General features: G+C 46.7%; 3 protein-coding genes across 3 annotated transcripts; 2 read left to right on the top strand and 1 right to left on the bottom strand.

Moving 5' to 3' along the window:
• Positions 1–27,795: 27,795 nt before the first annotated feature.
• LOC123415916 (soluble inorganic pyrophosphatase 1) lies at positions 27,796–29,810 on the top strand. Its single transcript, XM_045106767.1, has 9 exons — positions 27,796–27,887; positions 28,067–28,187; positions 28,346–28,374; positions 28,462–28,527; positions 28,648–28,755; positions 28,861–28,926; positions 29,018–29,138; positions 29,239–29,320; positions 29,534–29,810. Exons 2-9 carry the CDS (start codon positions 28,085–28,087, stop codon positions 29,574–29,576), a joined length of 618 nt encoding a protein of 205 aa, XP_044962702.1. The 5' UTR covers positions 27,796–27,887; positions 28,067–28,084; the 3' UTR covers positions 29,577–29,810.
• A 5,032-nt stretch (positions 29,811–34,842) lies between these two features.
• LOC123401160 (NADPH-dependent aldehyde reductase 2, chloroplastic-like) lies at positions 34,843–90,809 on the top strand. Its single transcript, XM_045094894.1, has 3 exons — positions 34,843–35,055; positions 35,553–35,747; positions 90,570–90,809. Exons 1-3 carry the CDS (start codon positions 34,843–34,845, stop codon positions 90,807–90,809), a joined length of 648 nt encoding a protein of 215 aa, XP_044950829.1.
• Positions 90,810–96,311: 5,502 nt separating this feature from the next.
• On the bottom strand, positions 96,312–102,503 carry LOC123446797 (ABC transporter A family member 2-like). The gene is made up of 16 exons (XM_045123344.1): positions 102,099–102,503; positions 100,450–100,681; positions 100,061–100,230; positions 99,748–99,933; positions 99,476–99,571; positions 99,188–99,388; positions 98,945–99,101; positions 98,627–98,853; positions 98,428–98,545; positions 98,261–98,337; positions 98,090–98,179; positions 97,859–98,002; positions 97,461–97,775; positions 97,290–97,370; positions 97,038–97,214; positions 96,312–96,862 (listed from the first exon to the last, which is right to left on the bottom strand). Exons 1-16 carry the CDS (start codon positions 102,465–102,467, stop codon positions 96,608–96,610), a joined length of 2,895 nt encoding a protein of 964 aa, XP_044979279.1. The 5' UTR covers positions 102,468–102,503; the 3' UTR covers positions 96,312–96,607.
• Positions 102,504–144,179: the final 41,676 nt, after the last annotated feature.

Here is a 144,179-nt window from a genome sequence, read left to right as displayed (position 1 = left end):
CGAGTGAAGCACATGTTTCATTTGAAGAACTGAAAACTATCCTTTCCACCCAGACGGTGCTCGCTGCTTCGAGTACTAGAGAACTATTACTCATGTACATAGCAGCTACAAGTCAAGTTTTCAGCATTGTACTCATGATGTAGTGCGAAGAACAAGGAACACCTTAAAAGTTCAGAGGTATGTGTACTATATTTCAGAAGTATTGACTCCTTTCAAGCAACGATATCCACACTACAAGAAGCTGGTCTACAATATTTATCTCACGACAAAGAAAGTGGCTCATTATTTTCAAGAGCACTCGGTGTGAGTGGTCAGCGATGCACCTTTGTTAGAAATTTTGAACAACACACGCAATGGATCGAGTGGCCAGGTGGACCATTGAACTACTACCTCTTGACACCAGGTTCAAGGCAAAGAAACCAATCAAATCTCGGGCTCTTGTGGATTTCCTGGCAGATTGGACTAAATACCAGCAACCAATTGTTAGCTTTCTTGATCATTGGACAATGTTCTTTGACGGGTCTAAGATGCTGGCCGGCTCTGGAGCTGGTGTAGTCCTGACCCCCCCAAGGAGATCGACTCAGTTATGTCCTGCAGATCCATTTCAATTTCTCTAACAATGCGGCCGAGTACGAAGCCCTTTGTAGGGTTTGCGCATGGCCGTTTCACTCGGTATCAGTCAACTAATGGTTTACAACGATTTGGATCTAGTGGTCAACCAAGTTATGAAAGAATGGGACATTAGAAGTCCTAATATGGTTGCGTATTGCAATGCAGTCAAAAAACTCAAGAAGAACTTTGAAGTACTAGAGTAATGGGAGAAGGCATATTGGAAAGGGATTTCTAAGCACTACCAGCTCAACGAAAAAATTGAGTCTAATAGAACTGCACACTCTATTGAGCACATGTGGTTTACAATTGTGAAGGAAAACAATGAAGCGTCAAGCATGCTATTATCAAACCAGACAGGATGCAGATAAGAAGCATAAAAGGTAAGGAGCAACTACACTATACTACAAGGAGACTACAAGGGTTGCTAGTGTCCAAGGATAAAGAAGGCAAGATATCAAAAGAAAATAGATGGTGGTAGATCAAAGATATACATGCAGGCAAGGTCTCACGTGAAAAGGAAATGTCATGTGGGATCAAGAGCACACGATTAAGTTCTGAGATGTCAATACTTTGGAGCCCAATGTAAGGGTAGATATCTTGGTAACGGGGCCATGGATTGTTTCTACAAAGGCGACCATCCTCAACAATGGACTTGGAGGTGCTAGTGATTGATACAACGGGGATGACAATGGTGATGCTGACATGGGCAACATTTGAGCTTGGTGATGCCTTTATATTTTGGATTATGCTTGATTATTTTGGATGATGTATGTTTGAGAAGGTTGGATGAATATTCTATATATTAGCATGAAAATTTTATCAGGATTTGTCATTTTAAATCAAAATTTGAATTGCACTATTTGGGATTGTTGATTCGAATATCGAAATATTATATTGTGAATCATTGTGGTGTGAAACTAGAGTGAACATAGAGTATATGCTAAAATAGAGAGGTAAAAGGAAATGGATGCTATGTAATACATCAAATTGCTTCTAAATGGCCTCGACTGGACGATTCAAACACTTTTTAGTCATCCAATGGGGTACATCAAACATCCGGAGAGCAGTTCAAGTGTGTGAATTTCGCTAGCATAGAAGTGGTTTGAAGAAGTTCGGGCACACTACAGACAAGTCTTACACCCACCACAAACCCACTTCTTCCTCATCCATTCGCTTTTCCCCTTCATTGATAAAGGATGAACGTTTGTTGCACCGGATTGGATGACAGACCATTATCCATTGTCCGTGGACACGCTCATGTTATCCTTTACAAGTAATCCAATTGAAGATGCCCTTAGCGGGACATGTCCACGAACGTCAAGGCTATCCTTTCATGTGTAATCCATTGGAGATGCCCTTAGGATGTTTGGTATGAGCACTTGTGCTCAAATAATGAAAAATGGAGAAGCCCTCAAAGAGCAATCTAGAAACTATGTTTAGAGATAGAGATGCCCATTTGACCATGATGGGTTTTTGTTTGTAGAGCATCTACAACCATGGTTTGTAAATTCAGACCCTCAAATGTCCACACACGCGTCCGAACGCGTCTGCAGACACTGATCGGTCATTCTTTAAATTTGTTTGTTCATATTCAACTCTTTCATATTTGATATCTTAGATCTGTATAAAGCATGCCAAAAAAACTACCTACTACGTACTATACTAGTCTTCGTTGTCGGAGATAGCCTTAGCTCATCCTTGTCCAACGCAGTGTGCGTCGCGTTTGTGTCCGCTCCATCCTGCACTGCCTCTAATGCGGCACGTGCCGCCTTCATCTCCTGCCGACGAAGACGTCTGGTCTCCACAGCCGACTCCAAGAGGATGGAGTTCAGGATGGCCTGCTACTCCGCCCGCAGGTCCACGTCCTCCTTCGGGGCCTGCTCCTCCTCACCCACACTCTCCTCCGTCGGCGCCTGCTCCTCCTCCCTTACACCCTCCTCCACCGGCGCCTACTCCTCCTCCCTCACATCCTCATCCTCCTCTTCCTCCTCCACCTCCTTCTTCGAATCCAGAGGTAGCCCCGGGGCCCTCCGGATCCGTACCTACTCATGGAGCCAAAGTTGGTGTTGAATCATGTAGTGGCGGTGGCGTGAGGGCATGGCTGACGACTACGGGAGACGGGAGTAAGAAAATGTGGAGGGGGTAGGGTTTGGGTGTCGGCGGTGGGCTTAAATATCCGGGCTAGGATTACGCGGCCCATCGGGGCTGCGCCATGTGGCGTTCACACGTGGCTACGGTCGAGGCTCCCGTCGGACGGTCGGGTTTCCGGGTGAGTCTGCGTGAGGCCCCATTGTTAGGTCGACGTGACGGGTGTGCCGGGGCTCTTCCATGTCCGTTCCATATTTGGGTTGGATATGAGGGATGTCGGTCATGGGCCGATGATGACGCCGACTTCTAATGTGTGTATGTGGTGTGCGCTTTGGTCCCGACACGTTATGTGAATGGATTGGCAACAACACCGATTTTAGATACGGAAAGTGAGAACACTCTACATTATTGAGTTTGTAGATGTGAGTGATGGCTTCGGATGATTTGATGTATGTTTTTATCAGACATTTATGAAATAATTAATAAAGATGGTTGCATGCATCGATTGATGCAGATAACGGGGGTTTAATCTTTTTTTTCAAGAAAAAATGAAGGATGCTGGTCAGGCTAAACGTTTAAGGCCTGTTTAAAGGGTCGGTGTGGGTTATTTTTTATGACCTTTACGGGACCTTTGAGGAGATACGAAGGGTTAGTTTGTAAATGCTCTCACCATTTAAGATTTGCTCCGGATCTTGGATAGAGACAATCGGCTGCCAGCCTCGTGTCTTCAGTCAAACTATTCGGAAGCACAACGAAGCCGATGATCGTTCGGGACAGAGGCGGAGGAACGCTGTTTTGGAGTGGAAGAAGCTCACATCGAATGAGTAGCTGTCGACCAGACGACCATCGTGCGTTTCACCATCTCAGCTTCTCTGCTGGTTAAAATCGGCTGTTGCTGTCGTTCAAAACAGAAGGAAAAAAACAAAACTATTGTCGTCGATGCGTGCCACTAGTACTATATGATTGCGATTTTGAACGTCACGGCAACAAGCGAGTAGGAGTACTTTTCGTTGCTTGGAGCAGTGGACGCAGGTTGAGCCGCTGCTTGAGGTCACGGGGCAGTGAGCATGACACATGACTCCGGATATACTCGAGCGTGACCTGCGACTGCGATGTGGGACCCGCAGGGCAGTCGCTCTGCCCCTTCTAGATGTTGTGCGTATCCTTGGTGCTTGCAACGGCTGGTCAAAGGGAAAAAAGTCGTCGATAAGGATGTTGGGCAGCCGTATTGTGCTCACAACAGAAAGGGAAATCAAGACAAGCAGACACTCCAACCCGTCCCTGCCCAAATCCCAATACAGCACGTGCGTGCGTGCATGCGTCTCCGGGCAGTACGTACAGTACATGGTGCGCGCCGTGGATCACGACCACGTACTACGTGGGATGGGCGGGTGACCGACTGACCGCTGACCCGTCAACGGGCCGTGTGTGCTGCAACCAAACCAATCATTCACTGAGCTCTAGAACCCCAATTTTCGTTCCAGCTTCGCCACCTGCACTTCGCGTCGTACCAAAATGTCTTCAGAACGATTTTCTTTTATATTCCTATAATAGAAAGGTGGTGTGATCTATTTTTCTCTAAAAAGAGGAAGATAATCCTTCTAGAAATACATTCTCTGCGTAGTAAGGAATGTTGAACGGTGAACACGTAAACCGCTGGCTCGAATCGACGCTGCCAATTGGGGTTCTAGAGCTCAGTGAATGATTGGTTTGATTGCAGCACACACAGCCCATTGACGAGTCAGCGGTCACCCACCCACCCCGCCACACACACGACACAGCCACAGGGAAAAGTCGTCCACGCACGTACGTCTGGAGCGGGGAACCTCGGCGTGCGACGTCGGGCACCCAAGAAAGTTTCTCGCGGCGGCTCCTCTTTGCTGACCGCGGACTCGTGCGTGGACGGTGGACCGGTCTCACGCAATATATTGCATTTCTCCACTGCGCCCCCTGTACGTAGCTGATGCCACTCAAGCAAACGTCCACTGTTCTTGCTACACCCACCGTGTGGTACCTGTCCTGTGTCCCTGGCAATGGGGCTCTTTTCTGGACAAGCCAATGCTACTCAGTACCGTGAATTTTTAACTGCGACTCATTTTTGCCCAACAAGTAGATATTGTCTGAAATCTGAAGTAGCACGCAGGCACTATTAGGGGGGATGTAGCGGCCGTCTATTTTGGGTAGCTGCCCACGTACTTTAAAACCATGCTCTCAGATGGGACACGATATTGAAGATGTCATCATCGTCTGATCGATAGATTCAGATCAAGGGTTTTTTCCGGGGCATCACGAGTGGGGTGCCACGACCTGCAACAACGATGCCTCGAGCTGATAACGACATCCTAGACGCCGCCATCGTCCGCCATGACTAAAGTCGGCGCGGTTTTCACCGAAAGTCGCGTCCCCCCGATCTCGCGGCTCGATGGAATCGAGGGAGGCTCGTCGTGTAGACGAGGACAGTCGTCGGCATGCCGGCAGGGGGCCTCCAGCCGCCCCTTACATATCCTCCTCGCACTACCGGCTGATCAAGGTCAATGTCGGGGGGATAACCCCGGGGTAGGCTCATCAAGCCTGCTCCTTCATTTCCAGCCCAAAGGACATGAACGTATACAGATCCCCAAGGCCCAAGTCTTCCCGCCGGCTAGGCAGCGCCTACCGGCTAGAGGACGAAGTGGCCATCCCTCTGGCCGGCCAGGCAACCCCTGCCGGCTAGAGTCGAGGCCGCTACCTCTTCTGAGCCGGCCTGGTCCAGCCAGCCCGGCTAGGAGTGAGGCTGGCGCACCGAAGCCGGCTAGCCAAGCAGGCTAGCCGGCCAAAGATCACAAGTCACATCAAACACTCCGACAGGATTAGGGGTATTATCTCTACAGAGAGCCCTGAACCTGGGTACATCGTGTGTCCCATGCATGTACCAACCTCGTTCCCAGCGTCCACCATTGTCCCTTCGGTTCTCACCGACTTTAGCCTACCTATGGCATATGTTGTGAGTATTCACCGACATTTGGCGCCCACCGTGGGGCCGATCGCGGCATCGGCTGGCTTTACGCGCTGGGCGGGGCCCCGCACCTACACCACCGGATGCATCGCGTCCGGATCAGTTTGCATGCCCGTGGAGCCCGCTTTCGACGAGGCAACACCCATGATGATCGACGTCCCCGTCCGCCATACGGATTTGGACGAATATTCTGATGACGAGGCGCTCCCTAGCGTCGTCGTCGTTGCTATGGAGAACCTCAGCGTTCTCTTCAGCGACCTACGTCTCAACGACGGTCCGCGCTACTTCGGCGAGGACTTCGACGTTGAGGCGCTCTGCGCCAGCTTCAACAGGCTCTCTATCGCTAAGATGCCTGCCCACGACGTATATCCCAGCAACGTCCTCATCTTTGACGGCCCTCCGCCGTCTGTGGGGTTCTTTACCCCATACCACGTTGTTGCCGTCTCCAACACCGTGGAAGTGATGGTTATCGGCGCCGGCGCCGGCACGGCTCCCGGCAAGGCCTCAGCAGGTGCTGGCGAGCCCGCCGCTGCCTCCGCCGATACTCTTTGGGACGCCATCGCCGGCTGAAGACACCCGTCACAGCTTCCGCAAACCCTGCTGATGCTCGTGCCTCGCTAGAGGAGGCTCGCAAGCGTATCGTGGAGGAGGGCATTGCCGTAGCTTCGGCAAAACGTCGGATGGAGGCTACGCAGCGCGAGTATAACTCCGCGTACGGCCTTACCCTGATCTCCGAGGCCCCTAGCCGGCTTGGATCGGTCCGCAGCCGCGGCCGATTCATCACCGAGGTCCTAGGTGGCGATCTGCCCACCTACGAGACCCCTGCAGCCAACATGCGAGCGGCACAGGCAGCCATGGAGGAGATGACGAGCCTGGAAGGCGATGAGCGCGCTTTTCAGGAGAAGCGGGTCAAGGACCTCCTTGACGCCGCCAACTAGCAACACGCTCGATGCGACCCCAGTCAGGCTCAGTCGGAGTCCCCGGGACCCAACCCCGGAGCACGCCGAAACCCTAGCGGTCAGCATCATGCAGAAGGATCTTCCTTGCATCGCCCTTCTGGCCGAAGGGGCGAGGGAAGCCAAGACCGGCCCTCTCAGCGCCAGAGCAAGCACACTTCGGGCTTGCGTCGCGGAGGCGACGAGGGCGATTCGGAGTGTGAGATTCTTCCCCTGCGAAGAACTCACGTCTCTGGTTCGCGAGGCGCCTCCCCTCTCGCCACTCGGGCTGGCGCTCATGCCACCCAGGATGATCGGGACGCTCGCCGTCGTCTCATCATCCTGGCCCAGTCAGCCCTCCTAGAGGAAGACGGTCCCGTCGGTCCGGCCTGCTTCGGCCCCCGGATCCGAGGGGAGCTGTTCCCCCTAGGTTTCACCTTGCCTCCGGACACGCCAAAATACAATGGCACGGCCAAGCCAGAGGACTGGCTGATTGACTACACCACGGCCGTAGGCATTGCCAGGGGCAACAAGCGCGTAGCAGTCCGCTACGTGCCACTCATGTTGACCGGCTCAGCCCGGACTTGGCTTAACAGCCTCCCGGCCGGTAGTGTCAACTCCTGGGTGGACTTCGAGGAGGCGTTCGTCCGCAATTTCACTGGCACCTACAAGCGCCCTGGCCGGCCCCGCGAGCTGGCCATGTGCATCCAGAAGCCCGACGAACCCCTTCGCGACTACGTCACCCGGTGGACGGAGCTCCGTAACTCCTGCGAGGGGGTGCATGAGGTACAAGCCATCCAGTACTTCATCGACGGTTGTCGAGACGGCACCCTCCTCAAGCACAAGCTGATGTGCTCTGAGCCCACCTCTCTGGCGGTGCTCATGGCCAAGGCGGACAAATACGCCACGACCGACTCGGTGATGCGTGTCAAGGTGACAGCCTCGGACAAGGCTGTACCTACGCCGGCTACTCCCAAGCCGACTGGGGACAATCGAGGCGGCCAGAACAACTACAAGCGCAAGGCAGATCAGACAGACTCCCGCTCCAAAAGCAAGTTGGTGGCCAGCGTGGAGGGCGAAACATCGGCTCCTCAAGCCGGCCCTCCACGAAAGCGCCCCAACAGAAGCAACACCAACTGGCTGCCCAAGCAGTCCTTCGAGCAGCTGCTCGACGCCCCCTGCAAGATACATTCTGGGGCGCAGCCGTCTTCCCACACCCTTCGACAGTGCAGCTTTGCATGCCGGCTGTCGCAGGGGGGTGGCCTGCCGGCTCCTCCAGGTGTGCCGGCGGCACCTCGTGCACCAGCTCCCGCCCACGCTCCTGCTCCGCCGCCGCCGCCTCGCGACGACGGCCACCACCAAGACGACTACCCTCATCAATACGGAGCGTTCGTCGTCTTCACCAGTGAAGGCGACGACAAGCACAACCTGCGCCAGAGGCGGCGCGAGGTAAACGCCATGGTCCCCCTGGTTCCCCAGTACATGCATTGGTCCGACAAACCAATCACATGGAGCCGGGTGGACCATCCTGCGGTGATGCCCAGCCCGGGATCGTACGAACTCGTCCTCAACCCCACCTTCGCCTCCAAGAGGCTCACCTGCCGATTCTCCCGGGTGTTGGTCGACGGCGGCAGTAGCACCAACATCCTCTACCTCGACACTCTCCTCAAGCTCGGGCTCAAGGAGATGGACGTCCTACCGACCAGTACTGTCTTCCATGGCATCGTGTCGGGGCAGTCCTGCTCGCCCATTGGTAAGATCCAGCTGGACGTCCTCTTCGGCGACAAAGCCCACTTCCGCCGAGAGTCCATATGGTTCGAGGTAATGGATCTCAGCAGCCCGTATCACGCGCTGCTGGGAAGTCCGGCTCTGGCCAAGTTTATGGCTATTCCGCATTACGCCTACCTGAAGATGAAGATGCCGGGTCCCAAGGGCATCATCACTATTGTTGGCGACTACAAGAAGTCGCTCGAGTGTGCCCAAGATAGCAGCCGCCTCGCTGACGCCTTGGTGATTGCTGAGGAGAAGCGGCAGATCGACTGGCTCGTGGCCCAGGCTACTGAGCAGCCGGCGATTCCTTCTCCTCCGTCCCAATCAGTCGGCGAGGGCTCTTTCAAGCCGGCTAAAGAGACCAAGCAGGTCCCACTCGACCCTGCCAACCCAAAGCAGTGCGTCACCATCGGGGTTGGCCTCAGCCCCAAATAGTAAGGCAATCTCGTCGACTTCCTCCGTGAGAAACGGGATATCTTTGCATGGTCCCTCAAGGACATGCCGGGTGTTCCGAGGAAGTACGCCAAGCACAAACTTCACGTGCGACCGGATACAAAGCCGGTGAAACTGTTGGAATTGTGCCCTAGAGGCAATAATAAATGTATAGTTATTATTATAATTCCTGTATCAAGATAATAGTTTATTATCCATGCTATAATTGTATTGAATGAAGACTCATTTACATGTGTGGATACATAGACAAAACACCGTCCCTAGCATGCCTCTAGTTGGCTAGCCAGTTGATCGATGATAGTCAGTGTCTTCTGATTATGAACAAGGTGTTGTTGCTTGATAACTGGATCACGTCATTGGGAGAATCACGTGATGGACTAGACCCAAACTAATAGACGTAGCATGTTGATCGTGTCATTTTGTTGCTACTGTTTTCTGCGTGTCAAGTACTTATTCCTATGACCATGAGATCATATAACTCACTGACACCGGAGGAATGCTTTGTGTGTATCAAACGTCGCAACGTAACTGGGTGACTATAAAGATGCTCTACAGGTATCTCCGAAGGTGTTAGTTGAGTTAGTATGGATCAAGACTGGGATTTGTCACTCCGTATGACGGAGAGGTATCTCGGGGCCCACTCGGTAATACAACATCACACACAAGCCTTGCAAGCAATGTAACTTAGTGTAAGTTGCGGGATCTTGTATTACGGAACGAGTAAAGAGACTTGCCGGTAAACGAGATTGAAATAGGTATGCGGATACTGACGATCGAATCTCGGGCAAGTAACATACCGAAGGACAAAGGGAATGACATACGGGATTATACGAATCCTTGGCACTGAGGTTCAAACGATAAGATCTTCGTAGAATATGTAGGATCCAATATGGGCATCCAGGTCCCGCTATTGGATATTGACCGAGGAGTCTCTCGGGTCATGTCTACATAGTTCTCGAACCCGCAGGGTCTGCACACTTAAGGTTCGACGTTGTTTTATGCGTATTTGAGTTATATGGTTGGTTACCGAATGTTGTTCGGAGTCCCGGATGAGATCACGGACGTCACGAGGGTTTCCGAAATGGTCCGGAAACGAAGATTGATATATAGGATGACCTCATTTGATTACCGGAAGGTTTTCGGAGTTACCGGGAATGTGCCGGGAATGACGAATGGGTTCCGGGAGTTCACCGGAGGGGGGCAACCCACTCCGGGGAAGCCCATAGGTATTTGTGGGGGTCACACCAGCCCTTAGTGGGCTGGTGGGACAGCCCACCAAATCCTATGCGCCAAGGAAGAAAAATCAAAGGAAGAAAAAAAAAGGAGGAAGAAGTGGGAAGGGGGAAGGACTCCCTCCCACCAAACCAAGTAGGACTCGGTTTGGGGGGGGAGAGTCCTCCCCCCTGGCTCGGCCGACCCCTTGGGGTTCCCTTGGACCCCAAGGCAAGGTCCCCCTCCCTCCTCCTATATATATGGGGCTTTTAGGGCAGATTTGAGACGACTTTCTCACGGCTGCCCGACCACATACCTCCATAGTTTTTCCTCTAGATCGTGTTTTTGCGGAGCTCGGGCGGAGCCCTGCTGAGACAAGATCATCACCAACCTCCGGAGCGCCGTCACGCTGCCGGAGAACTCTTCTACCTCTCCGTCTCTCTTGCTGGATCAAGAAGGCCGAGATCATCGTCGAGCTGTACGTGTGCTGAACGCGGAGGTGCCGTCCGTTCGGTACTAGATCGTGGGACTGATCGCGGGATTGTTCGCGGGGCGGATCGAGGGACGTGAGGACGTTCCACTACATCAACCGTGATCTCTAATCGCTTCTGCTGTACGATCTACAAGGGTATGTAGATCACTCATCCCCTCTCGTAGATGGACATCACCATGATAGGTCTTCGTGCGCGTAGGAAATTTTTTGTTTCCCTTGCGACGTTCCCCAACAGTGGCATCATGAGCTAGGTTCATGCGTAGATGTCTTCTCGAGTAGAACACAAAAGGTTTTGTGGGCGGTGATGTGCGTTTTGCTGCCCTCCTTAGTCTTTTCTTGATTCCGCGGTATTGTTGGATTGAAGCGGCTTGGACCGACATTACTCGTACGCTTACGAGAGACTGGTTTCATCGTTACGAGTAACCCCCTTTGCTCAAAGATGACTGGCAAGTGACGGTTTCTCCAACTTTAGTTGAATCGGATTTGACCGAGGAGGTCCTTGGATGAGGTTAAATAGCAACTCATATATCTCCGTTGTGGTGTTTGCGTAAGTAAGATGCGATCCTACTAGATACCCTTGGTCACCACGTAAAACATGCAACAACAAAATTAGAGGACGTCTAACTTGTTTTTGCAGGGTATGATTGTGATGTGATATGGCCAAACGATGTGATGTGATATATTGGATGTATGAGATGATCATGTTGTAATAGAAATATCGACTTGCATGTCGATGGTACGACAACCGGCAGGAGCCATAGGGTTGTCTTTATACTAACATATGTGCTTGCAGATGCGTTTACTATTTTGCTAGGATGTAGCTTTAGTAGTGATAGCATAAGTAGCACGACAACCCCGATGGCGACACGTTGATGGAGATCATGATGATGGAGATCATGGCGTGGCGCCGGTGACAAGAAGATCGTGCCGGTGCTTTGGTGATGGAGATCAAGAAGCACGTGATGATGGCCATATCATGTCACTTATGAATTGCATGTGATGTTAATCCTTTTATGCACCTTGTTTTGCTTAGAACGACGGTAGCATTATGAGGTGATCTCTCACTAAAATTTCAAGACGAAATTGTGTTCTCCCCGACTGTGCACCGTTGCTACAGTTCGTCGTTTCGAGACACCACGTGATGATCGGGTGTGATAGACTCAACGTTCACATACAACGGGTGCAAAACAGTTGTGCACGCGGAACACTCGGGTTAAGCTTGACGAGCCTAGCATGTGCAGACATGGCCTCGGAACACATGAGACCGAAAGGTCGATCATGAATCATATAGTTGATATGATTAGCATAGGGATGCTTACCACTGAAACTACTCTCGACTCACGTGATGATCGGACTTGGGATAGTGTAAGTGGATCATGAACCACTCAAATGACTAGAGAGATGTACTTTTTGAGTGGGAGTTTAGCATATAATTTGATTAAGTTGAACTCTAATTATCTTGAACATAGTCTAAGTCCACTTTGAATATATTTGTGTTGTAGATCATGGCTCACGCAAGTGTCATCCTGAATTTTAATACGTTCCTAGAGAAAGCTAAGTTGAAAGATGATGGAAGCAACTTTGTAGACTGGGCTCGTAATCTTAAGCTAATCTTACAAGCTGGAAAGAAGGATTATGTCCTTAATGCTGCGCTAGGAGATGAACCACCCGCTACGGCTGATCAGGATGTTAAGAACGCTTGGTTAGCACGTAAGGAGGACTACTCAATAGTTCAATGTGCAGTCTTGTATGGCTTAGAGCCGGGACTTCAACGTCGCTTTGAGCGTCATGGAGCATTTGAGATGTTCCAGGAGTTGAAGTTTATCTTTCAGAAGAACGCCCGGATCGAGAGGTATGAGACCTCCGATAAATTCTATGCCTGCAAGATGGAGGAAAACTCATCTGTCAGTGAACATGTGCTCAAAATGTCTGGGTACTCAAACCGTCTAGCTGAACTGGGGATTGAACTCCCGCAAGAAGCTATCACTGACAGAATCCTCCAATCACTGCCGCCAAGCTATAAAGGCTTTGTGTTGAACTACAACATGCAAGGGATGAACAAGTCTCCCGGCGAGTTGTTTGCGATGCTGAAAGTCGCAGAGTCTGAACTCCGTAAAGAGCATCAAGTGTTGATGGTCAGCAAGACCACTAGTTTCAAGAGAAACGGCAAAGGCAAGAAGGGCAATTCAAAGAAGAGCGGCAAGCCTGTTGCCAATCCGCCGAAGAAACCCAAAGCTGGACCTAAGCCTGAAACAGAGTGCTTCTATTGCAAGGGTATGGGTCACTGGAAGCGCAATTGCCCCAAGTATCTGGCAGATAAGAAGGCGGGCAAAGAAAAATCAGGTATATTTGATATACATGTTATTGATGTGTACTTAACCAGCTCTCGTAGTAGTGCCTGGGTATTCGATACCGGTTCTGTTGCTCACATTTGCAACTCGAAGCAGGAACTGCGGAATAGACGAAGGCTGGCGAAAGACGAAGTGACGATGCGCGTAGGAAACGGTTCCAAGGTTGATGCAATCACCGTCGGCACCGTGTCACTTCAACTACCATCGGGATTAGTGATGAACTTAAATCATTGTTATTTAGTGCCTGCGTTGAGCATGAACATTATATCTGGATCTTGTTTATTGCGAGACAGTTACTCTTTTAAGTCTGAGAATAATGGTTGTTCTATTTCTATGAGTAACATCTTTTATGGTCATGCACCAAATGTGAGAGGATTGTTCATATTGAATCTCGATAGCGATACGCATATACATAACATTGAGACCAAAAGAGTTAGAGTAAACAATGATAGCGCCATATTTTTGTGGCACTGCCGCTTAGGTCATATTGGTGTAAAGCACATGAAGAAACTCCATGCCGATGGACTTTTGGAGTCACTTGACTTTGATTCACTTGACACGTGCGAACCATGCCTCATGGGCAAGATGACTAAAACTCCGTTCTCCGGAACAATGGAGCGTGCAAGTGACTTGTTGGAAATCATACATACCGATGTGTGTGGTCCAATGAGCGTGGAGGCACGCGGCGGATATCGTTATTTTCTCACCTTCACTGACGATTTGAGTAGATATGGTTATGTCTACTTAATGAAGCACAAGTCTGAAACATTTGAAAAGTTCAAGCAATTTCAGAGTGAAGTAGAAAATCATCGTAACAAGAAGATCAAGTTCCTACGGTCTGATCGTGGGGGTGAATATCTGAGTTTCGAGTTTGGTACTCACTTAAGACAATGTGGAATTGTTTCGCAGTTAACACCGCCTGGAACACCACAGCGTAATGGTGTGTCCGAACGTCGTAATCGTACTTTATTAGAAATGGTGCGATCTATGATGTCTCTTACTGATTTGCCGTTATCGTTTTGGGGTTATGCATTAGAAACAGCTGCATTCACTTTAAATAGGGCACCATCGAAATCCGTTGAGACGACACCATACGAACTGTGGTATGGCAAAAGGCCAAAGTTGTCGTTTCTTAAAGTTTGGGGATGTGATGCTTATGTCAAAAAGCTTCAGCCTGAAAAGCTGGAACCCAAAGCGGAAAAATGCGTCTTCATAGGTTACCCAAAAGAGACAGTTGGGTACACCTTCTATCTCAAATCCGAGGGCAAAGTGTTTGTTGCTAAGAACGGAACTTTTCTCGAGAAGGAGTTTCTCTCGAGAGAATTGAGTGGGAGGAAGATAGAACTTGACGAGGTTGTCGAACCTCTCATCCCTCTGGATGGTGGCGCAGGGCAGGGGGAAACCCCTGTGATTGCGACGCCGGTTGAGGAGGAAGTTAATGATGATGATCATGAAACTCCAGTTCAAGTTTCTGTTGAACCACGCAGGTCGACGAGATCACGCGCTGCTCCAGAGTGGTACGGTAATCCCGTCTTGACAATCATGTTGTTAGACAACAATGAACCTGCAAGTTATGAAGAAGCGATGGTGGGCCCAGATTCCAACAAATGGCTAGAAGCCATGAAATCCGAGATAGGATCCATGTATGAGAACAAAGTATGGACTTTGGAGATACTACCTGAGGGCCGCAAGGCTATTCAGAACAAATGGATCTTTAAGAAGAAGACGGACGCTGACGGTAATGTGACCGTTTATAAAGCTCGACTTGTGGCAAAGGGTTTTTCACAAGTTCCAGGAATTGACTACGATGAGACTTTCTCTCCCGTAGCGATGCTTAAGTCCGTCAGAATCATGTTAGCAATAGCTGCATTTTTCGATTATGAAATTTGGCAGATGGATGTCAAAACGGCGTTCCTTAACGGTTTCCTTAAGGAAGAGTTGTATATGATGCAACCCGAAGGTTTTGTCGATCCTAAAAATGCTGACAAGGTGTGCAAGCTCCAGCGATCCATTTATGGACTGGTGCAAGCATCTCGGAGTTGGAACAAATGCTTTGATGAGGTGATCAAAGCATTTGGGTTTATACAAGTGGTTGGAGAATCTTGTATTTACAAGAAAGTGAGTGGGAGCTGTGTGGTGTTTCTAATATTATATGTGGATGACATATTGCTGATTGGAAACAACGTAGAGCTTTTGGAGAGCATAAAAGGTTACTTGAATAAAAGTTTCTCTATGAAGGACCTAGGAGAAGCTGCTTACATTCTAGGCATTAAGATCTATAGGGATAGATCAAAACGCCTGATAGGACTTTCACAAAGCACATACCTTGATAAAGTTTTGAAAAGGTTCAAAATGGAACAATCCAAGAAAGGGTTCTTGCCAGTGTTACAAGGTACGAGATTGAGTAAGACTCAGTGCCCAGCAACTGATGAAGATAGAGAGCATATGCGCTCCGTCCCCTATGCTTCAGCCATAGGCTCTATCATGTATGCGATGCTGTGCACTAGACCGGATGTTAGCCTGGCCATAAGTATGGCAGGCAGGTTCCAGAGTAATCCAGGAGTGGATCACTGGACAGCGGTCAAGAATATCCTAAAATACCTGAAAAGGACTAAGGAGATGTTTCTCGTGTATGGAGGTGACGAAGAGCTCGCCGTAAAAGGTTACATCGATGCAAGCTTTGACACAGATCCGGACGACCCTAAGTCGCAAACCGGATACGTATTTATTCTTAATGGGGGTGCAGTAAGCTGGTGCAGTTCCAAGCAAAGCGTCGTAGCAGATTCTACATGTGAAGCGGAGTACATGGCTGCCTCGGAGGCGGCTAAGGAGGGTGTCTGGATGAAGCAGTTCATGACGGATCTTGGAGTGGTGCCAAGTGCACTGGATCCAATAACCTTGTTCTGTGACAACACTGGTGCCATTGCCTTAGCAAAGGAACCAAGGTTTCACAAGAAGACCAGACACATCAAACGACGCTTCAACCTCATCCGCGACTACGTCGAAGAGGAGGACGTAAATATATGCAAAGTGCACACGGATCTGAATGTAGCAGACCCGCTGACTAAACCTCTTCCACGGCCAAAACATGATCGACACCAGAACTGTATGGGTGTTAGATTTATTACAATGTAATTCACATGGTGATGTGAGGGCTAGATTATTGACTCTAGTGCAAGTGGGAGACTGTTGGAATTGTGCCCTAGAGGCAATAATAAATGTATAGTTATTATTATAATTCCTGTATCAAGATAATAGTTTATTATCCATGCTATAATTGTATTGAATGAAGACTCATTTACATGTGTGGATACATAGAAAAAATACCGTCCCTAGCATGCCTCTAGTTGGCTAGCCAGTTGACCGATGATAGTCAGTGTCTTCTGATTATGAACAAGGTGTTGTTGCTTGATAACTGGATCACGTCATTGGGAGAATCACGTGATGGACTAGACCCAAACTAATAGACGTAGCATGTTGATCGTGTCATTTTGTTGCTACTGTTTTCTGCGTGTCAAGTACTTATTCCTATGACCATGAGATCATATAACTCACTGACACCGGAGGAATGCTTTGTGTGTATCAAACGTCGCAACGTAACTGGGTGACTATAAATATGCTCTACAGGTATCTCCGAAGGTGTTAGTTGAGTTAGTATGGATCAAGACTGGGATTTGTCATTCCGTATGACGGAGAGGTATCTCGGGTCCCACTCGGTAATACAACATCACACACAAGCCTTGCAAGCAATGTAACTTAGTGTAAGTTGCGGGATCTTGTATTACGGAACGAGTAAAGAGACTTGCCGGTAAACGAGATTGAAATAGGTATGCGGATACTGACGATCGAATCTCGGGCAAGTAACATACCGAAGGACAAAGGGAATGACATACGGGATTATACGAATCCTTGGCACTGAGGTTCAAACGATAAGATCTTCGTAGAATATGTAGGATCCAATATGGGCATCCAGGTCCCGCTATTGGATATTGACCGAGGAGTCTCTCGGGTCATGTCTACATAGTTCTCGAACCCGCAGGGTCTGCACACTTAAGGTTCGACGTTGTTTTATGCGTATTTGAGTTATATGGTTGGTTACCGAATGTTGTTCGGAGTCCCGGATGAGATCACGGATGTCACGAGGGTTTCCGGAATGGTACGGAAACGAAGATTGATATATAGGATGACCTCATTTGATTACCGGAAGGTTTTCGGAGTTACCGGGAATGTGCCGGGAATGACGAATGGGTTCCGGGAGTTCACCGGAGGGGGGCAACCCACTCCGGGGAAGCCCATAGGTATTTGTGGGGGTCACACCAGCCCTTAGTGGGCTGGTGGGACAGCCCACCAAATCCTATGCGCCAAGGAAGAAAAATCAAAGGAAGAAAAAAAAAGGAGGAAGAAGTGGGAAGGGGGAAGGACTCCCTCCCACCAAACCAAGTAGGACTCGGTTTGGGGGGGGGGGGAGAGTCCTCCCCCCTGGCTCGGCCGACCCCTTGGGGTTCCCTTGGACCCCAAGGCAAGGTCCCCCTCCCTCCTCCTATATATATGGGGCTTTTAGGGCAGATTTGAGACGACTTTCTCACGGCTGCCCGACCACATACCTCCATAGTTTTTCCTCTAGATCGTGTTTTTGCGGAGCTCGGGCGGAGCCCTGCTGAGACAAGATCATCACCAACCTCCGGAGCGCCGTCACGCTGCCGGAGAACTCTTCTACCTCTCCGTCTCTCTTGCTGGATCAAGAAGGCCGAGATCATCGTCGAGCTGTACGTGTGCTGAACGCGGAGGTGCCGTCCGTTCGGTACTAGATCGTGGGACTGATCGCGGGATTGTTCGCGGGGCGGATCGAGGGACGTGAGGACGTTCCACTACATCAACCGCGATCTCTAATCGCTTCTGCTGTACGATCTACAAGGGTACGTAGATCACTCATCCCCTCTCGTAGATGGACATCACCATGATAGGTCTTCGTGCGCGTAGGAAATTTTTTGTTTCCCATGCGACGTTCCCCAACAGAAACAACCCTTGCGCCGCTTCGCCGAGGGGAAGCGACGCACGATCGGAGAAGAGATCACCCGGATCCTTGCAGCTGGCTTCATCATGGAGGTTTTCCACCCGGACTAGCTGGCTAATCTAGTCCTGGTGTTGAAGAAGAACAACACCTGGTGAATGTGTATTGACTACACTAGCCTGAATAAGGCATGTCCGAAAGACCTTTCCGCGTTGCCTAGGATAGAGCAAGTGATCGACTCCACTGCAGGCTGCGAACTGCTGTCGTTTCTGGATGCTTATTCGGGCTACCAGCAAATCAAGCTGGATCCAGCAGATCGCCTGAAGACATCCTTCATCACGCCCTTCGGGGCCTACTTCTACACCACCATGACGTTCGGTCTGAAGAACACAGGTGCGACATTCCAAGACTGCATGCAGCAGTGCCTACTGCCACAGATCGGCAGAAACATCCACGTCTATGTGGATGCCATCATCGTCAAGACGAAGCAGCACTTCAGCCTCCTCGACGACTTGCGGGAGATGTTCGCCAATCTGCGCGAGTACAAGATCCGGCTCAACCCGGAGAAGTGCGTCTTCGGGGTTCCAGGCGGCAAACTCTTGGGGTTCTTCGTGTCCGCCCGCGGTATCGAAGCGAACCCAGAGAAGATCGGCACCATCGAGCGGATGGTGCGGCCGGCTCGAATCCTCGACGTCCAGAAGTTCGCCGGCTGCTTGGCGTCCCTTAGCCGGTTCGTCAGCCGGCTTGGCGAGAAGGCCCTTCCACTCTACCAGCTCATGAAGAAGACAACGAAGTTCGAGTGGAACGACCAGGCGGACGAAGCCTTCCGCGACCTCAAGCGGGAAATCTCGAGCCTGCCAATCTTGGCAGCGCCGTCTGAAAGGGAACCCATACTCATATACATTGCGGTGACCACTCGCGTGGTTAGCGTAGTGTTGGTAGTTCAGCATAAAGAGGAGGGCAAGGCACTGCCAGTGCAGCGCCCTGTCTATTACCTTATCGAGGTCTTGTCCGCCTCTAAGCAGAACTATCCGCATTATCAAAAAATGTGTTATGGTGTTTACCTTGCTGCAAAGAAGTTGAAGCAATACTTACAAGAGCATGCCATCATCGTGGTAAGCACTGCTCCACTTTCAGACATCATGGGCAACCGTGATGCCACGGGCAGGATTGCCAAATGGTCCATCGCTATGGAGGATCACGATATCCGGTACGAGCCCCGTACCGCCATCAAATCTCAGGTGGTGGCCGACTTCTTAGTTGACTGGGCCGAGACCTAGTTTGAGCCACCGCCTCCAGACTCCACGCATTGGCGGATGCACTTCGACGGCTTGAAGATGCGGACAGGACTGGGAGCCGGCATCGTCTTGACGTCTCTGAAAGGGGACCAGCTCAAGTATGCTCTCCAGATCCATTTCGCCGCCTCCAACAACGTCGCCGAGTACGAAGCACTTGCTCATGGCCTCCGGCTTGCCAAGGAGATCGGCATCCGTTGGCTCATATGCTTCGGCGATTCAGACTTGGTGGTGCAGCAGGTCTTTGGCGAATGGGACGCTAGGGACGCCAACATGGCGAGCTACCGCTTCCTCATTCAGCAGCTCAGCGGCCCCTTTGAGGGCTGTGAGTTTCACCACGTTCCCAGGGTAGAAAATGAGGCGGACGATACACTGGCGAAGATCGGCTCCACGAGACAAGCCATTCCAGCCGGCGTCTCCCTCGAGCAACTCCATAAGCCGTCTATCAGGCCGTCTCCCGAGTCGGCATCGATCTTTGTGCCGGCTGACTCTGCGGTGCAAGCGTCGTCGGCTCCATCAGCTACACCGGCTGCGGTTTCCACGTCGGCTGCGCTGATTACACCGACTCTAATAGCGACACCGGCTGAATCCACGGTGCAAGCGCCGTCGGCTCCACCAACTACGCCGGCTGCAGTTCCTACGCCGGCTCTATTGGCCCCACCGACTCCAATGGCGGCACCGGCTACGACAACAACCCCGGCTCTGCCTGGACTCGAATCCTGTCGTCTTGACACCCAGTGGGTGGACGTCATGAAGATAGACGGTGAGCCAGCTGCCGCGGCAGCACCAGAGACACCTTGTCTCGAGTCCACAACCGCGGCTCCATCAAGCTCGGGGGCTGCAGAAGCCCCCAACAGTCAAGACGAGGCGGAGGCGACCCTTGTGTCGGCTCCATCATGGGCTCAAACTATTCTGGCCTTCCTTCTTCACGGCGAACTTCCTCAGAACGAGGCGGAGGCGAGACAAATCCAGCGCAGATCTTCAGCCTACGCCATCATCAATCGCGAACTGGTACGGTGCAGCGTGACCGACGTGTTCCAACACTGCGTCGAATCAGAAAAGGGACTTGAGATCCTCAGAGACATTCACCAGGGGGGAGTGTGGGCATCACAACGCCTCCAGAACCCTGGTGGCCATGGCATTCCGCCATAGATTCTACTGGCCCACGGCCCTCGAGGAGGCCGTAGATCTGGTCGACAAGTGCGAAGGTTGCCAATTCTTCAGCGCGAAGAGCCATATGCGGCCTTCGGCCCTCAAAACCACCCCCCTGTCATGGCCATTCGAGGGTCTGGGGACTGGACATGGTAGGGCCCTTCAAGACGGCTCGCGGTGGGATGACGCATCTCTTGGTGGCCGTCGACAAGTTCACCAAGTGGATCGAAGCCAGACCTATCAAGAAGCTTGATGGCCCCACCGCTGTCAAGTTCATCACAAACATATCTGTTCGATATGGCGTTCCCCACAGCATCATCACCGACAATGGCACCAATTTCGCCAAGGGCGCTCTAGCGCTCTACTGTTCCAAGGTAGGCATTCGACTCGATTTGGCATCAGTGGCACACCCCGAGTCGAATGGCCAAGCAGAGAGGGCCAACGGCGTGATTCTGGCCGGCATCAAGCCAAGACTAGTGGCACCACTGGTTAGATGAGCCGACTGCTGGATCGAGGAACTGCCGGTTGTGCTATGGAGCCTTCGCACCACGCCCAACCGTTCGACCGGCTTCACTCCATTCTTTCTGGTATACGGATCCGAGGCTATTATTCCCACGGATATCGAGTTCGACTCGCCTCGGGTCGCCTTATACACAGAAACGGAGGCGAAGGAGGCAAGAGAAGATAGTATGGATCTCCTCAAAGAAGCAAGGGACTTGGCCTTGAGCCGGACGGCCATCTATCAACAGAAGCTGAGATATTACCACAGCAAAAAGATCAAGCCTCTCTCTTTCAGGGAGGGAGACTTGGTCCTCAGGAGAATCCAGCACACTGCCGGCCAACACAAGCTCTCGTCCCCATGGGAGGGACCCTTCATCATCAGTAGGGCGTTGCACAACAACGCTTACTACTAGATCGATGCCCAAAAGCCAAGGAAGCGCAAGAGGGACGACTCCGGCCAAGAAACAAAACGTCCATGGAATGCGGCGCTGCTTCGCCCGTTCTATTGCTAGAAGGCAAGAATTAAACAAGGGAAAGAGCATGCACATGTATCTTTCTCCCTCTTCACGGATCAACAACAAATGCAATAAAAAGAGCATGTCGCATGTTTCTTTTTATTGAGAGTTTTCACTCAGTGTACGCCCCCTGACTGGCTTCAATAAGCTCGGGGGCTACACCGCGTACACCTCTTGCTGGCTTTATCAAGCTCGGAGGCTACGCAGCGCATACCCCTTGCTGGCTTTAACAAGCTCGGGGGCTCGCTTGCCGCTCGGACGCATTCCCTATTGTAAAAGAACACATAGTGTAACCGGTTGATCCCTGGTCACCTCGTACGAGCTTGCGGGCTGGCTTCGGCCGTCTAGCTTGCGAGGTGACGCCAGGTCAGGCCGGATACATGCAAAGTTCGGCTACAAAGGGTCACCGGCTCGGGTTGGCTCGATCATATATACGATCTCATTCAAGCCGGCCTCTGTTGGTTTATATCTTGTTCTTTAAGTCTTGATGGTTTCGAAAAATCTAAGTCTCGTATTCTAAAATCAGAAACCTCGACCCAGCCACAGACCGGCTCTAGGCTGTCGGGTTGGCGGGATGGAAGATTAGGAATACGAGGATTGGGGAAAAAGGAGTCAACCAGGAATCAAAAGACAAGAATATAAGACAACACACATGGCAATACGAATATAATGTTGAATATATACATTCAAAAAAGCATTGGCCCACGGCCCACGTTCATTACATCCCTCTCGGGGTAGAACACAACACAAAGGACACCGACTACGGGGCTGCGGCCTCATCGGTCGCCCCGGCGCTGCTCCTGATGCGGTAGCTTCACCATCTCCGGCTGCTCCCGAGGCGGTTGCACCGTCTCCTTCACAAGGGCTCCCGGCTCCATCCGCACCGGAGTCGGCGTACGCTGCACCACTGGAGGCGGCAGCAGATTCCATAGCTCGGGCCGCCTCGTAGGAGCTGCCGTCAGGGTCATAGGGCTGAAGGCCGTGCAGATCTTCAGCGATCACACCACCATCTTCACCCCGCTCCAAGACGAAATCGTCCCAGGCTGCGTACTCGGCGATGTCGCTGGCCCTCACATGCAGTGCCTCCTCCATGCCCTGTAGCTCCGCCTCCGAGCCATCACGCTGGGTGGCGAGCTTGCCCAAGTCCAGGTTTCGATACTAGGACTTGGCCAAGCGTAGGGCCATGTAAGCCCCAGCCCGCGCGACAGAAGCGCGCCGGGCATCCAGGCGTTCCCCACCTGCTACAAGCCAGCGGGCGAGCCGGCTCATTGACGCCGGCTCCACGCCCTCCGACCACAAGGCCGCCACCATCGACGAGCCTGCGACCTGGAGCTGAGCCACAGACTCGCCCAGGGCGCGCAGGCAGGCCCGAAGGCCCACCCCAATCTCCTCCACGCTCTAGCCGGAGGTAGTGTCTACCTCCTGTCCAGCTGCACGGCGCTCCTCGCGACTCACCTCGACGGCAGTGTCGGCCGCGATCTGGGTCGCAGGAAAGAGACCTGGAATAGCGGCAGCCGGAACGCAGGAGCACAGTGAGAAGAGGAGACGGCCAAAAAGACCAAAAGCAAGACAAACAAAAGAGACTCGCGATGGAAGGCGCCATCGGTCTCATGGGAGCTCTCGAGGACCTCGAGCTCCCGCACCTTACTCGCGTGAGTAAGGCGGGCAACATCCTCCTGGAGAGCCACCGCAGACTCCAAGGCCTTGGCCAGCTGCGATTGCTTCTGGACAAGGGCCTCCTCCTTCTCCCTCAAGGCGGCATCCTTGAGGTTTATCTCCTTGAGATGAAGCGACGCGAGGCGATCCACGTCGGCAGAGTAGGAGGCCTCCTTCTCCTGCAGCGTATCGCGCAGTCGCTCCAGCTCGACCCGACTGGCCGCCTCGAGCTCCTTCTTCTCACTCTGAAGAAGGGCCAGCTGCTCCTGGAGCCGGTTGCCGGCATTACGCAGGGCATCCCGCTCCGTGGCAGCTTTGCCCAGCCAGACTTCGAGCTCAGCGATCCGGCCATCAACTCCCAGGTGCTGGGTCCGCGGCTCATTATAAGCCTGCACCTGAGCATCGTAAAGTTCCTGCCAAAAAAGCAAAAAGGAGCAGGATTAAGATTCGGCCTGGTTAAGACTTAACCAACCCGATTCTCGGGGGGCTACACCCAGTGGGTGCGCTAGCGCGCCCCCACTGAAGAAACAATACAGGGAAAAGGAGCTCCAAGAGATTCGGACCGGCCGACGATCGACCGGCCCGATTCTCGGGGGCTACACCCAGTGGGTGCGCTGTCGCGCCCCCTCCAACGCAAGAAAAGTTCAAAAAACAAAGAGGAAACACCTACCTGGGCACGGGCCTCCAGGCGCTCCATGTCGCCGCATACCACGCGGGGCGACTGCTCCACCTTGGACCGGTTGCTGGTAAACATCGACACCAGCTCCGGGACACCGGAAAGCGCGGTGCCGGCGGGCAGTCGCAGGCGGGCCAGGTTGGCCGCCCTCCATGTCTTCATGGGCCGGCTCCCGGCCCGGCCCCCAGCTCCTGGCGCAACATGGCCGTGCTCGGGAACGAAGATGGCACCGGCTCGGCGGCCGGCTCTGGCGCCATCCCGGCTGGCGCTACCTCCTCTGCGGGAGGCGGATGTGCCGCATCCGGCGCATCCATGGCCACCCCTGGTGCGTCAGGGGCCGTGTCCGGCGCATCTAGAGCTAGTTCCGGCGCATCTAGAGCCAGTTCCGGCGCGTCGGGTGCCGCCTTGGCCCCGGGGGAGTCAGGGACCGTTTCCAGGTCCACCGGCACCGAGGCTTCCGGCCCTGAAGGCTGGCCCCCCGCAGCCCTTGGGGCCTGCCTTGAAGCCGCTTCGCTAGCTGGATCCTCCACGCGAGCATGTGCGGAGGGTCATGTCTAGCCTTCGCACGCTTCTCCACCGGCTTCTCGACCCGGCTGGGGCGAGACTGGCCCTCGGCCGCCTTCCCCGCAGCCGCGTCCCACCGGCGTTTGGACTACATCTCAAGCTCCCTCTGGGCAGCATCGACTGCGGAGGCGGTGTCCTCATCCACCTCCTCCGCCTCCCTGTCAAGCAAAGTCCTTAAGGAACAAAGCTCCTCGCAAGACAAATGAAGAAAGGGGGGAGGAAATCTTACCCCGCTACCATAGGGTCCTGCCTCCGGCCAGCGCCGCGGCGTCTCTTTGCACCCTTGCCCTTCCTCCCGGCTGCCTCGTCGGCGGCGGTCGCTCCGCCCCTTTGGCGCCTGCCGCACGTCAGTGGCGGGCTGGTGACCTCTTCCACCCCATCGGAGTCCTCCTCGAAGGCTGCACCAGAAATGAATGAGGGAATCTCGTCGTCATCCGTCCAGTCCACAACGGAGGGCCGTGCGTACTCACCAGACGGTTGTATACCTTCTGACTCCAGGGGATTCTCCGAGCCGGCGGAGGAGTCCGAGCAGGATTCAATCATGCCCTCATCCTCAATTTCCAAGGCGTCGGACACATCCACGTCGGGAGCGGGCGGACGGAGGGACCCCTGCAGATTCTCGTACAGCTGCGAAAAGGGATTCGATCGTCGGCTCAGCAACACGACTGGCTACAAGGAAAACAACAAAGAATTAAGAGGCCACCTACCATCGGAGGCGGACGGGACCTGTTGAAGGGGGTCATTCCCCACGTCCATTCCCCGCTCTCATCCATGTGGGCGGTGGAGATCAGATTCACCCTTCGCGCTACAGCGCCGGGTGTGAACCTCTTGGTGGATAGCCGGCATGGATCATGCCAGCCGCTCATCTGGCAGACCAGATGCGGCCGCCTCTGCAAGGGCAGGATCCGGCGGGCCACCATGGTGGTGAGCAGGTTGCGGCCAAGGAGGCCGCCCTTCTCCAAAATGTCGAGGTGGGCACAGATCAGCGCCACCTCGGAAATCGGCTTGGGGGTCTTCGCATCCCAGTTCAACCTCGTCGGCGGATCGATGTTGAACGGGGGCATGTTGAGGACATATAGAGCAGGGTCGGCGTTCTTCACATAGAAGAAACCCTTCTGTCAATGCTTGATGGATTCTTGAAGGGGCATCTGGGGAAAGCCCGACTTCGAGCGGTGGTGCACCAACGCGGCCCCGCACGGCGTCATCGGGCGCGGCCCCTTGAGCTTCTCCACCTTGGATTTCTCCATGGCGATGGCTTGCTGCTTGAAGAAGAACAAGATGCGCCACAGGTCGACGCGGGGCTCGATCCCCACGAAGCCCTCGCACAGGACCACGAAGGCCGCCAGCTGCAGAATGGCGTTCGACGCTAGGTGATGCGGCTGTAGGCCAAAGAACCGGAGCCATTCGGCGAAGAAGGCACTGGCCGGAAGCCCGAAGCCCCGGTAGAAATGCTCGGTGAAGACCACGACCTCTCCCACGGCGGGTGTGGGAGCGGTCTCGGCGCCAGGAAGTCGCACCAGCACTTGGGAGGCCGGGGGCAGCAGTCGGTGGTGACGGTGCGCCTCGATGTGCTCCTCGCCGACGTCGCTGCCCAGCCAGGCTCCCTGCGACAACGCCTTCTGCACCGAGGGCCTCTTCGAGGAAGAACCACCGGCCATGGCTGCGGGTGACGGAAACCCGAAGGGGTTGGCAACTTCGCGGCGACGAAGACGAGGAAGACGAAGGATGCGAGCTCTTTCTCTCTGGGCACAGGGAGGAAGAGGGCGCGGAAGCGGGGCAAGAAGGGGGTGAATGGCCTTCTTAGAACCCCCGCATCCCATTTAAACACCCACGAAGCGTCGTGGGGAGGGGATCCGGTGCGCACTGGACCCCCACTGATCCCGTGTATTACGGGCGGTAATGCTTCCCTAAGCCCAACCTTCGTGGAGTAAATCCGCAGGGGATATCTCGTGCGGAGGCCGAGGGGGCGTCGTGGCGGGACCCAGGGCCCAGGCCCGGTCCCGTCATCAGTAATCACCATCATTATGCCAGGCGGGGCCTGGCACGTGGCGTTCTCCGAGCGGCTTGCGACGAAGCCGAGGCGTCGTTTCGAAGCCGGCACCCCTCGTCACGAATAACGGCGAAAATATCAAGGCAAATCATCAAGCCGGTGAGGCCGCACGCCCGCAGGCGGCAGGCCTCGCCAGCTTCGGGGACTAGTGTCGGGGGGATAACCCCGGGGTAGCCTCATCAAGCCTGCTCCTTCATTTCCAGCCCAAAGGACATGAACATATACAGATCCCCAAGGCCCAAGTCTTCCGGCCGGCTAGGCAGCGCCTACCGGCTAGAGGACAAAGCGGCCATCCCTCTGGCCGGCCAGACAACCCCTGCTGGCTAGAGTCGAGGCGGCTACCTCTTCTGAGTCGGCCTGGTCCAGCCAGCCCGACTAGGAGTGAGGCTGCCGCACCGAAGCCGGCTAGCCTGCTGGCTAGCCGGCCGAAGATCACAAGTCACATCAAACACTCCGGCAGGATTAGGGGTATTATCTCTACAGAGAGCCTTGAACCTGGGTACATCGTGCGTCCCATGCGTGTACCAACCTCGTTCCGAGCGTCCACCTTTGTCCCTTCGGTTCTCACCGACTTTAGCCTACCCATGGCATATGTTGTGAGTATTCACCGACAGTCAAACTGTGACGGATCTGGACAGGACACGCCAGATGCGCAGCCCTTGATGTTAGCCATTGCGCGCAGGCGCCGTCCTCGTTGGATGGAGTGCCCCCACCGCCGCCATCCAACCTTCGACCATGAGCGTCGCCGCGCAGTAGGGACGCCGTCTGCCGCCCCCGTCCTCCCCGCGCGCGACGGCCGCTCTGCCTCACTGGGGATCCGCGCCTACCATCCGCCCTGGCTCTAAGGCGGAGGGCCCGCCGCCACCGCGGCCCTTGCTGGCGGCAGCGGCAGTCGAGAAGGGAGAAAAAGTGTCTCACGACTAAGGTTTCGAAGCCCCTCACGTCGCCCGAGGCTAGGCGTCGCGAGGGCTACAAGCGCTAAACAGGAAACATGCATAACGTCATCCCGTACTCTTGCCCCATTTGCCCGTGTAGACAGTCGAGACACCGTTAGCATAAAAAAACATCCAGCATGTATTTGGACGGTCCAGATTATTGTATCAGTCGGATGCATTAGCAATTACAGTTTCTAAAAAAGAGCAATTACAAATGTTTAAGATATACCTCCTACTCTATTACTCCATCCATCCAGAATTACTTGTCACGCGAATTGATAAAAATAAATGTATTTAAAATTAAAATACGTCAAGTACTTTCATATTCATGATAAGTGTTTCCGGTCGAAAGGAGCATTTTTTATCATATGAAATTCAACTCTGTATTCAACAATCACATATGTGGTCGAATGCAAGCCACACATGTTGTGTTGCCTCGCATGTGTTGCTGTCTAATTCTGGAGCGCATGCAGGAGGTGTCCGAGCTGCCGCTTCTCCCGCCACATCCCCAGGATCTCCAACCCACCTAGAGCTCTATATAAGCAACAACTGTTCCTGTGCTTCACCTGTTCTTCTCCTGGTCATTTCTATCCGCTATCCAAATCAATTCTTACCGAAATTTGGTAAATGCCCAAAGACCACTCCTTCTCTGCATTCGTCAATTTACATGTTGGTTTGGTGTGAAGAAAAAGAGGGGGTTTCTTGTTGCCCAGAAATCGCAGTATCACGAGTACCTTTGCTTTTCTTCTCCATTGGTTGTTCATCTCGATTGGAATTCACGATGATTTCCTTGGCTGGGTAGGGGGCTGATTGCAGGACAATGGCGGACGACAAGAAGGATAATCCGAAGCTGAACCAGCGGATCGTATCGTCTCTCTCAAAGCGAACTGTCGCCGCGCATTCTTGGCATGATCTGGAGATAGGTAAATACATACACATATCCTGATGTCTTGCCTTCCATCAAAACTTTTTTTTTTTACCCTGATGGACCGTGGTACGAAACTGTTTGCCCCGATGGGGATGAAAAGTATATCAATGAAGGCTCATATATAATCTGATGTATAATTTCTCCAAATTCTAGGACCTGAAGCCCCACAAATCTTCAATGTTGTAAGCATCTTGGCATACTCTATTGACCTGACACTGTAAATTAGAGTAAACAGTTCAGATGCATCATAGTCTTTTGCATGAATTTAGGTTGTTGAGATCACAAAGGGGAGCAAAGTCAAGTATGAACTTGACAAGAAGACTGGGATGATAAAGGTACACACACATTCTCCACTTTCAGCTTTTGGCGATGTATGAAAACATTGACAAGAAAGCTCAAAAAACAGAAATTTCCTCTTCACATTGGAGAACATGAAAATTAAGCTATTTCTCTAGGTTGACAGGATTCTGTACTCGTCCGTAGTCTACCCACACAACTACGGTTTCGTACCACGGACGCTGTGTGAAGATGGGGATCCAATTGACGTCTTGGTCCTGATGCAGGTTAGTTTTGCACTACTGATGTCAAGTTTATGCAATTGACACGGCGATGCACATTGTGTCCGAGAATGTCTTGCGACAACTGACTAACCTATACCTTATTAATAGGAACCTGTCATACCTGGTTGCTTTCTTCGAGCTAAGGCTATTGGGCTTATGCCCATGATTGATCAGGCAAGATATTTTCTCTAAGAGTTTCATATATGAATATATCAATGTCACATTATGTCTGCTTGATACTGTGATTACTTTTTGGAACAAAAAGGGTGAGAAAGATGATAAGATCATTGCTGTTTGCGTTGATGATCCCGAGTACCGTCATTTCAACGACCTTAAGGAGCTCTCCCCCCACCGCCTTGCTGAAATCCGTCGCTTCTTCGAAGATTGTACACTCCATTTCCTCCCATATATCAGATTTACCTCAACCATAGCGACACAAATGGGATCCTTAAGTGCTTAAGCTTATTTGATGTTATGCATTTGCAGACAAGAAGAATGAGAACAAGGAGGTTGCTGTGAATGACTTCCTGCCACCAAACACTGCACAAGAGGCCATTAAGCACTCAATGTGAGTTGTTTCTGGAATAGAGTTAAAGGGTTATCTAGCAGGATTAGTAATGCAAATGCATTTCACAGGCAAGCATGCATCCACATTATAGTGAGATGCAAACTGACATCCTTATATGCCTTATTAGGAGAAAGTTAGAACTGTAAAATAATTTTGTACAGAGAGAGTATGATATATTATCATTAACCATTGTGCCGCTGTTTCAACTTTCAGGGACCTATATGCTGAATACATCCTGCAGAGTCTGAGGAACTAATCGTAGTTGCAAACTTGCGAGGCTACAGAAACCGCCCTCATGGTCTCGTAACACGACAATAATCGACTACATGGCTTTCATTTAAGGAGCTATTTTTTCTATGTACTTAAAAGAAAGGAACATGTTATCCTTATGCATATTTTTGTGCAGAACATTGTAACCAAGGACTAATGTCATGCTTCGGCATAGTGTTTCGTTATATCCGAATCAACGCTTGAAACATTTAGTCCTGCCATCTTTGGCCTGAATTTCAAAACACTTATTTGGAAACGATTACGCATCTTACAGCAAAGTTGTTATCACCTTTGTGTTGTGTGTGTAGTATGATTTTTGAATCCCATGGTGTGTGGTCCGGAGCGTGGACTTCATTCATACTCCCTCTGTAAACTAATATAAAAGCATTTAAATCAATAAAATAGTAATCTAAATGCTCTTATATTAGTTTACAGAGGAGTACTATGTAAAAATGAAGGACTTCACTAGGGAACGGCGCCGCATATTAGTCTTTCCATACGGTGGCTTCTTTCCATCCATTTTTGCATGCATGCAACATGACATCATTACGTATTCTTTTGATTTTGCATTTTAAAAAAGATTTTATCTTCCAAACCGTTATCTGAATTAATGATTCGTTTTCACCATTGACTTTATCGCGACGAGATCTTCAAAACTAGATCACATGTCAATATGGCCTCAGGTTCCATCTTGATCAACCCATCTGGACCCACTAAAGGAAGGTTTTTGGAAGGCACTATTGATGGCCCAATGTGCTTCTTCAACTGACTCACATGAAATGTATGGTGTAACTTGCAATATTCAGGCAGTAGTAACTTGTAAGCATGAAGACCAATTCTTTGAAGAACTCTGAAGGGTCCATAAAATTTGGAGTGCAACTTCAAGTGCTTGTGGAGACTGACAGACGTGTGTCTGTAAGGTTGCAGTTTCAAATAAACCATATCTCCCACTACAAATTCCCTTTCCTTTCTCTTCTTGTCAGGAAACCATTTCATCCTTGTCTGGGCCTTGATAAGGTTTTGCTTAATCACTTCCAAAGCTAATTCTCTGTTTTGGAGTAAATTGTCAGAATCGACAGAAATAGTATCAGGCAATGCAGACTCCGCTACCATTGGAGGAGGAAAACCATAAAGAGCCTGAAAAGGTGTTATCTACAAGGAAGTGTGGAAGCTAGTGTTGTACCACCCCTCAGCTAAAGCCAACCATCCATGCCACTTCTTTGGCTGCTGAAAGCACATACATCTCAGGTAGTTCTCCATGCATTGGTTCACCCTCTCAGTTTGCCCATCAGATTGGGGATGATAACTAGTACTCATGTGCAGCTTAATCTTCAAGGATTTAAACAGTTGATGCCATAAGTTGCTAGTAAATATTTTGTCTCTATCAGTGACAATTACTACTGGCATACCATGCAACTTGAAAACTGTTTCGGAGAAAGCCCTTGCCACATATTCCACTGTGATAGGATGTTTCATGGCAATGAAGTGAGCATACTTTGTAAATCTGTCCACAACTACGACGATCAAATCCTTGCTCTCAGACAGAGGTAGACCTTCCACAAAATCCATACTAACATGAGCTCAAGCAAAGTCAGGGACATGAAGTGGTTCCAGCAGGCCTGGATAAGGGCAGTGTTCAGCTTTATTTATTTGACAGACTGGGCAAGCCTTGACAAATGCAATAACATCCTGTTTCAATCCTGGCCAATGAAACACCAACTTTACCCTTTGATAAGTAGCTCTTTCTCTAGAATGACCCCCTAACTCAGAGCTATGGAAGGTTTTCAATAGGTCTTGTCTTAGAGCAGTTGCATTCCCCACTACCACCTTGTTCTTGAACCCGAGGATACCATCCCTATAAGAGTAGGAAGTAGTGTTATCCTTGTTCACAGTGCACTGAGCAATCAACTCTTTAATCTTTCCATCTTGGCTATAACTTTTAACCACTTCTACTACCCAGGTGCGGGTAGTACTGCTAGCAATAAGCATGGAAGCTAGATGCTTCACTATGGACAGTGCATCTGCTGCTTTGTTCTCCTTGCCCTTCTTGTATTCAATAGTGAAATTGTATCACAACAACTTGACTAGCAACTTGTGTTGAATTCCCTCAGTGAGTTTCTGTTCTTGTATGTATTTCAGGCTCTCTTGATCTGTTCTGATAATTAGAGTAGTGGCTAGGAAATAATGCTTCCATTTTTTTTACAGCTTCAATGATTGCCATAGCTTCTTTAACATAGGTGGAGAAGGCAACAACTCTAGGCCCAGTTGTTTTACTGAAATAAGAAATGGGGTCTTCCTTCTTGCATCAATACAGCTCCCAAACCATATCCACATGGATGAGCCTCTAATATAAATGGTTCGGAGAAATAAGGTAAGGCAAGGACTGGAGAGTGAGTGAGCATGTCCTTTACTTCAGGAAAGGCCTTGTCCTGATCTTTGTCCCAATGGAAAGCATCTTTTTTAAGCAATCAAACAGGGGTCTGCATATCAAGCCATAACCCTGAATGAATCGTTTGTAATAGCCACTCAGACCCAAGAAACTCCTCAATTCAGTAATGTTGGTAGGAGCTGGCCAGTCCTGGATTGCCTTGATCTTAGATGGGTCAGTAGCCACTCCCTCTTGGTTAATAATGTGGCCCAAATACTCAACTTCAGTTTGACCAAAAGAACACTTTTCCAATCTGGCATATACCTTGTCCTCTTGCAGTATATCAAACACTTGAATCAAGTGTTGCTTATGTTCTTCCAGAGAGGTGTTGAAAACCAGGATATCATCAAAGAATGTCACCACAAATTTTAGCATGCCAAAGAGAAAATTCATTAGGGCTTGAAAGCTAGGAGGGCCAGTGGTAAGACCAAAAGACATGACTAGATACTCAAACAAGCCCGTATGAGTAACAAAAGTTGTTTTGTAGATATCTTCTTCTACCATTCTGATCTGGTGGTAACCATTTCTGAGATCAATTTTGGAGAAAAACTTAGCTCCTTTCAGCTGGTCCAATAAATCTTCTATGATTGGGATTGGGTACTTGTTCTTGATGGTAATAGAGTTCAGCTTCCTGTAATCAGTGCACAATCTCCAAGATCCATCTTTCTTTTTGACTAGCAAAACAGGAGATGAAAAAGGGCTGGTACTGGGCCTAATCACTCCATACTTTAACAACTCTTTGATGATCTTCTCCAATATTTCCTTTTGGTGATGGGGCATTGTCTAGGGTCTCTGATTCACTACTTTTGCTCCCTCCTCTAATGGAATTCTGTGATCACATGGCCTGTTGGGAGGTAACTCAGTTGGTTCCTGGAAAAGTTGTTCATACTTTTGTAGCAGAGATTATAATTCTGCAGGTAGTTCCTTAGTTGTGCCCCTCATCTCAACAACACAGGCAGTAAACAATACAAACCCACACACTGCTTGTTCCATCAGTTTATCAGTACAGTCTTTAGCTTCCTCAGGCTGTGCCTTTGGCACTGTTTCATCAATAAATGTGACTAACTGGCCATTCAAGGCAGACACTTTCATTTCCATTTTAATGAAATCCATGTGTATTGGGTTGTACTTCTTTAACCAATCAACGCCCAATATCATTTCATAACCTTTCAATTGCATAATTCTGAAACTGTCAGTAAACTGCTGACCTTGTATTTCATAGGGGCAATCTTGGACCATGAACTCACTCCATAGGATCTCTCCACTAGCTATAGCCACTCTAACCTTAGGGGTAGACTTGGGTTTTACTTGTAATTTGGCTGCCATTTCTGGTGAAACAAAAGTGGAAGTACTGCCACTATCTACTAATGATTTTGCAGAAGTGTTGCCCACCTTAACTATCAGAATAGAAGTATTTTTGATTGCTCCAATTCCCATAGCTGCATGCATAGACACTTGAAGAATTGCATCAGTTGGAAGTTGGTCCAGGTTCTCCAAGTTAGGATCAACAAAATCAGTAACATAGATGGTCTCAGGTACTTCCTCTTCTTGTGCTTGTAGAGCTTGAATTTGTGCTCTTTGACTCATCATACACACTTGTATGTGCCCTGAGACCCAAGGCTCCCTACACTTGTAGCAAACCTGATTCTGTTTTGCTTATTGTATCACTAATTTTCTGTTCTGGACTGCAGGAATCCCTTCTACCTTTGGTTGTTAAAAAGTTACTTGCCTCTTTGGTTGTGGCACATAAGCTTTAGTCTGCACCACATGCATTGGTGGTTGGGTTTTCTCCATTCTTCTAGCATAGCATATAGCAGTTTGCATATCCTTAGGCTTGAAGCATTCCACGTGGCTCTTGATGTAAGTGTTAAGGCCACACACAAAGCTAGTCACATAGTAGTTATCAGGAATACCAGGGTTTTCCCTTCTCATGATAATCATTGACTGCTCAAACTGTTCTACATAAGCTGCCAAGGTAGAAGTTTAATGAATTGCATGGAAGGAACTCACTATATCACAGGATGAGTGAATAGCAAATCTTTCACATAAGTAAGAGCAAAATTTATGCCAATGCACATTGCTAGGTGCATATCTAGTTCCTCTCCACCATTGAACAGCAGGCCCTTTTAAATATGATATTGCTAGCCCGGTTCTATGCTCAATTGGTGTTCTGGCAGCAACAAAATACTGGTACAAATTCTGAATCCAGGCCTCAGGATCCTGTCCTTCGAATTCATAAATGTTTTGTTCTGCAGGTTTCACTGTGAGAACATGCCTTCTATTGTCTGAAGGAGAATACTGCCTTTGCTTTTGCCCATCTGACTATTCTTCCATTGTGCCCACATCAACTCGAGGTAACTGTAGTTGTTGTTGTTGCCTTGCTTCTTGGTTTCCCTCATGCTTGTTGTTGCTGAAGTTAGGATGCCTGTATGGGACCTTATTAGTACCATCCAAATTCAGCTCCTTTCCTGTGTGATCCCTCAACACTGCAGATCCTACTACCACCGGTGCTTCTTTTTCCTGCCCATGCACTGATGGTGGTGTGTAGTTGTTCAACTGCTTCGACCGACCTGCAGGTACAACAGGTGAGTGCACCTCATTAATTTTCACATGGGCACTACCCTACTCAGAACGCTCAATCTGTCCCTCCTCAGAGTCAGGGTCCATCAACAACTTCCTGAAGTTCTCTTGGATCTTGTCACCATCCCGCGTAATTCATGATTTTTTTTCGATCTTCATCCATGTTGTTTTGAGTGTCTTAATATCCAACTCCAATGACGCCAGGTGCAGATCTGCTGTCACTATCAAAGCTGCTTGCCCTGTCATGGTGATGGCCAGAAACAGGGGTGGGGTGGTGGGATTTGACTCGAGTACCTTGGATCTTCGACCTACCACCGCCAACACCGCCGCCAACGTCCGCCTCCGAGATGCACGATCTCATCACAGTAGCTGGGGTTTTACAATAGGGAAGTTTTCCGTGCCAACCAGAGCTGCGTTAAAATTGCAACCAAACAACGCCACTCCGGCCGCCGCCCGCGTACATCGCCGCCCGATCTGGATCTCACTGCTCGCTCCTCCTCTACGTGCCACCACCAGCCGCGGATCGACTAGCCTCTGATACCAATTGTCAGGATCTAACTAGCCGACTGAAGAAGAACTGCTATTTTGAGCTAAATTCAGAGATCGAAATCAGCTAATAGGGGAATTGTATTGCTCTCAAATTGGGGAAAGTAGATAGAGCACACCACCGGCGGCTTAGGGTTTTACCCACACATGTATTACATGCCCAAATGGACTGGAAAGTGATGCTTATATAAGCCAACACGCATCAAGTAGCTAAAGCAATTAAACAACCGGTAGTGCTCTGTCGGAAAGCCAACATCGTCGCGGGATGGGCCGTTGGATGCAGGATCGCCGAACGAAGACTCCCTCTTCACCGGATCGGTATCTTCTTTCCTTAGCCGTTGGATGGATGATCGACCCTCAAGGGTACTTCCGGCATGCTGGAACAGGGGACACTCACGTTCCTAACAGTACCGCGCGCTCGCCGACATCACCGTGGAGGACTTCGACGCCATGTCCGCAGTGAACGTGCGCGGGATGTTCCTGGTGTGCCACAAGGTGGCCAACCACATGTCGGCCGACAGTGGCGGCCGCGTCATGACCTTGTCGTCATCCATCATGGGCAGGCTCCTGCCGGGCTACACGGCGACCAACGGTCAAGTGGATGTTGGTTCAACTCTGAACCATAGCATAGTCGTACCGGTTTCCCCAGTTCTTTTGATTCCGCGGGAAATAAGGCGCAGCAGCCACGACTTGTGCACGCCTCGCATGACTAGCTCTAGTAGTGCCCGCGATGAGTATGTACACCTTGCAGATCTGGGATGGTGATACTGCAACAAAATACCTTCCAACGGCGCCAGAAACAAGCGTGTTGACGGGAGACTATTCTTGTCTTGATACTCCACAGCAACGGCACCAGGAATCCTTTTGCTACGGCTACACCTTTAGGGACTTCCTTGGCAAATATGCAAAGGATCCCCCCGTGGCCTTGGAGCCTTGCATTGGTGTTCCCTCGAAGCGGAAAGGTTGATGTAGCACAGCGGCGGTAAGTATTTCCCTCAGTTTTGAGAACCAAGGTATCGATCCAGTGAAGGATTGTCACAAGTACCCGCAGAAACACAAAGAGCTTGCACCCAACGCTATGAAGGGGTTTTCAATCCCTTATAGATTGTTTGCCAAGTGAGAACTGAAAGCAAAAAGAAACAAAGCAAAGTAAAAGCGAAAGTGGAAACGATAGTTGTGAATAGACCCGGGGGCCGTAGTGTTCACTAGTGGCTTCTCTCATGAAAGCAAGTAGACGGTGCGTGAACGAATAACTGCCGAGCAATTGATAGAACCACGCAAAGTCGTGACGTTATCTAAGGCAATGATTATATCTATAGGCATCACGTCCAAAACAAGTAGACCGATAATTTCTGCATCTACTACTATTACTCCACACGTCGACCGCTATCCAGCATGCATCTAGTGTATTAAGTTCATGAGAATAGAGCAACGCCTTAAGCAAGATGACATGATGTAGATGGACAATTTCATATCTACGATAAAAGTCCATCTTGTTACCCTTCATGGCAACAACACGATGTGTGCCTTGCTGCCCCTTCTGTCACAGGGAAAGGTCACCACACGGTATGAACCCAAAACCAAGCACTTCTCCCATTGCAAGAATCATAGATCTAGTTGGCCAAACAAAACCCAAGATTCGGAGAGACTTACAAGGATATCAAATCATGCATATAAGAGATCAACAAAGACTCAAATATAATTCATAGATAATCTGATCACAAATCCACAATTCATTGGATCTCGACAAACACACCGCCAAAGAGGATTACATCGGATAGATCTCCATGAAGATCATGGAGAACTTTGTATTGAAGATCCAAGAGAGAGAAGAAGCCATCTAGCTACTAACTACGGACCCATAGGTCTGAAGTGAACTACTCACGAGTCATTGAAGGGCGATGATGTTGATGTAGAAGCCCTCCAACTCCAAAGTCCCCTCCGGCAGGGCACCGGGAAGGGTCTCCAGATGAGATCTCGCGGAAACGGAAGCTTGCGGCGGCGGAAAAGTGTTTTCGTGGATTCCCCTATTTTTTCTGGATTTTAGGGAATATATAGGCGAAGGAGCTAGGTCAGGGGGGCGCCAGGAAGGCCACAAGCCTGGTAGCCCCCCCCCCTTGCTGGCGGCTACAGGGCTTGTGGGCCCCCTGTGGCTCTCCACCTTGGCCCTCAAGTCCCCTGATCTTCTTCCATTCTGGAAAAATTTATTTCGGGGATTTTATTCCGTTTGGACGCCGTTCCAAAATCAGATCTGAAAAGAGTCAAAAACACAGAAAAAACAGGAAGTGGCACTTGGCACTGAATTAATAAGTTAGTCCCAAAAAAGATATAAAAGGTACATAAAACATCCAAAGTTGACAGGATAACGACATGAAACCATCAAAAATTATAGATACGTTTGAGACGTATCAGATGGCACATTTAGAACAAGCGGGGCGGGGTGTGTGAACCCGATGCTTTTGTTAGGGATTCACGAGAATAAGAGGCAAAGAAAAACGAAAGTGGAAAGTTGTGTGTTGTGCAAAACATTTTCTGAGTTCTCCCATTTCATCGAGAGCGAGAGAGAGCATGCACGATCCAACCGAATCGCATGAGAATTGGCATCAGAGCCGCCATCGACGAGGGACCATGGTGGGCAGCAGAGAGGTAGCCTACAACGACATGCCGGCCATGGCTACCCCACTACGTCAGGAGGAACCGGGGCGAGATGGTCGTCCACGAGCGCGTGATCCATGAGGGCGCCGCCACGTCAGGAGGAACCGTTTGGACTCCGTTCCAAAATCAGATCTGAAAAGAGTCAAAAACACAGGAAAAACAAGAACTAGCACTTGGCACTGAATTAATAAGTTAGTCCCAAAAAAGATATAAAAGGTACATAAAACATACAAAGTTGACAAGATAACGACATGAAACCATCAAAAATTATAGATACGTTTGAGACGTATCAAGCATCCCCAAGCTTAACTCCTGCTCGTCCTCGAGTAGGGAAGTGATAAAGAATGAATTTTTGATGCTTTCATGCTACCTAGCATATATGTCCTTTCTAACTCCTCTTATGTGACATGAATGTTCAGATCCATTTGATTCAAAACAATAGTTTCTATTGACGTGGAAACAATAATACTTCAAGCAAACTAGCAAGGTAATCATGAACTTTCAAAATAACAAGGCCAAAAGAAAGTTATCCCTACAAAATCATATAGTCTGGCTATGCTCTATCATCCTTGCACAACGAATTTAAATCATGCACAACCCCGGTATTGGCCAAGTAATTGTTTTCACACTTTTACTTTCTCAAACCTTTTCAACTCTCACGCAATACATGAGCGTGAGCCATGGTTTTAGCACTATAAGTGGAATGGAGTGTGGTGGAGGTTGCAAGGCAAACAAGGAGAAGATGGTCACATTAACTAGGCATATCAATGAGCGGTGGAGATGCTCATCAATAGATATCAATGTGAATGAGTAGGGATTGCCATACAAATGATGCACTAGAGCTAGGAGTAGGTGAAAGCTCTCAAAGAAAACTAGTGGGTGTGCATCCAACTTGCTTGCTCACGAAGACCTAAGGCAAATTTGAGGAAGCCTATCATTGGAATATACAAGCCAAGTTATATAATGAAAAATTTCCCACTAGCTATATTGTGATAGCCTGGATTATTAGGGATGATAGACTACTCATATCAGTAAGGGATTCCTTCTTTTCCGGGAGCCCATTCGAACAGAACTCCCAAGTTAAGCATGCTCGGCTTGGAGTAGTTCTAGGATGGGTGACCGACCGGGAAATTAATCCCGGGTGCGCATGAGTGAGGACTCGCTTAACTTGGAGTAGTTCTAGGATGGGTGACCGACCGGGAAATTAATCCCGGGTGCGCATGAGTGAGGACAAAGTGCGCAGAAAAGACTAGTATTGATATGTGGGGCCAGGCTAGATCCCGCCAGGAGTAACGACCACCAGCGGGTGTCACGGCATGGCACATGTACTGGACTGGTTCCTCTAAGTGGTGGTGTATGTGATAGCCTGGCTTATTAGGGATGATAGACTACTCATATCAATAAGGGATTCCTTCTTTTCCCGGAGCCCATTCGAACAGAACTCCCAAGTTAAGCGTGCTCGGCTTGGAGTAGTCCTAGGATGGGTGAACGACCGGGAAGTTAATCCTTCTTTTCTGGGAGCCCATTCGAACAGAACTCCCAAGTTAAGCGTGCTCGGCTTGGAGTAGTTCTAGGATGGGTGACCGACCCGGAAGTTAATCCTGGGTGCGCATGAGTGAGGACAAAGTGCGCAGAAAAGACTAGTATTGATAGGTGGGGCCAGTCTAGATCCCGCCAGGAGTAACGACCACCGGCGAGTGTGTCCGGGGCGTTACATATATGGTGGTGACAAAACGAGAGACTCTCAATCATGAAGATCATGGTGCTTAATAAGCACAAGTGTGGAAGGATAGTAGCATTGTCCCTTCTCTCTTTTTCTCTCATTTTTTTGGTGGGCTCTTTGGCCTTTTTTTTTCTTTTTTTTGGTGGGCATCTTTGTCCTCTTTTTGTATATGGGCTTCGCTGGCCTCTTTTATTTCCTCACATGGGACAATGCTCCATCAATGATGATCATCACACTTACAACTCAAAACTTAGAACAATGATGACTCTATATGGAATGCCTTCGGTAGTGTACCGTGACAATGATCTAGCATGGCATAGACATTAATGGAAACATCATGCTAGCTATCTTACGATCATGCAATGTCAATGTAGACATGGTGGCACATGTCATGGTGGTATTTGCATGGCAATATATCTCGGAATGACTTTGAAAAAGCCATAGTAGGTAGGTATGGTGGCTGTTTTGAGGGAGGCTATTGGTGGGTTTTGTGCACCGGCGAAAGTTGCACGGCACTAAAGAAGATAGTGATGGTGGAAGGTGAAAGTGCATCTAAACCATGGACTCAACATTAGTCATGAAGAACTCATATACTTGTTGCAAAACTTTTAGTAGTAATCAAAACAAAGCATTCAACGCATACTCCTAGGGGAAGGGTTGGTAGGTATAAACCATCGAGCGATCCCGGCCGCCACACAAAGGATGACAATCAATAGACTAATCATGCTCAGACTTCATCACATAGCGGTTCACCATACATGCATGCTACGGGAATCACTAACTTCAACACAAGTATTTCTAGATCCACAACACCTTACTAGCATAACTTCAATATTACCACAACCACAACTCAAAACTAATTGAGATGAATCAAACTTCTCTAACTATTCAATGCACATGAAGGTGGAAGTTTTCATATCTGTCGTGGGTATAAGTCTGACAGTAGATGTGTAGGGTACGAAAGGATGGGCAGAGCCTTAGCTACGGCGAGGTTGTATGAGTTCAGGCCCCTCTACGGTGGAGGTAAAAGCCCTACGTCTCAGTGCTCTTGGGAGCTTGATGTCGAGTGGAATATGGATTACAGTGTATTGCTAACCCCTGCACCAGTGGGGAAGGGCGACTTATATAGAGTGTGTTGCCCTTCACAACGATTCGGTGCACAGGGGTGGAGTAGTGGCGATTAAATGTCTACGGTACAGGTAACGTATGCCTTAAATGCTAATAAAGGTACATGAAAACGTATGACCGTTGCCCTCCAGGGGGGTTACGATGTACAGAGTGGAATCCAGTCGGTAAGTTTGATACGCTCCGAATGCTCATCTCCGACTGGATGATGGAGGAATCGTCACCGACTGGATGATGGGAAGTCCTTAATTCAGTCGGAACTGACTAAGGGCCTTGTCCCTTATGAAGGGTAGTCCTTGGGCAGGACCTATAGGGCAGGCCTATGACCCTATCCTAGGACTATAACCCCATCATTAGTCCCCGAATGGATCGGGGTTGGAATGACGAAGCGATGCTTGGAGTACGGATCCGACTGGTATGGATGCGACTTTGGCGTTGATTGCCTTGATCCATTTTATCCTCTTGGCCAATGATCCGAGTGGATATATCTGTGAAACGAATCGTCAGAGACCTAGTGCTTCCATGGAATCTTTCGACGTGACCGGTCAACTGACAGCGGCGGATTTTCTGGGTTCCTCAAATTTCGGTTGCCGCGCGCTCAGCGGGGATGACGACATTGTCATCGAGTAGTATCTGCCGCCTCGATTTCCGCGCCTTCATCTCCTCCACTAATATCGCAGCAACCGGTCGGGGGATAAGATTTCGGGGCCACCTGCTAGTGACCCAGTCGGAACCTTATTTAAACCTCTCCAGCGAGGGTTTCTCATTGCACTCGCCTGATAACTCGCACTCGCCCCGCTTCTCCCGTGGATTCCTGCGCACCCCAAGCTCCTTCCTTCTTCTCCTCCTCCGCGGATCTGCAGCCTCCACCATGACGAAGGGGCAGACGAGCAAGCTCGAGGCGCTGAAGAAGAAGAAGACGGCGGCTCCCGCTCAACGGCGACAACGGGCACTGCCGGCGGGTTGGATCCAGGGGGATTTCCTCCCCTCCACGGTGACGAAGAGCGACATGCTGGAGCTGGTGGAGCAAGGCCTGATCGAGAACAAGACGTGGAGGCTGCCGGCGGAGGGCGAGACGGAGCCGGCACCCCAGGAGGGGGAGCGCGTCTTGCTGCTCAGTCACGTGTACCGTGGCTTCTCTCTGCCTCCTCATCCCTTCTTCAGAGGTATAATGAACCACTTCGGGGCGCAGCTCCACCATTTTCCTCCCAACGCAATAGCTCATCTCTCTGCCTTCGTCGTGCTTTGCGAGTGTTTTATCGGTTGTCCTCCTCATTGGGGGCTCTTTAAGCACATCTTCTCCGCTAGATCCCAAACCATCAAAAGACTTAGCCAGTCGGACGGCAAAACTCATCTCCTCCAGCTCTGCGGAGGCTTAGGCTTCCAGAAGAAAAGCAAAAGTAGCTATCCCGCTCTTCACTTGTCTGAATCCGTTAGGAACTGGCAGTCGACTTGGTTCTACTGCCAGGACGTCGCTTGTCCGAATGCTGCAACTGGACTGCCACCTTTTAGCCTAGACCGACCGGCTCCGCCTAGGCAGCTTGCACTCACGAAGATGGAAAAGATCCAGATTCAGCCTCTGGTCGACGCGCTGGTAGATGTCGTCCGCAAGGGAGTCACCGGCATAGATTTGCTGGAGATTTTTCTGGGTCGGCGTATCCAGCCTTTGCAAGCTCGACACCACGCCATGTGGCACTACACGGGCCCTGAGGACTCCACTCGGACTCACCCCGAGTGCGTGACCGGGGAGGTTGTGACGGCGTGGGTCCGCAGCATCACAGGCGCCTGCGATAACCCCAGAGGAGCCCGGCGAGTGAAGCCCTTCCGCGCGGACAACCCTCCTCCGAATGAGGTGAGTGTAACTTGTCGAGTGCTCACAATTGTCTTAGATTTATCGCTTTTTCTTGTATCACTGTCTGACGTCTGATGTTATCGACTGTATCTCGTGCAGGCGTGGACCAACTGGTTTTCTCCCGTCTCGAACGGGAATCCGGCTGAGGAAGAGGAAGGCAGCCAGGAGGGCAGCGTGGAGAGCGTCGAGTATGTCTCCGACAATGGGGAGACGGAGGAGGAGTCCAAAGAGGAAGAGGGGGAAGATGAGGAACAGAACTCGCCACCCCCACCACCAGAGCCTCGAACTAAGCACCATCACGAACCCGTGACCCCGTCGGCTCCTCCAGCGGCCCCGAGTGCCCCGCCAGCTCCTCATGTGGTTCCGAGTGCCTTGCCAGCTACTCCCGTGGTTCCGAGTGCTCGGAGCACAAAGAGGACCAGGGAGTATGCTGCTGAGCCCGCGGGCCAGCCTTCTAAGGTGGCCAAACCGAGTGGATCTAAGCCTTGGAAGGCTTTGCCGCGGATGAGGATCGCCGTTCCCGTTGCCTCAGCGTGAGTGTATTGTTCTCCTATCTTCTTCTAGTATCTGATTGAACTCATGCTTATTGGTCGAGTGAATTTTACTCGACAGAGCTGCCACCTCCGCCACTTCTCTGCCACGCCAGGAAGACGATCCCATGGATATGGACAACGTTGCCACATCCCAGCAAGGTATGTCGTGGCGACTCCGAGAGCTTACATTATTGTTTCACGAATTCTGTCTTTGATCTTGCCCTTTTTCCTGTGGTCTCACGTCGTTCGGTCGGGCTTCCTTCAGAGGTGATTCATGTGGAGGAGGACGACCAGAAGAGGTCCGAGCAAGCTGCGGTGCCTATCCTTGAGGCTGTTCCCTCTGCTACTACTCCCGCCATGGACGCGCCGCCAACCGAGACGATGTCGTCGACTGAAACGGCGCTCATCGCTGCTGAACCGACTGGAGCAGGACTTGGGATGCCCAAGGAGTCTCTTGTGGTTCCAGGTCCGTCGACCGTCCAGTACGACGCCGAACGCCTCCCGAAAGATCAGGTGGGAGCTGCCAAGGGGGCCATGGTGCAGGCGGAGTTGATGGCGGGTGATGCCAAGAGTGCGTACGACTCCATCGCGTCTGTGTACAAGCGAAGCTTGGAACTCCGGGACGATATCCGAGTAAGTGGGCTAGTAAGTATTTACTTTCCTCTTGTAACCCAGTGGGTGTTTAAGCAATATACTCGGATGCAGTATGATTATTTTGCAGTGGGTTCACTCTTAGTGAACCCAGTGGGTGTAGTCCCCGAGACTTCTGTCGAGTGCTTGCACCGGCAGTTGTCTTTATATACATTTTCTTTAACTTGATCAAATCAAAACTAATCTGTTCGAATGTTATCGGTGGGGGCACTCCGAGTGCACCTACTGGAAGTAGTCCCCGAGAGTAATTTTACTCAGGTCGGGTAGTAGTAGCCTCATAGGCTTGTTTTTGTTATTTAGCTCAATAGGGCGGACCTGTTTGAGCTTCATGGCAGTGGGGTCACTCTTAGTGAACCCACTGGGTGTAGTCCCCGAGGCCGCTGTCGACTGCTTGCGTCGGCGGGGGTCTGAAGAACTTCGAGCTTTTATTGTTTTCCTTGTTGAATTTGTCTGATCTTCTCTTCGCGCTGATTTGCAGAAGACTTGCGAAATGGGATCAGCATACAACGCTCTGAAGGATGAAAAGATTCAGCTTGCTGCAGAACTGGAGGCAGCTATTCATGACTTGGCTGGTGTGAAGGGCGCTCTGGCTGAACGAGAGAAGTCCTTGGAGGAGTCCCGTGAGGCAAACAAGGCATTGGTGGCCGAAATGGAGAAAATGGGGAAACAAAGAACCGAGCTGATGGGACAGATGAAGGTGATGAACAGGCGGTGCATATCACAGGAGAAGTATGTCAGTGACTGGGCAAGGAAGATGATTGCGCTTCTCGGTGGTAAGTTCTGTTTTTCCGAATGCTTCTTGACTTTGTATTTCATGATGCGCTTACTGTCTGCTTGTCTTGTCTTTGCAGATTTTTGTATGGACGCTGAGGCTGAAGCAGCTGACATTGAGCGATCGGTTGTTCCGAACGTTCCACTCGGCGACGACGCCAATCGAGACATGCTCCGAGCGCACATTCACCTTGGCAAAGTGGGACCTTTTATCGGTCGCCTGAGAGAGGTCATTGGCCGAATCAACAAGGAGCTGTGGCCTGAAGACGAGTCCCGGCAGGAGATGGAAGGGTTAATGACTCGGCTGGAGGACGTCCCGAACCGAGTGCAGGCATGGAAGAAGTCTGCTGCTCGCTGTGGTGCGGACGTGGCGCTGTCGCTGGTCCGAGTGCACTGCAAGGAGGTTCGCGAAGAGAAGCTGAAGGCATTGCAAGTTGCCAACACCAAGAAGCTTCGATTCGAAGATTTCATGCAGACCATCCTTGAGAGCGCCACTCGCATCGCAGACGGGATCGACCTCGACACTTTCGTGGAGCCTGCCAGTCCCAGTGCCAGTCCTGACGACGCTTGAAAAAACTTTACCTCGGTATGCCGAGTGGTAGTTGTATCAAACTTTGGCCACTGCTGTTGGCCGTCACATTCGTGGTTCGGTGTGGATAAACTTGATCTACACCGAACCGACTATCTTTAAACCAACTTTGAATTGGAACCGAATATTTTGCTCTTCCTTTGCCAAATAATTGTTGACACGATTTTGGCTCGTGGTTTTTGTTTGGCGTTTCTTGGTGAAGCTAGTGGCAAACATGCGGAGCATGTAGTTGTGAGTTGTCTTGACATCTGCATGAGCCTCAATGAGGGTCTGCTAAGTCTCTGAGTGGATCTCTAGGATACAGTCGAAGGCAATTGTTTACTTAGGCGATTCGTGATCGCAGCTAAGTCTTCGAGCGCGACTATAAGGTCGTACTCGGAGCGAGTTGCTACTCATGTAATTGTCAGTTGTCTTGACATCTACATGAGCTTCGATGAGGGTCTGCTACTCATGTAATTGTCAGTTGTCTTGACATCTACATGAGCCCCAATGAGGGTAGTTGCTAACCTCCAAGTGAGAAAGTTTGTACTTAGGCGATTCTGGATCGCAGCTAAGTCCCCGAGTGCGACGGTTAGTGCACACTCGGAGAAAGTTTGTACTTAGACGACTCTGGATCGCAACTAAGTCCCCGAGTGTGACGTTTAGTGCACACTCGGAGAAAGTTTGTACTTAGGCGATTCTGGATTGCAGCTAAGTCTCCGAGTGCGACGGTTAGTGCACACTCGGAGAAAGTTTGTACTTAGGCGATTCTTGATCGCAGCTAAGTCCCCGAGTGCGATGGTTAGTGCACACTCGGAGAAAGTTTGTACTTAGGCGATTCTGGATCGCAGCTAAGTCCCCGAGTGTGACGGTTAGTGCACACTCGGAGAAAGTTTGTACTTAGGCGATTCTGTATCGCAGCTAAGTCCCCGAGTGCGACGGTTAGTGCACACTCGGAGAAAGTTTTTTTTTGAGACCGGAGTCTGCGAACGCGGAAGAATTTTGCATCTGCAAAAACTCAATCTGCTTTGTATTACTTCAACGATACTTGTTCTTTACATTACTTCAGTCGACGGTCACGTGTAGAAGCGCTTCAGGAGATCTCCGTTCCATGCTCTCGGCTCGTCCGTTTCCCTGTCGAGGTTGTAGAGTCGATATGCTCCGTTGTTGAGCACCTTGGAGATGATGAAGGGTCCTTCCCAGGCGGGAGCCAACTTGTGAGGTCTCTGCTGATCCACTCGGAGCACCAGGTCGCCTACTTGGAATGTACGACTCCTGACGTCTCGCGCGTGAAAGCGCCGCAGATCTTGTTGATAAATGGTTGAGCGAGTTAGTGCCATCTCGCGCTCCTCCTCTAGAAGATCCACTTCGTCTTGCCTTGCTTGCTCTGCTTCAGCTTCGGAGAAGAGTTCAACTCGTGGAGCGTTGTGAAGCAAGTCACTCGGAAGGACTGCCTCTGCTCCGTAAACGAGGAAGAACGGGGATCACCCTGTAGATCTATTTGGGGTTGTGCGGAGACCCCACAGCACCGAAGGCAGCTCGGTGACCCATGCGCCGGCAGCATGTCCCACTTCTCGCAGGAGTCGAGGCTTCAAACCTTGGAGAATAAGTCCATTCGCCCGCTCTGCTTGCCCGTTTGTTTGGGGATGCGCCACAGATGCAAAATCCACTCGGATACCTTGGCCTGTACAGAAACCTTTGAATCTGTCCGAGTCAAAGTTTGTGCCATTGTCAGTGATTATGCTATGCGGTACCCCGAATCTAGAGATGATGTCCCTGGCAAACTTGATGGTTGTAAGGGCGTCAAGCTTCTTGATGGGCTTGGCTTCAATCCACTTTGTGAACTTGTCGACTGCCACCAACAGATGTGTGAATCCCCCTTGGCCTGTCCTGAATGGAACGACTGTATCTAATCCCCACACTGCAAACGGCCAAACAAGAGGGATTGTCTTCAACGTAGATGTTGGCTTGTGGGACTTGTTAGAGTAGAACTGACAACCTTTGCATCGGTCGACCATATCCTTTGCCATTTCATTCGCCTGCAACCAGAAGAAACCGGCTCTGAATGCTTTGGCGACGATTGCCCTTGAGGAGGCGTGATGACCGCAGGTTCCCGAGTGAATTTCTTCCAGGATTAACTGTCCCTCCTCAGGGGAGATGCATCGTTGAAGGACGCCTGAAACGCTTTCCTTGTACAACTGGCCATCAATGACAGTGAACGACTTTGACCTGCGGACGATCTGTCTGGCTTGGACTTCGTCTTCTGGTAATTCTTGCCTCGGGATGTATGCAATGAACGACACAGTCCAATCGGGGATGATAGCAAGAATCTCCATGATCAAATCAACCACAGCAGGGACTTCGACTTCAGTCGGATCTGTCGAGCTCTTTGGTTGTACTGGTTCCTCTGTGAAAGGATCTTCTTTAACTGAGGGAAGGTGAAGGTGCTCGAGGCAGACGTCACTCGGGACTGGTCTCCGAGTGGATCCAAGTTTCGCCAATTCATCAGCTGCTTGGTTTTTCAGTCGCGGAACATGGTGGAGTTCCAGACCTTCAAACTTTTTCTCGAGCTTCCTCACTGCATTGCAGTATGTGGTCATGGTGGGGTTCCTTACGTCCCACTCCTTCATCACTTGATTAACTACCAAATCTGAATCGTCGTAGACCATCAGGCGACGGATGCCGAGTGCGATGGCCATGCGCAATCCACAAAGGAGAGCCTCATACTCTGCCTCATTGTTGGAGGAATCAAAGTGTATCTGCAACACATACTTGAGTTTGTCACCCTTTGGCGATATGATCACAACGCCAGCGCCGGAGCCATTCAACATCTTGGACCCATCGAAGAACATTGTCCAATGAGCCGAGTAGATGTGGGTCGGTTGCCATTGTTCTACCCATTCTGCTATGAAGTCAGCCAGAGCTTGAGACTTTATAGCTTTCTTGGCCTCGAACTTGATGTCGCAGTATAACATCTCCATCGCCCACTTCGCCACTCGGCCCGATGTGTCCCGATTGTGGAGGATTTCCGACAACGGAGCATCAGAAACGACAGACACCGAGTGGTCTTGGAAATAATGAGCCACCTTCTTCGCAGTCATGTAAATCCCATAGATAAGTTTTTGATAGTGGGGATACCTCTGCTTGGAAGGAGTCAAGACTTCAGAGACATAATACACTGGCCGCTGAACCTTGTATGCTTTGCCTTCTTCTTCGCGTTCGACTGTGAGGACAGTGCTAACTACTTGATTTGTAGCCGCGATGTAAAGAAGAAGGGGTTCTTTACTGAGCAGAGCAGTAAGAACCGGCTGGGTGGAAAGTAGGACTTTGAGGTCGTCGAATGCAATTTGGGCTTCGTCTGTCCACTCGAAAGTATCTGATTTCTTCATGAGTCGGTACAGAGGAAGTGCCTTCTCGCCGAGTCGACTGATAAACCTGCTCAAAGCCGCTAGGCAACCTGTGAGCCTTTGAACATCGTGTATTCTGACCGGCCGCTCCATTCGGATGATGGTCCCGATATTTTCGGGGTTTACATTGATCCCTCGTTCGGAAACGAAGAAACCGAGTAACTTTCCGCTGGGAACACCGAATGAACACTTGGCTGGGTTGAGCTTGATATCGTACCTACGAAGGTTGGCGAATGTTTCTGCCAAGTCAGTCAGCAGGTCGGAACCTTTGCGTGACTTGACTACGATATCATCCATATACGCCTCCACATTTCGACCGATCTTGTCAAGGAGGCATTTTTGGATCATGCGCATAAAGGTTGCTCCTGCATTCTTCAAACCAAATGGCATAGTGATGTAGCAGAAGCACCCGAATGGGGTGATGAAGGCTGTTTTTAATTCATCGGGGCCATACAGACGGATCTGATGATAGCCCAAGTAAGCATCAAGGAATGACAAACGCTCGCAACCCGTAGTTGAATCGACAATTTGATCGATGCGGGGGAGCGGGAAATGGTCTTTCGGGCAGACCTTACTGAGATGCTTGAAGTCGATGCACATTCGGAGAGACTTGTCCTTCTTGGGCACCATGACAACATTGGCGAGCCACTCGGAGTGGTGTACCTCGCGAATGAAGTTGGCTGCCAAAAGCTTAGCCACCTCTTCTCCGATTGCCTTCCTCTTGTGCGCGGCGGACCGACGCAGGCGTTCTCGGACAGGCCGAGCAGCAGGATCCACATGCAGTCGATGCTTAGCCAACTCCCTGGGTACACCTGGCATGTCAGCGGGCTTCCATGCGAAAATGTCCCAGTTCTCACGGAGGAATTGGATGAGCTCGGCTTCTTATTTAGGATCGAGGGTGGTGGATATGTTCGTCCGGGCAGCGGCGTCGTCTGTCGGGTGGATGCTGACCTTCTTCGTTTCTCCCGCCGACTGGAATGCGGATTTCGAAGCTGGCTTCTTCGAACGCATCAAGTCAGCGGGGTCGACTATCTTCTTGTACTCGTCAAGCTCGAGGACAGCCATCTGCTGATCGGCGATCCTCGATCCCTGCTGCAGACACTCCTCGGCCCGCTGCCGATTGCCTGTGATAGTGATCACACCTTTTGGGCCTGGCATCTTCAGCTTCAGGTACACGTAACATGGACGGGCCATGAAACGCGCATACGCCGGGCGGCCCAGAATCGCGTGGTACGCACTCTGGAAGTCCACCACCTCGAACGTCAGTTTTTCCTTGTGGAAGTTCTTGTCAGAGCCGAAGACGACGTCCAACGCGATCTGGCCGAGTGACTTGGCCTTTCGTCCAGGGACGACTCCATGGAACTGCATGTTGCTCTCGCTAAGTTTGGACATCGGAATGCCCATCCCCTTGAGAGTGTCAGCATACATGATGTTCAAGCCGCTGCCGCCGTCCATGAGGACTTTGCGCAGTCGGACTCCTTCCACCACCGGGTCGACGACCAGGGCCTGCCTCCCTGGGGTGGGTACGTGTGCTGGATGATCCGACTGGTCAAAGGTGATCGCAGTCTGAGACCATTTGAGGACGTGGGATTGGTCGGGGTGGCCATGTTCACCTCCCTGTTCACCAACTTCAGTTGACTCTTGCTTTCAATGTCAGCAAAAATCATCAGTGTGGCATGGACTTGGGGGAACGGATCCTCCTTGTCATCCTCATCCTGTTCATTGTCCTTTTCACTCGGCTACCCTTCGCCGAACCCCTGGATCAGGAGGCGACATTGCCGAGTGGTATGCTTCGGAAATATGGTGTTGCCCTCTTCATCCATCTTCGTGTGGATTGGACATGGCTGGTCCAGGATGTGGTTTCCGAACTGCTTCTTCTTGGGGGTGAACTGAGCCTTCCCCTTGCCCTTGAACTTGGCATTGGTAACGGCTGCGGCCTCTGCCTGCGGAGTGGACGGAGCTTTCTGCTTCTGCTTCCGAGTGCTGTTCCCATCTCCATCGGCGACTGCTTTATGCTTGCCGCTACGAATGCGGTCTTCTTATTCGCCATTTGCATAGCGTGCCGTTATCTCCATCATCTTGCTCATGGAGATGTCGCCTGTTCGAGCGAACTTCAGGTACAAATCTCTGTACCGCACGCCTGCCTTGAAGGCGCAGACTGCTTGATGCTCTGTGACGTTCTCCACCGTGTGGTAGAGGGTTGTCCAATGCTGGATGAAATTGCGCAGGGGCTCATTCTGCTTCTGGACACAGCGCTGGAGCTCCGCGAGACCAGCAGGGCGTTTGCACGTCCCCTCGAAGGTCCTGATGAAGATTCGGGCCAGATCTGCCCAACAATAGATGCTTGAAGGAGCCAACTGGTTCAGCCACGCTCGTGCCGAGCCATCGAGCATCACGGGGAGATGTTTCATGGCGACCTGGTCGTCCCCACCGCCGATCTGGACTGCCACTCGGTAGTCGTCCAGCCACATTTCTGGTTTGGATTCTCCTGTAAACTTGCTGATTCCCGTCGCCAATCGGAAGTTGGGAGGGATGTCAGCCGAACAGATGGCTCGACTGAAACATTTGGGGCCAGAGACAATGGTCCTGCTTCCACTCGGACGGTCTATATCATGACCATCGCGGTGGGCCCGGCCTCTGTCGACCCTCCTCTGGGCGATATATCCTCTTGCGTCGGGCCTTGGATCATAAGTGTCACCGACCGAACGCCGATCATCATGATGTCGGGGCCCATAGGGCCCACCCCACGGAGGGGTGCGTGAACGGCGACGATCTTCGGGATTCATGGAACGGCTACCTCCCCTGTGTCGCTGATGAGAACCGGGGCTGTGAACTGACCGATGCGTGTTCGCGCGAACAGAACTATTGTGGATCCTGTTGTGCGACTGGGAGACCGCCAAATTTTGCTACTGCGCCGTGTGCAGCAGGGCACGGATCTGCTCGATCCCTCTACCAACCTCTGAATCAGTCGGCTGGAGGGAATCGGCTATCTTGGCAGCGGCAGCCAGGTTGAGGATGGGTGTGCGGAACACCTCCACGTTGCTGACGGCGAGCGCCGGATGTTTCGCCGACCTCATGCTTGTTCCGGCCGGTTTGGCGGGGACTTTCATGGGAGTTGGCCATGTGCACTTCGGCTGCAGGCCCGCGACCCAAGTACTCGGAAGGAAACTCAGTCGGAACTGAGTCCGAGCGCTCGGACGGCGGCGCAACTACAACCGACTCAAGGACCGCCACTTGTGAAGACGCGCTCTGGCACGCCTGGGCGTGTTGCACCCAACGCTGGAGCCACGGATGGCGAGACCGCTTGTTGCGGCGCGTGACGGGGGCGAAGGTCGACACCGGAGCCGACTGCTGGAGAAGAAGGATGCCGCGGGCGCCAGCACGGAAGTGCGTAGCCCCGCGACTGGGGAGCGCCTCGACGTCGAGAGGAGCATCCCAAAGCCATGCCGAATCATCGACGATGAAGGAGAGAGCGCCGAAGAGGATCTCATGACCCATGCACAAATCTCCACCGGACGACATGATGAAAAGATGTAGTCGCAAACTCGCCGAAAGTCGCTTAGACGCCTGCCCCACGGTGGGTGCCAACTGTCGTGGGTATAAGTCTGACAGTAGATGTGTAGGGTACGAAAGGATGGGCAGAGCCTTAGCTACGGCGAGGTTGTATGAGTTCAGGCCCCTCTAGGGTGGAGGTAAAAGCCCTACGTCTCAGTGCTCTTGGGAGCTTGATGTCGAGTGGAATATGGATTACAGTGTATTACTAACCCCTACACCAGTGGGGAAGGGCGACTTATATAGAGTGTGCTGCCCTTCACAACGGTTCGGTGCACATGGGTGGAGTAGTGGCAATTAAATGTCTACGTTACAGGTAACGTATGCCTTAAATGCTAATAAAGGTACATGAAAACGTATGACCGTTGCCCTCCAGGGGGTTACGATGTACAGAGTGGAATCCAGTCGGTAAGTTTGATACGCTCTGAATGCTCATCTCCGACTGGATGATGGAGGAATCGTCACCGACTGGATGATGGGAAGTCCTTAATTCAGTCGGAACTGACTAAGGGCCTTGTCCCTTATGAAGGGTAGTCCTTGGGTAGGACCTATAGGGCAGGCCTATGACCCTACCCTAGGACTATAACCCCATCAATATCCCTTTGGATAAATACCACTTTTTGAGACTACTTTCATAGCATAGATCAACTACCAAGCCACGCGCTTCCGTGCTCTAAAAGATATAAGTGAAGCACATAGAGCAAAATCAACTAGCTCAAAAGATATAAGTGAAGCACATGTGACCTGAATTGTCTACCAAAGGATATAAGTGAAGCTCGACAAAATCACGGTGATTGCATGTCTCTCTCTCTAGGTGTGCAGCAAGGATGATTGTGACACAACAAAAATAAAAGACTCCTATGATACAATACGCTCCAAGCAAAAACACATAACATGTGGTGAATAAAAATATAGCCCCAAGTAACGTTACCGATGGATTGAAGACGAAAGAGGGGATGCCTTCCCGGGGCATCCCCAAGCTTAGGCTTTTACGACATCCTTGAATCATCTTGGGGTGCCTTGGGCATCCCAAAGATTGAGCTCTTGCCACTCTTTATCTTTTTTTCCATAAGAACTTCACCCAAAACTTGAAAACTTCACAACACGAAACTTAAACAGAGACTCGTGATAACATTAGTATAAGAAAGCAAACCACCACTTCCTTAGGTAATGTAGAAAACTTAAATTCTAATTATGTTGATGTTGGGTTACTGTATTTTCAATCTTCCATGGCTAATACCCCCCGATACTATCCATAGTTTCATCAAAATAAGCAACCAACTCAACAAAAGCAGAATATGTTAACAACATACCAGTCTGTAGCAATCTGTATACTTCGTATACTTATGGTACTTAAAAAATTATGAAAAATTACGACAGTCTGAAGAATTTGCATAGCAATCAGCAGAAAAAAGAATCAACTCAAAAGCTCTTACAGAAAAATAAATTAAATTCTTTTCGTGAGCAGAAAGTTTATGTCTTTTCCAGCATGACCAAACGATCATCCCCAAGACTAATCATAACGGTTTTGCTTGGCACAAACGCAAAAATAAACACAAAAAACACAATCATAACAGAATTATGAAAGTGTGGAATACACAAAACAGAAAGAAAAAGGATAGATTCGTTGGGTTGCCTCCCAACAAGCGCTATTGTTTAACGCCCTTAGCTAGGCATTGATAATTCAATGATGCTCACACAAAAGACAAGAATTGAAGCACAACGAGAGCATCATAAAGCATGTGAAAATCACATCTAAGTCTAACATACTTCCTATGCATAGGAATTTTATAGGAGAACAAATTGGCAAGACAACCAATAGTTACCAAATGCAAGGAAGACGAAAGAGACAAGAGCAATCTCAACATAACGAGAGGTGACTTAGTGATATGAAAGTTTCTACCACCATATTTTCCTCTCTCATAATAATTACATGTGGGATCATATTCGAATTCAACAATGTAACTATCACATAGGATATTCTTTTCATGATCCACATGCATGCAAAGCTGACGCTCTTCAAAAATAGTGGGGTTATCATCAACTAAAGTCATGACTTCTCCAAACCCACTTTCAATAATATTGCAAATATCATATTCATCATGAGGCTTAAACAAATTTTCAAGATCATAAGAAAAATCATCGCCCCACTCATGATCATTGCAACAAGTAGTGGACATAGCAAAACTAGCACCCCAAGCTTAGGGTTTTGCATATTCTTTGCATGATTGTCACTAACAGAATTTATAGTGAAACCATTGCAATCATGCTTTTCATCCAAGGAGCCCTCATGAATCACTTCATAAATTTCTTCCTCACAATTTTCAGATTCACGCATCTCAAGCAAAACTCCATAAAGATAGTCAAGTGTACTCAACTCACTAGCAATTGGATCAACATAATTGGATCTCTTAAAGAGATTAGCAAGTGGATGAGGATCCATATCACTAGATTTTCAGCAAGCGAAGATGCAAGCATATTGAAGGCACATGGCACACAAGCGAACAGAAAGCAAGCGAGAGAAAAGGACGAACGAAAAAGGCAAACGAAAAAGGCAAATTGGTGAAGTGGGGGAGAGGAAAATGAGAGGCAACTGGCAAAGAAAGTAAATGCAAGAGATGAGTTTCTGATACCTACTTGGATAGATCTCTCCTTACCCGGCAACGGCGCCAGAAATACTTCTGCTACTGAAACAAAAGACCTTCCAACGGCGCCAGAAACAAGCGTGTTGACGGGAGACTATTCTTGTCTAGATACTCCTCAGCAACGACACCAGGAATCCTTCTGCTACGGCTACGCCTTTAGGGACTTCCTTGGCAAATATGCAAAGGATTCCCCTGTGGCCTTGGAGCCTTGCGTTGGTGTTCCCTCAAAGCGGAAAGGGTGATGTAGCACAGCAGCGGTAAGTATTTCCCTCAGTTTTGAGATCCAAGGTATCGATCCAGTGAAGGATTGTCACAAGTACCTGCACAAACACAAAGAGCTTGCACCCAACGCTATGAAGGGGTTGTCAATCCCTTATAGATTGTTTGCCAAGTGAGAACTAAAAGCAAAAAGAAACAAAGCAAAGTAAAAGCGAAAGTGGAAACGATAGTTGTGAATAGACCCGGGGGCCGTAGTGTTCACTAGTGGCTTCTCTCATGAAAGCAAGTAGACGGTGGGTGAACGAATTACCGTCGAGCAATTGATAGAACCGCGCAAAGTCGTGACGTTATCTAAGGCAATGATTATATCTATAGGCATCACGTCCAGAACAAGTAGACCGATACTTTCTGCATCTACTACTATTACTCTACACGTCGACCGCTATCCAGCATGCATCTAGTGAATTAAGTTCATGAGAACAGAGTAATGCCTTAAGCAAGATGACATGCTGTAGATGGACAATCTCATATCTACGATAAAAGCCCATCTTGTTACCCTTGATGGCAACAACATGATGTGTGCCTTGCTGCCCCTTCTATCACTGGGAAAGGTCACCACACGGTATGAACCCAAAACCAAGCACTTCTCTCGTTGCAAGAATCATAGATCTAGTTGGCCAAACAAAACCCAAGACTCGGAGAGACTTACAAGGATATCAAATCATGCATATAAGAAATCAGCAAAGACTCAAATATAATTCATAGATAATCTGATCACAAATCCACAAGTCATCGGATCTCGACAAACACACCGCCAAAGAGGATTACATCGGATAGATCTCCATGAAGATCATGGAGAACTTTGTATTGAAGATCCAAGAGAGAGAAGAAGCCATCTAGCTACTAACTACGGACCTGTAGGTCTGAAGTGAACTACTCACGAGTCATTGGAGGGGGCGATGATGTTGATGTAGAAGCCCTCCAACTCCAAAGTCCCCTCCGGCAGGGCACCGGGAAGGGTCTCCAGATGAGATCTCGCGGAAACGGAAGCTTGCGAGGGCGGAAAAGTGTTTTCGTGGATTCCCCTATTTTTTCTGGATTTTAGGGAATATATAGGCGAAGGAGCTAGGTCAGGGGGCGCCAGGGAGGCCACAAACCTGGTAGCCGCCGCCCCCTGGTTGCGGCTACAGGGCTTGTGTGCCCCCTGTGGCTCTCCTGCCTTGGCCCTCAAGTCCCCTGATCTTCTTTCGTTCTGGAAAAATTTATTTCGGGGATTTTATTCCGTTTGGACTCCGTTCCAAATCAGATCAGAAAAGAGTCAAAAACACAGGAAAAACAGGAACTGGCACTTGGCACTGAATTAATAAGTTAGTCCCAAAAAAGATATAAAAGGTACATAAAACATCCAAAGTTGGCAAGATAACGGCATAAAACCATAAAAAATTATAGATACGTTTGAGACGTATCAGATGGCACATTTAGAACGAGCGGGGCGCGGTGTGCGAACCCGGTGCTTTTGTTAGGGATTCACGAGAGTGGAAAGTTGTGTGTTGTGCAAAACATTTTATGAGTTCTCCCATTTCATCGAGAGCGAGAGAGAGCACGCACGATCCAACCGAATCGCCTGAGAATTGGCATCAGAGCCGCCATCGACGAGGGACCATGGTGGGAAGCAGAGAGGTAGCCTGCAACGACATGCCGGCCATGGCTACCCCGCCACGTCAGGAGGAACCGGGGCGAGATGGTCGTCCACAAGCGCGTGATCCATGAGGGCGCCGGACACGGTGGCACGATCATCTACCCCACGCTGGCCTCCACGAACTACATCGAGTGGGCTTTGATCATGCAGATCAATTTGCGTGCTCGGGGTCTCTGGGAAGCCATGCTCGGCGAGGGCATGGTCACGCACCGCGAGGTCATGATGACGTTGGCCGCACTGATCCGGGCAGTGCCCCCAGATATGCACCGCGTCCTTGCTGTCAGGAACTCCGCGCACGAGGCATGGGAGGTCGTACGCAGGATGCGGATGGCGCGACTGATACGTCTCAAGCGTATCGACTTTTCCAAACACTTTTGCTATTGTTTTGGCTTCATTCTTGCATGTTGAATGAAACTAACCCGGAGTGACGCTGTTTTCAACAGAGCTGCCTGTATGGTTTTCTTGTGTGCAGGAAAATGGATTTTTAGGTGTCCCGGAAAATTCCAATAAAAAATAGAGAAAATACACGCACCAGGAGGAACCCTTGGCCAGAAGATGGAGGGGGGCCACCAGGCCTCCAAGCGACCTGGTGGCGCGGCCTGCCGCCTGGCCGCGCAAGGAGGCCGCCTGGGTGTGGCCCACCTTCTCTCGTGCCCTACCTTGGCTTCTATTTTTACCCGAGACGGAGAAATTCCACAAGAGAAGTCATTTTGCCAGTTCTCGACGTGGAGCCGCCGCCACCCTCGGTTCTTCTCTAGGAGAGCTAATTTGGAGGCTGCTTTGGCCTCCGGAGAGGGGAAATCGTCGCCATCGTCATCACCATCACCACTCCACCACCCTTCCATGGCCTCCCCTTTCATGTGTGAGTAATTCCCTGCTGTAGGTGAAGGGGATGGTAGGGATTGGATAAGTTAGATCATGTAATAGTTCGTCAGATTGTTGGGGGCATGTTGCCTATCATCTACTATGGTGTTTATCATCTTTGCTACTACTTGTTACTCTTAATGCTTGTCACTTTTGGCCCGAGTGCCATGATTTCAGATCTGAATACCTTATGTTTTCATGAATATATTTGTGTTCTATATCCTATCTATGAGTAGTATGCACCTATTATAGTCTGGAACCGGCGATCCCAATGGTGACAGCTTGGGACACCAAAGGGGATAGACTATAGTTTGAGGATTCCATGTATATATTGATTGTTAATGCTTTGTCCCGATGCTCTTTGACAGGAGCACCTTAATATCCATAAGTTCCTTTTGGCCCTATTGGTAGCAGGATGGTAGGACAAAATATGTTGTGCAAGTTCTTATTGCAAGCACGCATGACTACCTTGGGATACATGCCTAATGTTTGATATTTGCCTAGATGATCATTACTATTCTATGTGCCTTGCCCCAAGTTAAATACATGATATCTCTCATCCATGACCAACCACCCATCTCCCTAGCCTATAGTGTTTTAATCCTGCTCGTTACAAGTTGCTTTGCTTTTGTTGTTTTACTTTTGTTGCTTGCCACCATTATTGTCGTAACCACCATCACTTCCATATCGTTGTTGCTACTAATATTTCGTTGCCAAGCAAGTATCTTTCAGGTGCAGTTGAATTGACAACTCAACTGTTAAAGCTTATAAAAATTCTTTGGCTCCCCTTATATCGAATCAATAAATTGGGTTATCTTACCCGCGAAGACTGTTGCAATCCCCTACACTTGTGGGTTATCACCGACCCGTGTGAGGGAGGCCACGACACAACACCTCCGCTCCGACTTCGAGCAGATCATGTTCAGAGACGCCGGAACTCTGGACGGCTTCGCCATGCGCATTACCGGCCTCGTCAACACCCTTCGGTCGCCGGGTGACAACGTGGAGGAGGTACGTGTTGTTCAGAAGTTCCTCCGCATGGTGCCAGCGCGGTACGCCCTGATTGCCTGTGCCATCGAGACGTTCCTCGGTCTATCGGCCCTGACGGTCGAGGAGATCTTCGGGTGCCTTCGATCCACCGAGGAGCGCTACAATATCGACACCAAGACCTATAGCGGCCAACTTTTGCTCAGGGAGTAGGAGTGGGACACACGTAAGAGTCAGCAGGAGCTGGGGCAAGGCTCTGGCTCAGGAGGTGGCAACGGTCAACGATAAGGGAAGCCGCAAGGCGGCGGTGGCGGACAGCGGCGAGTCCACGATATGTCCATGGTGAAGTGCTACAACTGCAACAAAATGGGGCACTTCTCCAAGGACTGCAAGGAGCCACACCGCGAGCTAAAGGGGCAGGACCAACCGGCACCTGTACAGCCGCCAGCAGCCCAACCACAGCAAAGGGCCAACCTGGCCCGATCAACAACGACGAGCCGGGCTCCTGCTGGCACGCGCCTGCACCATCCACGAGCGGGAGCCCAACCTTCTAATAGCCATGGTTCCTCCGCTAGGCGAATGCATCGCCACACCGGGAACAGCCGTCGGTGGCCCACCCGCGCACGTAACATTGGTCCAGGACCAAGTGTGCCTCGCAAGCAATGGACACAGCGACGACGTCTGGTTCCTTGACACGGGAGCCAACAACCACATGACCGGCAGAAAGGGGGTCTTTGTCGATCTCGACACCGGGATCGTCGGAACGGCCAACTTCAGGAATGGCTCGGTGGTGGAGATCGAAGGACGCGGCACGATCCTCTTCGCGTGTCACAACGGTGAGCACCGTGCATTGACGGACGTCTATCATATTCCACGGCTTCGCAGCAACATCGTCAGCCTCAGTCAGCTCGACGAGAACGGCTGCAACGCTTTCATCGACCATGGCGAGCTCCGCCTACACAACCCGCATCAACGCACACGATACCGGCTGTATGTGGTCACCATCACCGTCGCACGACCGGTGTGCCTCGTTGCGCACGTCGGAGAGGCCGCATGGAGGTGTCACGAACGCTATGGGCACCTGAACTTCGACGCCCTATGCCGTCTGGCACGTCACGACATGGTGCGTGGGCTGCCAACGATCGAACATGCCCAAAGTTGTGTGAGAGCTGCCTCACGGTCAAGTAGATGTGCACCCTATTCTCACGAGCTGCAAAGGGCTGAGCTGAGGGTCTCCTCGACCTCGTGCACGACGATTTGTGCGGGCCGATCGCTCTGGCCATGGCGGGGAGGGAGGCGCTACTTCCTTCTCCTCGTTGATGATAAGGGCCACTACATGTGGCTCACCCTTCTCTCCATGAAGGACGAGGCGGCCGCGGCGATCAGGCAGTTCAAGGCGGGCGTGGAGGTCAAAACCGAACGGAAGCTACGTCTCCTTCGCACTGATCGCGGAGGGGAATTCACCTCCACCACATTCACCACCTACTGTGCCGAGGAAGGCGTAGGATGGCAACTCACGGCGTCGTACTCGTCGCAGCAGAACGACGTCGTTGAACAGCGCAACAAGACTATTGTCATAATGGGAAGGAGCCTCATGAAGGTAAAGGGAGTGCTAGCAAGATTCCGGGGGGAGGCGGTGACCACGGCCGTCTACCTCATCAAGCGGTCACCCACGAAGAACGTCAACGGCAAAAACCCCTACGAGGTATGGCACAGGCACAAAACTAATATGAGCCACCTTCGTGTCTTTGGTTGTGTTGCTCATGTCAAAACAGTGAAGCCAAACGCCACCAAGCTCGATGACCAGAGCAAGCGGATGGTGCTCCTCGGGTACGAGCCCGGGACGGCGGTGTATCGGGTCTACGACCCAGTCCGCAACCGGGTGCGGGGGTCTTGAGATGTTGTCTTCGATGAGACCGCTCGGTGGGGCTCGAAGGACAGCGGGACGACACCAGCGGTCGCGGAGTTGACCGTCGGCATGTACTCCTACACGATGACATGGGCGGCCACACCCACGGTGCCAGGGGAAAAGCTGACATGATAGCGGACCCGCTGGCCATAGGAGCAAATCGGGGAGGTGATGTTTGCTGTGTATCCCTGGCAATGGTGCCAGAAATACTTCTGCTACTGCACAAAAGACCTTCCAACGGCGCCAGAGTTAGGCACGTCGACGGGAGAATACTTGGCTTGATCTTTATGTTGTGGCTACACCTTAAGGAACTTCCTAGGCAAGTATGCGAAGGATTTCCCCCGTGGCCTCGGAGCTTTGCGTTGGTGTTCCCTCGAAGCAGAAAGGGTGATGTAGCACAACGACGGTAAGTATTTCCCTCAGTTTGAGAACCAAGTATCAATCCGGCGGAAGAGTATCTCAAGATTCTGCACAAACACAAAAGCTTGCACCCAACGCTATGAAGGGGTTGTCAATCCCTTATAGATTGTTTGCCAAGTGAGAATTGAAAGCAACAAAGTAACAAAGCAAAGTAAAGGCGGAGTTGTAAACGATGGCTATGAATAGACCCGGGGGCCGTAGTGTTTACTAGTGGCTTCTCTCATGAAAGAAAGTAGACGGTGGGTGAACAAATTACTGTCGAGCAATTGATAGAACTGTGCAGAGTCGTGACGATATCTATACAATGATTATTTCTATAGGCATCACATCTGAAACAAGTAGACCGATACTGTCTACATCTAGTACTATTACTCCACATGTCGGCCGCTATCCAGCATGCATCTAGTGTATTAAGTCCATAAGAACAGAGTAACGCCTTAAGCAAGATGACATGATGTAGAGGGATAATCTCAAACCAATGATAAAAACCCCATCTTTTTACCCTTGATGGCAACTGCTTGATGTGTGCCTTGCTGCCCCTACTGTCACTGGGAAAGGTCACCACATGGCAGAACCCAAAACCAAGCACTTCTCCCATTGCAAGAATCATAGATCTAGTTGGCCAAACAAAACCCAAGACTCGGAGAGACTTACAAGGATATCAAATCATGCATATAAGAAATAGCAAAGACTCAAATATATATCATAGATAATCTGATCACAAGTCCACAATTCATCGGATCTCAACAAACACACCGCCAAAGAAGATTACATCGGATAGATCTCCATGAAGATCATGGAGAACTTTGTATTGAAGACCCAAGAGAGAGAAGAAGCCATCTAGCTACTAACTACGGACCCGTAGGTCTGAAGTGAACTACTCACGAGTCATTGGAGGGGCAATGATGATGACGAAGAAGCCCTCGACCTCCAAAGTCCCCTCCGACAAGGCGCCAGGAAGGGTCTCCAGATGAGATCTCGCGGAAACGGAAGCTTGCGGCGGCAGAAAAGTATTTTCGAGGCTCCCCTGATTTTTTGCGGAATATTTGGGAATATATAGGCGCAAGACCTAGGTCAGGAGGAGGCCAGGGAGGCCACAAGCCTGCTCACCGCCGCCTCCCCCTGGTGGCGGAGTGGGGGCTTGTGGGCTCCCTGGAGCCCACCTGGCCTGGCCCAAAGGCTCCCTAGACTTCTTCCGATCGGGAAAAATCATTTCGGGTTTTTCTTCCGTTTGGACTCCGTTCCAAAATCAGATCTGAAAAGAGTCAATAACACGGAAAAACAGGAACTGGCACTTGGCACTGAATCAATAAGTTAGTCCCAAAAAAAGATATAAAAAGGTACATAAAACATACAAAGAAGGCAAGATAACAGCGTGAAACCATCAAAAATTATAGATACGTTTGAGACGTATCAGGAGGCACGAGCGTCTTGAGGCACGTGAACCCACCAAGTCCGGGGGCGCACCACCAAGGAGCCCGACGCCCGCAGTGAAGCACAACGGGGAGGCTTAGGAAACCAGCACCCACGACAATGAGCCTGCGCGGACCCAACACTCCATGACCACACGCGCACATGATGGGATCGTGCAGCCAAACCGGTAGTTTGAGGATGAATCACCCACAATGACAAGATGTACCTGGGCGAGATCGATGAGCCCAAGACTTTCGAGGAAACAAAGGAAGAGGGACAGTGGCGTCGTGCCACGGACGAGGAGACAGACTCGATCATCTCCAACAGAACCTGGTGCCTGGTTGATCTCCCTACGGGTCACAAGGCAATCAGACTCAAGTGGGTCTACAAGATGAAGAAGGAAGCAAACGGAAACGTCTAGAAGCACAAGGCATGGCTGGTGGCGAAGGGCTTTGTCCAGAAGAAGGGGGTGAACTTTGAGGAGGTGTTTACACATGTAGGATGCCTCGAGTCTGTCCGCCTTCTGGTCGCCCTCGTCACTCACGAAGGGTGGCAAGTCCATAACATGGACGTCAAGAACGCCTTCCTCGACGTGACCTGAGGGAAGTGGTGTACGTGTCGCAGCCGCCAGGCTACGTCATCGTGGGGGAGGAGCACAAGGTGCTTCGCCTCGACAAGGCTCTCTACGATCTACGACAAGCGCTGTGGGCATGGAATGCTAAGCTGGATCACTGCCTTTTGGGGCCGGGGTTCAGCGGGAGCCCGTCCGAGCACGGCGTCTACGAACATGGCGGTGACACTGCACACACATGCTGGTCGGGGTGTACGTGGATGACCTCATCATCATCGGCAACGACAACAACGAGATCCACAAGTTCAAAGAGGAGATGCAGAAGTTGTTCCGCATGAGTTACCTGGGGCTGCTCAGCTTCTATCTTGGGAATGAAGTGAAGCGGACGACCAACGGAGTCTCCCTCAACCAGGAGGCGTACGTAGGGAAGATCATAGAGAAGGCCAACTTGGTGGGGTGCAACCCGAGGAGCACTCCAATGGAACCACGATTTAAGTTGAGCAGGGTGAGCTAGGTGTTGGAAATATGTCCTAGAGGCAATAATAAAATAGTTATTATTATATTTCCTGTTTCAAGATAATCATTTATTATCCATGCTAGAATTATATTGAATGGAAATGCAAATACATGTGTGGATATACAGACAAAACATTGTCCCTAGTAAGCCTCTAGTTGAATAGCTCGTTGATCAAAGTTGGTTAAGGTTTCCTAGCCATAGACAAGTGTTGTCACTTGATAACGGGATCACATCACTAAGAGAATGATGTGATGGACAAAACCCAAACTATAAAAGTAGCATGTGATCGTGTTATTTTATTGCTACTGTTTTCTGCATGTCAAGTATACATTCCTATGACCATGAGATCATGTAACTCACTGACACCAGAGGAATGCCCTATGTGTATCAAATGTCGCAACGTAACTGGGTGACTATAAAGGTGCTCTACAGGAATCTCCGAAGGTGTCCGTTGAGTTAGCATGGATGAAGACTGAGATTTGTCACTCCGTATGATGGAGAGGTATCTCCGGGCCCACTCGGTAATACAACATCACAAACAAGCCTTGCAAGCAATGTGACTAAGGAGTTAGCCACACGATCTTGTATTACGGAACGAGTAAAGAGACTTGCCGGTAACGAGATTGAAATAGGTATGGAGATACCGATGATCGAATCTCGGGCAAGTAACATACCGAAGGACAAAGGGCATGTTATACGAGATTAACTGAATCCTTGACATAGAGGTTCAATCGATAATATCTTCCTAGAATATGTAGGATCCAATATTGGCATCCAGGTCCCGCTATTGGTTCTCGAACCCGTAGGGTATGCACACTTAAGGTTCGGTGACGTTTCGGTAGTATTGTGTTATGTATGTTGGTGACCGAAAGTTGTTCGGAGTCCCGTATGAGATCCCAGACATCACGAGAAGCTCTGGAATGGTCCGGAGGTAAAGATTGATATATAGGAATGTTGCATTTGGCTTCCCAAAAGATTTTGGGCATTACGAGTAAAGTACTAGGAGTGACGAATGGGTTCCGGGGTTTTATCGGGAGGGACCACCCACCCTAGAGAGGACCTAATAGACCTAGAGGTGGTGCACCAGCCCTTAGTTGGCTCTTGCGGCCAGCCCAATAACCTATTTTTGGCCAAGAGTGCAAAAGGAAAAAAGAAAATGAAAAAAAGGAAGGAGGTGGCCAAGTTGGAAGGGAGTCCTCCACCAAACCGAATTGGAGGACTCTCCTTCTCTTGGCTTGGCCGAACCCCTCTCCTTGTAGTAGGAGGCAAGGCATCCCGCCCTCTTGTTCCACCTATATATAGTGGAGGTTTTGAGGGCAAAGCACACAGAAAAAGCCACGTGTTGCGTGATACGTCTCCAACGTATTTACTTTTCCAAACTTTTTACCCTTCTTTTGGACTCTAATTTGCATGATTTGCATGGAACTAACCCGGACTGACGCTGTTTTCAGCGGAATTGCCTTGGTGTTATTTTTGTGCAGAAACAAAAGTTCTCGGATTGACCTGAAAATTTACGCATAATATTTTTGGATTTAATAAAAAATACCGACAAAAGAATCTACCGGAGGGGGGCCACCCCCAGACCACAAGCCTATAGGGCGCCCCCCTAGGCCGCGCCCCTGGGCTTGTGGGGCCCCTGAATCTCCACCGACCTATTTTCCACTCCTATATATTCTCATCCGCGGAGAAAAAAATCAGAGAGAAGAAATCATCGCGTTTTAGGATACGGAGCCGTCGCCACCTCCTGCTGTTCCTCCGGAGGGCAGATCTGGAGTGTGATTTGGGCTCCGGAGAGGGGAAATTGACGCCATCGTCATCACCAATCATCCTTCATCACCAATTTCATGATTCTCTCCATCGTCCGTGAGTAATTCCATCGCAGGCTTGCTGGACAGGTGATGGGTTGGATGAGATCTATCATGTAATCGAGTTAGTTTTGTTAGGGTTTGATCCCTAGTATCCACTATGTTCTGAGATTGATGTTGCTATGATGTTGCTATGCTTAATGCTTGTCAAAAGTGACCCAAGTGCCATGATGTCAGATCTGAACCTAGTATGTTTTCATGAATATATATGTGTTCTTGATCCTATCTTGCAAGATATAGACACCCATTACGAGTTATGATCCGCATCCCCCAGGGTGATAATAACTGGGATTCTTTTCGGTGATTACCATAGTTTTAGGAGTTCATGTATTCACTAAGTGATAATGCTTTGTTAAAGTTCTCTATTAAAAGGAGACCTTAATATCCCTTAGTTTCCATTAGGACCCCGCTGCCACGGGAGGGTAGGACAAAAAATGTCATACAAGTTCTTTTCCATAAGCACATATGACTATATATGGAATAAATGCCTACATTATATTGATGAATTGGAGCTAGTTCTGTGTCACCCTATGTTATGACTGTTGCATGATGAATGCCATCCAACATAATTATCCATCATTGATCCATTGCCTACGAGCTTTCCACATATTGGTCTTTGCTAAGTTACTTTTCCGTTGCTACTGTTACAATCACTACAAAACTACTACTGTCACATTTACCACCGTTATCGTTACTTCCATACTACTTTGCTACTAAATACTTTGCTATGGATACTAAGTCTTTCAGGTATGGTTGAATTGACAACTCAGCTGCTAATACTCGAGAATATTCTTTGGCTCCCCTTGTGTCGAATCAATAAATTTGGGTTGAATACTCTACCCTCAAAAATTCTTGCGATCCCCTATACTTGTGGGTTATCACTGTAGATTAGTCCAGCATAGCTTGGCGAAGCCCTGCTGGATTAGTTCACTACCACCACCACACCGTCGTCCTGTCGGGGAACTCATCTACCTCTCCGCCCCTCTTGCTGGATCAAGAAGGCGGAGATCGTCATCGAGTTGTACGTGTGCTGAACACGGAGGTGCCGTCCGTTCGGTCCTAGACTGGGACGGAGTTCGTGGGACTCTTGCGATTCGGATCGCGAAGATATTCGACTACATCAACCGCGTTTCTTAACGTCTCCCGCTTAGCGATCTACAAGGGTATGTGGATCCGATCTTCCCTATCGTAGGTGATCATCACCATGGATAGGTCTTGCGTATGCGTAGGAAATTTTTTGTTTCCCATGCAACGTTCCCAAAGAATGGCATCATAAGCTAGGTTCATGCATAGATGATATCTCAAGTAGAACACAAAAGAGTTTGTGGGTGTCGATGTTCAATTTGCTGCCCTCCTTAGTCTTTTCTTGATTCGGCGCTATTGTTGGATTGAAACGGCCCAGACCAACATTACTCGTACGCTTATGAGAGACCGGTTTCATCGACTAACATGCAACGTGTTGCATAAAAATGAGTGGCGGGTGTCTGTTTCTTCAACTTTAGTTGAATCGGATTTGACCGAGGCAATCCTTGGAGAAGGTTAAGTAGCAATTTGCATATCACCGTTGTGGCTTTGCGTAAGTAAGATGCGATCATACTAGATACCCATAGCAGCCACGTAAAATTTGCAACAACAAATTAGAGGACGTTTAACTTGTAGCAGACCCGCTGACTAAACCTCTTCCACGGCCAAAACATGATCGACACCAGAACTGTATGGGTGTTAGATTTATTACAATGTAATTCACATGGTGATGTGAGGGCTAGATTATTGACTCTAGTGCAAGTGGGAGACTGTTGGAATTGTGCCCTAGAGGCAATAATAAATGTATAGTTATTATTATAATTCCTGTATCAAGATAATAGTTTATTATCCATGCTATAATTGTATTGAATGAAGACTCATTTACATGTGTGGATACATAGACAAAACACCGTCCCTAGCATGCCTCTAGTTGGCTAGCCAGTTGATCGATGATAGTCAGTGTCTTCTGATTATGAACAAGGTGTTGTTGCTTGATAACTGGATCACGTCATTGGGAGAATCACGTGATGGACTAGACCCAAACTAATAGACGTAGCATGTTGATCGTGTCATTTTGTTGCTACTGTTTTCTGCGTGTCAAGTATTTATTCCTATGACCATGAGATCATATAACTCACTGACACCGGAGGAATGCTTTGTGTGTATCAAACGTCGCAACGTAACTGGGTGACTATAAAGATGCTCTACAGGTATCTCCGAAGGTGTTAGTTGAGTTAGTATGGATCAAGACTGGGATTTGTCACTCCGTATGACGGAGAGGTATCTCGGGGCCCACTCGGTAATACAACATCACACACAAGCCTTGCAAGCAATGTAACTTAGTGTAAGTTGCGGGATCTTGTATTACGGAACGAGTAAAGAGACTTGCCGGTAAACGAGATTGAAATAGGTATGCGGATACTGACGATCGAATCTCGGGCAAGTAACATACCGAAGGACAAAGGGAATGACATACAGGATTATACGAATCCTTGGCACTGAGGTTCAAACGATAAGATCTTCGTAGAATATGTAGGATCCAATATGGGCATCCAGGTCCCGCTATTGGATATTGACCGAGGAGTCTCTCGGGTCATGTCTACATAGTTCTCGAACCCGCAGGGTCTGCACACTTAAGGTTCGACGTTGTTTTATGCGTATTTGAGTTATATGGTTGGTTACCGAATGTTGTTCGGAGTCCCGGATGAGATCACGGACGTCACGAGGGTTTCCGGAATGGTCCGGAAACGAAGATTGATATATAGGATGACCTCATTTGATTACCGGAAGGTTTTCGGAGTTACCGGGAATGTGCCGGGAATGACGAATGGGTTCCGGGAGTTCACCGGAGGGGGGCAACCCACTCCGGGGAAGCCCATAGGTATTTGTGGGGGTCACACCAGCCCTTAGTGGGCTGGTGGGACAGCCCACCAAATCCTATGCGCCAAGGAAGAAAAATCAAAGGAAGAAAAAAAAAAGGAGGAAGAAGTGGGAAGGGGGAAGGACTCCCTCCCACCAAACCAAGTAGGACTCGGTTTGGGGGGGGGGGAGAGTCCTCCCCCCTGGCTCGGCCGACCCCTTGGGGTTCCCTTGGACCCCAAGGCAAGGTCCCCCTCCCTCCTCCTATATATATGGGGCTTTTAGGGCAGATTTGAGACGACTTTCTCACGGCTGCCCGACCACATACCTCCATAGTTTTTCCTCTAGATCGTGTTTTTGCGGAGCTCGGGCGGAGCCCTGCTGAGACAAGATCATCACCAACCTCCGGTGCGCCGTCACGCTGCCGGAGAACTCTTATACCTCTCCGTCTCTCTTGCTGGATCAAGAAGGCCGAGATCATCGTCGAGCTGTACGTGTGCTGAACGCGGAGGTGCCGTCCGTTCGGTACTAGATCGTGGGACTGATCGCGGGATTGTTCGCGGGGCGGATCGAGGGACGTGAGGACGTTCCACTACATCAACCGCGATCTCTAATCGCTTCTGCTGTACGATCTACAAGGGTACGTAGATCACTCATCCCCTCTCGTAGATGGACATCACCATGATAGGTCTTCGTGCGCGTAGGAAAATTTTTGTTTCCCTTGCGACGTTCCCCAACAGTGGCATCATGAGCTAGGTTCATGCGTAGATGTCTTCTCGAGTAGAACACAAAAGGTTTTGTGGGCGGTGATGTGCGTTTTGCTGCCCTCCTTAGTCTTTTCTTGATTCCGCGGTATTGTTGGATTGAAGCGGCTTGGACCGACATTACTCGTACGCTTACGAGAGACTGGTTTCATCGTTACGAGTAACCCCCTTTGCTCAAAGATGACTGGCAAGTGACGGTTTCTCCAACTTTAGTTGAATCGGATTTGACCGAGGAGGTCCTTGGATGAGGTTAAATAGCAACTCATATATCTCCGTTGTGGTGTTTGCGTAAGTAAGATGCGATCCTACTAGATACCCTTGGTCACCACGTAAAACATGCAACAACAAAATTAGAGGACGTCTAACTTGTTTTTGCAGGGTATGATTGTGATGTGATATGGCCAAACGATGTGGTGTGATATATTGGATGTATGAGATGATCATGTTGTAATAGAAATATCGACTTGCATGTCGATGGTACGACAACCGGCAGGAGCCATAGGGTTGTCTTTATACTAACATATGTGCTTGCAGATGCGTTTACTATTTTGCTAGGATGTAGCTTTAGTAGTGATAGCATAAGTAGCACGACAACCCCGATGGCGACACGTTGATGGAGATCATGATGATGGAGATCATGGCGTGGCGCCGGTGACAAGAAGATCGTGCCGGTGCTTTGGTGATGGAGATCAAGAAGCACGTGATGATGGCCATATCATGTCACTTATGAATTGCATGTGATGTTAATCCTTTTATGCACCTTGTTTTGCTTAGAACGACGGTAGCATTATGAGGTGATCTCTCACTAAAATTTCAAGACGAAATTGTGTTCTCCCCGACTGTGCACCGTTGCTACAGTTCGTCGTTTCGAGACACCACGTGATGATCGGGTGTGATAGACTCAACGTTCACATACAACGGGTGCAAAACAGTTGCGCACGCGGAACACTCGGGTTAAGCTTGACGAGCCTAGCATGTGCAGACATGGCCTCGGAACACATGAGACCGAAAGGTCGATCATGAATCATATAGTTGATATGATTAGCATAGGGATGCTTACCACTGAAACTACTCTCGACTCACGTGATGATCGGACTTGGGATAGTGTAAGTGGATCATGAACCACTCAAATGACTAGAGAGATGTACTTTTTGAGTGGGAGTTTAGCATATAATTTGATTAAGTTGAACTCTAATTATCTTGAACATAGTCTAAGTCCACTTTGAATATATTTGTGTTGTAGATCATGGCTCACGCAAGTGTCATCCTGAATTTTAATACGTTCCTAGAGAAAGCTAAGTTGAAAGATGATGGAAGCAACTTTGTAGACTGGGCTCGTAATCTTAAGCTAATCTTACAAGCTGGAAAGAAGGATTATGTCCTTAATGCTGCGCTAGGAGATGAACCACCCGCTACGGCTGATCAGGATGTTAAGAACGCTTGGTTAGCACGTAAGGAGGACTACTCAATAGTTCAATGTGCAGTCTTGTATGGCTTAGAGCCGGGACTTCAACGTCGCTTTGAGCGTCATGGAGCATTTGAGATGTTCCAGGAGTTGAAGTTTATCTTTCAGAAGAACGCCCGGATCGAGAGGTATGAGACCTCCGATAAATTCTATGCCTGCAAGATGGAGGAAAACTCATCTGTCAGTGAACATGTGCTCAAAATGTCTGGGTACTCAAACCGTCTAGCTGAACTGGGGATTGAACTCCCGCAAGAAGCTATCACTGACAGAATCCTCCAATCACTGCCGCCAAGCTATAAAGGCTTTGTGTTGAACTACAACATGCAAGGGATGAACAAGTCTCCCGGCGAGTTGTTTGCGATGCTGAAAGTCGCAGAGTCTGAACTCCGTAAAGAGCATCAAGTGTTGATGGTCAGCAAGACCACTAGTTTCAAGAGAAACGGCAAAGGCAAGAAGGGCAATTCAAAGAAGAGCGGCAAGCCTGTTGCCAATCCGCCGAAGAAACCCAAAGCTGGACCTAAGCCTGAAACAGAGTGCTTCTATTGCAAGGGTATGGGTCACTGGAAGCGCAATTGCCCCAAGTATCTGGCAGATAAGAAGGCGGGCAAAGAAAAATCAGGTATATTTGATATACATGTTATTGATGTGTACTTAACCAGCTCTCATAGTAGTGCCTGGGTATTCGATACCGGTTCTGTTGCTCACATTTGCAACTCGAAGCAGGAACTGCGGAATAGACGAAGGCTGGCGAAAGACGAAGTGACGATGCGCGTAGGAAACGGTTCCAAGGTTGATGCAATCGCCGTCGGCACCGTGTCACTTCAACTACCATCGGGATTAGTGATGAACTTAAATCATTGTTATTTAGTGCCTGCGTTGAGCATGAACATTATATCTGGATCTTGTTTATTGCGAGACGGTTACTCTTTTAAGTCTGAGAATAATGGTTGTTCTATTTCTATGAGTAACATCTTTTATGGTCATGCACCAAATGTGAGAGGATTGTTCATATTGAATCTCGATAGCGATACGCATATACATAACATTGAGACCAAAAGAGTTAGAGTAAACAATGATAGCGCCATATTTTTGTGGCACTGCCGCTTAGGTCATATTGGTGTAAAGCGCATGAAGAAACTCCATGCCGATGGACTTTTGGAGTCACTTGACTTTGATTCACTTGACACGTGCGAACCATGCCTCATGGGCAAGATGACTAAAACTCCGTTCTCCGGAACAATGGAGCGTGCAAGTGACTTGTTGGAAATCATACATACCGATGTGTGTGGTCCAATGAGCGTGGAGGCACGCGGCGGATATCGTTATTTTCTCACCTTCACTGACGATTTGAGTAGATATGGTTATGTCTACTTAATGAAGCACAAGTCTGAAACATTTGAAAAGTTCAAGCAATTTCAGAGTGAAGTAGAAAATCATCGTAACAAGAAGATCAAGTTCCTACGGTCTGATCGTGGGGGTGAATATCTGAGTTTCGAGTTTGGTACTCACTTAAGACAATGTGGAATTGTTTCGCAGTTAACACCGCCTGGAACACCACAGCGTAATGGTGTGTCCGAATGTCGTAATCGTACTTTATTAGAAATGGTGCGATCTATGATGTCTCTTACTGATTTGCCGTTATCGTTTTGGGGTTATGCATTAGAAACAGCTGCATTCACTTTAAATAGGGCACCATCGAAATCCGTTGAGACGACACCATACGAACTGTGGTATGGCAAAAGGCCAAAGTTGTCGTTTCTTAAAGTTTGGGGATGTGATGCTTATGTCAAAAAGCTTCAGCCTGAAAAGCTGGAACCCAAAGCGGAAAAATGCGTCTTCATAGGTTACCCAAAAGAGACAGTTGGGTACACCTTCTATCTCAAATCCGAGGGCAAAGTGTTTGTTGCTAAGAACGGAACTTTTCTCGAGAAGGAGTTTCTCTCGAGAGAATTGAGTGGGAGGAAGATAGAACTTGACGAGGTTGTCGAACCTCTCATCCCTCTGGATGGTGGCGCAGGGCAGGGGGAAACCCCTGTGATTGCGACGCCGGTTGAGGAGGAAGTTAATGATGATGATCATGAAACTCCAGTTCAAGTTTCTGTTGAACCACGCAGGTCGACGAGATCACGCGCTGCTCCAGAGTGGTACGGTAATCCCGTCTTGACAATCATGTTGTTAGACAACAATGAACCTGCAAGTTATGAAGAAGCGATGGTGGGCCCAGATTCCAACAAATGGCTAGAAGCCATGAAATCCGAGATAGGATCCATGTATGAGAACAAAGTATGGACTTTGGAGATACTACCTGAGGGCCGCAAGGCTATTCAGAACAAATGGATCTTTAAGAAGAAGACGGACGCTGGCGGTAATGTGACCGTTTATAAAGCTCGACTTGTGGCAAAGGGTTTTTCACAAGTTCCAGGAATTGACTACGATGAGACTTTCTCTCCCGTAGCGATGCTTAAGTCCGTCAGAATCATGTTAGCAATAGCTGCATTTTTCGATTATGAAATTTGGCAGATGGATGTCAAAACGGCGTTCCTTAACGGTTTCCTTAAGGAAGAGTTGTATATGATGCAACCCGAAGGTTTTGTCGATCCTAAAAATGCTGACAAGGTGTGCAAGCTCCAGCGATCCATTTATGGACTGGTGCAAGCATCTCGGAGTTGGAACAAACGCTTTGATGAGGTGATCAAAGCATTTGGGTTTATACAAGTGGTTGGAGAATCTTGTATTTACAAGAAAGTGAGTGGGAGCTCTGTGGCGTTTCTAATATTATATGTGGATGACATATTGCTGATTGGAAACAACGTAGAGCTTTTGGAGAGCATAAAAGGTTACTTGAATAAAAGTTTCTCTATGAAGGACCTAGGAGAAGCTGCTTACATTCTAGGCATTAAGATCTATAGGGATAGATCAAAACGCCTGATAGGACTTTCACAAAGCACATACCTTGATAAAGTTTTGAAAAGGTTCAAAATGGAACAATCCAAGAAAGGGTTCTTGCCAGTGTTACAAGGTACGAGATTGAGTAAGACTCAGTGCCCAGCAACTGATGAAGATAGAGAGCATATGCGCTCCGTCCCCTATGCTTCAGCCATAGGCTCTATCATGTATGCGATGCTGTGCACTAGACCGGATGTTAGCCTGGCCATAAGTATGGCAGGCAGGTTCCAGAGTAATCCAGGAGTGGATCACTGGACAGCGGTCAAGAATATCCTAAAGTACCTGAAAAGGACTAAGGAGATGTTTCTCGTGTATGGAGGTGACGAAGAGCTCGCCGTAAAAGGTTACGTCGATGCAAGCTTTGACACAGATCCGGACGACCCTAAGTCGCAAACCGGATACGTATTTATTCTTAATGGGGGTGCAGTAAGCTGGTGCAGTTCCAAGCAAAGCGTCGTAGCGGATTCTACATGTGAAGCGGAGTACATGGCTGCCTCGGAGGCGGCTAAGGAGGGTGTCTGGATGAAGCAGTTCATGACGGATCTTGGGGTGGTGCCAAGTGCACTGGATCCAATAACCTTGTTCTATGACAACACTGGTGCCATTGCCTTAGCAAAGGAACCAAGGTTTCACAAGAAGACCAGACACATCAAACGACGCTTCAACCTCATCCGCGACTACGTCGAAGAGGAGGACGTAAATATATGCAAAGTGCACACGGATCTGAATGTAGCAGACCCCCTGACTAAACCTCTTCCACGGCCAAAACATGATCGACACCAGAACTGTATGGGTGTTAGATTTATTACAATGTAATTCACATGGTGATGTGAGGGCTAGATTATTGACTCTAGTGCAAGTGGGAGACTGTTGGAATTGTGCCCTAGAGGCAATAATAAATGTATAGTTATTATTATAATTCCTGTATCAAGATAATAGTTTATTATCCATGCTATAATTGTATTGAATGAAGACTCATTTACATGTGTGGATACATAGACAAAACACCGTCCCTAGCATGCCTCTAGTTGGCTAGCCAGTTGATCGATGATAGTCAGTGTCTTCTGATTATGAACAAGGTGTTGTTGCTTGATAACTGGATCACGTCATTGGGAGAATCACGTGATGGACTAGACCCAAACTAATAGACGTAGCATGTTGATCGTGTCATTTTGTTGCTACTGTTTTCTGCGTGTCAAGTATTTATTCCTATGACCATGAGATCATATAACTCACTGACACCGAAGGAATGCTTTGTGTGTATCAAACGTCGCAACGTAACTGGGTGACTATAAAGATGCTCTACAGGTATCTTCGAAGGTGTTAGTTGAGTTAGTATGGATCAAGACTGGGATTTGTCACTCCGTATGACGGAGAGGTATCTCGGGGCCCACTCGGTAATACAACATCACACACAAGCCTTGCAAGCAATGTAACTTAGTGTAAGTTGCGGGATCTTGTATTACGGAACGAGTAAAGAGACTTGCCGGTAAACGAGATTGAAATAGGTATGCGGATACTGACGATCGAATCTCGGGCAAGTAACATACCGAAGGACGAAGGGAATGACATACAGGATTATACGAATCCTTGGCACTGAGGTTCAAACGATAAGATCTTCGTAGAATATGTAGGATCCAATATGGGCATCCAGGTCCCGCTATTGGATATTGACCGAGGAGTCTCTCGGGTCATGTCTACATAGTTCTCGAACCCGCAGGGTCTGCACACTTAAGGTTCGACGTTGTTTTATGCGTATTTGAGTTATATGGTTGGTTACCGAATGTTGTTCGGAGTCCCGGATGAGATCACGGACATCACGAGGGTTTCCGGAATGGTCCGGAAACGAAGATTGATATATAGGATGACCTCATTTGATTACCGGAAGGTTTTCGGAGTTACCGGGAATGTGCCGGGAATGACGAATGGGTTCCGGGAGTTCACCGGAGGGGGGCAACCCACTCCGGGGAAGCCCATAGGTATTTGTGGGGGTCACACCAGCCCTTAGTGGGCTGGTGGGACAGCCCACCAAATCCTATGCGCCAAGGAAGAAAAATCAAAGGAAGAAAAAAAAAAGGAGGAAGAAGTGGGAAGGGGGAAGGACTCCCTCCCACCAAACCAAGTAGGACTCGGTTTGGGGGGGGGGAGAGTCCTCCCCCCTGGCTCGGCCGACCCCTTGGGGTTCCCTTGGACCCCAAGGCAAGGTCCCCCTCCCTCCTCCTATATATATGGGGCTTTTAGGGCAGATTTGAGACGACTTTCTCACGGCTGCCCGACCACATACCTCCATAGTTTTTCCTCTAGATCGTGTTTTTGCGGAGCTCGGGCGGAGCCCTGCTGAGACAAGATCATCACCAACCTCCGGTGCGCCGTCACGCTGCCGGAGAACTCTTATACCTCTCCGTCTCTCTTGCTGGATCAAGAAGGCCGAGATCATCGTCGAGCTGTACGTGTGCTGAACGCGGAGGTGCCGTCCGTTCGGTACTAGATCGTGGGACTGATCGCGGGATTGTTCGCGGGGCGGATCGAGGGACGTGAGGACGTTCCACTACATCAACCGCGATCTCTAATCGCTTCTGCTGTACGATCTACAAGGGTACGTAGATCACTCATCCCCTCTCGTAGATGGACATCACCATGATAGGTCTTCGTGCGCGTAGGAAAATTTTTGTTTCCCTTGCGACGTTCCCCAACAGTGGCATCATGAGCTAGGTTCATGCGTAGATGTCTTCTCGAGTAGAACACAAAAGGTTTTGTGGGCGGTGATGTGCGTTTTGCTGCCCTCCTTAGTCTTTTCTTGATTCCGCGGTATTGTTGGATTGAAGCGGCTTGGACCGACATTACTCGTACGCTTACGAGAGACTGGTTTCATCGTTACGAGTAACCCCCTTTGCTCAAAGATGACTGGCAAGTGACGGTTTCTCCAACTTTAGTTGAATCGGATTTGACCGAGGAGGTCCTTGGATGAGGTTAAATAGCAACTCATATATCTCCGTTGTGGTGTTTGCGTAAGTAAGATGCGATCCTACTAGATACCCTTGGTCACCACGTAAAACATGCAACAACAAAATTAGAGGACGTCTAACTTGTTTTTGCAGGGTATGATTGTGATGTGATATGGCCAAACGATGTGGTGTGATATATTGGATGTATGAGATGATCATGTTGTAATAGAAATATCGACTTGCATGTCGATGGTACGACAACCGGCAGGAGCCATAGGGTTGTCTTTATACTAACATATGTGCTTGCAGATGCGTTTACTATTTTGCTAGGATGTAGCTTTAGTAGTGATAGCATAAGTAGCACGACAACCCCGATGGCGACACGTTGATGGAGATCATGATGATGGAGATCATGGCGTGGCGCCGGTGACAAGAAGATCGTGCCGGTGCTTTGGTGATGGAGATCAAGAAGCACGTGATGATGGCCATATCATGTCACTTATGAATTGCATGTGATGTTAATCCTTTTATGCACCTTGTTTTGCTTAGAACGACGGTAGCATTATGAGGTGATCTCTCACTAAAATTTCAAGACGAAATTGTGTTCTCCCCGACTGTGCACCGTTGCTACAGTTCGTCGTTTCGAGACACCACGTGATGATCGGGTGTGATAGACTCAACGTTCACATACAACGGGTGCAAAACAGTTGCGCACGCGGAACACTCGGGTTAAGCTTGACGAGCCTAGCATGTGCAGACATGGCCTCGGAACACATGAGACCGAAAGGTCGATCATGAATCATATAGTTGATATGATTAGCATAGGGATGCTTACCACTGAAACTACTCTCGACTCACGTGATGATCGGACTTGGGATAGTGTAAGTGGATCATGAACCACTCAAATGACTAGAGAGATGTACTTTTTGAGTGGGAGTTTAGCATATAATTTGATTAAGTTGAACTCTAATTATCTTGAACATAGTCTAAGTCCACTTTGAATATATTTGTGTTGTAGATCATGGCTCACGCAAGTGTCATCCTGAATTTTAATACGTTCCTAGAGAAAGCTAAGTTGAAAGATGATGGAAGCAACTTTGTAGACTGGGCTCGTAATCTTAAGCTAATCTTACAAGCTGGAAAGAAGGATTATGTCCTTAATGCTGCGCTAGGAGATGAACCACCCGCTACGGCTGATCAGGATGTTAAGAACGCTTGGTTAGCACGTAAGGAGGACTACTCAATAGTTCAATGTGCAGTCTTGTATGGCTTAGAGCCGGGACTTCAACGTCGCTTTGAGCGTCATGGAGCATTTGAGATGTTCCAGGAGTTGAAGTTTATCTTTCAGAAGAACGCCCGGATCGAGAGGTATGAGACCTCCGATAAATTCTATGCCTGCAAGATGGAGGAAAACTCATCTGTCAGTGAACATGTGCTCAAAATGTCTGGGTACTCAAACCGTCTAGCTGAACTGGGGATTGAACTCCCGCAAGAAGCTATCACTGACAGAATCCTCCAATCACTGCCGCCAAGCTATAAAGGCTTTGTGTTGAACTACAACATGCAAGGGATGAACAAGTCTCCCGGCGAGTTGTTTGCGATGCTGAAAGTCGCAGAGTCTGAACTCCGTAAAGAGCATCAAGTGTTGATGGTCAGCAAGACCACTAGTTTCAAGAGAAACGGCAAAGGCAAGAAGGGCAATTCAAAGAAGAGCGGCAAGCCTGTTGCCAATCCGCCGAAGAAACCCAAAGCTGGACCTAAGCCTGAAACAGAGTGCTTCTATTGCAAGGGTATGGGTCACTGGAAGCGCAATTGCCCCAAGTATCTGGCAGATAAGAAGGCGGGCAAAGAAAAATCAGGTATATTTGATATACATGTTATTGATGTGTACTTAACCAGCTCTCGTAGTAGTGCCTGGGTATTCGATACCGGTTCTGTTGCTCACATTTGCAACTCGAAGCAGGAACTGCGGAATAGACGAAGGCTGGCGAAAGACGAAGTGACGATGCGCGTAGGAAACGGTTCCAAGGTTGATGCAATCGCCGTCGGCACCGTGTCACTTCAACTACCATCGGGATTAGTGATGAACTTAAATCATTGTTATTTAGTGCCTGCGTTGAGCATGAACATTATATCTGGATCTTGTTTATTGCGAGACGGTTACTCTTTTAAGTCTGAGAATAATGGTTGTTCTATTTCTATGAGTAACATCTTTTATGGTCATGCACCAAATGTGAGAGGATTGTTCATATTGAATCTCGATAGCGATACGCATATACATAACATTGAGACCAAAAGAGTTAGAGTAAACAATGATAGCGCCATATTTTTGTGGCACTGCCGCTTAGGTCATATTGGTGTAAAGCGCATGAAGAAACTCCATGCCGATGGACTTTTGGAGTCACTTGACTTTGATTCACTTGACACGTGCGAACCATGCCTCATGGGCAAGATGACTAAAACTCCGTTCTCCGGAACAATGGAGCGTGCAAGTGACTTGTTGGAAATCATACATACCGATGTGTGTGGTCCAATGAGCGTGGAGGCACGCGGCGGATATCGTTATTTTCTCACCTTCACTGACGATTTGAGTAGATATGGTTATGTCTACTTAATGAAGCACAAGTCTGAAACATTTGAAAAGTTCAAGCAATTTCAGAGTGAAGTAGAAAATCATCGTAACAAGAAGATCAAGTTCCTACGGTCTGATCGTGGGGGTGAATATCTGAGTTTCGAGTTTGGTACTCACTTAAGACAATGTGGAATTGTTTCGCAGTTAACACCGCCTGGAACACCACAGCGTAATGGTGTGTCCGAATGTCGTAATCGTACTTTATTAGAAATGGTGCGATCTATGATGTCTCTTACTGATTTGCCGTTATCGTTTTGGGGTTATGCATTAGAAACAGCTGCATTCACTTTAAATAGGGCACCATCGAAATCCGTTGAGACGACACCATACGAACTGTGGTATGGCAAAAGGCCAAAGTTGTCGTTTCTTAAAGTTTGGGGATGTGATGCTTATGTCAAAAAGCTTCAGCCTGAAAAGCTGGAACCCAAAGCGGAAAAATGCGTCTTCATAGGTTACCCAAAAGAGACAGTTGGGTACACCTTCTATCTCAAATCCGAGGGCAAAGTGTTTGTTGCTAAGAACGGAACTTTTCTCGAGAAGGAGTTTCTCTCGAGAGAATTGAGTGGGAGGAAGATAGAACTTGACGAGGTTGTCGAACCTCTCATCCCTCTGGATGGTGGCGCAGGGCAGGGGGAAACCCCTGTGATTGCGACGCCGGTTGAGGAGGAAGTTAATGATGATGATCATGAAACTCCAGTTCAAGTTTCTGTTGAACCACGCAGGTCGACGAGATCACGCGCTGCTCCAGAGTGGTACGGTAATCCCGTCTTGACAATCATGTTGTTAGACAACAATGAACCTGCAAGTTATGAAGAAGCGATGGTGGGCCCAGATTCCAACAAATGGCTAGAAGCCATGAAATCCGAGATAGGATCCATGTATGAGAACAAAGTATGGACTTTGGAGATACTACCTGAGGGCCGCAAGGCTATTCAGAACAAATGGATCTTTAAGAAGAAGACGGACGCTGACGGTAATGTGACCGTTTATAAAGCTCGACTTGTGGCAAAGGGTTTTTCACAAGTTCCAGGAATTGACTACGATGAGACTTTCTCTCCCGTAGCGATGCTTAAGTCCGTCAGAATCATGTTAGCAATAGCTGCATTTTTCGATTATGAAATTTGGCAGATGGATGTCAAAACGGCGTTCCTTAACGGTTTCCTTAAGGAAGAGTTGTATATGATGCAACCCGAAGGTTTTGTCGATCCTAAAAATGCTGACAAGGTGTGCAAGCTCTAGCGATCCATTTATGGACTGGTGCAAGCATCTCGGAGTTGGAACAAACGCTTTGATGAGGTGATCAAAGCATTTGGGATTATACAAGTGGTTGGAGAATCTTGTATTTACAAGAAAGTGAGTGGGAGCTCTGTGGCGTTTCTAATATTATATGTGGATGACATATTGCTGATTGGAAACAACGTAGAGCTTTTGGAGAGCATAAAAGGTTACTTGAATAAAAGTTTCTCTATGAAGGACCTAGGAGAAGCTGCTTACATTCTAGGCATTAAGATCTATAGGGATAGATCAAAACGCCTGATAGGACTTTCACAAAGCACATACCTTGATAAAGTTTTGAAAAGGTTCAAAATGGAACAATCCAAGAAAGGGTTCTTGCCAGTGCTACAAGGTACGAGATTGAGTAAGACTCAGTGCCCAGCAACTGATGAAGATAGAGAGCATATGCGCTCCGTCCCCTATGCTTCAGCCATAGGCTCTATCATGTATGCGATGCTGTGCACTAGACCGGATGTTAGCCTGGCCATAAGTATGGCAGGCAGGTTCCAGAGTAATCCAGGAGTGGATCACTGGACAGCGGTCAAGAATATCCTAAAGTACCTGAAAAGGACTAAGGAGATGTTTCTCGTGTATGGAGGTGACGAAGAGCTCGCCGTAAAAGGTTACGTCGATGCAAGCTTTGACACAGATCCGGACGACCCTAAGTCGCAAACCGGATACGTATTTATTCTTAATGGGGGTGCAGTAAGCTGGTGCAGTTCCAAGCAAAGCGTCGTAGCGGATTCTACATGTGAAGCGGAGTACATGGCTGCCTCGGAGGCGGCTAAGGAGGGTGTCTGGATGAAGCAGTTCATGACGGATCTTGGGGTGGTGCCAAGTGCACTGGATCCAATAACCTTGTTCTGTGACAACACTGGTGCCATTGCCTTAGCAAAGGAACCAAGGTTTCACAAGAAGACCAGACACATCAAACGATGCTTCAACCTCATCCGCGACTACGTCGAAGAGGAGGACGTAAATATATGCAAAGTGCACACGGATCTGAATGTAGCAGACCCGCTGACTAAACCTCTTCCACGGCCAAAACATGATCGACACCAGAACTGTATGGGTGTTAGATTTATTACAATGTAATTCACATGGTGATGTGAGGGCTAGATTATTGACTCTAGTGCAAGTGGGAGACTGTTGGAATTGTGCCCTAGAGGCAATAATAAATGTATAGTTATTATTATAATTCCTGTATCAAGATAATAGTTTATTATCCATGCTATAATTGTATTGAATGAAGACTCATTTACATGTGTGGATACATAGACAAAACACCGTCCCTAGCATGCCTCTAGTTGGCTAGCCAGTTGATCGATGATAGTCAGTGTCTTCTGATTATGAACAAGGTGTTGTTGCTTGATAACTGGATCACGTCATTGGGAGAATCACGTGATGGACTAGACCCAAACTAATAGACGTAGCATGTTGATCGTGTCATTTTGTTGCTACTGTTTTCTGCGTGTCAAGTATTTATTCCTATGACCATGAGATCATATAACTCACTAACACCGGAGGAATGCTTTGTGTGTATCAAACGTCGCAACGTAACTGGGTGACTATAAAGATGCTCTACAGGTATCTCCGAAGGTGTTAGTTGAGTTAGTATGGATCAAGACTGGGATTTGTCACTCCGTATGACGGAGAGGTATCTCGGGGCCCACTCGGTAATACAACATCACACACAAGCCTTGCAAGCAATGTAACTTAGTGTAAGTTGCGGGATCTTGTATTATGGAACGAGTAAAGAGACTTGCCGGTAAACGAGATTGAAATAGGTATGCGGATACTGACGATCGAATCTCGGGCAAGTAACATACCGAAGGACGAAGGGAATGACATACGGGATTATACGAATCCTTGGCACTGAGGTTCAAACGATAAGATCTTCGTAGAATATGTAGGATCCAATATGGGCATCCAGGTCCCGCTATTGGATATTGACCGAGGAGTCTCTCGGGTCATGTCTACATAGTTCTCGAACCCGCAGGGTCTGCACACTTAAGGTTCGACGTTGTTTTATGCGTATTTGAGTTATATGGTTGGTTACCGAATGTTGTTCGGAGTCCCGGATGAGATCACGGACGTCACGAGGGTTTCCAGAATGGTCCGGAAACGAAGATTGATATATAGGATGACCTCATTTGATTACCGGAAGGTTTTCGGAGTTACCGGGAATGTGCCGGGAATGACGAATGGGTTCCGGGAGTTCACCGGAGGGGGGCAACCCACTCCGGGGAAGCCCATAGGTATTTGTGGGGGTCACACCAGCCCTTAGTGGGCTGGTGGGACAGCCCACCAAATCCTATGCGCCAAGGAAGAAAAATCAAAGGAAGAAAAAAAAAGGAGGAAGAAGTGGGAAGGGGGAAGGACTCCCTCCCACCAAACCAAGTAGGACTCGGTTTGGGGGGGGAGAGTCCTCCCCCCTGGCTCGGCCGACCCCTTGGGGTTCCCTTGGACCCCAAGGCAAGGTCCCCCTCCCTCCTCCTATATATATGGGGCTTTTAGGGCAGATTTGAGACGACTTTCTCACGGCTGCCCGACCACATACCTCCATAGTTTTTCCTCTAGATCGTGTTTTTGCGGAGCTCGGGCGGAGCCCTGCTGAGACAAGATCATCACCAACCTCCGGAGCGCCGTCACGCTGCCGGAGAACTCTTCTACCTCTCCGTCTCTCTTGCTGGATCAAGAAGGCCGAGATCATCGTCGAGCTGTACGTGTGCTGAACGCGGAGGTGCCGTCCGTTCGGTACTAGATCGTGGGACTGATCGCGGGATTGTTCGCGGGGCGGATCGAGGGACGTGAGGACGTTCCACTACATCAACCGCGATCTCTAATCGCTTCTGCTGTATGATCTACAAGGGTACGTAGATCACTCATCCCCTCTCGTAGATGGACATCACCATGATAGGTCTTCGTGCGCGTAGGAAAATTTTTGTTTCCCTTGCGACGTTCCCCAACAGTTTTTGCACGGTATGCATGTGATGTGGTATGGCCAAAGACATGATATAATATATTGGATATATGAGATGATCATGTTGTAATAGTTAAATATCGACTTGCACGTCGATGCTACGGCAACCGGAAGGAGCCATAGGGTTGTCTTTAATTATTTTGCACTTGGTGATGCTTTGCTTTGTCGCTAGTAGTAGCTTTAGTAGTAACATCATAGTTAGCGTGAAAACCTCGATGGCAGCACAATGATGGAGATCATGATGATGGATATCATGGTGTGGCGCCGGTGACGATGGAGATCATGCCGGTGCTTTGGTGATGGAGATCAAGAAGCACAAGTTCATGGCCATATCATGTCACTTATGATTTGCATGTGATATTAATCCTTTTATGCATCTTATTTTGCTTAGGACGACGGTAGCATTATAAGGTGATCCCTCACTAAAATTTCAAGATAAAATTGTGTTCTCCCCGACTGTGCACCATTGCGACAGTTCATCGTTTCGAGACACCACGTGATGATTGGGCATGACAGACTCTACGTTCACATACAACGGGTGCAAAACAGTTGCACACGCAGAACACTCGGGTTAACTTGACGAGCCTAGCATGTACATAAATGGCCTCGGAACACAAGAGACCGAAAGGTCGAGCATGAGTCATATAGTGGATATGATCAACATGGAGATGTTCACCATTGAAGCTAATCTCAACTCACGTTATGATCGCACTTGAGTTAGTGAGTTTGGATCATGTGACACTCGAATGACTAGAGGGTTGTCAATTTGAGTGGGAGTTTATTATTAATATGATTAGCTAAACTCAATTATCTTGAACATAGTCTAAGTAATCTTTGCAAAATTTTATGTTGTAGATCAATGGCTCGCGCAGTAGCAACCCTGTATTTTAATGTGTTCCTGGAGAAAGCTAAGATGAAAGATGATGGAAGCAACTTTGTTGACTAGGCATGTAATCTAAGGCTTATCCTCACAGCTGCCCAAAAGAAATATGTTCTTTATGCACCGCCCGAAACGGCGTTGCCAGAAGTTTTGAACGTCTGGCAGACGCGCAAGGATGACTACTCATTAGTTCAATGTGCAGTTTTGTATGGATTAGAACCGGGAATTGAAACATGTTTTGAACGTCATGGACCATATGAGATGTTCCAGGAGTTGAAGTTTATCTTTGAGAAGAATGCCCGGATCTATAGGTATGAGACCTCCGATAAGTTCTATGCTTGCAAAAAGGAGGAGAACGGGTGTGTCAGTGAACATGTACTCAGAATGTCTGGGTACTCTAACCGTCTGGCTAAGCTGGGAATTGCTCTCCCACCAGAGGCTATCACTGCAGAGTTCATCAATCACTACCACCTAGATACAAAGGCTTTGTGTTGAACTATAACATGCAAGGGATGAATAAGTCAATTGCCGAGTTGTTTGCGATGTTGAAAGTCGCAGAGTTAGAAATCCATAAAGAACATCAAGTGTTGATGGTCAATAAGACCACTAGAAAAACGGCAAGGAAAATAAGGGTAACACCAAGAAGAGTGACAAAAAACCCAAGTCTGGACCACTATTTGATATACATGTTATTGATGTGTACCTCACTAGCTCTCGTAGTAGTGCGTGGGTATTTGATACCAGTTTTGTTGCTCACATTTGCAACTCGAAACAGGAACTGTGGAATAAACGAAGGCTGGCAAAGGATGAAGTGACGATGCGCGTGGGAAATGGTTCCAAGGTTGATGTGATCGCCGTTGGCAAGCTCTCACTTCAATTACCATCAGGATTAGTGATGAACTTAAATAATTGTTAATTAGTGTCTGCATTGAGCATGAACATTATATCTGGATCTTGTTTATTGCGAGACAGTTACTCATTTAAATCAGTGAATAATGGTTGTTCTATTTATATGAGTGATATCTTTTATGGTCATGCATCCAATGTGAGGGGTTTGTTCATGTTGAATCTCCATAGTGATGACACTCATATCAATAACATTGAGACCAAAAGATGTAGAGTTAATAAAGATAGCACCACTTTCTTGTGGCACTGCCGCTTAGGTCATATTGGTATAAAACACATGAAGAAACTCCATGCTGATAGACTTTTGGAGTCACTTGATTTTGAATCACTTGATACATGTGAACCATGCTTCATGGGCAAGATGACTAAGACTCCGTTCTTCGAAACAATGGAGCGTGCAAGTGACTTGTTGGAGATCATACATACTGATGTGTGTGGATCGATGGGCATAGAGGCGCGCGGTGGATATCGTTATTTTCTCACCTTCACTGATGATTTGAGTAGATACGATTATATTTACTTGATGAAGCACAAGTGTGAAACGTTTGAAAAGTTCAAGCAATTTCAGAGTGAAGTTGAAAATCATTGTAACGAGAAGATCAAATTCCTAGGATCTATCAAGGAGGTGAGTATCTGAGTTATGAGTTTGGTGCTCACTTAAGACAATGTATAATTGTTTCACAGTTGACACCGCCCCGAACACCACGGTGTAATGGTGTGTCCGAACGTCGTAATCATACTTTATTAGATATGGTGCGTTCTATGATGTCTCTTACCGATTTACCATTATTGTTTTGGGGCTATGCATTGGAGAAAGCTGCACTCACTTTAAATAAGGCACCATCAAAATCCGGTGAGATGACACCACATGAACTGTGGTATGGGAAGAAGCCAAAGTTGTCGTTTCATAAAGTTTGGGGATGTGATGTTTATGTCAAAAAGCTTCAACCTGAAAAGCTGGAACCCAAAGAGAAAATGTGTGTCTTCATAGGTTACCAAAAGAGACAGTTGGGTACACCTTCTATCTCAGATCCGAGGGCAAAGTGTTTGTCGCTAAGAACGGGGCTTTTCTTGAGAAAGAGTTTCTCTCGAAAGAATTGAGTGGGAGGAAGATAGAACTTGATCAGGTTATAGAACCTTTGCTTCAACCAGATGGTGGCGCAGGACAGAAAGAAATTTCTGTCAAAGCTACACCAGTTGAAGAGGAAGCTAATGACGATGATCGTGAAACTTCAGATCAAGTTGCTATCGGGCCTCGTAGGTCGATAAGGGCACGTACTGCTCTAGCGTGGTACGGTAATCCTGTCTTATCAATCTTGTTGTTAGACAACAAATGAGCCTACGAGCTATGGAGAAGCAATGGTGGGCCCGGATTCCAACAAATGGTTAGAGGCCATGAAGTCCGAGATAGGATCTATGTATGAAAACAAAGTATGGACTCTGGAAGTATTACCTGAAGGTCGAAAGGCCATTCAGAACAAATGGATCTTTAAGAAGAAGATGGACGTCGACGGTAATGTGACCGTCTATAAAGCTCGACTTGTGGCAGAAGGTTTTTCACAAGTTCAAGGAGTTGACTATGATGAGACTTTCTCACCCGTAGCGATGCTTAAGTCCGTCAGAATCATGTTAACAATAGCTGCATTTTTCGATTCTGAAATTTGGCACATGGATGTCAAAACAGCGTTCCTTAACGGGTTTCTTAAGGAAGAGTTGTATATGATGCAACTGGAAGGTTTTGCCGATCCAGAGAATGCTGACAAAGTATGCAAATTCCAGCAATCCATTTATGGACTGGTGCAAGCATCTCAGAGTTGGAATCAACGCTTTGATGAGGTGATCAAGGTGTTTGGGTTTATACAAGTTTTTGGAGAAGCTTGTATTTACAAGAAAGTGAGTGGGAGCTCTATAGCATTCTAATATTATATGTGGATGACATATTATTGATTGCAACAATATAGAACTTTTGGGAAGCATAAAGGAATACTTGAATAAAAGTTTTTCGATGAAATACGTGGGAGAAGCTGCTTACATATTAGGCATTAAGATCTATAGAGAAAGTTCAAGGCGCCTGATAGGGCTTTCACAAAGCACATACCTTGATAAGATTTTGAAGAAGTTCACAATGGAACAATCCAAGAAAGGGTTCTTGCCTGTGTTACAAGGTATAAAGTTGAGTAAGACTCAATGCCTAGTGATTGCAGAAGATAGAGAAACGATGAGTGTCGTCCCCTATGCTTCAGACATAGGGTCTATCATGTATGCAATGCTGTGCATAAGACCTGATTTCATCCTTGCCATAAGTATGACGGGAAGGTTTCAAAGTAATCCAGGAATGGAGCACTGGAGAGCGGTCAACAATATTCAGAAGTACCTGAAAAGGACTAAGGAAATGTTTCTCGTTTATGGAGGTGACGAAGAGCTCGTCGTAAAGGGCTGCGTCGTTGCAAGCTTCGTCACTGATCTGGATGACTCTAAATCTCAAACATGATACGTAGTTATTCTCAATGGGGGTGCGGTAAGCTAGTGTAGTTCCAAGCAGATCGTCGTAGCTGGTTCTACATGCGAAGCGGAGTACATAGCTGCCTCGGAGGCGGCTAAAGAGGGTGTCTGGATGAAGTAGTTCATGACAAATCTTTGAATTGTGCCAAGTGTACTGGATCCAAAAAATATGTTCTGTGACAACACTGGTGCCATTGCTCTAGCAAAGGAACCAAGGTTTCACAAGAGGACTAGACACATAAAGTGATGCTTCAATGCCATCCGCGATTACATCAAGGAGGAGGACATAAATATTTGCAAAGTGCACACGGATCTGAACGTTGCAGATCCGCTGACTAAGCCTCTCCCACGATCAAAACATGATCAACACCAGAATTGTATGGGTGTTAGATTCGTTACATTGTAAATCACATAGAGATGTGAAGCTAGATTATTGACTCTAGTGCAAGTGGGAGACTGTTGGAAATATGCCCTAGAGGCAAGACTAAAATAGTCATTACTGTATTTCCTCTTTCAAGATAATTGTTTATTATCCATGCTAGAATTGTATTGAATGGAAACGCAAACAGATGTGTGGATATATAGACAAAACGTTGTCCCTAGTAAGCCTCTAGTTGACTGGCTCGTTGATCAAAGATGGTTAAGGTTTCCTAGCCATAGACAAGAGTTGTTACTTATAACGAGATCACATCATTAGGAGAATGATGTGATGGACAAGACCCAAACTATAAACATAGCATGTGACCGTGTTATTTTATTGCTACTATTTTCTGCATGTCAAGTATACATTCCTATGACCATGAGATTATGTAACTCACTCACACCGGAGGAATGCCTTGTGTGTATCAAACGTCGCAACGTAACTGGGTGACTATAAAGGTGCTCTACAGGTATCTCCGAAGGTGTCCGTTGAGTTAGCATGGATCAAGACTGGGATTTGTCACTCCGTATGACAGAGAGGTATCTTGGGGCCCACTCGGTAATACAACATCACAAACAAGCCTTGCAAGCAATGTGACTAAAGAGTTAGTCACAGAGTCTTGTATTACGGAACGAGTAAGGAGACTTGCCGGTAACGAGATTGAAATAGGTATGGAGATGCTGAAAATCGAATCTCGGGCAAGTAACATACCGAAGGACAAAGGGAATGTTATACGAGATTAACCGAATCCTTGACATAGAGGTTCAACCGATCAGATCTTCATAGAATATGTAGGATCCAATATGGGCATCCAAGTCCCGCTATTGGATATTGCCCAGAGAGTGTCTCGGTCATGTTTACATAGTTCTCGAACCCGCGGGATCTGCACACTTAAGGTTCGGTGACATTTCGGTAGTATTGAGTTATGTATGTTGGTGACCGAAAGTTGTTTGGAGTCCTGGATTAGATCCCGGACGTCACGAGAAGCTCCAGAATGGTCCGGAGGTAAAGATTGATATATAGGAATGTTGCATTTGGCTTCCGGAAAGATTGCGGGCATTACCGGTAAAGTACCGGGAGTGACGAATAGGTTACGATGTTTTACCGGGAGGGGCCACCCACCCGAGAGAGGACCTAATAGGCCTAGAGGTGGCGCACCAGCCCTTAGTGGGCTGGTGCGGCCAGCCCAATAACATATTTTCGACCAAGAGTGCAAAAGGAAAAAAGAAAAGGAAAAAAAGGAAGGAGGTGTCCAAGTAGGAAGAGAGTCCTCCATGAAACCGAATTGGAGGAGGACTCTCCTCCTCTTGGCTCGGCCGAACCCCTCTCCTTGGAGTAGGAGGCAAGGCAGCCCTCCCTCTTGTTCCACCTATATATAGTGGAGGTTTTGAGGGCAAAGCACACAAGAAAAAGGCACGTGATGCCCTCTTCTCCACAGATCGTCTTCCTCGTCTAGATTAGTCTGGCATAGCTTGGCAAAACCCTGCTGGATTAGTTCATCACCACCACCACCACACCATCGTGCTGTCGGGAAACTCATCTACCTGTTCGCCCCTCTTGCTGGATCAAGAAGGTGAAGATCGTCATCGAGGTGTACGTGTGTTGAACGCGGAGGTGCCGTCCGTTCGACGCTAGATCGGGACGGAGTTCGTGGGACGCTTGCGATTCGAATGGCAAAGATGTCCAACTACATCAACCGTGTTTCATAATGCTTCTCGCTTAGCGATCTACAAAGGTATGTGGATCCGGTCTCCCCTCTCGTATATGATCATCACCATGGATAGGTCTTGCATGTGCGTAGGAATTTTCTTGTTTCCCATGCAATGTTCCCCAACACTCGGCACTAGCTACGGACGAGACGGTGTACATGAGTATCATGGGCGCGCTGCGGTATATGGTCCACACGCGCCCTGACATAGCTTCATGAAAGCCCCGACGATGGAGCACCTCACCGCCGTCAAGCAGATCATCAGGTACATTGCCGGAACACAGCATAACGGCCGCTTCTATGCAAGACGGAGGAACGACACCTCGCTGATAGGCTTCAGCGACAGTGACATGGTAGGCGACGTCGACACCCGCAAGAGCACGACCGGTATCCTCTTCTTCCTCAGCAAGAGTCTCATCAGCTGGCAGTCCCACAAGCAAAGGGTGGTGGCACTATCCACCTGCGAGGCGGAGTACATTGTCGCCGCAACGATGGCCTGCCAAGGCGTTTGGCTCGCCTGACTCCTTAGATACGTCAAGAACACGATAGCCAAACGCATCAAGCTGAAGATTGATAACAAGGCGGCGATCTCCCTCGGCAAGAACCCTGTCTTCCATGACCATAGCAAACACATTGAGACGAGGTACCACTTCCTCCGCGAGTGTGTCGAAGATGGGCATGTTGAGCTCGAGTTCATCGGCACCAACGGGCAGCTCGCGGACATCCCGACGAAGGCTCTCGGACGCGCCAAGTTTTAGGAGCTCCGAGAAGACATTGGTGTTGTTTTAATTCAGTAGAGGTTCAGAGTTTAGTGAGGCATTTGTTGGCTAAACTCTGAACCGTAGCGTAGCCGGACCGGTTTCCCCGGTTATTTCGATTCCGCAGGGAATAAGGCGCAGCAACCGCAACTTGTGTGCGCCTCGCGTAACTAGGTCTAGGTAGTGGGCGCGATGAGCACGCCCACCTTGCGGACGTGGGATGGCACATTCAGAACGAGCGGGGCGCGGCGTGCAAACCAGGCGCTCTTGTTAGGGATTCACGAGAATAAGAGGCAAAGAAAAAACAAAATCGAAAAGTTGTGCGCCGCGCAAAACATTGTCTGAGTCCTCCCAGTTCATCGAGAGCAAGAGAGAGCACGCGCAATCCCACCGGATCGCGTGACAGTGGAGGCCATGACGAGGATCTTGGCCAAGGAGGTGGCGGCGAAGGTGATCATGGCCAATGTTGTAACCCCGGGGCACGTGCGCATGGAAGTGTTCCTGGCCGAGAAGGACGATTCGGACTTCCAGAGCATGGAGGCCCGGTCTATGGGGCGCATCGCACAGACAACAGATGTGGTTCCGGTGGTGGCATTTCTGTCCAGTAACGTCACCGACTGGGTGAACGGTCAGGTCATCAGGGTCAACTAGATCATGAATGACGCGCGTTGCCGTGCCCATCATTTTTCTCGATTGAATGATAGGAATTTCTACAAATATTTGGAGTCCTGGTCACTACTTAGGTCTAAACCAAGTAATAACTCTGGTGGTCCGAATCACAATATGACACCTATTGAATTCACATGTACTCCATTTGTTCCTAAATATGAGTCTTTGTAAAAATTCTTCTACGGACTACATACGAAACAAAATATCCGTATGTAGTTCGTAGTGGTAAAAAGACTTATATTTAAAAATGGAGGGAGTATAAACTACAAACAGTACTCAAGTGGTCATCCCTATTAACACGCTGTTAGTGATGCTTGTAGCAAGTAATGACTTAAAATGTGTAACCAAACAATAACTAGTACTGTGCTATATACTTTCTCTCTTGAATAGAAAATATGTATAATTAGTGAATTAACCTTGAGAGCACCTTTGGCAACATAATCAAATCCTCCTTCTCTTAATTCAAATGTCTCATATAATCCAAATTCAAGTAACCAAATACTAAAAAGTAAACAGCCCCGATGATCTTGAGCCAACACACTTTCTACCTGAAACATAAGTATATGGTAAGTTTCACATGGACTTCAGTTGCAACAAGGAAAAGGGATGTTAATTGCATCTACTATAGTAAGTCAATATTATACTCCTCGCACATAGAAATCAAAGACCATTGAGCACAATAGTTTCTCTTATGCATTGTATCAAACACATGACATGTAAACCGTTAAGGCTTTGCTCGGTTACACCTCTTCTCAATAGGATTGAAGGGTATTGGTGTGGATTTTGACTTATAGGGGATTATATCCACCTCAATCCGTGCCAACCCCCTCCTAAATCCTTGTCAACCAAACAAGGACTAAGGAAATAGGGATGGCAATGGGTACCCATTACCCCGCGTACCCTCGGGTAAAAATTCTATTAGGATAAGGGTATGGGTAAAAAAAAAATGGATACATAAACGGGAAAATTTGAACCCGTCGGGCGTACTGGGTACGAGTATGATTTAGTATAACCCGTACCCGTGTACCTATGTATCCGCATATAATTTAAAAAAATAGACGTTAAATATTATTTATCCACATATTAAACGTATTATATGTACATAAATTCCGTAGCCATCCCACGTCTAGAGTGTGTTGCTATTTACGAGTATGTGTTGATGTCAGGAAGTGTTGTTGTTTATACATTATTATTATAACTTGTTGTTTATAACTAAGTAAAACTCGAATTGGTGTTGGAGAAGTGGCACCTACAGCCCCCAGCAGCGGATCGCGACCTATTCTAAAAATCGCTTCTCGCATTGCTGGTTTTTTTCCGGTTGTGCTGCACTATTGGTTCAAGAAAAAGACCAGTTCCACTTTTTTAGAATTTTGAGTATATTCTGTAGATAAAAAAGTTCATAGATTTATTAAAAAAAATGGAAAAAAGGTTCGTTAGTTTTGAAAAAAAATTCATAAATCTGAACAAAGTTTATCAATTTTGAAAAAGTTCATTAGTTTTGAGAAACATTCAGTGCTTTTAAAAAACGTTCATCAAATCTGAAAAAAGTTAACGGATTTAATTTCTTTTTTACCAAATTTGGAAAATCCTCAAATTTTGAAAAAGTTCATAAAATTGAAAATGGTTCATCAAATTAGAAAACGTTCATACAGGTTAATAAAAAATTCATCCAATTTCAGAAAAGTTCATTCAGTTTGGAAAAAAAATCAAAATTCAAAAAAAGTTATTGAATTTTTAAAAAATATTCATCAAAGTTGCTTTTTTTATTAAATTAAAAAAAAATCATCAACTTGAAAACAAAAGTTTACGTAATTATGGACAACTCATTGGACAAGGAAAAGGAACAAGGAAACAACAAGAAAAAGCAAAATAAGGAAAACAAAAAAAACAACCGAATAAAAATCATACGGGTTAAAATATAAGCAAAACCGCCCTTTTTGATGGGATGGTTACACTAGCCAACCAACGACGGGGAGGTTGCGGGTTTGAATCCTACACACGTGCCCTCTTTTCCGATTTAACTTAAAACAAGGAAAATAAAATGGATCAAGCACAATTAGCCGCGCCCCCTTTTCAAGCCTCAACAACGGCGAATCCTATATGACGTCCGCGGGCGTCATACTGGTGAGTCTTCGTTAAAAGGGTACCACCCGAAGCCCAAGCTTGGACCGGCCTACGCTGTGCTTCAATGTTTATTTCTCTTTTGTTTTTTATTTATTTTTCCTTTTTGTGTTTCAGTTTATTGTATTTTCTTTCGCTTTTATTCTTTTCCCAAGCATTATACAAAATTTATTATCTACTACAAATGTTTATCTTATACAAAGAAAATGTTCACGGTATATGAAAAAAAGGTTCATCGTACTCCCACCGATTCTATTTAGTTTGCGTCTAAGTTTTTCTTATTTCTTTTCTTTTAGTCGGGGTTTTGTCCCTAATTATTCTAAATCTGTCCCTGCTTTTGGGCTGTGCATGTGGATGCATTAACTCATTGCAAGAAATAGGGCATGCACTTGTGACTTGTCGAGGGCCCGCGTGTGGGGGCGTGGGGAGCGAGGAGTATGGAGAGCAGCCAATCAACTCGTCTGTAGTAACAACCGCGCAGTAATTACTGCCATGTAGACCAAGCAAGATCACACGTCGGACCATGGGTAAAATAGTCCAGACTATTGCTCTCATAGCTCTTCTTGGTATTTGTGCTTGCTCTTACACGCAAACAACATAGAATCAGATCATATACTCCCTCCGCCTCAAAATAAGTGTCTCAACTTTGTACTAGCTCTAGTATAAAGTTGCATTTTGGGATGGAGGAAGTACTAAGAATTTGTTCAACGAACACTACATATGTTCACTGTGTATTTGAATATTTCTACGTATAGTATACAAAATGTTCAGTGTCTGATAAAAAATTGTTCAATATATATTACACAAATGTTCAATGCATATTCAAGCATTGTTCAACATACATTATAAAATGTTCAATGCATATTGGAAAATTGTTCGACAAACACTAAAAAAATGTTCATTGTGTATCCTAATTTTCTTCAGCGTATATATTCAGATGTTCAAAATATTCAAGAATAAAAAACGAGCAAAAAAGGTGGCCCTATAGTAAACCGAATGGTACAGTATGTCCCGCTACAGCGTTCCATAATTATGTTTTAAAATTGAAACTGGATATGAGCCGGCCCAGTTTGATGAACCCTGTGCGAAGCCAGTGCTTCTGGACGCACGCGGGCGTTCGACAGGGACTCTCAACAACAAGGCGCGAGGGCGAGGCGGAAGCAACTAATTGAGGAACACTTCCTCACAAGCCTCCCAATGATTACTTCAATGTGTCGCGTTCTGAACGTTTCTTTCGTTTTTTATCTTTTCGTACACGTTTTCGGCTTTTTTGATTGATTTTTTCCGGGTTTTTTTGGTGTATCTGTTTTTCACCGGTCTTTCTTAGCTTTTGGACAAAAAAATCAAAAACATTTGCACCAAAAAATGTGTATTTTTTCGCGAGAGGCACGGCCGTGCCTCTCGGAAAGGAAAAACACGTTTTATGTGTTGTTTTGTTTTTTGCAAGAGGCGCGGTTTTGCCTTCGTGAGAGGCACGGTCGTGCCTCTCGAAAAGGGGAAAACATATTATTTTTTGTTTTTTTTTCATGAGAGACACGGTTTTTCTTACACGAGAGGCATGATTTTGCCCCCGCGAAAGGCATGGTTGTGCCTCTCGAAAAGGAAAAAACACGTTTTTTCATGAGAGGCACGATTTTGCTTTCGTGAAAGGTACAATTTTCCTTCACGAGGGATATGAAAAAAAAGCGTTTTCTATTTTTTTCTATCACGACAGGCATGTTTTTTTACATTTTTTCGCAAAAAGAAGTTCGTCAAAACCTATCAACATGGGATCTAGTTTTGAAGATCTCGACGCGAGAAACCCAATGGTGAAAACTGTTCGAGATTTGGACGCACGGTTTACCCGATAAAATATTTTAAAAATATGAATCTACGAAAAAAAGGAAAAACTCCCAGGTTGCGACAAGTGACACACATGCAGTACACCATTTGTCGCAACCTGGAAAGGTGGAAGTGATCTTTGAAAAATGTTGAACAAGTGATTGAAAATTTTAATTCAGCACTTGGAAAATGTTAAATGTGTATAGAAAATATATTGGCCATGTGTTAAAAAATGCTAATTTTTTTATCATGTATATAAAAAAGTTAATTATCAATATGAAAAAATGTTGAAGAAGTATTTGAAAATTTTCAATCAAGCATTTGAAAAATGTTAAATGTGTCTAGAACATAAGTTGATCATGTGTTATAAAATGTTAATCTTCTATTTGAAAAATATCAATAGAAAAATTGAAAATGTTTAGAAGTATGTATGGAAAAACTAGTGACCATATATTAAACGAAATTCAATTTTGTATTTGAAAATGTTAATGAAGCATTTAAAAAAATGTTGAAAGTGTGTACAGAAAAATGTTAGTCATGTATTATGAAAATGTTAAATTTGTATTAAAAAAGTTAAATGTGCATTATTATTTTTGACATATATGAAAAATGTATAGTGAAACCAAAAGAAACACAAGAAAAAACAGAAAGAACCATAAAAAAGAGAAACCTTATATTACAAATGTCTGGAATGTATAAGAAAAATGTACGATATGAACAAAAGCAAGTAGACATCAAAACTTATATTTGAAAATAAAATCTTGATCACGTATTTGAAAAAGATTAAAAGTTTATGAAAAAAAGTTTTAGATATATCCCAAAAATGTACAATGTGCATGAAAACAATAGACATCAAAACGTTTATTTAAAAAATAAATCTTGTATTTGAAAAATATCAAGAGTTTTAAAAAATGTTTTAGATATACACCAAAATGTACAATGTGTATTCAAATATCTAGACATAATTAACCATGCATTTTGAAAATGTTAAACGTGTAATCCCTCTGTTCCTAAATTTAAGCCTTTTCAGATATTGCAATACGGACTACATATGAAGCAAAATGAGTGAATCTACCATCTAAAATATGTTTGCATACATTTGTATGTAGTCCGTATTGAAACCTCTAAAAATGCTATTATTTAGAACAGAGGGAGTACATAAAATATATTCCTGATGTATACAAAAATATTGAATATGTACTGAAAAAAGTTGGCATGTGTTAAACGAAAAACAAATTAATGAAAATTGACAAAGAAAGAAAGAAAACCAATGCAAAAGGATGGGAACGGTAAAAATATGATTAGGAAACAAAGAAAACCGAGAAAAGGAAAAACGAAGAAAGAAAAGCAAAAAGAAAAACAGTGAACCCAAGAAAAAAAGATAAATGAGGAAAAAAAAAGGAAGCAAGAAATACCGGTGGGAAAGCAGAAAACCTAAGAAAAACCCGTGAAGAAACAAAAGAGAAAGCAAGATATAGCTCTCGCGACCATTAACTGGTTGGTTCCTTGATGTTTTCCGGTGCAGGCTGGGAGAGTATCAAATTACACTTCACTCTCGAAAAGTAACCATTGATACAATCCTGAATCAACAAATCGACTCGCTGTAAACATACTGTACTTTTCAACCTACCTAACAATATGTGTCATCACATTTGCCACAAGACATCAAAACAACATCAAGCCATATATGATATATCTATCACCAAGCCCTTAATTACCGACGACACAAGATAACACATTGATCTAGTACAAACATAATGTATATCAGCAGCCTTTCTATACTTACAATCACCCCTGAGATAGTTCACACGAAAAACGACCTTCTGCATCCAAGCTCATCATCTTGTTGTCGGGACCTGGTTTGCGTCAATGACGTAACCTACGGGGCCTCCACGGCCGACCGACGCCCTACGCGAAAGCGAGGGTGGCCTTGTCAGCTCCACATTTGCCGGCACAGGGGTTTCATCTGAGTGGCCAGAGACGCAAAGCGTTCCGTTGTCGTCCTGATCCCAGAACACCTCCACCATGACTCCTCTTGGATGCTCCTCCGTCTCAGTTCCAGGGATGCCCACGAAACGAGCCCCCTTTGGTATCTGCATTCCCAACGTTCGTGAAATCAGGGAGATGTTCACAATGGCGTAAATAAAGACTAGAGGGATCTCCACATATGCAAATTATTGACGCTGGATGTCAGCTATCTGCATCTCAGAGAAGTTATCTTTCGTGTTCACAGGTGCTGTTATGTTCTTAGGATTAGTGAGGGCAAACCTGAATTGTTGCTCCAGACGACAGGTTTAGAGTCACCAGTGTCCCTTCGGCGGTGGAGCTCTCCAACTCGGCTTGCTTTGCAATGTTCAGGAAGACTTCTTCAAGTGTTGTGAGACCAAGCTGAATGTCTGATATCCCGAATTCCCTTTCTCTGTCTTGGAGTTCCCCGAAGAACCTCTGTTGGGAAAAAGTGCTATTGTGTCAAAATATTAGTTAATGATGTACACCATAATTTGGGTGTCAATGTATTACCGTCAGAAGTGGTTCCTTCTCATGGGGGATGACAAACGTTAAGAATGTCCTGCTTTCCTCTTTCGGGTCCACATCAAGCCTCTGTTTCAACAACATTTTTTGTGGTTTACATTTCCACATAATAAGAGGAACCCTTCTGAATGGTACTTAGTTTAAGGATGAGACACATACTTCCTTGAAGAAGGATTTGACAGATTCTATGTTAGGATTAACCGGGGCCTCTGTATCACCGTTGATGTTAGGGCTCTGTGCGTGACCGTTTCCAGAGAAATTCACATTAGCGATATACCCAGTTCCGAATTTCGACTTCAGCCTTATTGAAGTGCCGATACACCGCAATTTCCCCTTTGCCATGATAGCGATTCGGTCACTTAAGATGTCAGCTTCCTCCATTGAATGGGTGGTCAAGACAATAGCTCTTCCCTTCTTTGCCTCTTCGATGATGTCCCAGACATGCCTCCTTGTTATTGGATCCATGCCAGTTGTCTGTGTAGGATATACATGGTTAGATTAACATGCGACATTGTATGAGTAGCAAGTGAACTGATGAATATTTGACAGGTCTCTACCGGCTCATCAAGAAAGACCAATTTTGGGTCACCAATTAGAGCAATCGCAACACTCAACCGCCGTTTCATTCCACCACTATAGCTACCTGCTCTAACATTAGCTGCCTGGCTGAGCTTCACTTGGGCTAGTGACTGCTCTGCTACCTGCATTGGACGAACAGAGAAAGATCGATATGCCAAACCGTGTAGAGTGTTGGGGAGTATTTGCCGATAGGTTCTTAAGAAACATACCGACTTGATTGTTGATGGTGGCAAACCCTTGATGCTGGCAAACAATTCCATGTGCTCCTTAGCCGTCAATGCGTCCCATAGGATGTCAAACTGCAAGGCAAACATGTTTTATCTTCCATTAAAATTCAAAAGCACCTGCATGAGATATGTGAATGTTTAAAAAGACCAAACCTGCGGACAGACTCCAATCATTCTGCGAATATTAGCCATACCCGCACTGCTTCGAACAGAATGACCATAAATCAATGCTGTCGAATGTTCAAAATAGCTTGTTAGCTAGCATATTCATAGTTAATAAGAATATATCACGAGCTATTGCTTCAGGGAATGACACTGACCATCGCCGCCGGTAATTGGTGTGATTCCAGTCAGGCAGCTGATTGTAGTTGTTTTACCAGCTCCATTTGGCCCAAGAAGACAAAACAGCTGATCCTTCTCAAGGTTCACCCATAAGCCCTGGTGAGATTTATTAGGTGGTTAATATCATAGGAAGCAAAGCTTGCTTGCTTTTATGCTAGAAGATCACTGAGAACTCACTTTGACAGAATGGAATGGCTTAGTTGTTTTGCACTTGCAGCAACCCATATTAAAACTTCCTGGATAGGTTTTCCGCAAGCCGCGGATCTGAACCGCAACACCAGGATCTACCTCATTTCCTGCAGCTTGTTCTTTTACTAGATTTTCCTCAGTAAGAACATCCTCATCAGTAGGGCTAGCATCATCAGCTGAATGGCTCGAACCAAAGCAGCTACAAAGGCCTCCCTCTGGAATGGATCAATCAGATTAATGAGTGACGTTACATAATACAGCTAAAAACATGGTGAAGAACTACTGCACACTTAAATAAACTCTGACCTCGCATCTTGCCTCCTTTCCCTGTCCAGTATGAAGGCGTCAGAAAGTACAACACTGACTTTCTAACACCATTGACATTTGGAATTATGTTGTCGAAGTAGATTGCCAGGATAAACCACAAGAAAAATGTGGAGATGAGCCATATGTAGATGTCATCCTGTCAGATGTTGCAAACAATCAGGGCTTCAAGTTGCACAAGCACTAGAAGTACATAACTGCTAATGACCAAAGTTTTGTACATACTACTGTAATGACGCAGTCCGTCTCAAATGATTGGCACGTTGTACGCTGATTCCAGCTAATGCCCTTGTCTTCTGGAGTTGCTGTTGCCTTACCTAGAATATTGAGGGCTTGTGCAAAAACATTAGGGGGGAAGAAGGACCATATTGTCCGGTAGTATGCCTCATAGGTATTTGAATATGGGAACCCAAAGGTTGTAACAAGCTGCACAAGCAAATAACCAAGGGGTTTGCTTATCTCATGACAACTTGAAATACTGTATCTGTATGATGATGATTAAGCAAACTTTACCTGTGTCAAGAACCCAATGATGAATATTGCAAATCCAACAGTAGTAGCTGATGCTGCTTTTGCCACAAATGTGGATATCATGAAAGCAAAACCAAGCTGCAGAAATTATCATGAACAAGACTGTTTAGGGAAACACGTTGTTTGCAGATTCTGATAGAGATTCAGAAAATGTATAAACAAAATTCATTCATGGAAGCATGCTATTTATCTAAATTTAACACTCCAAATAGAGACAAGGAAAGCAAGCATACAGATCAGTATATATAGCTTACCATGTTCAGTTGGAAGAGGAAGAATAGGAAGAATAAAATTCCGAAGCTATTGTTCAGGAAGAAGTCAAACTGAAACATCATCCCAAAGAGCACGGTGAAAAGTGCTGAAATTAATGTAAGCAAGGCCTCCCAGGTAAGCCATGATAACCAATAAGCCGATTCGTAGAGCCCCATGATAGACATAGCCTGTGAATGGGTACCAAACTTAATAGTCATGTCAAACATGAAAACACATAAATATCTAATCTCGACAAAAGAAAAGAAAGATACACAGATCATAAAACAAAGATGCAGAGACGGAAATAGCTCGAACCTGACGAAGCTTCAGTTCTTTCTCTGTAACCAAGGCACTGATTTGGAAAACAAATCCAAACATTGCAATAGCAAGGAAGAAAGTTGGCCCTGCTTGGGCAATAGTCGAGAAGGTTTCAGTTGCTGGGTGAGCAAATTCCTTGAATCCCACAGTCCAGCTAAAATTTGGATCTGTCAGTCGTGAGATTCACTGTTATTCCCAAGTACTACTATATAATGGAAGCAAAACATATACAAGTAACACTTATTTATGCAGAATACATTATCGACTGAAAGATAGAAGTAGATCAGAAGGAATGTAATCGAAGGGTATGAAAACTGTGGTAGTACAAAGTAATTAGTATGCGTGAAACAATAGCATTCCCTAAAATACCATGCAAGCAGCAATACCTCCAATAATCAGCCTTGCCATTTCCCTCTCAGCTGCAACTTGAAGCGGTATCTGGAACTTGAAGGTGGGGTCCTCATATGTTCCTCTTCGAGCTACTGGAGTGGAGTTTGTCTGAATACCATACGACATCTGGGTGGGATTTATATCTTGAAAATGCAAAGCGCCAGGGCAGCGCATCGGGTTTTCAAATAGCCAAGCATCAACTTCATCCGGAGTCCTAAAACCTAAGACCTGAGAAAGTCACCACAAGACAATTCAGGTAACATGCATTGTCGCATATCGAGTAATAAACAATTCAAGGTGACCTGCAAAGTTGTTTTGAGTAACCCTGAAGAAACTCAAGAACTTAACCAGTCCCCATGCTACATATTGCAGTTTACCAAAAAATCCGAGTTTATTCAAGTGATAGTAAACTAGAAGTTCAAATTTATATTATCCTGAATACCATCCTTAATTTATTCCAGTTTGTGTGAAAAAAAATGAGAAGTTTCAGCAGCTGAATTCAAGTATACTATTTCAGACCACAGTACACAAGGAGAACAAGGCAGGAACTTCTATGCATTAGTTAATTTAACCTTTAGATTCAACTAACAAGAGGTCGTGTTGGCAATTAAAAAAAGTGCATATTGGTTTGCAAACAAAAAAATAAAAATAAAACTTCTTTTAGAAAAACAAACCATGTAACACCGCTCCTTTGGTATCATCGTTTCTTCTATGCACAGTTGCACACCACAAAACTCGTCGTAAATATTATCAAGCATATTTTCAGTTAGGTTCCAAACTTCCAATGTACATTCACACCGTCTTTGTTTCCAAGAAAACGCATTGTGTACTCAGATAAGGAAATTAAACAGTAGCACGAAAATGACATGGAAGTCATCTAGGACAAGCCAGAACTGAATTAGCTGTTCCAGGTAGACCCGTATGCATCCAAATCGGAACAAAATAGGCTCTTCTTTTCCCAACATTTTCTTAGGAAAACCCCAAACTCTGCCATCCAAAGTGGGTGCCCACCGTTTTTCATTGGAGTATGCTAAGCCAAATGGAAGCAAACCACACAGCGACATTGTCAACATCAGACCTAAATGATGATCTAAGTTCAACGTCAGATCAGCGAATCTGCTCAAAAAGGCTTGAAGGATGTAAAGGTAAAAATTGACGTAGCAAATCAAAACATATCTGTACCGAGCAGTAAAACAAGGTTTTTTTTTTTTTTGAACTGAGTAAAACAAGTTTTCACCAAACAAGAAAGTTAAAATCCATATATCTGCACCGAGCAGTAATAAAAGGATGAAAACCTTGAGAGCTGGGGCGAAATCACAATGCTGTACATGGGTCCAAACAACTCGGTCTGGTCTGTGGTCTGAGCTGACCGTCACCGAGCGCTTGAAATCAAAATCATATCGCTTCCTCCTCCAAATAATTCAGGCAGTTTTCTTTGTGTGACAAGAACGCACGGAGAATTTCGATCCTTTCCTCACGTAAAAAGCCCCCAAATCGTCACAGTAATCGTGCGAGCAGCCAGCTCCGCGGCACGAAAACTGGCCAAACGCACGGCGCAAGAACAATTGCACGCAAAGTCAAACTGATGACTAAAAAAGAAAAACAGAGGGAGGGGGGAGCAAACGGGAGGGATCAAATCTCTGACCTTTTCGGCGGGGATCGGGCGGCCGGGGTTGTTCCTGCGGATGGCGTCGACGAGCGCCGGGACGCGGGCGCTGGCGCCGCCGCTCCAGAGGAAGTCGTAGCAGGGGGTCTTGACGAAGAACTTGTCCTCGCAGGGCGGGATGGGCGGCGCGACGAGCGCCTTGGGGTCGCGCACGTTCTGGTAGGCGGTGGTGTAGGAGAAGCGGGAGCGGACGGCGCGGTCGATGCAGAAGATGAGGAAGATGAAGATGAGGGACGAGAGCAGCTGCAGCGCCGACGAGCGCCGGTGGCGCCAGGCGAGCGCCGCGTTCTTGCGGAGCAGGGAGCGGTACTGCCGCCACGCCAGCGCCGGGCCGCTCAGGAGCTCCATCGGGCGGTGGACTGGAGGCGGAGGAGTCCCTTTGTCCTCCTGTCGCCGAGAGAATGGCTTGGATATTTATTAGGGGGGGGAGGGCGCTTCAAAACGGCCGGAAAACTGCAGGAGAGACGCAGCGGCGCCGGACTGTCCGTGTTTCTCATTTTTTTTTTTAACACCGGCCACTGTATATACTTGTAAGTAGATTGGTATTTGAGACAATTTTGTTTATTTATTTAGGGTATAAACCATTTGTTAAGGTGGCGGGCACAGTTGGGATTTCTATGGCATCCAAGGATAGTATCTTCGATAATAAATACTCCCTCCATTTTTTTCCAGAATAATAAGTTCAACGATTTCTGTTTGTGGTTGATGGTCTCTCTATTCTGTTCAACAAGGATACAAATTCAACTAATTTGTCCCCGTTGAAGATAACTCGACGAGCTCCTGGAATATCACATCTCCTATTCGCATATGACACTCTTTTATTCTTTAAGGCTACTCGGCAACAGGCGAATACTGTCAAGCAAATTCTCAAGACTTATGAGCAAGCCACTGGTCAATTATTGAATTTGGTAAAGTCCTCTATTCTTGTTGGAGAATCTTGTCCGGAGGCTACTGTAGCTGAATCAAGGGCGTTTTGGGGGTGATCAGTTCTTGATTTGAGGAGAAGTACTTGGGCTTACCCACTCCGGATGGCCCGCTTACTAAGGGCAAGCTTCGAAATCTGCAATAAAAGGTTACTAAGAGATTGTTTGCTTTTGATGGGCACCCAACACAGGCTGGGAAGGAAACTGTGATAAAGTCTCTAGCCCAAGCGACCCCTACCTTCATTATGAGTGTGTTCAAGATCTTGCTGGGAGTGTGTGATGATTTGAACCGCATGACCCGGAATTATTTTTGGGGCTCGGAGAAAAGGAAGCGAAAAACTCATTGGTTTGCTTGGGAGAAACTTTTGCGAGCAAAAGCACAAGGAGGGCTTGGGTTTAGGGACTTTAGAATTTTCAACCAAGCGTTGCTTGCAAGGCAAACTTGGCGTCTGCTAATTCATCCTGACAGTCTTTGTACAAGGTTACTTAAGGCTAAATATTATCCAAACGGACGGTTCGAGGACACGGTATTTTCAAGTAACCCCTCTCAGTCTTGGCAAGGGTCTGTCATGGTCTTGAACTTTTGAAGAAAGGGCTTGTGTGGCGCATAGCAAACGGGCAAAATGTGAGAATATGGCGAGATGAGTGGCTGATGCGAGGAAACACTAATTCATTGCTTTCAAGTAGAGGTCGGTGTCGTCTCAAATGGGTGTCCGAACTGCTTGATTACAATGGTAATTGGGATATGCAGAGGCTATGCCAGTTCTTCTTGCCGGTTGATGTGGCACAAATTCGCAAGATAAGACCTTCGCCCCAGTTAGGGGAAGACTTCCTATCATGGGCGCCATAACGGAGTGGAAACTTCTCGGTTAAGAGTGCTTACTGGCTTGCTGCAAATGAAATGCTTGGAACATCTATTCCTTCGTCGAGTTCTACCCAAGATAGTAGCAGGGACATGTGGAAGCTTATTTGGTCTTGTCCAGCTCCGCCAAAGGTTCTGTCGTTTGCCCGGCGAGTAGCGACGAATTCCCTGGCGACCTGGAAGAACAAGAAGCGGAGAACTTCAGAGGAACGGGACACTTGCCCTATCTATGGTAGAGAAGTGGAGGGCTCGTTTCATGTCTTGTGTGCATGTGATAAGGCGCAACAGCTGTGGAAAGCGATGACGCGGGTCTGGGAGCTGCCTAGACTTACTGATATAAAACGACATGACGACTGGTTTATCCATGTGGTGTGTGAAGCCGATGAACAACAGCGTGTTCGGTTACTTATGCTCCTATGGAGGATTTGGCATGTGAGAAATGAAGTTGTGCATTCAAAGACGGCTCCTCCAGTTGATGCATCAGTTTGGTTCCTTGCGAGCTATTATGATTCCTTGGCAAACTTGAGAGTTGATCCAGACGTTGATTACGTCAAAGGCAAGATGGTTCCTGTCCATTGCTTTCCATTACTGAGAGATATCGGTGATGTACCGATAGACAGCTGTAGCCTTTGGATTCCCCCAAGCGATGGAAGATTGAAGTTAAACACTGATGGATCTGTATTGAATGGGAGTGCTGGAACTAGCATGGTCTTGCGGGATCATGATGGCAACTTTATCTTCAACGCTTGCAGATTTGTTTATGATTACGATGACGTGCTTGAGTCTGAGATCGTGGCTATCCGGGAGGGTCTCAGGTTGGCGCTGCAATGGAGCTCTCTACCTATAGATGTGGAGTTTGATTGTCTTGAGGCTGTTGCAATGGCAAAGGATGCGGGGCACAACTTTTCAAGACATGCTTTTCTGATTGGAGAGATTAAGCAAAGTATGGGGAAACGTGTCTCTTCTATTACTCATATCCGTCGTTCACACAATTGTGTTAGTCATGCTATGGCTAGTTTTGGTAGAAGGCAGGGTCGAACCATGGTTTGGCTCGGCTCGGCTCTAGATGAAGTCTTATGTATTGCCTCACGACAGTGTAATCACTCATGATTGAGTAATATAAGAGTTATTTCGCAAAAAGAAATAAGTTCAACGATTTTTGTAAGTCAAACTTTTTACTGTCTGACCAAGCCTATAGAAAAGTCCGTAAAGATCTAGGATATCAAACATATATGATAATAAAATTCATTTCAAATAATGAATAAAATTGGTTTCACATATGTTGACATATTTTTATATTGACTTGACCAAACTAAATGAAGTGTGGCTTAGGACAATCCTACAACTCAAGTTATTTTGACATGAAGGGAGTACATACTATTCTACCAAGGCGTGTGTAAATAAAATTTTTAAATGTAACCCTTTCATACTTTGATTATGCTTATAGAGAAATATATCTACATCTAGAATACAAAACACATATTATTGGATAGATCATGATACATATATTCATATTACATATGTTTCGTACTGTAGATATAGATAATTACTAACTTGATCAAAGTTTGCAATGTTTTTTACTTTTAGAAAATATATCTATATGCATTGTCTTTTGGAACACAGAGAATATTACATATTTATACCTTTCAAGATCACTACCAATATACATCTATATAAACAAAAGTAATTGTCAAAAAGAATATTTGCTAGAGACCGTCTTGTTGGGGAACGTCGCATGGGAAACAAAAAATTTCCTACGCGCACGAAGACCTATCATGGTGATGTCCATCTATGAGAGGGGATGAGTGATCTACGTACCCTTGTAGATCGTACAGCAGAAGCGTTAGAGAACGCGGTTGATGTAGTGGAACGTCCTCACGTCCCTCGATCCGCCCCGCGAACAATCCCGCGATCAGTCCCACGATCTAGTACCGAACGGACGGCACCTCCGCGTTCAGCACACGTACAGCTCGACGATGATCTCGGCCTTCTTGATCCAGCAAGAGAGACGGAGAGGTAGAAGAGTTCTCCGGCAGCGTGACGGCGCTCCGGAGGTTGGTGATGACCTTGTCTCAGCAGGGCTCCGCCCGAGCTCCGCAGAAACGCGATCTAGAGGAAAAACCGTGGAGGTATGTGGTCGGGCAGCCGTGAGAAAGTCGTCTCATATCAGCCCTAATTGCTCCATATATATAGGAGGAGGGAGGGGGGGCCTTGCCTTGGGGTCCAAGGACTCCCAAGGAGTCGGCCGAGCCAAAGGGGGGAGGACTCCCCCCCCAAACCGAGTTGGACTTGGTTTGGTGGGAGGAGTCCCCCTCCCTTCCCACCTCCTTCCTTTTTTTTCCTTTCCTCTTGATTTTTCTTCTCTTGGCGCATTGGGCACTTGTGGGCTGTCCCACCAGCCCACTAAGGGCTGGTGTGGCTCCCCCAATGCCTATGGGCTTCCCCGGGGTGGGTTGCCCCCCCCCCCCTCGGTGAACTCCCGGAACCCATTCGTCATTCCCGGTACATTCCCGTTAACTCCGAAAACCTTCCGGTAATCAAATGAGGTCATCCTATATATCAATTTTTGTTTCCGGACCATTCCGGAAACCCTCGTGACGTCCGTGATCTCATCCGGGACTCCGAACGACATTCGGTAACCAACCATAGAACTCAAATACGCATAAAACAACGTCGAACCTTAAGTGTGCAGACCCTGCGGGTTCGAGAACTATGTAGACATGACCCGAGAGACTCCTCGGTCAATATCCAATAGCGGGACCTGGATGCCCATATTGGATCCTACATATTCTACGAAGATCTTATCGTTTGAACCTCAGTGCCAAGGATTCGTATAATCCCGTATGTCATTCCCTTTGTCCTTCGGTATGTTACTTGCCCGAGATTCGATCGTCAGTATCCGCATACCTATTTCAATCTCGTTTACCGGCAAGTCTCTTTACTCGTTCCGTAATACAAGATCCCACAACTTACAATAAGTTACATTGCTTGCAAGGCTTGTGTGTGATGTTGTATTACCGAGTGGGCCCCGAGATACCTCTCCGTCATACGGAGTGACAAATCCCAGTCTTGATCCATACTAACTCAACTAACACCTTCGGAAATACCTGTAGAGCATCTTTATAGTCACCCAGTTACGTTGCGACGTTTGATACACACAAAGCATTCCTCCGGTGTCAGTGAGTTATATGATCTCATGGTCATAGGAATAAATACTTGACACGCAGAAAACAGTAGCAACAAAATGACACGATCAACATGCTACGTCTATTAGTTTGGGTCTAGTCCATCACGTGATTCTCCCAATGATGTGATCCAGTTATCAAGCAACAACACCTTGTTCATAGTCAGAAGACACTGACTATCATTGATCAACTGGCTAGCCAACTAGAGGCATGCTAGGGACGGTGTTTTGTCTATGTATCCACACATGTAAATGAGTCTTCATTCAATACAATTATAGCATGGATAATAAACTATTATCTTGATACAGGAATTATAATAATAACTATACATTTATTATTGCCTCTAGGGCATAATTCCAACAGTCTCCCACTTGCACTAGAGTCAATAATCTTGCCCTCACATCACCATGTGAATTACATTGTAATAAATCTAACACCCATACAGTTCTGGTGTCGATCATGTTTTGGCCGTGGAAGAGGTTTAGTCAGCGGGTCTGCTACATTCAGATCCGTGTGCACCTTGCATATATTTACGTCCTCCTCCTCGACGTAGTCGCGGATGAGGTTGAAGCGTCGTTTGATGTGTCTGGTCTTCTTGTGAAACCTTGGTTCCTTTGCTAAGGCAATGGCACCAGTGTTGTCACAGAACAAGGTTATTGGATCCAGTGCACTTGGCACCACTCCAAGATCCGTCATGAACTGCTTCATCCAGACACCCTCCTTAGCTGCCTCCGAGGCAGCCATGTACTCTGCTTCACATGTAGAATCTGCTACGACGCTTTGCTTGGAACTGCACCAGCTTACCGCACCCCCATTAAGAATAAATACGTATCCGGTCTGCGACTTAGAGTCGTCCGGATCTGTGTCAAAGCTTGCATCGACGTAACCTTTTACGGCGAGCTCTTCGTCACCTCCATACACGAGAAACATCTCCTTAGTACTTTTCAGGTACTTCAGGATATTCTTGACCGCTGTCCAGTGATCCACTCCTGGATTACTCTGGAACCTACCTGCCATACTTATGTCCAGGCTAACATCCGGTCTAGTGCACAGCATTGCATACATGATAGAACCTATGGCTGAAGCATAGGGGACGGAGCGCATATGCTCTCTATCTTCATCAGTTGCTGGGCACTGAGTCTTACTCAATCTCGTACCTTGTAAAACTGGCAAGAACCCTTTCTTGGACTATTCCATTTTGAACCTCTTCAAAACTTTATCAAGGTATGTGCTTTGTGAAAGTCCTATCAGGCGTTTTGATCTATCCCTATAGATCTTAATGCCTAGAATGTAAGCAGCTTCTCCTAGGTCCTTCATAGAGAAACTTTTATTCAAGTAACCTTTTATGCTCTCCAAAAGCTCTACGTTGTTTCCAATCAGTAATATGTCATCCACATATAATATTAGAAACGCCACAGAGCTCCCACTCACTTTCTTGTAAATACAAGATTCTCCAACCACTTGTATAAACCCAAATGCTTTGATCACCTCATCAAAGCGTTTGTTCCAACTCCGAGATGCTTGCACCAGTCCATAAATGGATCGCTGGAGCTTGCACACCTTGTTAGCATTTTTAGGATCGACAAAACCTTCGGGTTGCATCATATACAACTCTTCCTTAAGAAAACCGTTAAGGAACGCCATTTTGACATCCATCTGCCAGATTTCATAATCGAAAAATGCAGCTATTGCTAACATGATTCTGACGGACTTAAGCATTGCCACGGGAGAGAAAGTCTCATCGTAGTCAATTCCTGGAACTTGTGAAAAACCCTTTGCCACAAGTCGAGCTTTATAAACGGTCACATTACCGTCAGCGTCCGTCTTCTTCTTAAAGATCCATTTGTTCTGAATAGCCTTGCGGCCCTCAGGCAGTATCTCCAAAGTCCACACTTCGTTCTCATACATGGATCTTATCTCGGATTTCATGGCTTCTAGCCATTTGTTGGAATCTGGGCCCACCATTGCTTCTTCATAATTCGCAGGTTCATTGTTGTCTAACAACATGATGGATAAGACGGGATTACCGTACCACTCTGGAGCAGCGCGTGATCTCGTCGACCTGCGTGGTTCAACAGAAACTTGAACTGGAGTTTCATGATCATCATCATTAACTTCCTCCTCAACCGGCGTCGCAATGACAGAGGTTTCCCCTTGCCCTGCGCCACCATCCAGAGGGATGAGAGGTTCGACAACCTCGTCAAGTTCTATCTTCCTCCCACTCGATTCTCTCGAGAGAAACTCCCTCTCGAGAAAAGTTCCGTTCTTAGCAACAAACACTTTGCCCTCGGATTTGAGATAGAAGGTGTACCCAACTGTCTCTTTTGGGTAACCTATGAAGACGCATTTTTCCGCTTTGGGTTCCAGCTTTTCAGGCTGAAGCTTTTTGACATAAGCATCACATCCCCAAACTTTAAGAAACGACAACTTTGGCCTTTTGCCATATCACAGTTCGTATGGTGTCGTCTCAACGGATTTTGATGGTGCCCTATTTAAAGTGAATGCAGCTGTTTCTAATGCATAACCCCAAAATGATAACGGCAAATCAGTAAGAGACATCATAGATCGCACCATCTCTAACAAAGTACGATTACGACGTTCGGACACACCATTACGCTGTGGTGTTCCAGGCGGTGTTAACTGCGAAACAATTCCACATTGTCTTAAGTGAGCACCAAACTCGAAACTCAGATATTCACCCCCACGATCAGACCGTAGGAACTTGATCTTCTTGTTACGATGATTTTCCACTTCACTCTGAAATTGCTTGAACTTTTCAAATGTTTCAGACTTGTGCTTCATCAAGTAGACATAACCATATCTACTTAAATCGTCAGTGAAGGTGAGAAAATAACGATATCCGCCGCGTGCCTCCACGCTCATTGGACCACACACATCGGTATGTATGATTTCCAACAAGTCACTTGCACGCTCCATTGTTCCGGAGAACGGAGTCTTAGCCATCTTGCCCATGAGGCATGGTTCGCACGTGTCAAGTGAATCAAAGTCAAGTGACTCCAAAAGTCCATCAGCATGGAGTTTCTTCATGCGCTTTACACCAATATGACCCAAGCGGCAGTGCCACAAAAATATGGCGCTATCATTGTTTACTCTAACTCTTTTGGTCTCAATGTTATGTATATGCGTATCGCTATCAAGATTCAATATGAACAATCCTCTCACATTCGGTGCATGACCATAAAAGATGTTACTCATAGAAATAGAACAACCATTATTCTCAGACTTAAAAGAGTAACCGTCTCGCAATAAACAAGATCCAGATATAATGTTCATGCTCAACGCAGGCACTAAATAACAATGATTTGAGTTCATCACTAATCCCGATGGTAGCTGAAGTGACACTGTGCCGACGGCGATTGCATCAACCTTGGAACCATTTCCTACGCGCATCGTCACTTCGTCTTTCGCCAGCCTTCGTCTATTCCGCAGTTCCTGTTTCGAGTTGCAAATGTGAGCAACAGAACCGGTATCGAATACCCAGGCACTACTACGAGAGCCGGTTAAGTACACATCAATAACATGTATATCAAATATACCTGATTTTTCTTTGCCCGCCTTCTTATCTGCCAGATACTTGGGGCAATTGCGCTTCCAGTGACCCATACCCTTGCAATAGAAGCACTCTGTTTCAGGCTTAGGTTCAGCCTTGGGTTTCTTCGGTGGATTGGCAACAGGCTTGCCGCTCTTCTTCGAATTGCCCTTCTTGCCTTTGCCGTTTCTCTTGAAACTAGTGGTCTTGCTCACCATCAACACTTGATGCTCTTTACGGAGTTCAGACTCTGCGACTTTTAGCATCGCAAACAACTCGCCGGGAGACTTGTTCATCCCTTGCATGTTGTAGTTCAACACAAAGCCTTTATAGCTTGGCGGCAGTGATTGAAGGATTCTGTCAGTGATAGCTTCTTGCGGGAGTTCAATCCCCAGTTCAGCTAGATGGTTTGAGTACCCAGACATTTTGAGCACATGTTCACTGACAGACGAGTTTTCCTCCATCTTGCAAGCATAGAATTTATCGGAGGTCTCATACCTCTCGATCCGGGCGTTCTTCTGAAAGATAAACTCCAACTCCTGGAACATCTCAAATGCTCCATGACGCTCAAAGCGACGTTGAAGTCCCGGTTCTAAGCCATACAAGACTGCACATTGAACTATTGAGTAGTCCTCCTTACGTGCTAACCAAGCGTTCTTAACATCCTGATCAGCCGTAGCGGGTGGTTCATCTCCTAGCGCAGCATTAAGGACATAATCCTTCTTCCCAGCTTGTAAGATTAGCTTAAGATTACGAGCCCAGTCTACAAAGTTGCTTCCATCATCTTTCAACTTAGCTTTCTCTAGGAACGTATTAAAATTCAGGATGACACTCGTGTGAGCCATGATCTACAACACAAATATATTCAAAGTGGACTTAGACTATGTTCAAGATAATTAGAGTTCAACTTAATCAAATTATATGCTAAACTCCCACTCAAAAAGTACATCTCTCTAGTCATTTGAGTGGTACATGATCCAAATCCACTATCTCAAGTCTGATCATCACGTGAGTCGAGAATAGTTTCAGTGGTAAGCATCTCTATGCTAATCATATCAACTATACGATTCATGCTCGACCTTTCGGTCTCATGTGTTCCGAGGCCATGTCTGCACATGTTAGGCTCGTCAAGCTTAACCCGAGTGTTCCGCGTGTGCAACTGTTTTGCACCCGTTGTACGTGAACGTTGAGTCTATCACACCCGATCATCACGTGGTGTCTCGAAACGACGAACTGTAGCAACGGTGCACAGTCGGGGAGAACACAATTTAGTCTTCAAATTTTAGTGAGAGATCACCTCATAATGCTACCGTCGTTCTAAGCAAAATAAGGTGCATAAAAGGATTAACATCACATGCAATTCATAAGTGACATGATATGGCCATCATCACGTGCTTCTTGATCTCCATCACCAAAGCACCTGCACGATCTTCTTGTCACCGGCGCCACACCATGATCATCCATCAACGTGTTGCCATCGGGGTTGTTGTGCTACTTATGCTATTACTACTAAAGCTACATCCTAGCAAAATAGTAAACGCATCTGCAAGCACAAACGTTAGTATAAAGACAACCCTATGGCTCCTGCCGGTTGCCGTACCATCGACATGCAAGTCGATATTTCTATTACAACATGATCATCTCATACATCCAATATATCACATCACATCGTTGGCCATATCACATCACAATCATACCCTGCAAAAACAAGTTAGACGTCCTCTAATTTTGTTGTTGCATGTTTTACGTGGTGACCAAGGGTATCTAGTAGGATCGCATCTTACTTACGCAAACACCATAACGGAGATATATGAGTTGCTATTTAACCTCATCCAAGGACCTCCTCGGTCAAATCCGATTCAACTAAAGTTGGAGAAACCGTCACTTGCTAGTCATCTTTGAGCAAAGGGGGTTACTTGTAACGATGAAACCAGTCTCTCGTAAGCGTACGAGTAATGTCGGTCCAAGCCGCTTCAATCCAACAATACCGCGGAATCAAGAAAAGACTAAGGAGGGCAGCAAAGCGCACATCACCGCCCACAAAACCTTTTGTGTTCTACTCGAGAAGACATCTACGCATGAACCTAGCTCATGATGCCACTGTTGGGGAACGTCGCATGGGAAACAAAAAATTTTCCAGAACGGAAGAAGATCGGAGGACTTGAGGGCCAAGGCAGGGGGCCCACGGGGAGCCCACAAGCCCTGTTGCCGCGGCCAGGGGGGCCTGCGGCAACCAGCCTTGTGGCCTCCCTGGCGCTCCCCTGCCCTAGCTCTTTGGCCTATAAATTCCCTAAAAATCCAGAAAAAATCAGTGCATCCAGGAAAACACTTTTCCGCCGCCGCAAGCTTCCGTTTCCGCGAGATCTCATCTAGAGACCCTTCCCGGTGCCCTGCCGGAGGGGACTTTGGAGTTGGAGGGCTTCTACATCAACATCATCGCCTCTCCAATGACTCATGAGTAGTCCACTTCAGACCTACGGGTCCGTAGTTAGTAGCTAGATGGCTTCTTATCTCTCTTGGATCTTCAATACAAAGTTCTCCATGATCTTCATGGAGACCTATCCGATGTAATCCTCTTTGGCGGTGTGTTTGTCGAGATCCGATGAATTGTGGATTTGTGATCAGATTATCTATGAATTATATTTGAGTCTTTGCTGATTTCTTATATGCATGATTTGATATCCTTGTAAGTCTCTCCGAGTCTTGGGTTTTGTTTGGCCAACTAGATCTATGATTCTTGCAGTGGGAGAAGTGCTTCGTTTTGGGTTCATATCGTGCGGTGACCTTTTCCAGTGACAGAAGAGGCAGCAACGCACGCATTGTGTTGTTGCCATCAAGGGTAACAAGATGGGCTTTCATCATAGATTTGAGATTGTCCATCTACATCATGTCATCTTGCTTAAGGCGTTACTCTATTCTTTTGAACTTAATACACTAGATGCATGCTGGATAGTGGTTGACGTGTGGAGTAATAGTAGTAGATGCAGAAAGTATCGGTCTACTTGTTTTGGACGTGATGCCTATGTTGGAAATATGCCCTAGAGGCAATAATAAATTAGTTATTGTTATATTTCTTTGTTCATGATAATCGTTTATTATCCATGCTATAATTGTATTGATTGGAAACACGGTGCATGTGTAGATACATAGACAAAACACTGTCCCTAGTAAGCCTCTAGTTGACTAGCTCGTTGATCAAAGATGGTCAAGGTTTCCTGACCATAGGCAAGTGTTGTCACTTGATAACGGGATCACATCATTAGGAGAATCATGTGATGGACTAGACCCAAACTAATAGACGTAGCATGTTGATCGTGTCATTTTGTTGCTACTGTTTTCTGCGTGTCAAGTATTTGTTCCTATGACCATGAGATCATATAACTCACTGACACCGGAGGAATGCTTTGTGTGTATCAAACATCGCAACTTAACTGGGTGACTACAAAGATGCTCTACAGGTATCTCCGAAGGTGTTCGTTGAGTTAGTATGGATCGAGACTGGGATTTGTCACTCCGTGTGACGGAGAGGTATCTCGGGGCCCACTCGGTAATACAATATCACACACAAGCCTTGCAAGCAATGTGACTTAGTGTAAGTTGTGGGATCTTGTATTACGGAACGAGTAAAGAGACTTGCCGGTAAACGAGATTGAAATAGGTATGCGGATACTGACGATCGAATCTCAGGCAAGTAACATACGGAAGGACAAAGGGAATGACATACGTGATTATATGAATCCTTGGCACTGAGGTTCAACCGATAAAGATCTTCGGAATATGTAGGATCCAATATGGGCATCCAGGTCCCGCTATTGGATATTGACCGAGGAGCCCCTCGGGTCATGTCTACATAGTTCTCGAACCCGCAGGGTCTGCACACTTAAGGTTCGACGATGTTTTATGCGTATTTGAGTTATATGGTTGGTTACCGAATGTTGTTCGGAGTCTCGGATGGGATCACGGACATCACAAGGGTTTCCGGAATGGTCCAGAGACGAAGATTGATATATGGGATGACCTCATTTGGTTACCGGAAAGTTTCCGGGCATTACCGGAAAAGTTTCGGGCTCATCGGTAGTGTACCGGGAGTGCCGGGAGGGGTGACGGGGACCATCGAGAGGGGTGTCACGCCCCAAGGGGTCTCATGGGCTATGGGAAGAGATAAACCATCCCCTAGTGGGCTGGAATAAGTTCCCACTAAGGCCCATAAGGTTTGAGTAGGGAAAACACAAGGTGGAAAGAGTTTCCAAGTGGGAAGGTGGAATCCTACTCCAAGTAGGATTGGAGTAGGACTCGTCCACCTCAAATTTTGGCCAAACCTTGAGGGTTAGAGGCTGCCTCCTCCCCTCCCTCCCTCCTATATATACTGAGGTATTAGGGCTGATTTGAGACAACTTTGCCACGGCAGCCCGACCACATACCTCCACGGTTTTACCTCTAGATCGCGTTTCTGCGGAGCTCGGGCGAAGCCTTGTTGAGATTAGATCACCACCAACCTCCGGAGCGCCGTCACGCTGCCAGAGAACTCATCTACCTCTCTGTCTCTCTTGCTGGATCAAGAAGGCCGAGATCATCATCGAGCTGTACGTGTGCGGAACGCGGAGGTGCCGTCCGTTCGGCACTAGATCGGAGCGGATCGTGGGACGGATCACGGGACGGTTCGTGGGACGGTTCGCGGGGCGGATCGAGGGACGTGAGGACGTTCCACTACATCAATCGCGTTTCTTAACGCTTCTGCTGTGCGATCTACAAGGGTACGTAGATCGGAAATCCCCTCTCATAGATGGACATCACCATGATAGGTCTTCGTGCGTGTAGGAAATTTTTTGTTTCCCATGCGACGTTCCCCAACAGTGGCATCATGAGCTAGGTTCATGCGTAGATGTCTTCTCGAGTAGAACACAAAAGTTTTTGTGGGCGGTGATGTGCGCTTTGCTGCCCTCCTTAGTCTTTTCTTGATTTCGCGGTATTGTTGGATTGAAGCGGCTTGGACCGACATTACTCGTACGCTTACGAGAGATTGGTTTCATCGCTACGAGTAACCCCATTGCTCAAAGATGACTGGCAAGTGTCAGTTTCTCCAACTTTAGTTGAATCGGATTTGACCGAGGAGGTCCTTGTATAAGGTTAAATAGCAAGTCATTTATCTCCGTTGTGGTGTTTTCGTAAGTAAGATGCGATCCTACTAGATACCCATGGTCACCACGTAAAACATGCAACAACAAAATTAGAGGACGTCTAACTTGTTTTTGCAGGGTATGCTTGTGATGTGATATGGCCAACGATGTGATGTGATATATTGGATGTATGAGATGATCATGTTGTAATAGATAATATCGACTTTCACGTCGATGGTACGGCAACCGGCAGGAGCCATAGGGTTGTATTTAAACTAACGTTTGTGCTTGCAGATGCGTTTACTATTTTGCTAGGATGTAGCTTTAGTAGTAATAGCATGAGTAGCATGACAACCCCGATGGCGACACGTTGATGGAGATCATGGTGTGGCGCCGGTGACAAGAAGATCATGCATGTGCTTTGGTGATGGAGATCAAGGAGCACATGATGATGGCCATATCATGTCACTTATGAATTGCATGTGATGTTAATCCTTTTATGCACCTTATTTTGCTTAGAACGACGGTAGCATTATGAGGTGATCTCTCACTAAAATTTCAAGACGAAATTGTGTTCTCCCCGACTGTGCACCGTTGCTACAGTTCGTCGTTTCGAGACACCACGTGATGATCGGGTGTGATAGACTCAATGTGCGCTTTGCTGCCCTCCTTAGTCTTTTCTTGATTCCGCGATATTGTTGGATTGAAGCGGCTTGGACCGACATTACTCGTACGCTTACGAGAGACTGGTTTCATCGTTACAAGTAACCCCCTTTGCTCAAAGATGAGTAGCAAGTGACGGTTTCTCCAACTTTAGTTGAATCGGATTTGACCGAGGAGGTCCTTGGATGAGGTTAAATAGCAACTCATATATCTCCGTTGTGGTGTTTGCGTAAGTAAGATGCGATCCTACTAGATACCCTTGGTCACCACGTAAAACATGCAACAACAAAATTAGAGGACGTCTAACTTGTTTTTGCAGGGTATGATTGTGATGTGATATGGCCAACGATGTGATGTGATATATTGGATGTATGAGATGATCATGTTGTAATAGAAATATCGACTTGCATGTCGATGGTACGGCAACCGGCAGGAGCCATAGGGTTGTCTTTATACTAACGTTTGTGCTTGCAGATGCGTTTACTATTTTGCTAGGATGTAGCTTTAGTAGTAATAGCATAAGTAGCACAACAACCCCGATGGCAACACGTTGATGGATGATCATGGTGTGGCGCCGGTGACAAGAAGATCGTGCAGGTGCTTTGGTGATGGAGATCAAGAAGCACGTGATGATGGCCATATCATGTCACTTATGAATTGCATGTGATGTTAATCCTTTTATGCACCTTATTTTGCTTAGAACGACGGTAGCATTATGAGGTGATCTCTCACTAAAATTTGAAGACTAAATTGTGTTCTCCCCGACTGTGCACCGTTGCTACAGTTCGTCGTTTCGAGACACCACGTGATGATCGGGTGTGATAGACTCAACGTTCACGTACAACGGGTGCAAAACAGTTGCACACGCGGAACACTCGGGTTAAGCTTGACGAGCCTAACATGTGCAGACATGGCCTCGGAACACATGAGACCGAAAGGTCGAGCATGAATCGTATAGTTGATATGATTAGCATAGAGATGCTTACCACTGAAACTATTCTCGACTCACGTGATGATCAGACTTGAGATAGTGGATTTGGATCATGTACCACTCAAATGACTAGAGAGATGTACTTTTTGAGTGGGAGTTCTTAAGTAATATGATTAATTGAACTAATTGTCATGAACATAGTCTAATGGTCTTTGCGAATTACGATGTAGCTTGCGCTATAGCTCTACTGTTTTTGTATGTTCCTAGAGAAAATTTAGTTGAAAGTTGATAGTAGCAAACTTTGCAGAGGATTCTCCTCGTTGCTGGGCAGAAGACTTATGTCCTTAATGCACCACTCGGTGTGCTGCACCTCGAGCGTCGTCTGTGGATGTTGTGAACATCCGACATACACGTTTCTGATGACTACACGATAGTTCAGTGCAAAATACTTAATGGCTTAGAAGCAAGGCGCCAAAGACGTTTTTGAAACATCACGGAACATAAGTGATGTTCTAAAGAGATGAAATTGTGATTTCATGCTTGTGCCCTTGTTAAGAGGTACGAGACCTCCGACAAGATTCTTTGTCCACAAAGTAAAGGATAAAAGCTCAATCGTTGAGCATGTGCTCAGATTCTCTGAGTACGACAATCGCTTGAATCAAGTGGGAGTTAATCTTCCAGATGAGATAGTGATGGTTCTCCAAAGTCACTGCCACCAAGCTGTGAGAGCTTCATGATGAACTATAACATATCAAGGATAGATACAATGATCCTTGAGCGATTCGCGATGTTTGACACTGCGAGAGTAGAAATCAAGAAGGAGCATCAATAGTTGATGGTTAGTAAAACGACTAAGTTTCAAGAAAGGCAAGGGCTAGAAGGGATACTTCATGAAACGGCAAAACAGTTGCTGCACTAATGAAGAGACCCAAGATTAAACCCAAACCCGAGACTAAGTGCTTCTGTAATGAGGGGAACAGTCACTGAGGCGGAGCAACTCTAGATACTTGGTAGATAAGAAGGCTGGCAAAAGTCGAAAGAAGTATATTTGATATACATGATGTTGATGTGTACTTTACTAGTACTCCTAGTAGCGTGAGGGTATTGGATACCGGTTCGGTTGCTAAGTGATTAGTAACATGAAATGAAAGCTACGGCGTAAACAGAGACTAGCTAAAGGCGAGGTGACGATACGTGTTGGAAGTGTTTCCAAGGTTGATATGATCAAACGTCGCACGCTCCCTCTACCATCGGGATTGGTGTTAAACCTAAATAATTGTTATTTGGTGCATGCGTTAAGCATGAACATGATTGGATCGTGTTTATTGGAATACGATTATTCATTTAAAGAGAATAATGGTTTCTCTATTTGCTTGAATAATCACCTTCAATGGTTTAGTGAATCTCGATCGTAGTGTTACACATGTTCATGATATTGGTGCCAAAAGATACGAGGTAATGATGATAGTACCACTTACTTGTGGCACTGCCACTTGAGTCATGTTGGTATAAATTGCATGAAGAGGCTCCATGCTGATGGATCTTTATACTCACTTGATTTTGAATCACTAGTGACATGCAAATTATACCACATGAGCAAAGCCTTGTTTTCATTGAGATGAAACAAGAAAGTAACTTGTTGGAAGTGATGCATTTTGATGTATGCAGTCCAATGGGTGCTGAGGCACGCAGTGGATATCATTATGTTCTTACTTCAATGACGATTTGAGTAGATACAAGAGTATTTACTTAATGAATCACAAGTCTAAAATATTGAAAAGTTCAATTCATTTTCGGAGTGAAGTTCGTCGCAATAAGAGGATGAACTGTCTACTATATGATCATAGAAATGAATATCTGAGTTACGAGTTTTGGTACGCAGTTAAGACAATGTGGAAATTGTTTCGCAGTTCATGCCACCTGGAACATCATAGTGTGATGATGTGTCTGAACATCATAGCCACGCACTATTTGGTATGGTGCATGCTATGATGTCTCTTATCGAATTACCACTATCGTTTATGGGTTATGCATTAGAGACAACCGCATTCACTTTAAATAGGGCACCGCGTATTTCCGTTGAGATGACACAGTATAGATTGAGGTTTAGAGAAATCTAAACTGTCGTTTCTTGAAAGTTTGGGGCTTCGACACTTATGTGAAAAGGTTTCAGTCTGATAAGCTCGAACCCAAAGGGGATAAATGCATCTTCATAGGATATCCAAAATAGTTGGGTACATCTCCTATCTCAGATCCGAAAGCAAAGTGTTTGTTTCTAGAAACGGATCCTTTCTCAAGGAAAGGTTTCTCTCGAAAGAATTGAGTGGGAGGGTGGTAGAACTTGATGAGGTTATTGAACCATCACTTCAACCAGTGTGTAGCAGGGCGCAGGAAGTTGTTCCTGTGGCGCCTACACCAATTGAAGTGAAAGTTGATGATGGTGATCATCGAGCATCGGATCAAGTTACTACAAACCTCGTAGGTTGACAAGGTCGCGTACTACTGCAGAGTGGTACGGTAACCCTGTCTTGGAGGTCATGTTGTTGAGCAACAGTGAACCTACGAGTTATGGAGAAAGCAATGGTGGGCCCGGATTCCGACAAATGGCTGGAAGCCATGAAATCCGAGAGAGGATCCATGTATGAAAACAAAGTGTAGACTTTGGAAGAACTACTTGATGGTCATAGGACTATTGAGTAAAGATGGATCTTTAAAAGGAAGACAGCCGATGATGGTGATAAGTCACTATTAAGAAAAGCTCGACTTGTCGCAAAGATGTTTCCGACAAGATCAAACAGTTGACTATGATGAGACTTTATCACTCGTAGCGATGCTGAAAGTCTGTTAGAATTATGTTAGTAGTTGCTGCATTATTTATGAAATATTGCACATAGGATGTCAAAACATTGTTTCCTCGACGGTTTCCTTGAGCAAACATTGTATGTGATACAACCAGGAGGTTTTGTCGATCCTAAAGATACTAACAAGCATGCAAGCTCCAGCGATCCTTCAATGGACTGGTGCAAGCATCTCGGAGTTGGAATATACACTTTGATGAGATGATCAAAGATTTTGGGTTTGTACAAGGTTTATGAGAAACTTGTATTTCCAAAGAAGTGAGTGGGAGCACTATAGAATTTCTAATAAGTATATGTGGTTGACATATTGTTGATCAGAAGTAATGTAGAATTTTTGTGAAGCATAAAAGGTTGTTTGAAAGGAGTTTTTCAAAGGAATACCTGGATTGAGCTACTTGAACGTTGAGCATCAAGATCTATGGAGATAGATCAAAACGCTTAATAGAAGTTTCAACAAGATGCATGCCTTGACAAGTTTTTGAAGGAATTCAAAATAGATCGGCAAAGAAGGAGTTCTTGACTGTGTTGTAAGGTGTGAATTTGAGTAAGACTCAAAACACGACCACGACAGAATAAAGAGAATAGACGAAGGTCGTCTTCTATGCCTTAGCCGTAGACTCTAAAGTATGCCATGCTGAGTACCGCACCTGATGTGTGCCTTGCAGCAAGTGTGTTAAGAGGTACACAGAGTGATCCAGAATTGAATCACTGATCAGCGGTCAAAATTTATCCTTAGTAACTGATGGACTAAGGAATTTTTCTCGATTATGGAGGTGGTTAAAGAGTTCGTCGTGAAGGGTTACGTCGATGCAAGCTTTGACACTAATCCGAATAAGTATGAGTAGTGAAACGGATTCGTATAGTAGAGTAGATTTTGGAGTATTTCCGAATAGCACATAGTAGCAGCATCTATAAAATGACATAAAGATTTGTAAAGAACACACGGGCCTGAAAGTTTCAGAACCTTTGACTAAAACCACTCTCACGAGCAAGACGTGATCAGACCCCATGACTATATGGGTGTTGGATTCGTTGGAATCACATGGTGATGTGAACTAGATTATTGACTCTAGTGCAAGTGGGAGACTGTTGGAAATATGCCCTAGAGGCAATAATAAATTAGTTATTGTTATATTTCTTTGTTCATGATAATCGTTTATTATCCATGCTATAATTGTATTGATTGGAAACACGGTGCATGTGTGGATACATAGACAAAACACTGTCCCTAGTAAGCCTCTAGTTGACTAGCTCGTTGATCAAAGATGGTCAAGGTTTCCTGACCATAGGCAAGTGTTGTCACTTGATAACGGGATCACATCATTAGGAGAATCATGTGATGGACTAGACCCAAACTAATAGACGTAGCATGTTGATCGTGTCATTTTGTTGCTACTGTTTTCTGCGTGTCAAGTATTTGTTCCTATGACCATGAGATCATATAACTCACTGACACTGGAGGAATGCTTTGTGTGTATCAAACGTTGCAACGTAACTGGGTGACTATAAAGATGCTCTACAGGTATCTCCGAAGGTGTTCGTTGAGTTAGTATGGATCGAGACTGGGATTTGTCACTCCGTGTGACGGAGAGGTATCTCGGTGCCCACTCGGTAATACAACATCACACACAAGCCTTGCAAGCAATGTGACTTAGTGTAAGTTGCGGGATCTTGTATTACGGAACGAGTAAAGAGACTTGCCGTTAAACGAGATTGAAATAGGTATGCGGATACTGACGATCGAATCTCAGGCAAGTAACATACCGAAGGACAAAGGGAATGACATACGGGATTATATGAATCCTTGGCACTGAGGTTCAACCGATAAAGATCCTCGGAATATGTAGGATCCAATATGGGCATCCAGGTCCCGCTATTGGATATTGACCGAGGAGTCCCTCGGGTCATGTCTACATAGTTCTCGAACCCGTAGGGTCTGCACACTTAAGGTTCGACGATGTTTTATGCGTATTTGAGTTATATGGTTGGTTACCGAATGTTGTTCGGAGTCCCGGATGGGATCACGGACGTCACGAGGGTTTCCGGAATGGTCCGGAGACGAAGATTGATATATAGGATGACCTCATTTGGTTACCGGAAAGTTTCCGGGAATTACCGAAAAAGTTTCGGGCTCATCGGTAGTGTACCGGGAGTGCCGGGAGGGGTGACAGGGACCATCGAGAGGGGTGTCACGCCCCAAGGGGTCTCATGGGCTATGGGAAGAGGTAAACCAGCCCCTGGTGGGCTGTAATAAGTTCCCACTAAGGCCCATAAGGTTTGAGAATGGAAAAACACAAGGTGGAAAGAGTTTCCAAGTGGGAAGGTGGAATCCTACTCCAAGTAGGATTGGAGTAGGACTCCTCCACCTCAAATTTCGGCCAAACCTTGAGGGTTTGAGGCTGCCTCCTCCCCTCCCTCCCTCCTATATATACTGAGGTATTAGGGCTGGTTTGAGACAACTTTGCCACGGCAGCCCGACCACATACCTCCACGGTTTTACCTCTAGATCGCGTTTCTGCGGAGCTCGGGCGGAGCCCTGCTGAGATTAGATCACCACCAACCTCCGGAGCGCCGTCACGCTGCCGAAGAACTCATCTACCTCTCCGTCTCTCTTGCTGGATCAAGAAGGCCGAGATCATCGTCGAGCTGTACGTGTGCGGAACGCGGAGGTGCCGTCCGTTCGGCACTAGATCGGAGCGGATCGTGGGACGGATCGCGGGACGGTTCGTGGGACGGTTCGCGGGGCGGATCGAGGGACGTGAGGACGTTCCACTACATCAACCGCATTTCTTAACACTTCTGCTGTGCGATCTACAAGGGTACGTAGATCGGAAATCCCCTCTCGTAGATGGACATCACCATGATAGGTCTTCGTGCGCGTAGGATTTTTTTTGTTTCCGATGCGACGTTCCCCAACAGCCTATAGATAGAATCATTGCCATAGATAACGTCACGACTTTGCGCGGTTCTATCAATTGCTCGACAGTAATTCGTTCACCCACCGTCTACTTGCTTTCATGAGAGAAGCCACTAGTGAACACTACGGCCCCCAGGTCTATTCACAACTATCATCTCCACTTTCACGTTTACTTTGCTTTGTTTACTCTTTGCTTTGAGTTCTCACTTTGCAAACAATCTATAAGGGATTGACAACCCCTTCATAGCGTTGGGTGCAAGCTCTTCGTGTTTGTGCAGATACTTGTGACTTGACTCGATCCTCCCACTGGATCGATACCTTGGTTCTCAAACTGAGGGAAATACTTACCGCCGCTGTGCTACATCACCCTTTCCTCTTCAAGGGAACACCAACGCAAGGCTCCAAGGCCGCTGGGAAATCCTTTGCATATTTGTCAAGGAAGTCCCTATAGGCGTAGCCCGTAGCAGCAGGATTCCTGGCGCCGTTGCCAGGGAAGGTCTGTTGTCGCAGTAGGAGGTATGTATGAATGTGGATGCATCAATTTGTCCTTTGCATTCCTGTTGAGTACAAATATCATGTTAGCAATAGGTTTAAGGTATAGTTCTTCTCACAATATACCTTTGCGGAAGAGGTTGGAGTTGTGACGCCCATAAAAACAACAATGGAAAAAGCACCTTGAGAAAATATAGTCTAAACTTTTCCCCTACTATCATGTGAGCTAATTATTTGAGTTTTTTAAAACATCTATAATGCTCCTCGACTAGAATTGTTTGTTGATTAATTCATAATAAATTACTTCATACCATTTATCCATGTGCTCACTAATTTTATAAAGCTATTATGTTCCAAATTGGTGTAACAACTCACATGTATTCATAACACTCATTACATATCAGTTATCAATACAATAATCATCGTAGATCACAGAAATCATCATGGATCATAGATTCGTCGGTGAAATTACAACCAAATTTTATAATTTATAAAACGGAAATAATTTACTACCCATGGTGGTAGCTACACAAGGCCCCAATTTTTATCTCTAATTATTTTTGTAAATTATTTTGGACTATTAAAAATAACTCTATAACGAAAACATCGTGACTTTGGACCAGTCACGCAAGCAAACAAGCAATTATGCCAAAAAGGCAAGCAAAAGATGTTGGAAATATGCCCTCGAGGCAATGATAAATAGTTATTATTATATTTTCCTGTTTAAAGATAATCGTTTATTAACCATGCTATAATTGTATTGAATGAAAACAAAGATACACGTGTGGATACATAGGCAAAACAATGTCCCTAGCAAGCCTCTAGTTGGCTAGCCAGTTGATCAATGATAGTCAAGGTTTTCTGACTATATGCAAGTGTTGTCGCTTCATAACTGGATCACATCATTAGGAGAATCATGTGATGGACTAGACCCAAACTATGAACGTAGCATATTGATCGTGTCGTTTTATTGCTATTGTTTTCTGCGTGTCAAATGTTTATTCCTATGACCATGAGATCATATAACTCACTCGCACCGGAGAAATACCTTGTGCGCATCAAACATCGCAACGTAACTGGTGACTATAAAGGTGCTCTACAGGTATCTCCGAAGGTGTACCTTGAGTTAGTATGGATCAAGACTGGGATTTGTCACTCCGTGTGATGGAGAGGTATCTCGGGGCCCACTCGGTACTACAACATCACACACAAGCCTTGCAAGCAATGTGACTAAGTGTAAGTCACGGCATCTTGTATTACGGAACGAGTAAAGAGACTTGCCGGTAACGACATTGAAATAGGTATGTGATACGTCCAATTTGCATCATGTTTTCATGTTGATATTTATTGCTTCTTGGGCTGTTATTTCACTTCACTGTACAATATCTATGCCTTTTCTCTCTTATTTTGCAAGGTTTACTTGAAGAGGGAGAATGCCGGAACTGGAATTCTGGCCTGAAAAAGGAGCAAAGTTGAGATACCTATTCTGCGCAACTCCAAACGCCGTAAAAATCAACGAGGATTTTTTTCCAGATTTATAAAAAATACTGGGCCGAAGAAGTCCGAGAGGGGCGCCAGCAGGTGGCCACAAGCCTGCTAGGCGCGGCCACCCCCCGACCGCGCCTAGGGGGCTTGTGGGCACCCAGCTAGCCCTATGGGCCCCCTCTTTTGCGATATGAAGGGTTTCGTCCAGGAAAAAAACAAGAGGAAGCTTTTTCGTGGATTCGCCGCCGCCACGAGGCGGAACTTGAGCAGAACCAATCTAGAGCTCCGGGAGGACGATCTTGCCGGGGAAACTTCCCTCCCGGAGGGGGAAATCGTCGCCATCGTCATTACCAACACTCCTCTCATCGGAGGGGACTCATAACCATCAACATCTTCATCAGCACCATCTCATCTCCAAACCCTAGTTCATCACTTGTAACCAATCTCTATCTCGCGACTCCGATTGGTACTTGTAAGGTTGCTAGTAGTGTTAATTACTCTTTGTAGTTGATGCTAGTTGGATTACTTGGTGGAAGAGTTTATGTTCAGATCTTTGATGCTATTCATTACCTCTCTGGTCATGAATATGATTATGCTTTGTGAGTAGTTACTTTTGTTCCTGAGAACATGGGATAAGTCATGCTAATAATAGTCATGTGAATTTGGTATTCGTTCGATATTTTGGTGTTGTATGTTGTTTTTCCTCTAGTGGTGTGATACGTCTCAAACGTATCTATAAATTTTGATGGTTTCATGCTGTTATCTTGTCATCTTTGGATGTTTTATGTACCTTTTATATCTTTTTTGGGACTAACTTATTAATTCAGTGCCAAGTGCCAGTTCCTGTTTTTTCTGTGATTTTGGCTCTTTTCAGATCTGATTTTGGAACGGAGTCCAAACGGAATAAAATCCCCGAAATGATTTTTCCCAAACGGAAGAAGATCAGGGGGCCTATGGGCCAAGCCAGGAGGGCTCCAGGGAGCCCACAAGCCCCCACTCCTCTACCAGGGGGGAGGCGGCGGTGGCAGGGCTTGTGGCCTCCCTGGGTGCCCCCTGACCTAGATCTTTGGCCTATATATTCCCTAAAATACAACAAAAAATCAGGGGAGCCTCGAAAATACTTTTCCGCCGCCGCAAGCTTCCGTTTCCGCGAGATCTCATCTGGAGACCCTTCCCGGCGCCCTGCCGGAGGGGACTTTGGAGTTGGAGGGCTTCTTCATCATCATCATCGCCCCTCCAATGACTCGTGAGTAGTTCACTTCAGACCTACGGGTCCGTAGTTAGTAGCTAGATGGCTTCTTCTCTCTCTTGGATCTTCAATACAAAGTTCTCCATGATCTTCATGGAGATCTATTCGATGCAATCTTCTTTGGCGATGTGTTTGTCGAGATCCGATGAATTGTGGATTTGTGATCAGATTATCTATGATATATATTTGAGTCTTTGTTGATTTCTTATATTCATGATTTGATATCCTTGTAAGTCTCTCCGAGTCTTGGGTTTTGTTTAGCCAACTAGATCTATGATTCTTGCAATGGTAGAAGTGCTTGGTTTTGGGTTCTTACCATGTGGTGACCTTTCCCAGTGACAGTAGGGGCAACAAGGCACACATTAAGTAGTTGCCATCAAGGGTAACAAGATGGGCTTTGTCGTTGATATGAGATTGTCCATCTACATCATGTCATCTTTCTTAAGGCGTTACTCTGTTCTTTTGGACTTAATACACTAGATGCATGCTGGATAGCGGTCGACGTGTGGAGTAATAGTAGTAGATGCACACAGTATCGGTCTACTTGTTTTGGACGTGATACCTATAGATATAATCATTGCCATAGATGACGTCACGACTTTGTGCGGTTCTATCAATTGCTCGACAGTAATTTGTTCACCCACCGTCTACTTGCTTTCATGAGAGAAGCCACTAGTGAACACTACGGCCCTCGGGTCTATTCACATCTATCGTTTACACCTCCGCTTTTACTTTGCTTTGTTACTTTGTTGCTTTCAGTTCTCACTTGGCGAACAATCTATAAGGGATTGACAACCCCTTCATAGCGTTGGGAGCAGGCTTTTGTGTTTGTGCAGGATCTTGTGATACTCCTCCACTGGATCGATACCTTGGTTCTCAAACTGAGGGAAATACTTACCACCGCTGTGCTACATCACCCTTTCCACTTCGAGGGAACACCAACGCAAGGCTCCAAGGCCACGGGGGAAATCCTTTGCATATTTGCCTAGGAAGTCCCTTAAGGCGTAGCCGTAGCAGAAGGATTCCTGGTGCCGTCGACACGACTATTCCTGGCGCCGTTACCAGGGAAGCACAGCTGACATCAGAAGTATTTCTGATGCCGTTGCCGGGGAGGAGAGATCTATCCAAGTAGGTCTCACAAACTCATCTCCTGCATTTACTTTTTTGCCAGTTGCCCCTCGTTTTCCTCTCCCCCGCTTCACATTTGCCATTTTCATTTGCCTTTTCCGTTTGCCTTTCCTTTGCTTGTGTGCTATGTGCCTTCAATATGCATGCATCTTCGCTTGCTGAAAATCTATTGATACGGATCCTCATCCACTAGCTAATCTCTTTAAGAGACCCACTTATGTGGAATGAATTGCTAGTGAGTTGAGTGCACTTGACTATCTTTATGGAGTTTTGCTTGAGATGCGTGAATCTGAGAATCGTGATAAAGAAACTTATGAAGTGATTCACGAGAGCTCCTTGAATGAAAAGCATGATTGCAATGGTTTCACTATAAATCCTATTAGTGACAATCATGCTAAAAATATGCAAAACCCTAAGCTTGGGGATGCTAGTTTTGCTATGCCCACTACTTGTTGCAATAATCATGATTGGGGTGATGATCTTTCTTATGATCTTGAAAATTTGTTCAAACCTCATGATGAATATGATATTTGCAATATTATTGAAAGTGGGTTTGGAGAAGTCATGACTTTAGTTGATGATAATCCCACTATTTTTGAAGAGCATCAACTTTGCATGCATGTGGATCATGAAAAGAATATCCTATGTGATAGCTACATTGTTGAATTCGAATATGATCCCACATGTAATTGCTATGACAGAGGAAAATATTTTGGTAGAAACTTTCATGTTACCAAATTACCTCTCGTTATGTGGAGATTGCTATTGTCTTTTTCTTCTTCCTTGCATATGGCAACTATTGGTTGTCTTGACATCTGTTTTCCTATAAAATGCCTATGCATAGGAACTATGTGCTTTATGATGCTCTCGTTGTGCTTCAATTCTTGTCTTTTGTGAGAGTATCATTGAATGCCTAGCTAAGGGCGTTAAACAATAGCGCTTGTTGGGAGGCAACCCAATGAATCTATCCTTTTTCTTTCTGTTTTTTTTCCACACTTTCATAATTCTGTTATGATTGTGTTTTTTTGTGTTTCTTTTTGTGTTTGTGCCAAGCAAAACCGTTATGATTAGTCTTGGGGATGATCGTTTGGTCATGCTAGAAAACACAGAAACTTTCTGCTCACGAAAAGAATTTTCATTTTTTTTGTAAGATATTTTGAGTTGATTATTTTTGCTGCTGATTTCAATGCAAATTCTTCAGACTGTCGTAATTTGTCAGAATTTTTGAAGTACCAGAGGTATACGAAATATACAGATTGCTACAGACTGGTCTGCTGTTAACAGATTCTGTTTTTGTAGTGTTGGTTGCTTATTTTGATGAAACTATGGATAGTATCGGGGGGTATTAGCCATGGAAGATTGAAAATACAGTAACCCAACATCAGCACAAGTAGAATTTAAGTTTTCTACAGTACCTAAGGAAGTGGTGGTTTGCTTTCTCATACTAATGTTATCACGAGTTTCTGTTTAAGTTTCGTGTTGTGAAGTTTTCAAGTTTTGGGTGAAGTTCTTATGGACAAAGAGATAAAGAGTGGCAAGAGCTCAAGCTTGGGGATGCCCAAGGCACCCCAAGAGATTCAAGGATGCGGTAAAAACCTAAGCTTGGGGATGCCCCGGGAAGGCATCCCCTCTCTCTCGTCTTCAATCCATCGGTAACGTTACTTGGGGCTATATTTTTATTCACCACATGTTATGTGTTTTTGCTTGGAGCGTCTTGTATCGTAGGAGTCTTTTATTTTTGTTGTGTCACAATCATCCTTGTTGCACACCTAGAGAGAGAGACATGCACTCACCGTGATTTTGTCGAGCTTCACTTATATCTTTTGGTAGACAATTCAGCTCACATGTGCTTCACTTATATCTTTTGAGCTAGATACTTTTGTTCTATGTGCTTCACTTATAACTTTAAGAGCGCAGCGGTGCGTGGCTTGGTAGTTGATCTATGCTTTAAAAGTAGTCTCAAAAGGGGTAGTTATCAAAAGGGATACGAAAACTTCCACCTTCATGTGCATTGAATAGTTAGAGAAGTTTGATTCATCTCAATTAGTTTTGAGTTGTGGTTATGGTAATATTGAAGTCGTGCTAGTAAGATGTTGTGGATCTAGAAATACTTGTGTTGAAGTTAGTGATTCCCGTAGCATGCACATATGGTGAACCGCTATGTGATGAAATCTGAGCATGATTAGTCTATTGATTGTCATCCTTTGCGTGGCGGTCGGGATCGCGCGATGGTTTATACCTACCAACCCTTCCCCTAGGAGTATGCGTTGAATGCTTTTTTTCAATTACTAATAAAACTTTTGCAACAAGTATATGAGTTCTTCATGACTAATGTTGAGTCCATGGTTTAGATGCACTTTCACCTTCCACCATCACTATCTTCTTAGTGCCGTGCAACTTTCGCCGGTGCACAAAACCCATCATTAGCCTCCCTCAAAACAGCCACCATACCTACCTACTATGGCTTTTTCAAAGTCATTCCGAGATATATTGCCATGCAACTACCACCATGACATGTGCCACCACGTCTACATTGCCATTACATAATCGTAACATAGCTAGCATGATGTTCCCATGCCATGCTAGATCATTGTCATGGTACACTACCGAAGGCATTCCATATAGAGTCATAGTTGCTCTAAGTTTTGAGTTGAAAGTGTGATGATCATCATTAATGGAGCATTGTCCCATGTGAGGAAATAAAAGATGCCAAAGAAGCCCACCAAAAAAAAGAGGCCAAAGATCCCACCAAAAAAATAAAAAAAATGAGAGAAAAAGAGAGAAGGGACAATGCTACCACTTTTTCCACACTTGTGCATATTAAACAGTAAGCACCATGATCTTCATGATTGAGAATCTCTCGTCTTGTCACCACCATATAGATAGTGGGAAATTTTCATTATATAACTTGGCCTGTATATTCCAATGATAGGCTTCCTCAAAATTGCCTTAGGTCTTCGTGAGCAAGCAAGTTGGATGCACACCCACTAGTTTTCTTTAAGAGCTTTCACATACTCTTAGCTCTAGTGCATCATTTGTATGCCAATCCCTACTCATTCACATTGATATCTATTGATGAGCATCTCCACAGCTCATTGTGAGTCATTGATATGCCTAGTTAATGTGACTATCTTCTCCTTTTTTGTCTTGCAACCTCCACCACACTCTACGCCATCTATAGTGCTATAACCATGGCTCACGCTCATGTATTCCGTGAGAGTTGAAAAGGTTTGAGAAAGTAAAGGTGTGAAACAATTACTTGGCCAATATCGGGGTTGTGCATGATTTAAATTTGTTGCGCAATGATGATAGAGCATAGCCAGACTATATGATTTTGCAGGGAAACTTTCTTTTGGCCTTGTTATTTTGAAAGTTCATAATTACCTTGCTAGTTTGCTTGAATTATTATTGTTTCCACGTCAATAGCAAACTATTGTTTTGAATCTAATGGATCTGAACATTCACGTCACATAAGAGGAGTTACAAAGGACATCTATGCTAGGTAGCATGAAAGCATCAAAAAATCATTCTTTATCACTTCCCTACTCGAGGACGAGCAGGAGTTAAGCTTGGGGATGCTTGACACGTCTCAAACGTATCTATAAATTTTGATGGTTTCTTGCTGTTATCTTGTCATCTTTGGATGTTTTATGTACCTTTTATATCTTTCTTGGGACTAACTTATTAATTCAGTGCCAAGTGCCAGTTCCTGTTTTTTTCTGTGTTTTTGGCTCTTTTCAGATCTGATTTTGGAACGGAGCCCAAACGGAATAAAATCCCCGAAATGATTTTTTCCCGAACGGAAGAAGATCAGGGGGCCTGTGGGCCAAGCCAGGAGGGCTCCAGGGAGCCCACAAGCCCCCACTCCGCCACCAGGGGGAGGCGGCGGTGGCAGGGCTTGTGGCCTCCCTGGGCGCCCCCTGACCTAGATCTTTGGCCTATATATTCCCTAAAGTACAGCAAAAAATCAGGGGAGCCTCGAAAATACTTTTCCGCCGCCGCAAGCTTCCGTTTCCGCGAGATCTCATCTGGAGACCCTTCCCGGCGCCCTGTCGGAGGGGACTTTGGAGTTGGAGGGCTTCTTCATCATCATCATCGCCCCTCCAATGACTCGTGAGTAGTTCACTTCAGACCTACGGGTCCGTAGTTAGTAGCTAGATGGCTTCTTCTCTCTCTTGGATCTTCAATACAAAGTTCTCCATGATCTTCATGGAGATATATCCGATGTAATCTTCTTTGGCGGTGTGTTTGTCGAGATCCGATGAATTGTGGATTTGTGATCAGATTATCTATGATATATATTTGAGTCTTTGCTGATTTCTTATATGCATGATTTGATATCCTTGTAAGTCTCTCCGAGTCTTGGGTTTTGTTTGGCCAACTAGATCTATGATTCTTGCAATGGGAGAAGTGCTTGGTTTTGGGTTCTTTGTTGGGAACGTCGCAAGGGAAACACAAATTTTCCTACGCGCACGAAGACCTATCATGGTGATGTCCATCTACGAGAGGGGATGAGTGATCTACGTACCCTTGTAGATCATACAGCAGAAGCGTTAGAGAACGCGGTTGATGTAGTGGAACGTCCTCACGTCCCTCGATCCGCCCCGCGAACAATCCCGCGATCAGTCCCACGATCTAGTACCGAACGGACGGCACCTCCGCGTTCAGCACACGTACAGCTCGACGATGATCTCGGCCTTCTTGATCCAGCAAGAGAGACTGAGAGGTAGAAGAGTTCTCCGGCAGAGTGACGGCGCTCCGGAGGTTGGTGATGATCTCGTCTCAGCAGGGCTCCGCCCGAGCTCCGCAGAAACGCGATCTAGAGGAAAAACTATGGAGGTATGTGGTCGGGCAGCCGTGAGAAAGTCGTCTCAAATCTGCCCTAAAAGCCCCATATATATAGGAGGAGGGAGGGGGACCTTGCCTTGGGGTCCAAGGGACTCCCAAGGGGTCGGCCGAGCCAAGGGGGGGAGGACTCCCCCCCCCAAACCGAGTTGGACTTGGTTTGGTGGGAGGAGTCCCCCTCCCTTCCCACTTCTTCCCTCTTTTTTTTTTCTTTTCCTTTGATTTCCTTCTCTTGGCGCATAGGCCCCCTTGGGGCTGTCCCACCAGCCCACTAAGGGCTGGTGTGTTTCCCCAAAGCCTATGGGCTTCCCCGGGGTGGGTTGCCCCCCCCGGTGAACTCCCGGAACCCATTCGTCATTCCCGGTACATTCCCGGTAACTCTGAAAACCTTCCGGTAATCAAATGAGGTCATCCTATATATCAATCTTCATTTCTGGACCATTCCAGAAACCCTCGTGACGTCCGTGATCTCATCCGGGACTCCGAACAACATTCGGTAACCAACCATATAACTCAAATACGCATAAAACAACGTCGAACCTTAAGTGTGCAGACCCTGCGGGTTCGAGAACTATGTAGACATGACCCGAGAGACTCCTCAGTCAATATCCAATAGCGGGACCTGGATGCCCATATTGGATCCTACATATTCTACGAAGATCTTATCGTTTGAACCTCAGTGCCAAGGATTCGTATAATCCCGTATGTCATTCCCTTTGTCCTTCGGTATGTTACTTGCCCGAGATTCGATCGTCAGTATCCGCATACCTATTTCAATCTCGTTTACTGGCAAGTCTCTTTACTCGTTCCGTAATACAAGATCCCGCAACTTACACTAAGTTACATTGCTTGCAAGGCTTGTGTGTGATGTTGTATTACCGAGTGGGCCCCGAGATACCTCTCCGTCACACGGAGTGACAAATCCCAGTCTTGATCCATACTAACTCAACTAACACCTTCGGAGATACCTGTAGAGCATCTTTATAGTCACCCAGTTACGTTGCGACGTTCGATACACACAAAGCATTCCTCCGGTGTCAGTGAGTTATATGATCTCATGGTCATAGGAATAAATACTTGACACGCAGAAAACAATAGCAACAAAATGACACGATCAACATGCTACGTCTATTAGTTTGGGTCTAGTCCATCACGTGATTCTCCCAATGACGTGATCCAGTTATCAAGCAACAACACCTTGTTCATAATCAGAAGACACTGACTATCATCGATCAACTGGCTAGCCAACTAGAGGCATGCTAGGGACGGTGTTTTGTCTATGTATCCACACATGTAAATGAGTCTTCATTCAATACAATTATAGCATGGATAATAAACTATTATCTTGATACAAGAATTATAATAATAACTTACATTTATTATTGCCTCTAGGGCATAATTCCAACAGTCTCCCACTTGCACTAGAGTCAATAATCCAGCCCTCACATCACCATGTGAATTACATTGTAATAAATCTAACACCCATACAATTCTGGTGTCGATCATGTTTTGGCCGTGGAAGAGGTTTAGTCAGCGGGTCTGCTACATTCAGATCCGTGTGCACTTTGCATATATTTACGTCCTCCTCCTCGACGTAGTCGCGGATGAGGTTGAAGCGTCGTTTGATGTGTCTGGTCTTCTTGTGAAACCTTGGTTCCTTTGCTAAGGCAATGGCACCAGTGTTGTCACAGAACAAGGTTATTGGATCCAGTGCACTTGGCACCACTCCAAGATCCGTCATGAACTGCTTCATCCAGACACCCTCCTTAGCCGCCTCCGAGGCAGCCATGTACTCCGCTTCACATGTAGAATCTTCTACGACGCTTTGCTTGGAACTGCACCAGCTTACTGCACCCCCATTAAGAATAAATACGTATCCGGTTTGCGACTTAGAGTCGTCCGGATCTGTGTCAAAGCTTGCATCGACGTAACCTTTTACGGTGAGCTCTTCGTCACCTCCATACACGAGAAACATCTCCTTAGTCCTTTTCAGGTACTTCAGGATATTCTTGACCGCTGTCCAGTGATCCACTCCTGGATTACTCTGGAACCTACCTGCCATACTTATGGCCAGGCTAACATCCGGTCTAGTGCATAGCATCGCATACATGATAGAACCTATGGCTGAAGCATAGGGGACGGAGCGCATATGCTCTCTATCTTCATCAGTTGCTGGGCACTGAGTCTTACTCAATCTCGTACCTTGTAAAACTGGCAAGAACCCTTTCTTGGACTGTTCCATTTTGAACCTCTTCAAAACTTTATCAAGGTATGTGCTTTGTGAAAGTCCTATCAGGCGTTTCGATCTATCCCTATAGATCTTAATGCCCAGAATGTAAGCAGCTTCTCCTAGGTCCTTCATAGAGAAACTTTTATTCAAGTAACCTTTTATGCTCTCCAAAAGCTCTACGTTGTTTCCAATCAGTAATATGTCATCCACATATAATATTAGAAACGCCACAGAGCTCCCACTCACTTTCTCGTAAATACAAGATTCTCCGACCACTTGTATAAACCCAAATGCTTTGATCACCTCATCAAAGCGTTTGTTCCAACTCCGAGATGCTTGCACCAGTCCATAAATGGATCGCTGGAGCTTGCACACCTTGTCAGCATTTTTAGGATCGACAAAACCTTCGGGCTGCATCATATACAACTCTTCCTTAAGGAAACCGTTAAGGAACGCCGTTTTGACATCCATCTGCCAGATTTCATAATCGAAAAATGCAGCTATTGCTAACATGATTCTGACGGACTTAAGCATCGCTACGGGTGAGAAGGTCTCATCGTAGTCAACTCCTGGAACTTGTGAAAAACCCTTTGCCACAAGTCGAGCTTTATAAACGGTCACCTTACCGTCAGCGTCCGTCTTCTTCTTAAAGATCCATTTGTTCTGAATAGCCTTGCGGCCCTCAGGCAGTATCTCCAAAGTCCACACTTTGTTCTCATACATGGATCCTATCTCGGATTTCATGGCTTCTAGCCATTTGTTGGAATCTGGGCCCACCATTGCTTCTTCATAATTTGCAGGTTCATTGTTGTCCAACAACATGATTGACAAGACGGGATTACCGTACCACTCTGGAGCAGCGCGTGATCTCGTCGACCTGCGTGGTTCAACAGAAACTTGAACTGGAGTTTCATGATCATCATCATTAACTTCCTCCTCAACCGGCGTCGCAACGACAGAGGTTTCCCCTTGCCCTGCGCCACCATCCAGAGGGATGAGAGGTTCGACAACCTCGTCAAGTTCTATCTTCCTCCCACTCAATTCTCTCGAGAGAAACTCCTTCTCGAGAAAAGTGTTGGGGAACGTCGCATGGGAAACAAAAATTTTCCTACGCGCACGAAGACCTATCATGGTGATGTCCATCTACGAGAGGGGATGAGTGATCTACGTACCCTTGTAGATCATACAGCAGAAGCGTTTAGAGAACGCGGTTGATGTAGTGGAACGTCCTCACGTCCCTCGATCCGCCCCGCGAACAATCTCGCGATCAGTCCCACGATCTAGTACCGAACGGACGGCACCTCCGCGTTCAGCACACGTGCAGCTCGACGATGATCTCGGCCTTCTTGATCCAGCAAGAGAGACGGAGAGGTAGAAGAGTTCTCCGGCAGCGTGACGGCGCTCCGGAGGTTGGTGATGATCTCGTCTCAGCAGGGCTCCGTCCGAGCTCCGCAGAAACGCGATCTAGAGGAAAAACTATGGAGGTATGTGGTCGGGCAGCCGTGAGAAAGTCGTCTCAAATCTGCCCTAAAAGCCCCATATATATAGGAGGAGGGAGGGGGACCTTGCCTTGGGGTCCAAGGGAATCCCAAGGGGTCGGCCGAGCCAAGGGGGGGAGGACTCCCCCCCCCAAACCGAGTTGGACTTGGTTTGGTGGGAGGAGTCCCCCTCCCTTCCCACTTCCTCCCTCTTTTTTTTTCTTTTCCTTTGATTTCCTTCTCTTGGCGCATAGGCCCCTTTGGGGCTGTCCCACCAGCCTACCAAGGGCTGGTGTGTCTCCCTAAAGCCTATGGGCTTCCCCGGGGTGGGTTGCCCCCCCGGTGAACTCCCGGAACCTATTCGTCATTCCCGGTACATTCCCGGTAACTCCGAAAACCTTCCGGTAATCAAATGAGGTCATCCTATATATCAATCTTCGTTTCCGGACCATTCCGGAAACCCTCGTGACGTCCGTGATCTCATCCGGGACTCCGAACAACATTCGGTAACCAACCATATAACTCAAATACGCATAAAACAACGTCGAACCTTAAGTGTGCAGACCCTGCGGGTTCGAGAACTATGTAGACATGACCCGAGAGACTCCTCGGTCAATATCCAATAGCGGGACCTGGATGCCCATATTGGATCCTACATATTCTACGAAGATCTTATCGTTTGAACCTCAGTGCCAAGGATTCGTATAATCCCGTATGTCATTCCCTTTGTCCTTCGGTATGTTACTTGCCCGAGATTCGATCGTCAGTATCCGCATACCTATTTCAATCTCGTTTACCGGCAAGTCTCTTCATTCCGTAATACAAGATCCCGCAACTTACACTAAGTTACATTGCTTGCAAGGCTTGTGTGTGATGTTGTATTACCGAGTGGGCCCCGAGATACCTCTCCGTCACACGGAGTGACAAATCCCAGTCTTGATCCATACTAACTCAACTAACACCTTCGGAGATACCTGTAGAGCATCTTTATAGTCACCCAGTTACGTTGCGACATTTGATACATACAAAGCATTCCTCCGGTGTCAGTGAGTTATATGATCTCATGGTCATAGGAATAAATACTTGACACGCAGAAAACAGTAGAAACAAAATGACACGATCAACATGCTACGTCTATTAGTTTGGGTCTAGTCCATCACGTGATTCTCCCAATGACGTGATCCAGTTATCAAGCAACAACACCTTGTTCATAATCAGAAGACACTGACTATCATCGATCAACTGGCTAGCCAAGTAGAGGCATGCTAGGGTCGGTTTTTTGTCTATGTATCCACACATGTAAATGAGTCTTCATTCAATACAATTATAGCATGGATAATAAACTATTATCTTGATACAGGAATTATAATAATAACTATACATTTATTATTGCCTCTAGGGCATAATTCCAACATTCTTACCATGTGGTGACCTTTCCCAGTGACAGTAGGAGCAGTAAGGCACACATTAAGTAGTTGCCATCAAGGGTAACAAGATGGGCTCTGTCGTTGATATGAGATTGTCCATCTACATCATGTCATCTTGCTTAAGGCGTTACTCTATTCTTTTGGACTTAATACACTAGATGCATGCTAGATAGCGGTCGACGTGTGGAGTAATAGTAGTAGATGCAAACAGTATCGGTCCACTTGTTTTGGACGTGATGCCTATTGATATAGTCATTGCCATAGATGATGTCACGACTTTGCGCGGTTCTATCAATTGCTCGACAGTAATTTGTTCACCCACCGTCTACTTGCTTTCATGAGAGAAGCCACTAGTAAACACTACGGCCCCCGGGTCTATTCACATCTATCGTTTACACCTCCGCTTTTACTTTGCTTTGTTACTTTGTTGCTTTCAGTTCTCACTTGGCGAACAATCTATAAGGGATTGACAACCCCTTCATAGCGTTGGGAGCAAGCTTTTGTGTTTGTGCAGGATCTTGTGATACTCCTCCACTGGATCGATACCTTGGTTCTCAAACTGAGAGAAATACTTACCACCGTTGTGCTACATCACCCTTTTCGCTTCGAAGGAATACCAACGCAAGGCTCCAAGGCCACGGGGGAAATCCTTTGCATATTTGCCTAGGAAGTCCCTTAAGGCATAGCCGTAACAGAAGGATTCCTGGTGCCGTCGACACGACTATTCCTGGCGCCGTTACTAGGGAAGCACAGCTGACATCATGGTGTTATGTGAACGTCAACTACATAACACTTCACCATTATTTGAGACTGGAGGAAGGCATTGGGAAGTAGTAAGTAGATGATGGGTTGCTAGAGTGACAGAAGCTTAAACCCTAGTTTATGCGTTGCTTCGTAAGGGGCTGATTTGGATCCACTAGTTTAATGCTATGGTTAGACTTTGTCTTAATTCTTCTTTCGTAGTTGCGGATGCTTGCGAGAGGGGTTAATCGTAAGTGGGATGCTTGTCCAAGTAAGGGCAGTACCCAAGCGCCGGTCCACCCACATATCAAACTATCAATGTTACGAACGTGAATCATATGAACATGATGAAAACTAGCATGACAGAAATTCCCGTGTGTCCTCAGGAGCGTTTTTCCTCCTATAAGACTTTGTCAAGGCTTGTCCCTTGCTACAAAAGGGATTGGACCACTTTGCTGCACCGTTGCTACTTTTGTTACTTGTTGCTTGCTACGAATCATCTCACCACACAATCACTTGTTACCGACAATTTCAGTGCTTGCAGATATACCTTGCTGAAAACCACTTGTCAGATCCTTCTGCTCCTCGTTGGGTTCGACACTCTTACTTATCGAAAGGACTACGATTGATCCCCTGTACTTGTGGGTCATCAAGACTCTTTTCTGGCACCGTTGCCGGGGAGTGAAGTGCCTTTGGTAAGTGGAAATTGGTAAGGAAACATTCATATAGTGTGCTGAAATTTATTGTCACTTGTCACTATGGATACTAATCCTTTGAGGGGCTTGTTCGGGATATATTCACCTCGAACGGAAGCACAAAGAGTTGCTCCTCAACTTGCTGCACCTACTGAAAATATTTGCTTTGAATTTCCTTCGGGTATTCTTGAGAAACTGCTGGCTAATCCTTTTACAAGAAATGGAACATCACATCCAGACTTGCATCTAATCTATGTAGATGAAGTTTGTGGTTTATTTAAGCTTGCAGGTTTTCCCGAGGATGAGGTCAAGAAGAAGGTCTTTCCTTTATCTTTGAAGGATAAGGCGTTGACATGGTATAGGCTATGTGATGATACTGGATCATGGGACTACAATCGGTTGAATTGGAATTTCATCAAAAGTTTTATCCTATGCATTTAGTACATCGTGATCGGAATTATATTTATAATTTTTGGCCTCGTGACAGAGAAAGCATCGCTCAAGCTTGGGGGAGGCTTAAATCAATGTTATATTCATGCCCCAACCATGAGCTCTCGAGAGAAATTATCATTCAGAACTTCTATGCTCGGCTTTCTCATGATGATCGCACCATGCTTGACACTTCTTGTATCGGTTCTTTTATGAAGAGAGATATTGACTTCAGATGGAATTTATTGGAGAGAATTAAATGCAACTCTGAAGATTGGGAGCTTGAAGAAGGTAAGGAGTCAGGTATGAATTTCAAGTTTGATTGCGTGAAATCCTTTGTTGAAAGAAATACTTTTTGTGACTTTAGCGCTAAATATGGACTTGACTCTAAGATAGTAGCTTCAGTGTGTGAATCATTTGCTGCTCATATTGATCTCCCCAAATAGGAGTGGTTTAAATATCATCCTCCCTTAGAAGTCAATGTAGTTAAACCCAATCCAGTTGAAGAGAGAGTCATTGCCTATAATGATCCTATTCTTCCCAGTGCTTACATTGAGAAACCACCTTTCCCTGTTAGGATAAAGGATCATTCGAAAGCTTCAAATGTGATACGTAGAGGCTACATTAGAACACCTACACCCCCTAATCAAATTAGAGTTGAACCTAGCATTGCTATTATCAAAGATCTTCTGTCCGACGATGTTGAGGGACATAATATTCACTTCTGTGAAGATGCTGCTAGAATTTCTAAACCTCACGCTAGAGACAAACATAGGCCTGTTGTTGGCACGCCTGTTGTTTCTGTTAAGATAGGAGATCATTTTTATCATGGTTTATGTGACGTGGCTGCTAGTGTTAGTGCAATACCTCAATCCTTATATGATGAAATCAAAGACGAGATTGCACCTATTAAGATAGAGCCTATTGATGTCACTATTCAGCTTGCCAATAGAGATACAATCTGCCCTATGGGAATTGTTAGGGATGTTGAAGTCTCGTGTGGTAAAACGAAGTATCCTACTGATTTCCTCGTTCTTGCTACCGCACAAGATAGCTTTTGTCCTATCATATTTGGCAGACCTTTTCTCAATACCGTCAATGCTCATATTGACTGTGAGAAGCAGACTGTCACTGTTGGCTTTGAAGGTGTGTCACATGAGTTCAATTTCTCCAAGTTTGGTAGACAACCTCATGAAAAGGAGTTGCCTAGTAAGGATGAAACTATTGCCTTAGATTCTATTGTCGTGCCTCCTATTGATCCCTTAGAGAAATACATGCTTGAGCATGAAAATGATATGCATATGGATGAAAGGGATGAAATAGATAGAGTTGTCTTAGAACAATATCCCATCCTTAAGAATAATCTGCCTGTTGAACTGCTTGGGGATCCACCCCCACCAAAGGGTGATCCTATGTTCGAGCTTAAACAGTTGCCTGATACTCTTAAGTATGCTTATCTGGATGAAAAAGAGATATATCCTGTTATTATTAGTGCTAGCCTCTCAGTGCATGAACAAAATAAGTTACTAAAAACTCTGAGGAAGCACCGTGCTGCTATTGGATATACTCTTGATGATCTTAAGGGCATTAGTCCCACTCTATGCCAGCACAATATCAAAACTGGTCCTGATTCCAAACCAGTTGCTGATCATCAAAGGAGAATAAATCCTAAGATGAAAGAGGTAGTAAGAAAAGAAATACTAAAGCTCCTGGAAGCAGGTATTATCTATCCTGTTGCTCATAGTGATTGGGTGAGTCCAGTACATTGCGTCCCTAAGAAGGGAGGCATTACCGTTGTCCCTAATGATAAGGATGAATTGATCCCACGGAGGATTATTACTGGCTATAGGATGGTGATCGATTTTAGGAAATTGAATAAAGACACTAGGAAAGATCATTATCCTTTGCCTTTTATCGACCAAATGCTAGAAAGACTGTCTAAACACACACACTTCTGCTTTCTAGACGGTTATTCTGGTTTCTCCCAAATACCAGTTGCACAATCTGATCAGGAGAAAACCACTTTCACCTGCCCTTTCGGTACCTTTGCTTATAGATGTATGCCTTTTGGCTTATGTAATGCACCTGCCACCTTTCAAAGATGTATGATAGCTATATTCTCTGACTTTTGTGAAAAGATTGTTGAGGTTTTCGTCGATGACTTCTCCATTTACGGGTCTTCCTTTGATGATTTCCTCAGCAACCTTGATCGAGTCTTGCAGAGCTGTAAAGACACCAATCTTGTCTTGAATTGGGAGAAGTGCCACTTTATGGTTAATAAAGGCATCGTCTTAGGGCATAAAATTTCTGAAAGAGGTATTGAAGTCGATAAGGCTAATGTTGATGCAATCGAGAAAATGCCATACCCCACAGATATCAAAGGTATAAGAAGTTTCCTTGGTCATGCTGGTTTCTATAGAAGGTTCATTAAAGAATTCTCTAAGATTTCTAGGCCTCTTACCAATCTCTTGCAAAAGGATATTCCTTTTGTTTTTGACGATGATTGTGAGGAAGCCTTCAAAATACTTAAGAAGGCTTTGATAACTGCACCTATTGTTATACGACCTGATTGGAACCTACCCTTTGAGATCATGTGTGATGCTAGTGATTATGTTGTTGGTGCTTTCCTAGGGCAAAGAGTTGATAAGAAGTTGAATGTTATTCACTACGCTAGTAAGACTCTAGACAGTGCCCAAAGAAACTATGCTACTACGGAGAAGGAATTTTTAGCAGTTGTGTTTGCATGTGAAAAGTTCAGGTCTTACATAGTTGATTCCAAAGTCACTATCCACACTGATCACGCTGCTATTAAGTACCTCATGGAGAAGAAAGACGCTAAACCTAGACTTATCAGATGGGTTCTCTTGCTACAAGAATTTGATTTGCATGTTGTCGATAGAAAGGGTGCTGATAACCCCGTAGCAGATAACTTGTCTAGGTTGGAGAACGTTCTTGATGACCCACAACCTATTGATGATAGCTTTCCTGATGAGCAATTGAATGTCATCAATGCTTCACGTAGTGCACCGTGGTATGCTGATTATGCAAACTATATCGTTGCCAAATATATACCACCTAGTTTCACATACCAGCAAAAGAAGAAATTCTTCTTTGACTTGAGACATTACTTTTGGGATGATCCTCACCTTTATAAGCAAGGAGTAGATGGTGTTATTAGACATTGTGTACCTAAACATGAACAGGGACAGATCCTACAAAAGTGTCACTCCGAGGCCTACGGAGGACACCATGCGGGAGATAGAACTGCAGACAAGGTATTGCAATCAGGTTTCTATTGGCCCACTCTCTTCAAGGATGCTCGTAAGTTTGTCTTGTCTTGTGACGAATGTCAAAGAATAGGTAATATCGGTAAACGTCAGGAAATGCCTATGAACTATTCACTTGTCACTGAACCATTTGATGTCTGGGGCTTTGATTATATGGGACCTTTTCTTAAATCCAATGGGTATACTCATATCCTAGTTGCTGTTGATTACGTCACTAAGTGGGTAGAAGCTATCCCCACTAGTAGTGCTAATCACAACACCTCTATCAGGATGCTTAAAGAAGTTATTTTCCGTAGATTTGGAGTCCCAAGATATCTAATGACCGACGGTGGTTCACATTTCATTCATGGTGCTTTCCGTAAAACGCTTGCTAAGTACGATGTCAACCATAGAATTGCGTCTCCCTATCACCCTCACTCCAGTGGTCAAGTAGAGCTAAGCAACAGAGAGATTAAACTAATTCTGCAAAAGACTGTCAACATGTCTAGAACGAATTGGTCTAAGAAGCTCGATGATGTATGCTACGGCAACAAAAGTCCTTCCCAAGCAACTCCAGGAATTCTTCTTGCCACTTCTCTTGTTTGCGTCGGTTTTTCCCTTGAAGAGAAAAGGGTGATGCAGCACAGGAGCAGTAAGTATTTCCCTCAGTTTTAGAACCAAGGTATCGATCCAGAAGGAGGGTCTTGTCAAGTCCAGAGTACCTGCGCAAACACAAACGAGCTTGCACCCAACGCTTCAAAGGGGTTGTCAATCCTTCAAGATTGTTTGCAAAGTGAGATCTGAAGGCAGAAAGTGCAACAACGTAAAAAAGTGTAAGGCTGAAAATATGGTGTGGAGTAGACCCGGGGGCCATAGTGTTCACTAGAGGCTTCTCTCAAAATAGCAAATATCACGGTGGGTAAACAAATTACTGTCGAGCAATTGATAGAACCGCGCAAAGTCATGACGATATCTAAGGCAATGATCAAACATATAGGCATCACGTCCGAGACAAGTAGACCGATACTTTCTGCATCTACTACTATTACTCCACACATCGACTGCTATCCAGCATGCATCTAGTGTATTGAGTTCATGACGAACAGAGTAACGCCTTAAGCAAGATGACATGATGTAGAGGGATAATCTCAAACCAATGATGAAAACCCCATCTTTTTACCCTTGATGGCAACAACACGATACGTGCCTCGCTACCCCTTCTGTCACTGGGTGAGGTCACCGCATGGTATGAACCCAAAACCAAGCACTTCTCCCATTGCAAGAATCATAGATCTGTTGGAAATATGCCCTAGAGGCAATAATAAATTAGTTATTATTATATTTCTTAGTTCATGATAATCGTTTATTATCCATGCTATAATTGTATTGATTGGAAACACAATACTTGTGTGGATACATAGACAAAACACTGTCCCTAGTAAGCCTCTAGTTGACTAGCTCGTTGATCAAAGATGGTCAAGGTTTCCTGGCCATAGGCAAGTGTTGTCACTTGATAACGGGATCACATCATTAGGAGAATCATGTGATGGACTAGACCCAAACTAATAGACGTAGCATGTTGATCGTGT

This window comes from Hordeum vulgare, chromosome 1H (genome assembly GCF_904849725.1).
Source record: "Hordeum vulgare subsp. vulgare chromosome 1H, MorexV3_pseudomolecules_assembly, whole genome shotgun sequence".
NCBI classification, from domain to species: Eukaryota; Viridiplantae; Streptophyta; class Magnoliopsida; order Poales; family Poaceae; genus Hordeum; species Hordeum vulgare.
The sequence above is the reverse complement of the archived record's forward strand: the minus strand, read 5'-3'. Positions and strand labels throughout refer to the sequence as shown.

Bases quoted from the DNA above. Each gene is read 5' to 3' on its own strand.
- LOC123415916 (XM_045106767.1), top strand. From the start codon at position 28,085: ATGGCGGACGACAAGAAGGATAATCCGAAGCTGAACCAGCGGATCGTA. The intron at 28,927-29,017 runs GCAAGATATTTT...TGGAACAAAAAG, and splicing joins TTATGCCCATGATTGATCAG to GGTGAGAAAGATGATAAGAT. The intron at 29,139-29,238 runs GTACACTCCATT...ATGCATTTGCAG, and splicing joins CCGTCGCTTCTTCGAAGATT to ACAAGAAGAATGAGAACAAG.
- LOC123401160 (XM_045094894.1), top strand. From the start codon at position 34,843: ATGGTGATGGCCAGAAACAGGGGTGGGGTGGTGGGATTTGACTCGAGT. The intron at 35,056-35,552 runs GTACATCGCCGC...CGTTCCTAACAG, and splicing joins CCACTCCGGCCGCCGCCCGC to TACCGCGCGCTCGCCGACAT. The intron at 35,748-90,569 runs GTTGGTTCAACT...GTGACAGTGGAG, and splicing joins CGACCAACGGTCAAGTGGAT to GCCATGACGAGGATCTTGGC.
- LOC123446797 (XM_045123344.1), bottom strand. From the start codon at position 102,467: ATGGAGCTCCTGAGCGGCCCGGCGCTGGCGTGGCGGCAGTACCGCTCC. The intron at 97,776-97,858 runs GTAGAGACCTGT...TATCCTACACAG, and splicing joins TGGTCTTTCTTGATGAGCCG to ACAACTGGCATGGATCCAAT. The intron at 96,863-97,037 runs GTTTGCCCTCAC...TTGGGAATGCAG, and splicing joins CGTCTGGAGCAACAATTCAG to ATACCAAAGGGGGCTCGTTT.